Raw genomic sequence first — 134111 nt, 5'->3', positions numbered from 1 at the left:
GTACGTCACTACGTTCGTAGTTGTTGGCCAACATTTGTGTGAACGTGTGTATGCAAGACAAGTTTGAGCCAACACCCTTCAGACAAAATTCCACGGTTTTGTTGTCGGAAAGTCAGATCGTGTGTACGGGGCATCATATGACATCGCCAGGATATTAAGCCGCTGCACACCCCGAGGGGCGCACATGGCGGCGATCATTGTTGTGGTGTGTCAGTCTGACACACCGTAAATCTGAGCTAGGTAAAGAGTCTCTGATGGAGACTCTTTACCATGTGATCAGCCATGTCCAATCACGGCTGATCACAGTGTAAACAGGAAGAGCCATTGATCAGCTTTTTCTCACTCGTGTCTGTCAGACACGAGTAGAAGAGAGCCAATTGGAGCACAGCCCCCCACAGGATGCCCACACTGGACCACCAGGGATGTCACCACTAGTTATGCCACCCTAGACCACCAGGGATGGCAATCAGTGCCTACAATGGATGCCAATCAGTGGCCACTCATGGCATCCATCAGTACCATACATTATAGTACATCAGTGCCACCTATGAGTGCCGATCCGTGCCGCCTATGAGTGCCCATCCATGCTGCCTCTCAGTGCCACCTATGTGTACCCATCAGTGCTGCCTATCAGTGCCCATGATCAGTGCCTATCAATGCCACCTCATCAGTGCCACCTCATCAGTGCCGTCAGTGCAGCCCCATCAGTGTCCATCAGTGAAGGAGAAAACATACCTATAAACAAAGTTTTGTAACCGAAACAAAAAAAAAAAACGTTTTTTTCTGAATTTTTGGTCTTTTTTTTTTTATTTGTTTAGCAGAAAATAAAAATCCCAGAGGTCCAGACAACTATAGGCCCATTGCACTACTCAATTCAGACTACAAAATATTATCAAAGATCCTAGCTAACCGATTATCCCACTACCCAGACTACTACATAGATCAGGTAGGCTTTGTGACAGCCAGGCACGCAGGCGATAACACAAGACGCACCATAGTCCTCATTGACTTATTAAACAAAACAACATGACCAGCTCTGATACTGAGCCTAGACGCACAAAAAGCATTCGATAGGCTCAGTTGGCCCTTTATGTTTACCACACTCTCCAACTATGGTTTCGAAGGCCCCTTCATAGCCGCTACATGCTCTATACTCCCGACCCTCCTCCCAGGTCCATCTATCCTCCACTTATCACCATCCTTCTCTTTGAGTAATGGTACCAGGCAGAGATGTCCGCTATCCCCCCTACTTTTCATTCTCTGTCTGGAACCCCTGGCTGCAGCCATTCGTATTCACCCTGATATCCGTGGGGGTCTCTTTAAGTCAAAACAAATACAAACTGTCCTTATTCACAGACAACATACTGTTGACCTTGACCAGACCCCACACTTCCCTCCCAAACCTACACGCCCTGCTTAAGGAATTTAGCTTTCTCTCAGGGTACAAGGTCAACAGTAGCAAAACAGAAGCTCTGCCCGTTCTCCTCTCACCCTCAGATCTCACTGCCCTATAACAAAATTACCCCTATCATTGGTGCACAAACTCCCTCAAGTACTTAGGAATTAACCTAACCTCCTCATATTCAAACCTTTACCAGGCCAACTTCCCTACATTATTCCGTGACATTGACCGACTCTTGCGACAATGGGACACATATCCCATCTCTCTCTTGGGTTGCATCAATGTCCTGAAGATGTCTATTCTGCCGAGACTCCTCTATCTATTTGAAACCCTACCGATTCCTGTCCCAATGTCACAACTTAAAGCTACCCAGAGATCATTCAACTTTATCTGGCACTATAAAGCTCATCGAATAGCTAGCTCGGTTGTACTCGCCCCTAGATCCAGAGGTGGATTGGGAGCCCCAGACCTCCTCAAATATTATTTTGCTACCCATCTAAAATCAATCATAGTTTGGTCACATAGAATGGCATCCAGTACCTGGTCGGAAATTGAAATGAGCATTACTAGCCCAGTTCACCCCTGCTCCATGATTTGGATGAAACTAGAGACCTCCATAACCCAACTTAGAAACTTGTGCTTACACCCGATGCTTTTCACTCTTTCCATATGGAAGAAATGCTCTCATCAGTTCTCCGTCTCATCCCCATGCTCTCCCCTGTTAAATTTGTTGTTTAATCCTGACATACCGGATAGTTTGTCCTATACTCAAATGCTCCCATGGACACAGGCTGGAATCTTCCAGCTCACGGAATATTGTACACCCACTCACCCACACACTTCTGCCCTTTGATGAAATTCAACAGAAACACCAAGTCCCTAAACATTTATTCTATTCCTATCTCCAAATTAAACATTATTTCGGCTCCAAATCCTCCATCCTCACCTTAAATAGACCTACTCCATTCAAACTCTTATGTGCCCAGGGCCCATATCAAACCCATCTTATTTAAGAAATTACAAATATCTACATGAGGCCCCTCCACTCACCGCCATAGGTCACTCCTACATGCAGAAATGGTCCCATATCCTCAAACAACCCATCCCTATCCCTCAATGGCAGAAAATATGGGAAGCTGCTTCTAAATCTTCTCGATACGTGAAACAGAGGGAGATGACCTATAAGATTTTACTATTTTGGTACAGAACCCCAGGGGTCTTACATAGATACGATCCCCAGGCCTCCCCAGGTTTGTTGGAGGTGCCGGGGTGACACTGGCTCCCACTTTCATGTCCCATTATTCAATCCTTTTGGTCCTCTATACATACGTACATGCAATAATAACAAAAATAAAGTATATATAGTATCTCACAAAAAGTGAGTATACCCCTCACATTTTTGTAAATATTTTATTATATCTTTTCATGTGACAACACGCGTCTGCTGCACTGCGGGGGTGCCGATGCTCATGGCTGGCGGTCGCGATGACCGCCGGCCACGAGCAATCGCGGGTACGAGAGGCCGAACAGGGACATGTATGTGTGTGTAAACACACAAATCCCTGTTCTGTGTGGACTGACAGATCGTGAGTTCCTAATAGCTAGGAACCACGACCTGTCATTTCCTCTAGGTCAGTCCCCTCCCCCTACAGTTAGAAACACACACAGGGAACACAGTTAACCCCTTCCCTGCAGTGACATTTTTACAGTAATCAGTGCATTTTTATAGCACTGATCGCTGTACAAATGCCAATGGTCCCAAAAATGTGTCAAAAGTGTCCGCCATAATGGTGCAGTCCAGATAAAAAATTGCAGATCGCCACCATTACTAGAGAAAAAAATAATAATAAAAATGCAATAAATCTATTCCCTATTTTGTAGACGCTATAACTTTTGCGCAAACCAATTAATATACACTTTTACAAAAAAATATGTAGAAGAATACATATCAGCCTAAACTGAGAAAAAAATTGCTTTTTAAAAAAAACAAAACAAAAAGGGGATATTTATTATAGCAAAAAGTACAAAATATTGAATTTTTTTCAAAATTGTCGCTTTTTTTGTTTATAGTGCAAAAAATAAAAACTGCAAATGCGATCAAATAGCAACAAAAGAAAGCTCTATTTGTGGGGAAAAAAAAGGATGTACATTTTGTTTGGGTGCAGCGTCGCACGACCGCGCAATTGTCAGTTAAATTGACGCAGTACCAAATCGCAAAAAATGGCCCGGTCATTCAGCAGCCAAATCTTCCGGGGCTGAAGTGGTTAATGTCTAGACCACTGGCAACAAAAGTGAGTACACCCCAAGTGAAAATGTCCAAATTGGGCTCAATTAGCCAAATTCCCTCCCCGGTGTCATGTGACTCGTTAGTGTTACAGGTGTGAATAAAGAGCAGGTGTATTAAATTTGGCGTTATCACTCTCACACTCTCATATTGGTCACTGGAAGTTCAACATGGCACCTCATAACAAAGAACTCTCTGAGGATCTTCAAAAAAAAAAATTGTTGCTCTACATAAAGACAGCCTAGGCTATAAGAAGATTGCCAAGACCCTGAAACTGAGCTCCAGCACGGTGGCCAAGACCATACAGCAGTTTAACAGGACAGGTTCCACTCAGAACAGGCCTTGCCATGGTCTACCAAAGAAGTTGAGTGCACGTGCTCAACGTCATATTCAGAGGTTGTCTTTGGGAAATAGACGTATGAGTGCTGCCAGCATTGCTGCAGAGGTTGAAGGGGTGGGGTTAGCCTGTCAGTGCTCAGACGCATACGCCGCACACTGCATCAAATTGGTCTGCATGGCTGTCGTCCCAGAAGGAAGCCTCTTGATGATGCACAAGAAACCCCAGAAACAGTTTGCTGAAGACAAGCAGACTAAGGACATGGATTACTGGAACCATGTCCTGTGGTCCAATAAGACCAAGATAAACTTATTTGGTTCAGATGGTGTCAAGCATGTGTGGCGGCAACCAGGTGAAGAGTACAAAGACAAGTGTGTCTTGCCTACAGTCAAGCATGGTGGGAGCGTCATGGTCTAGGGCTGCATGAGTGCTGCCAGCACTGGGGAGCTACAGTTCATTGAGGGAACCATGAATGCCAACATGTACTGTGACATACTGAAGCAGAGCATGATCCCCTTCCTTCGGAGACTGGGCTGCAGGACAGTATTCCAACATGATAACGACCCCAAAACACACCTCCAAGATGACCACTGCCTTGCTAAAGAAGCTGAGGGTAAAGGTGATGGACTGGTCAAGCATGTCTCCAAACCTAAACCCTATTGAGCATCTGTGGGGTATCCTCAAACGGAAGGTGGAGGAGTGCAAAGTCTCTAAAATCCACCAGCTCTGTGATGTGTCATGGAGGAGTGGAAGAGTTCTCCAGTGGCAACCTGTGAAGCGCTGGTAAAGTCCCTGTCCAAGAAGGTTAAGGCACTGCTGGAAAATAATGGTGGCCACACAAAATATTGACACTTTTGGGCCCAATTTGGACATTTTCTCTTGGGGGTGTACTCACTTTTGTTCCCAGTGGTTTAGCCATTAATGGCTGTGTGTCATTTTGAGGGGCAGAAAATTTACACTGTTATGCAAGTTGTAAACTCACTACTTTACATTGTAGCAAAGTGTCATTTCTTCAGTGTTGTCACATGAAAAGATGTGAGGGGTGTACTCACTTTTGTGAGATACTGTATATGTTTTCTAGTGGCTAAGACTTATATCCTTTTTTCTACTTACGATTTATAAAATCCTCTTCTGGCCATTGCCATGGTGATTGTGGGCATGTGAAGCCCAATTGCATCCTCTTCCTGGATTAGTAATGGAGAGGTGCATGCTGGTTACCCAGCATACACTTCTCAAGCTCACGCATGCGCAATGCATCGGCGGCCGTAGTGGCAATTGTTAACCAAATTGCCATAACAACGGGTGGCGACGGAGGAAGGTCCCACCCTGTTGTTATTTTTTAAACACTCCTGCCCGCTGACTCCTGGGAAATGATGACATTTTCCAAGAGCACAGGCAAGGGAGGAAGTTATACAGAGCTCCGCAGACACGGAAGTGGCAGATTAGAAGCCACTACATGGCAACAGTGCATTTCTGGTGAGTAAAGTTTTTTTTTTTTCAATCCAAATGTTTTTTATTACAAGGAAAGGACTGTGAAAATGTAAAAATGTTTTTCAGGGTGGAACTCGCCTTAAATTCCCTGCACTGTACATGCATCACCCAGAGGGGAATATATATTTTTTCTTTTTTTTTTTAAACAAAAGTGGAGTTACTCTTTAACCACTTGCCTACGGGCAATTTTACCCCCTTCCTGCCCAGGCCAATTTTCAGCTTTCAGTGCTCTTGCACTTTGAATGACAATTGGGCGGTCATGCAACACTGTACCCAAATGACATTTTTATCATTTTTTTTTACACAAATAGAGCTTTCTTTTGGTGATATTTATTCACCACTTGGTTCTTTATTTTTTGCTAAAAAAAACGAAAAAAGACAGAAACTTTTGAAAAAAAAGCCCCAAACTTTTTCATAGTTTGCTACAACATTTTGCAAACGAGTAATTTTTCTCCTGCTGATTTGTGCTGAGACTGCACTGATGGACACTGATGAGGAGGAACTGGTGGGCATTGTTGGGACTGTACTGATAATCAGGACATTACATCGTGATCAGCTGTGATTGGACACGGGAGGCCATCATATGACGGCCTCCCAGAACTGTCCATCTGCACTGTAGCCGTCATTTGGCTATAGCGCCGTCGGCAAGTGGTTAAAGAAGAGCTTCAGTCAAAGGGGTAACGCACCGCCATTCTTTTAGGGACAGAGAAAGTCCGTTGTGGGCTTCCTCATTCCTTGTATATGAACTTATTGAAGTAAGTCAGATACGGAAACACCTTAGGTGCACGTGCTGGCTTACGGGACCCAAAAGGGACCACTATTTCAGCAGAGGATCCTGCTGTATCCTGAATTTTCAGGGTATCACGCATAGCTGTGATAAGTGCTCCAACTAGCACTTTATCTTGCGCTGACCCAGAGGGGGAATCCTCCTCACTGTCCGATCGGTCCTGGTCAGCGTCATCTGATCTATCAGAGCAGGGGACGCCAGTCACTGAGTCAGAGCTCTCCCTGGAGGGGCCATTTTTTTTTTACCATCTTTGCGCCAGCACACCGCCTCCACCCTGGCAATGAACGTTTCAAGGACTGCCGACAAGGCATCCAAAGGCACTGCACTGTTTGCAGATGAGCCGGTTGCAATTGCAGGGAGTTCTGGGGAACAAAAAAGAACACGCTGTCCAGAGCTACAGGGACCAGCGCTGAAGATAAAACCCATGCTAAGCTACAATAAAATGGCCGCCCTGTATAAGGGAGTCACAGAGAAAATGCCCCCGACCATGCTTTCCACAGAGACTCACAGAAAATGGCTGACAAGTAACTGTACACAGTGAATGAACAGAGATAATGGTGGCAGACATCGCTAAATGGGGGCAGCACATGCAGACCCCCAGACAACAGCGGAGAGACCACAGACAACCCAGGGATACAGACCACCAGCGCAGCCCCCAATCCAGGATCAGAGCCCCATGGAGGACCCCTGGCTACAGGTACACACACCACTCAGCAGCCCATCCATGCAGCAGGGGGGAGGAAAATAGGGACAGGGAGAGGAGAGAGGGAGGAGAGGGGCCCCCTAATCGACCTCCCAGGGAATGCGAAGCTGCTCAATACCTCCGAGGCAGGAAGAGCTGTACTTACCATCCCGACAAGCAAGCTGGGGCCATCCCATCACAGACCCACTCCTAAGCAGTAAGGGGTGGCTGCTGGCCATGGCACACTGTGACAAAGACATCGGTAGTCCGGTCATATGTGTGCCCCGGAGTGTTGCGCTAACTGGACGCCCCTGGAGCCTGAGGGGCATGTCCTGGCCGACCCAACGCGTAGCTGGGTCTGCACACGCTCGATGGCCAGGCTGGGGAGACTACAAGGATCTAGATTATCCAGCCTGTCACCCAGCCGGCTGTTGATAGCAGATCACAGGATCTTAAAATCTTGCGCAAAAGGCAAAAAATCCAGAAAAATTCCCAGAACCGATGGTCCCACAGGGAGCCTAGGTCCTTCTCCTTCACTAGGCAGAAAAAAACTGAGCTGCAGGAAGCAGGCTGAGGGGTTATTACCAGAGGGACCGCCCCCTGGGCGGAACTGTAAAGTTCTGTTATTTTTCACATGTACCGTATTACATGTTCTGCCTAGTCCTCTCCCGAAGGTGGCGTAATGACCCTACGGTCAAGATTACTGGAGCTGTGTCAGTCAATGAACGAAAGAGAAATTTAATTTGGATACAGTGTTGTATGACTGCGCAATTGTCATCCAAAGAGCTACAGCACTTAAAGCTGAAAATTGTTGGCTGCCTTATTTTAGGCTCCCCCCTCTTTTATTTCATTTGGTGCTCTGGCCAGTAACACACTTCCTGTCTTATGGTGGCACAACTCTGGATAGAGATGTAATGGAGATATCTTTGGAAAGCAGCATTGCAGCATTGTCAGTCTGGGAAGAAGGTAATGTCAGATTAAGATAGATTGTAACAAATTAAAGCGGTAGTAAACCCGCATTTTTTTTTTTTTTTTTTTAAAAAACCTGCAAAGCAAAAGGCATAATGAGCTAGTATGCACCGCATACTAGCTCATTATGAAATACTTACCTTAGAACGAGGCCCCGACATCTCGCCCGATCCACGCCGAGGAAGCCGACATGCTCCCTCGGCGTCTCTTCCGGGTATCGCGGCTCCGGCGCTGTGAGTGGCCGGAGCCGCGATATCGTCACTCCCGCGCATGCGCGCGGGAGATTTAAATCCGGCCGGACGAGCGCTGCCGGATTTTCGCGGAGAGAACCCCCTTGTGCGCATGCGCCGCTGCAGTCAGCGGCGCATACCGAGGGGAATATCTCCTAAACCGTACAGGTTTAGGAGATATTTTTTTTACCTACAGGTAAGCCTTATTATAGGCTTTCCTGTAGGTAAAAGTTAAAAAAGTGGGTTTACTTCCACTTTAACGGCTTCAATATCAGGAATGGAACAGGAGATGGGGCACAGATATAAAAAGGTCCCCCTTATATCAGTACCCCCTCCCCCAGTGTATTCACTCTGCAGAAGGTAATCTCTGGTCACTAGAGTCCCCCCCTCACTGGCGCTCCCAACGTTCCCCTTTACATCAGAGCCTGAAGGATTTCCTCTTATAGTGCAAGGGAGAACTCTGCAGACCCTGATATAAGTGGGAACTCTGATGTAAAGTGGAACGCAGAATTCCCCCTTAGATCATGATCTATGACATTGTTCTTTACAGTGTGGCCAGATGCCAAGTCCTGCTGGAAAATGAAATCAGCATCACCATAAAGCTGGTCAGCAGAGAGAAGCATGACGTGCTCTAGATTTCCCTGCTAGAGGGCTGCGCTGACTTTGGACTTGATAAAACACAGTGGACCAACACCAGCAGATGACCTTGCTCCCCAAATCATCACAGACTGTGGAAAATTGTGCCTTTCATTTGGAAATCAAGGTCCCAGAGTCTGGAGAAAGAGTGGAGAAGCACAGAATCCAAATGCATGATGTGCATTGTGAAGTTTCCACAGTCAGTGATGATTTGGGGAGCCATGTCATCTGCTGGTGTTGGTCCACTGTGCTTTATCAAGTCCAAAGTCAGTGCAGCGGTTTACCAAGAGATTCTAGAGAACTTCATGCTTCCCTCTGCTGACCAGCTTTATGTAGATGCTGATTTCATTTTCAAGCAGGACTTGGCATCTGCCTACACTGCCAATACCTAGTTTAATGATCATGGTATCACTGTGCTTGATTGGGCAGCAAACTCGCCTCACCTAAGCCCCATAGAGAATCTGTGGGGTATTGTCAAGAGGAAGATGAGAAACACCAGACCCAACCATACAGATGAGCTGAAGCCCACTATCAAAGCAACCTGGTCTTTCATAACATCTCAGCAGTGCCGCAGGCTGATCGCCAACATGACATTCTGCATTGATGCAGTAATTCATGCATAAGGAGCCCCGACCAAGTATTGCATGTATTTTTACAAACCAGAATGTTCCTTTATTGCAATCAATTAAGACACAGTACAGATGGTAGACCAACATGGACCACATCCAAAACATTATAAGTAAACATAAGGCAAACAGTACAAGACATCGTGTAACAGTTTAACCGGTAACAAGCCATATTGTAAGTGCCGGCGTGGCCAATGCACGCCACCCACCGACATCCATTATTCCACCACCTACAATGAGGTGAGACTGGGGAAGCATAGGAGGCAGAAAAGTACCCAGGGATCCCACCACCCCCCGTGAGCCCCACCCCTTAAAGTATTGCATGTATACTATACTGGACATGGACATACTTTTCAGTAAACAAACATTTCTGTATTAAAAATCCTTTTTTTTTTTTTATTGGTCTTATATAATATTCTAATTTTCTGAGATACTGAATTTTCACTAGCTGTAAGCCATAAATCATCAAAATTAAAATAAAGAAATGCTTGAAATATACCACTGTGTGTAATGCATCTATATAAAATATGAGTTTCACTTTTTGAATTGAATTACTGAAATAAAATTTTTGATGAGTGTGCATATGTAAAACACAGGATTTTTGTTACTCACCATAAAATCCCTTTCTCTGAGTTCATTGACAGACACAGCCTCTTTATCCATGACCAAACATAAGTGTCCTATTGCTGTAGTTGGAGCTATTAAACCCTGTTTGGTCATAGATGAAGAGGCCTAGCCGAACGCAAGAGAAATCACTGTTTATTGAAGGGCCAACCCACTACCCAATACCAGAACTCTTAGCCCTTGTACACACGGTCGGACATTCCGACAACAAAATCCGTCAGATTTTGTCAGAAACTGGTGTTGCATACACACGGTCGGACAAAGTTGTCGGAAAATCCAATAGTTCGTAACATGATGACGTTATTTCGTTACGACGGGACTACGCTCAGGCTAGTAGCCAATAGCTCTGGTCTAGGAATTTCACCTGAGCATGCGTGGCACTTTGGCCGATCGGAATTTTCTACAAATGATCGGACAAAGTCCGATCGGATCATGTTGTCGGAAAACGTTATAGCCCAGCTCTAAAACGTTGTCGGTCGGATATTCCGACGGTAACAGTCCGATGTAGCCCACACATGGTCGGATTATCCGACAACACGGTCCGATCAGACATTTTCTGTCGGAATGTCCGACCGTGTGTACAAGGGCTAAGTGGGCTCATTTATTTCTATAGGTCACTGGTGGCTAGAAAGGAAGGATTCTAATCAAAAAAAAAGTTCTAAATCTATATAGAATGTGTTCACCTTCTGGGTCATTTTAACAATATAATAAAACTGTTCCTCATGCAAAGCTGCTATGACTTCTGATTAACATTCTGCTTTATAAACATCTGTTCGTACTTGACCTTTGCAAAGAACATTGAGTGGTAATTATAGGCTAAGAAAAGCCAAAAGGCACAATTTCTTGATTTGCCATATTCACTTATTTTACATACTGAGATACATCCTGTAATCAATGTTACAAAAATAAGTGCATGCCTTTCTCTTTGTTCCTTGTTGGCAAGTTCTGCATGGTGATAACTTGGGCTATTTACAAGAGTATAAGGCCACCATTATGCTGCAGGACAAAGAGGAGAATTTTGTATCTAAAACACAATAGATAAAATACTAAGAAGGGGGGGAGGGGGGGGAGCTATGATTTGGCAAAACAGAACCATTCTGTAAGATACTAGTCTTGCAATATCAAAGTATTGCTGGGCCCGTGTGTAGAGAGCAGCACCGATAGCCAAAATGCACATTAAATTTTTACTTACTTTTACAAAATTTTACCAATATCCCATCCCTGTCCACATAAGGCACTGGAACGTCTGCTCCAGTAGGATACATTTTTATGGTAATCGTGATAAAAGAATAACAGGATGGAGTCTGGACAAGAGTATTATTTATCATATCTGACCATATTCTAAATAGTGTAATTTTATTTACATGTATAATACAATATTTGCTTGAAAACTTCACAGCTGCTTCCCTGCTTAGCTCTGCAAATGAAGGAGACAGCTACCCTGCCATGTGCTCTGATCCTATGTAGTGGGCCCTCCAGACTCCCTGTGCTTTGACCTGCTGCCCCCATGTCCATTGCTCATCTCAGGTTTTACTCAGAATGGAACATCCATGCAGAAAAAAAGCAAGCACAAGTTTTACACTAAACAGGCATGTTTTAATATTATTTCTATTATTTAATGTGATTTCTAAAGATAAGTTGTTATATCAACAGCTTTCTGATCACACCAATGTCCCATGAGCTGTAGATCTGATTATTTCAGGGGTTCTCTGAGATCTCAAACTTTTTGCCAAGGGTTCTTCCAAGGTTAGCAAGACAGAGGTTGAGAAACCCCCAATTTAAACCCTTCACATACAATGTCACCATGCTAATGCAGAACTACAGTCAAGCTGAAAAAAGCACTATAAAACAATCTGTACTTGTACCTTGCAGCCACTCTATTGCTGGTTTCGGAATATGGACAAGGAATTAGGGGCACCTCAAACAATCCTATATGTAATGGTAGATACAGACATAGAATGGGCTTAGATTCCAGTTAAAGGTCAAAATGAGAGATAAATGAAGTCATTGACCGAAAATAAGCATGTAGATAGTGACGTTACAAAGATTTGCCCTGTGTCAGTGACTTGAATTGCATTAGAGCTGAACTTCATTTCATGCAAGCAGCTAAACACAGATTAAATACACACATGGGCCCTTTCACCTGGCAAAGGATTTGTATTTGTGTCCACTGAGTCCCATGATTCACACGGCAGGAACTCCAAAGTTGATCTGCTGTAATCAAGTAACAAGTCTTGCACCACATCTGACTAGCTACTTGTACTGCTTCCATCTTATCCAGTCTAGGCTATGCTGTATTTGAGAACTGCAATAGGCAAATGCCAAATAAACAGGTAGGTATTTACACTGCTTGCATTAAAAATATACATGCAACAATGAATACAAAGCTGCAATATAATTAAAATGTCTTTTATATCTGCATGATGGTCAGCTTTAGGTCATATTCTTACTTTCATACTGTGATATAGCACATAACATGCATTACAATTCTTCTGGAATGGCACCCCCAACGTACAAAGGCAACATACCTGCTTTGTATTGTACCACAATGCACAGTAATGCATTCCAAAAAAAAAAAAAAGGTTTTTATACACATTAGAGTGCTGCCTTATTGCATGACACATTGAGTAATAATGCACTGCAAGCAAATGGACTGAACATGATATCCAGGCTACAGACATCCCAATAGCAGTGCAGCAATGGCAGTCTATTTTTCTCATAGAACAGGTTTCCTTGGTAATAATGCTGAAAGCTGTTCTAGGCAAAAGGCAGACACATAAGTCCAAAGAACGATGAACCTACAGTGCCTTGCAAAAGTATTCACCCGCCCCCTTGGCATTTTTTGTGCTTTGTTGTCTCACAACCTGGAATTAACATGGATTTAATTTACAGAACATGCCCACAACTTTGAAGATGTTTTTTTATTATTATTGTGAAGCAAACAAATAGGACAAAATAACAGAAAAAGTCAATGTGCATAACTATTCACTCCTCTAAAGTCAATACTTTTTAGAGCCACCTTTTGCGACTATCACAGCTCCAAGTCGCTTTGGATAAATCTCTATGAGCTTGCCACATCTTACCACTGGGATTTTGGCCCATTTATCTTTGCAAAACTGCTCCAGCTCCTTCAAGTTTGCGCTTGTGAGCAGCAATCTTTAAGTCTGACCACAGATTTTCCATTGGATTAAGGTCTGGGCTTAGACTAACCCATTCCAAAACATTTACATGTTTCCACTTAAACCACTCAAGTGTTGCTTTAGCAGTGTGTTTGGGGGTCATTGTCCTGCTGGAAGGTGAACCTCTGTCCTAGCCTCAAATTACATAGCGTGGTACAGGTTTTGCTCAAGAATATCCCCATATTTAGCACAATCCATCTTTCCCTCAACTCTGACCAGTTTCCCAGTCCTGACTGCTGAAAAACATACCCCCCCAGCATGATGCTGCCACCACGTTTTACTGCCGGGATGGTGTTCTTTGGGTAATGTGATGGGTTTGCATCAGACATAGCGTTTTCTTTGATGGCCAAAAAAGTTAAATTTTAGTCTCATCAGACCAGAGCAACTTCCTCCGTACATTTTGGGAGTCTCCCACATGCCTTTTCACAAACTCAAAAATGTGGCATTTTGTTTTTTGCTGAAAGTAATGGCTTTCTTCTGGCCACTCTGCCATAAAGCCCAACTCTATGGAGCAATACGGCTTATTGTCATCCTATATCAGTGTTTCTCAATTCCAGTCCTTATGGCCCACTAACAGGTCATGTTTTTAGGATTTCCCTCAGATGAAACAGCTGTGGTAATTACTAAGGCAGTGAAACTGATCAAATCACCTGTGCAAAATAATGGAAAGCCTGAAAACATGACCTGTTAGTGGGCCATGAGGACTGGAATTGAGAAACACTGTCCTATATACAGATACTACAGACTCTGCTGCGGGACTCTGCAGCTCCCCCGGGGTTACCTTAGGTCTCTCTGCACTGCCTCTCTAATTAATGCCTTCCTTGCCCGGTCCATGAGTTTTCGTGTGCGGCCGGCTCTTGGCAGGTTTGCTGTTCTTTCCATTTGGTTATGATATATTTGAGGGTGGTCCTAGGGATCACCAAATATTTTGATATTTTTTCTAAATCTAACACTGAATTGTACTTCAACAACATTGTCCCTTACTTATTTGGAGTGTTCCTTGGTCTTCATGGCAGTGTCCAGTTAGTGGTGCCTCTTGCGTAGGTATTTCAGCCTCTAGGGCCTTTGAAAAAGGTGTGTATATGTAATGACAGATCATGTGACACTTAGATTGTACACAGGTGGACAATTTCACAAATGATGTGACTTCTGAAGGTAATTGGTTGCACCAGAGCCATTTATGGGCTTCATAACAAAAGGGGAGTGAACACATACGCACATGCCAATTCTCAGTTGTTTTTTTTTTGTTTTTTGTTTTTATTTCTGAAAAATAGTTTCATGTATATATTTTTCTAATTTTACTTCACCAACTTAGACTATTGTGTTTTGATCCATCCCATATAATTCAGATAAAAAAAAAAAAATTGAACTAAAGGCTGTAATGTAACCAAATTGGTAAAAAGCCAAGGGAGTGTGAATACTTTTACAAGGCACTGTATCAATCTGCAATAATAGTTAGATGGATTCAGTGTCTAATAATAATGCAGAACAATCAAGTAGTGTACCAGCGTGGCATTGTAGATAGCACTGCCACCCTGTAGCTCTGAAATACTGGATCCAAAACAGCACTACCTACCTACAAGGAGTGTGGTTGAGCCTACCACTATGAATTTACACAGCCATTACAGTGCAGTGACATTAGAATATAATCTATTGAGGAAGTAATTGATATGAATTTTATTACATCAGGTAAAACAAGGTATTTTTCTCCCACACTGCAATGCGTGAAGCGAATAAGTGTTGGCTTGCCTAACCACTTTCAGACCGGACCAATTTGCTGGTCAAAGACCAGACCACTTTTTGCGATTCGGCACTGCGTCGCTTTAACTGACAATTGCGCGGTCGTGCGACGTGGCTCCCAAACAAAATTGACGTCCTTTTTTTCCCACAAATAGAGCTTTCTTTTGGTGGTATTTGATCACCCCTGCGGTTTTTATTTTTTGCGCTATAAACAAAAATAGAGCGACAATTTTGAAAAAACCGCATTATTTTTTACTTTTTGTTATAATAAATATCCCCCAAAAATATATAAAAAAACATTTTTTTTCCCTCAATTTAGGCCAATACGTATTCTTCTACATATTTTTGGTAAAAAAAAAATCGCAATAAGCGATTATGGATTGGTTTGCGCAAAAGTTATAGCGTTTACAAAATAGGGATAGTTTTATAGCATTTTTATTAATCATTTTTTATTATTATTTTTTTTACTAGTAATGGCGGCGATCTTGCGATTTTTATTGTGACTGCGACATTGTCGGGGACCCATCGGACATTTTTGACACATTTTTGGGACCATTGTCATTTATACAGTAATCACTGCTATATAAATGCAGTGATTCCTGTGTAAATGACACTGGCAGTGAAAGGGTTAACCAGTGGGTGGCAGTGTAGGGGTTAAGTGTTCCTAGGGGTGTGTTACTAACTGTGGGGGGGGGGGGGGGGGGGGTTGGGCTTTCATTTAGTGTACACTGATCTCTGCTCCAATCACATGGAGCAGAGATCAGCGTCACTAGTTGCTAGGCAGAATGGGAAAATGTTGTTTATACAGCATTTCCTCCATTCGGCCGCTCCGTGAGACGATCGCGGGGATGCCCGCGGCGATCGAGTCCGCGGGTCCCGCGACCGGACTCACGGGGGTCCCGACCAGCGCGGGAGCGCGCCGCCGGCGGCGCGCTCCCGATGGCACGGCGGCAACTAATATTGGACGTACATGTACGCCAATATGCCTGCCCGTTCCATGCTGTCGACGTACATCGTCGTGCGCTGGTGGGGGAAGTGGTTAATTTAGAAAAAAAAAAAAAAAGGGGGGAAAACAAATAGTCAAGTCCCACATTTAGACCCCTTTCACACAGGGGTGGCATCAGCAGTAAATTGATAGTGTTTTATTCCTGCGCTACCACTGGTGATCTATCAAATGTCAGGGGCTGCTACTACCGGAATGGATCACACCGTATCCACTTAATATGAAACTAAAGATATGTTGGTATTGCGCTGCCCCTATATTAACCACTTTCAGACCAGACCATTTTGCTGGTCAATGACCAGAGGTCTTTTTACAATTTGGCACTGCGCTGCTTTAACTGGTAATTGCACGGTCATGCAATGTTGTAACCAAACAAAATTTGCGTCCTTTTTTTCCCACAAATAGAGCTTTCTTTTAAAAAGGTATTTGACTGACTCTGCGATTCTTATTTTTTTGCGATATAAAACGTAAAAAGACCGCAAATTTTGAAAAAAAAAAAAAAGATATTTTCTACTTTTTGTTATTAGAAAAATCCAATAAACTCAATTTTAGTCATACATTTAGGCCAAAATGTATTCAGCCACATGTCTTTGGTAAAAAAAAAAAGTCAATAATTGTATATTTATTGGTTTGCGCAAAAGTTGTCACATCTACAAACTAAGGTACGTTTTCTGGAATTTACGCAGCTTTTAGTTTACGACTGCCTATCTCATTTCTTGAGATGCTAAAATGGCAGGGCAGTACAAACCCCCCCCCCCAAATGACCCCATTTTGGAAAGTAGACACCCTAAGGAAATTGATAAGAGGCATGTTGAGCCCATTGAATATTAAATTTTTTTGCCTCAAGCGATTGAATGACAAAAAAAAAAGAAATTTTTTTTTTTTTTTTTTTTTTTTACACAAAGTTGTCACTAAATGATATATTGCTCACACATGCCATGGTTATATGTGGAATTGTACCCCAAAATACATTCTGCTGCTTCTCCTAAGTACGGGGATACCACATGTGGTCGACTTTTTGGAAGCCTAGCCGCGTACGGGGCCCCGAAAACCAAGCACCGCCTTCAGGCTTTCTAAGGGCTTAAATTTTTGACTTCACTCCTCACTACCCATTACAGTTTTGAAGGCCATAAAATGCCAAGATGGCACAAAACCCCCACAAATGACCCCATTTTAGAAAGTAGACACCCCAAGCTATTTGCTAAGAGGCATGTTGAGTCCATGGAATATTTTATATTTTGCCACAAGTTGCGGGAATATTACAAATTTTTTTTTTTTTTCTTCACAAAGTTGTCACTAAATGATATATTGCTCACACATGCCATGGGCATATGTGAAATGACACCCCAAAATAAATTATGCTGCTTCTCCTGAGTACGGAGATACCACATGTGTGGGATTTTTTGGGAGCCTAGCCGCATACGGGGCCCTCAAAACCAAGCACTGCCTTCAGGATTTCTAAATTTTTGTAAATTTGTATTTGTACTTGTAAATTTTTGATTTTACTCCTCACTACCTATCGCAGTTTTGAAGGCCATAAAATGCCAAGATGGCACAACCCCCCCCCCCAAATGACCCCATTTTGGAAAGTAGACACCCCTAAATTTAGGGGTACACTAGTGAGACTCACAGGTAAAAAAAAGCACCTCGGCTGTCAGCGACTGTATCAAAACGCTACAAAAACTGTTAGCGATCACAGGGATCAGGCCTGACTCTGCGAACACTGCAGTTATGTGCGTTGTGTTTTGTAAGTGACAGTGATCGATCGATCGATACTGCACTTGGGTGGGCTGGGCTTGGCGGAGGGGCTAAACGCAGGTGCTAGCAGGTATCTGGGCTGATCCCGCTAACAATGCGTTTTGGGAAACCTAAACTGCTAGCGACGCTAATATAGATCTGATCAGATACTATATTACTAAGGGAGGTGTATGCTTTGCGCGTGGGTGTTAGCGGTACTGGCACTAACCTGACGCTGCCTGGGGCAACGCAGACCCTATCTGACCCTCAAACTTATATCACCCGCCGGGTGATCAGGGGGTTAAACCTTTATTAGGTAATAAATGGCGGGTATAAAAATGTATTGTATTGTATAGGTCAATTTTCACATGTGTGGCAATATATAATTCTTAAAGTGCTGACTAATTTTGGGCCAAAGTGTATATAATATATATTTTTTCCAGCGTGCTGGTTCAAAACCCAAAATTTTTAAAATTAAATGAAAATTAAATAAAAATACAATAAACTCAAAGTGCACGCCAATGGCAACAGGTTACAATGTAGCAAACCATATAACTTATTAATCTAAATAGCAATATGCAGTTATTAAAGTATTAATCTAAATGGCAATATGCAGTTATTAAAGTGCGCGTGCAAATAAATTCTTACAGACCTATAGGTGAAGACTAATTGTGATAGCTGGTGGATTAGTCGTGAAAAAAGAATATTAAAGTATATTACGTATACTGTGGTGCCAAACTATAATAAATAAACATATATGAAATATCACGGTGGTAGCATAAACTGGTCTGATAGTGATGCTTTACATAAATTAGTATAAAATTAATAAAAATTAAAATACCATCTACATGAAGCATAAATGTGCTAAAATGATAAAACACAGAAAAATTAAATAAAATTAAAAAATCCAAAAAAACGTGCAAAATTAGTGCAAGAAAATGTGCAAACAATGCAGGCAAATTTTAAACATTGGACGTGATGGAGCAAGTCTCTATTGGGTGGCGGAAAAAACCGCAGGTGCAGAAAAGGAGGGGGGTGATGTTTTCCAACTGTGTTCTTCACATTCGGTGGCTTAAAAGGGTGTTAAAATTATTATGCTCTCACCAGAAGGAGGACCCCATCCGGGGTGGATCAACATTCACAATATTAGCTATTGTGCGGCTCTCTGGCTTCCTTCCACTTTAAAGATTAGGGATCCCTCGTTCCTCCGTGAGTAGCAATAAGCCCCGTTTATATGGAGTAGAGAAGAGGCACAACCATAGTGTGATACCGTTTTTAAAGAATTTTATTGCAGAAAATAGTTAAAAAATTACTCACAAACAACTGGTTTAAAAGTGCGGTGTGTACAGCTTTTAAAATTCCCGCTGTTGCAATCTCCGTCTGAGCTCGAGGTGTACGCTGCCTGGCCACGCCCTGCGCGTTTCGTCACACGGACGTCATCTGGAGGCTCCAGATGACGTCCGTGTGACGAAACGCGCAGGGCGTGGCCAGGCAGCGTACACCTCGAGCTCAGACGGAGATTGCAACAGCGGGAATTTTAAAAGCTGTACACACCGCACTTTTAAACCAGTTGTTTGTGAGTAATTTTTTAACTATTTTCTGCAATAAAATTCTTTAAAAACGGTATCACACTATGGTTGTGCCTCTTCTCTACTCCATATAAACGGGGCTTATTGCTACTCACGGAGGAACGAGGGATCCCTAATCTTTAAAGTGGAAGGAAGCCAGAGAGCCGCACAATAGCTAATATTGTGAATGTTGATCCACCCCGGATGGGGTCCTCCTTCTGGTGAGAGCATAATAATTTTAACACCCTTTTAAGCCACCGAATGTGAAGAACACAGTTGGAAAACATCACCCCCCTCCTTTTCTGCACCTGCGGTTTTTTCCGCCACCCAATAGAGACTTGCTCCATCACGTCCAATGTTTAAAATTTGCCTGCATTGTTTGCACATTTTCTTGCACTAATTTTGCACGTTTTTTTGGATTTTTTAATTTTATTTAATTTTTCTGTGTTTTATCATTTTAGCACATTTATGCTTCATGTAGATGGTATTTTAATTTTTATTAATTTTATACTAATTTATGTAAAGCATCACTATCAGACCAGTTTATGCTACCACCGTGATATTTCATATATGTTTATTTATTATAGTTTGGCACCACAGTATACGTAATATACTTTAATATTCTTTTTTCACGACTAATCCACCAGCTATCACAATTAGTCTTCACCTATAGGTCTGTAAGAATTTATTTGCACGCGCACTTTAATAACTGCATATTGCCATTTAGATTAATACTTTAATAACTGCATATTGCTATTTAGATTAATAAGTTATATGGTTTGCTACATTGTAACCTGTTGCCATTGGCATGCACTTTGAGTTTATTGTATTTTTTTTTAATTTTCATTTAATTTTAAAAATTTTGGGTTTTGAACCAGCACGCTGGAAAAAATATATATTATATACACTTTGGCCCAAAATTAGTCAGCACTTTAAGAATTATATATTGCCACACATGTGAAAATTGACCTATACAATACAATACATTTTTATACACCAACACACTACTAGTCCCCACATATAGGTATAAGCGCCATATCTGTTACCCCCCTTTGTCTTTGCATCGTTCCACCCGTGGGTGGAAATCAATAGAGGCTGCTCTTACCTTTTAACTTTTCTTTTCTTTTCCTTTCTACATTCACTCTTAAGGATCCATAGCGCAACCCACCCCCCAGTTATACAATAAATGGCGGGTGCCCTGAAACTATAAAAAAATAACTAACCAACCAGCGTCAACAGTTATATGGTGATCACTGGTGAAAGGGTTAACTAGGGGGCAATCAGGGGGCTTTATGCGGTAGTATATGGGGGTCCCTGGCGCTATAAAAAGCTGCAGCGAACCTAAATACCTACCTGCCTAACTAGCGTCACCTGTGACACTAATACAGCGATCAGAAAAACAATCGCTTATTAGGCTGGGTTCACACTGGAGCGATGCGGGAACGCCACGAATCCGCGGCGGGTTCCCACATCGCATGCCTCCCGGCGGCAGTTCACACTGCCCTATGCGAACTGCTGGGAGTGTCAGTGAAATGTTAATGACACCCCCAGATCAGTTCGCATATCGCAGTGCGATCTGCAAACTCGGATCACATGGTGTGAACACCCATGCGATCCGATTCTGCTGCGGACCAAAAAAAGGGTCCCGTGCGAGTTTGCGGCGGGTCTGGCGCGAATTCAGCCATACTATCTGTATGGCTGAACTTGAATCGCACAGAGATCGGATGTGATTTGCACTGCAGTGCGGTGCGAATCACATCCGTTCTCATAAACCGCTGCAATGTGAACCCAGCCTTAGTGACACTGGCGACGGGGGGTGATCACGGGGTTAAACCTTTATTGGGGGGGTTAGGGGGGCACATTAGAACTAAAGGGGGCTAACCCTAACTGCCCTAACAGTTATTACAGTCACAAATGACACCAATGCAAAAAAAAAAAAAAATGCAATTGGTGTCACTGTGACTGGGGGTGATTGGGGGGGGTGAGAGTGTGCCTGGCATGTTCTACTGTATTGTGTAGTGTTGGTGCAACTCACCGATCCTCTCTCCTCGGTGCTGGAACGAAAAATACCGACACGGAGGAGAGATTACATGACTTCCTCTGCCTGCGTTTACATTACAGGAGAGGAAGTGATGTCACGCTGCACTTCCATTCGTCAGGAGCGATCGCAAGGGGGTGGCCATGAACGAATGGCCGCCCCCTCATCCCGGATCGCTCCTGAACGGATTCCGACCGCCGCTGGCACCGCGGGGGGGGGGGGGGGGGGCCCTGATCGGGCCCCCCCCCGCGGGAAGGCAGGGACGTACAGGTACGCCCATATGCCTGCCCGTGCCATTCTGTCAACGTACATCGTCGTGCGGCGGTCGGCAACTGGTTAAATAACCCTCCGAGGGTGATAAGTATAATGCCTAGTTACATAAATCAATAGTGTAATATAAAAAAAAAAAAGATAGATAGATCTACTGAATAATATCAAAAAGTGCAAAGTGCTACATTAAATAAAATAAACACGCCACAGAGGTGATAGAATCCAAATAAATAAAGATAGTAAACGCACTACAGAGTCAATTGAAAACCTCCACGGAAACACAACTGCTTCAATTGAGTGCAAAGCCAAAAAAACTGTGACTTGATCATAAAGTGCCAAGTGCGTCTTATAAATGTGCAAATAAGTAAACACTCTCCAGAGGTGATATAAGTGAACCACCCTAATAATAAACAAATGATATACAAGAAAGTAAGAAAGAGTATACCTAGACCAAAAAGAGGGTACCCTCGACTGATCACATGGAAATAAACTTTAGATTATTAATATATATATATATATATATATATATATATATATATATATATATATATTAGTAAACACACTACAGAGCCGGCTGTAACATACGTTATATCAGAATGAATCTGGCCTCTATAGATTAAATATACATATTGCAATCCATCAAAAAGAAAATAAATAAAAAGATATAAATATTCAAGTCCATAAATAAACAACAGTCTCCTTTAAGGGCAAGTGCTTTGTGCAAATTCAACTGAGGTGTGGATCTCCCAGTGCTTAATCCCGCTGTGATCACACAGCAGTGGGCAGTGGCCCCTTACCTATAGCAAGGAGGGATTCGCATAGAGGTATATAGATTTCTTTATATGTCTTCTCTCCTGGTAAATTCGGTCACCTTCTCCTTTAAATTTTATTCTTATTGCTCCAGAGGACCCAATAGATTAATAGAGAGGGAATACCATAGTGTAGTATTTCACAAATAGCATTTATTAAAAAAATGTTTTAAAAATTTTCATACACAGGGTACTCACACATTAATAGATAGAAAAAAGCCTTTTTCTAGTTATCAGCAGAAAGTACATCCAGTGTTTTTTTTTTTTTTTTTTGCATTTTCTCTGCACTTTATCAAAATAGTAATTTTTTTAAGAGACTGTTTTTATTTACTTACCTTTGTTCACTTGAATTTCATTTATTTGGATTCTATCACCTCTGTGGTGTGTTTATTTTATTTAATGTAGCACTTTTTGATATTATTCAGCATACATACATACATACATACAACATATACCAACATATCTTTAGTATCAGCGGTAAAATGCCACTATTTTTAGCGGCGCTTTACCACCAATTTTCACACTATTCGGCCAATAGCGGGGCGCTTTTACCCCCTGCTAGCGGCTGAGAAAGGGTTAAAACCAACGCAAAGCGCTATGCCAGCAGTATAGCCGTGCTGCCCCATTGACTGCAGTGGGCAGGAGCAGTGTTTACATCGCTCCAAAGATGGTGCTAGCTGGACTTTTTTTTACCGCCCTGCCAGCGCACGGCTCCAGTGTGAAAGCCCAGACACAGCAGGTTTCAGGGTGCTTTGCAGGCGCCATTTTCAGCACCTGCAAAGTTCCCCAGTGTGAAAGGGGTCTTAAAGCAAAATTTATGTATAATCTGCAGTGCGCCAATTCTCTATCTCCTCCTGATTTGAGTCAAGACTTCCAGTCTCATACCCAGAACAAAATAGAGTATCTGATCGACGCACAGCAATTCAGAGAAAGCAATGAATACAAAGCTTCCTCTGATTGGCCGAGAAAGGCAGGCTGATAATGTCACAATCTCTGACTCAGCCAACCAGAGGAAGAATTACTAGAATACATTGCTTTCTCTAAATGGCTAAGTGCCAAAATCAGATAGACTATTGTGTTACGGGCACGAGACTGGAAGTCTCGGCTCGCACCCGGAACACAGTGCTGTTTGTAGCCTCAGCTATATACAGTTTATACAGCACATCCAGGGGCCCCACACAAGGGACATAACTTGTGCCAAGCTGGCCCAAACTAACCATGTAAAGTGTATTAAAACCTAGAGTTCAGCTTTGATTCATTAAAATTATATTCATATAAAGTACTATGTGATTAATAAATATTACACCACTCCAAAATCCAAGTCCTATAAAAATGTCATCCGATCAAATATTCATTCAGTGTCTTCTATACTCCTATCTCCATGATTTCCAAGTAAAAAATGCTGTAGAATGTCAACTCTGTACAATGAAGTAAAAATAACACTTGGCATTGTGATCTATCCTATCATTTTGTCTCCCAGTTGGCAGTACCTGGCACATGCAAAAAAGACATTTGGGCATCATTTACATTCATGATGCTGCTGACAGGTCTTCAGTACATAGAAAACATACAGTCAAGCTTTTCATAATATATATATATATATAAAAACTAACATGTCATACTTGCCTCCTCTGTGCAAGGGTTTTCCTCCTCTGCTGGGGTCCCCATTGACACAGACAAAAGGGCTTGGCCCTGCGCCCCCGTCACTGGAATTGATTGACAGCAGCGGGAGCCAATGCCTCCTTGCTGCTAATAAACTATCCAAATGAGGATCCGAGATAGCAGCTGGAGCTGCTGTGTTCAACCCTGTTGATGGAACGATCAGGTTCAGGTAACGTGTATACCCATTTTACTGGCCTATTAAATATTCAGCAAGATGTATACATATGTCATAGGCATACATTTCAATATATATCAGCAACACCAGTGACAAAACACAATAATACTCTTACAACAGATAGAATCTTTTATTCAGCAGGTGCTTCAAAAACACTTTGTTTGATCTCGAAGTCAAACAAGACGCATCAATTTGAAATCTTCAAACACTTGCGTATATATATATATATATATTATACATTTGTTACATTTCAGATCAAACCAGAGTTAATAAAGCATAACATGGAATAGCCCAAATAGCTCCAGGGTCAAGTGACAACCAGTCAGAAAATTTTCTTGCAATAGCCAGCTGACAGACTGTCAAAATTTATATCCGATTGGTTGTCTTGGGCCACCACATGCCCTTTTTGGATGCCCAAGAAATGTGTTTTACAAGTGTTTATCCTCTAGCATACTGACAAGGCAATAGAACAGTATTTGAATACATAGTATAGAAAATATGGAACATATATTCTCCTTTCATAGAAAATACTTTTATTCTTATAAAAATATTCAAATGCTTCGATGGAAAAAAAAAAAAAAAAAAAAAAAAAGCACAAGCTGATCTGTGACAGAGATAAGGCACTAACAGCGTGTACTTTGTTTGAATTTTAGAAAAAGGCATAAGAGACATTTATAGATCTTGTGTTTTGGGGGTGAAATCGTATAAATTACAAAAACCAAGGCAAAATTTTTTTTTTATATATAAACTTCATCACATCGCAGCTTTTCTGCAGCAATATATGCAGGAGGAGATGATCCAATTGGTGACAAAATGACGACCGACATGAAAGAGTTCCATAGAGAAGGTTTCATAAGAAATGAAGGAACCCAGAGCCTCTTAAAGAAGGAACACAGCATCAATTGTAAGGAATGGGTAACAAGTCATTAAAGGGCAAAAGGCAATTTTAATGAAAAAACATTAAGGCACGTCATCCAGGCTTCATTACCCTGAAACACAAAGCAGATATTATTGGTGAGATACAAACAGAACATAAAATACCCATGTCAATACTTTAAAGGATAAGTGTGCCCCAACACTAAAATCTCTACATCTACAGACATCCACGATCTAACACTAACCTATCTATCCCTGTAAAGAAATCAGTATACTTACCTTTTTTGAAGGCGATCTGAACCAATCCCACACTGAGCTGTCAGTGGCCGCTTCGCAGTGGAGGTGGGTGTAGAGGACACAGCCGACAAAAGGAAGCCCTATAGTAATGCCCCGTACACACGTTCCGATTATCGTAAGACCGATCGTTCACATTTTGTTGTATACAACTAAGATTGAATACAACAGTGCAAAATGTGTGTAAGACTTTTGTCGTACGATTCTGGAAAAAAATCTTCTGTCGTGCGTAGCTACGTATTTTAAATGATGTCAAAAAGGTGTGACCTGTGTGTCCTTCTGGTTTATTTTCATGTTTCCGATCATGCGTGGTGTTTGTCTAATGACTTTTATCGGACGCATACTGTACTGACTACATGACTGTCGTACGATGGGCTGTCATTCGACCAAAGTTTTCCTGTTTGTTCCTTCGGATTTAGTTGGACGGACTGTCGTGATCGGCTGTCGAAAGCTGCGTACTAACGATCAGATTATCGAACGATCTGTCCGAAAGCGACTTTTGTGGTCCGATAATCGGAACGTGTGTACGGGGCATAAGTCTATGGGTGACGTCACTGCATTCATTTCACAGCCGTTGTCAGCTGTGACCTCTGCAGACCAGACTGGATCGGCTTCAAAAAAGGTACATATACCAATTTCTTCTTTATAGGGCTAGATAGGTTAGGCTTATAAACATGGATGTCTGTAGATGTAGTGATTTTAGGGTGGACACACATACATATATATATATATATATATATATATAATAGTTATAACAAAAAGTTAGGACCACTTTAATAGAAACTTTTCAACGAATATGTAAATGAAAGGAAAATTGTAAGTGGATATGTTAAATAGTTGTGAACATAAAACATTAGACCCTTTCTAATACAGTTTTAACCATGCAGACACCCTAACAAATGCTATTGCTTAGTTTCAGATATGATTGTCCTCACTTTTTATTTTTTTTTAAATAAAAGTTCTGTTCATGCAGGTCTTTCGGCTAGTGGGGGCGGGGTTACAGGACACATATGCCTGCAGTTCATAGTCTGTTCAACCTGAGGCAAGGTTAGGCTGTTTGCAAAAGGCTGTGATTGGTTTGGGGTGGTTAACCACATAATATAAAACATGCTGTGTGTCTGCATGGTGTCCTGTACCTCAGAATGGCCAGTCAAAAGATTAAAAACTGACCATGCCAACATAGATCAGCTTCTGTGCGTGGTAAATTTAAAGTCAGCAAGAAAGGTGACTGGCAGGATCAACCAAGTACTTAAGATGAAAAGGTTGAAAAAGTTTGCTCTATCATTTTTGCATACTTCTTTCAACACACAGGAACCCTTGAAATAATTCCGCATTTAGGAAACCCCTGCTAAAAATTACTACACTTTCAATGCATGATACATAGATATGAAAAGTGGGAAGAATATTTCTTAAAATTGGGAACTACCACCCCCCTACAGAATTGCTAAAAAGATCAATAGTGTCGGTGGGAACTTAACTGCAAGGCAGATAATGCAAATTTTTTATTTTATAAAACAAACTATGGGAATCATTTTCTTTTTTTTTTTTGTCACACTTATCTAGGTGGATGCAGCATTGGTGCAACGCTGCATCTGTCTCCTGATGGCTCTAACACTGATAAGTGAGCGAACACTGCTGATTGCTCACGGAGCTCTGAGAGCCGAGCAGAGAGCTGGTGACCGTTAGTAAACTTCTCTCTGCTCTGCCCCCCCATGTTCCACGGGGCTGTGGAGGGGTCAGGAGCGGCAAAGCTCAGGCTCTCAGCAGCTTGCCGAGAGCTTGAGCCGGGTACCAGTCCTGGCATGTGGTCGATCTTGCTTGAGCTACGACAGGCTCCAGGACATCAGTCAACAGTGGGCTTCAGCGGAAAATTAGTCACAGGAGTGCAGAACTAACAAGTTTTACCCCCATCATGACGAGGCCATTTTTTGCAACACGGCAACATACAAGCGTATATTGATTGGTTTGTGCAAAAGTTACAGCATCTACAAAAATCTATGGGATAGATTATTGAATTTTTAAAATGTTTTTAATAGTAATGGCAGTGATCAGTGATTTTTAGTGGGACTGCGACACTGAAGCGGGCAAATCTAAAAAAAAAAAAAAGCAACTTTTTTGGGGACCAGGGACTGGGAAGGGGTTATCAGGGGCAAAGGGTTAACTGTGTTCCCTATGAGTGTTTCCTAACTGTGGGGGGGGGGGGGGGGGTGTTTAACTTTAGCCAGATCCATGTTCCTACATAGTAGAAACACAAGAGCTGTCTTTCTTACTAGCAGACCGGCGTTCTGCCTCTCCAACAAATGATCACTGACCCGCTGATAGGCTCCCACTGTGTCCAATCACAGCAAGAGCGAGTCTCCAGCAGCGAGTGTGCCTACCCCAGACCTTGAAAAAGGAATCATGCACAGGTACGTGATTTTGTGCTCAAGGGTCGCAATAAATGTACGTGAGGCAGGCCTTACGTGGTTAAAGAACCCCTGGCAACTTCTGACGGAACCTTAGAATTCTATGGATCGCTGGTTGAGAAACTGATAGTGAATTGACCCCATAGTCTCCAAGAGATCATAACCACATACTTTTTTTTGTTAAAATAACTCCTGTGGTATAAATCTCAAACGTAGTCAATTCACCACTTACAGAATGCATTAAAAATATTTAAGTTTTACAATATCATGTACATTTGTTATTTTTAACATGCTAACACTGCACCAGAGGAAGCTAGTTCTTTAAATGAAGGCACACAAATATTATGAATCTGAAAACATTCTAGAATGCCTTCATTCCCAGAACAATCTTCCCCTGGTAAAATGTTACAATTTATTTTCATTCCCAAGCTCAGGACAGAACATTTCCACACTGATACATTGTATACTTTTACCTTACTGGCCAATGCAGAGTTCTCCTCATTGTAAATATAATATAATATAATTATATCCACACACTTTTTTGGGGGGGCGGTATTTACCTCACATTTGAGATTTTACTTTGATCAAATGACTATTGCATTTTATATTTCTGAAAAAGGAGTAACATGACCTTCATAAAGCATGAATCTGTTGCAGTGGGTCAGCAAACTTTTTCCACTTAAAATGGATGTAAACCAAAAAATTTTTTGGGATGTCATAATGTAGAGCAGGGATATGCAATCAGCAGACCTCCAGCTGTTGCAAAACTACAAGTCCCATCATGCCTTTGCCTCTGGGGGTCATGCTTGTGGATGTCACAGTCTTGTTATGCCTCATGGGACTTGTAGTTCTGCAACAGCTGGAGGTCTGCTAATTGCATATCCCTGCTCTACATTATGAGGTACACCAACTAAAATTTCAGCCAAAACTACCAGGAAAATTGTTCGGGATGCAAAGAAAAACCCACAAATAATTCAGGTGAAATACAGGACTCTCTGAAGACATGTGGTGTGGCTGTTTCAAGATGCACAATAAGGAGGCACTTGAAGAAAGATGGACTGCATAGTTGAGTCGCCAGAAGAAAGCCATTACTACGTAAATGCCACAAAGTATCCTGCTTACAATATGCCAAACAGCACAGAGACGAGCCTCAAACCTTCTGGCACAAAGTCATTTCGAGTGATGAGACCAAAATGGCACAGGCAATTTGGTCAAAATTGATGGCAATATGAATGCAGTATGTTATCAAAAAAATGCTTGATGAACATTTTGCATTCATCAGTCAGAAAGATGCGCATGGGATGTACTTTGACAGTCCAACATGACAACGATCCAAAACACAAGGCCAAGTAAACCTGTCGTCATTGGCTACAGCAGAATAAAGTGAAGGTTCTGGAGTGGCCTTCTCAGTCTCCTGACCTCAATATCATTGAGCCACTCTGGGGAGATCTCAAATTTGCAGTTCATGCAACACAGCTCAAGAATTTACAGGAACTGGAGGCTTTTTGCCAAGAGGAATGGGCAGCTTTACCACCTGAGAAAATAAAGAGCCTCATCCACAAATACCACAAAGAGACTTCAAGCTGTCATTGATGTTAAAGAGGACAATGCACATTAAGAACTGGGGTATGTAAACTTTTGATCAGGGTCATTTGGGTAGCTTCTGTTGCCATTATGACTTAAAAAGAATAAACAGTTGATAATAAATGGCTTCAGTCAAACACTAACAAGTGAAAAAATGATTTTGCGTTATTTATATTCTCTGAAAAATGAGCAAGAAATCATAAATTCTGCCAGGATATGTAAACGAATAAATATATCTATATTCTCTATCTACATTTTAAAATACACTATAACTACATAACTAGCCGGCTTCAAGTTTAAGTTTTCTAAAGAGACTAGATTCCATTCAGTTTTTTTTTTTTTTTTTTTTTTTTTACCTGGGCTCACAGGAAAAGAGATTTAAGGCCAGTGGCTTTTCAAGTAATAAATGACTTCTGTAGATAACTGTGGTCCAAACAAAGGATTAACCTGAGCCAATATTGCAATGAGCCAGCTGCATGTAAAAGAAAAACATGTTAGATATGAAATGAAATCCAACATTACCAGCAAAAAGCTTTTAAAAATGGAAACAAAGACATAAAAAAGGTGGCATCCTTAAAGAGGAACTGCAGTCTGCTCACATAATCTGTAATAAAAACATCTTTGCCATTCTGAAATTTCCTTCCAACCACTTTGCATATTATCTGTCTGCAACCATTTTAACTGTGGGCAGCTGAAGCAGCTGCCTGTTCACTTCTGGATTTACACACAGAGGCATACCTTTAGCTCTGCAGCTCTCATTGCCCCTCTTATGATTAATCCCCCCTCCCTGGCAAATGCGAGAGCTGTGTATGATGTCATAAGCCTAGGCTTTTTACCAGACAAGAACAGGAAGTGGGCTGTATGAGGTATTTACTGGCAGGAAAATACAATACATACATTATATATACATACATTATATATATATATATATATATATATATATATATATATATATATATATATATATATATATATATATATATATATATATATATTATTCCCCCAATGTTAAACCAAGGGCAGAAGATTTAATAGATGGAAAGTTGAAAAAAAATTACTGAAGTTCTACTTCAAGATTATACAATTTATGTTGCTGCCCACCCACATCTATCCAATCACATAATTTAGTCTGAGAGGCTACTAGCCAAGTACCATGAACTTACATGTCATATGGGATAGGGAATATAGTCCTTTTTACTGTAAAGTATAGGGGATCGCAAACTTTTTAAAACCATAAGAAGTTATTGCGCAACCCTGTCAGTTTATAAAGACTTCAAAACCAGAGCTCCAATACTCACCTCTGACAGCCTAGGTCTCCTACCTTCTCCTGATCCAGCACTGCAGCCTCTGTCAAGTTGGTCATAAAATAGAATTTCATTAGAAATTTTTCATTGTAGTTATGTCCATTCAATTTTTCTAACCGTTAGCGGGGTGAAAATCAATTAAGACTGTATTTTGCAAGAAAATTTGAAGGAGCAGAATGGAAAATCTCTTGAAAGAATGAACAAATTTCTAACAATCTGTTTTTCGTTCAGGAAAGTCCATTCATCCCAAAATTGAATGTTAAAAGCAAACAAGATGGTGAAGTCATCAAAATGTAGTACTGAGTTTTCATATGAACGTTCATTCAAAGGTATACAAAAGCATGGCCAGATTCAGTATTAAACACTTCAAGTGTCAGATGTCTGCTCCCCCCTTTCCATTCAACCCTCGGACTTTGATATCACTACCAGACTCCAAAGAGCACGACTCAGAGGACACTCACAGAAGTGCTGAATGCTGAAGTTATTGACAGAGGCTGCAGCCCTGGAAAGCAGGGAAAGGGCCAAGTATAAGCCCTTTTTAGCAGGACACAATTTTGGTTATTTTGATTGCAAGTGGACATGTTTTCTAGGGTAACCGAGTTACTATGGAGGCTGGGATTGCTAGCCTTTGCTATTGAAAATTATAGCTGGACAACTGTCATGCTGAGCCTTATTGAAGTATAAAACAATAAGAAAAAGCAAGTGTCTCACATGGGCAATATACATAGAACCAAATAATGATCCAATTGCTTTAATACTGAGGCACACCTGTAACAAGTATGCAGATTGGGAGTTCGTATAACTGACTAACCTGCAGATATTGAAGCCAGGGACAGCCAAGCAACTTGGTATTTTAACAGTAGGTTACCGATGGCAGCCAACATACCTCAGTACATGATTTCTTTAAAACCAATCTGTCAAAAATTCCACCAACCCCCCCCCCCCCCCCCAATAATCTTGACTAGGAATCTAGATTGGCCTAGGAACAGCTAAGCTCTTAAAGCTGAAAAATGTTAAGGACATCGCACTGGGGGGGGGGGGAGAAATGCAGCGTAGGTTTGCCACTGACTGACTTTCTGAAAAGTTTTAGGGTCTACTGCATCACACTGGGACACCCAGCAGCACCGACATGGATGCTAGATTCCCATCATATTTTGGGACACTGAGGGGAATGCGGCGGGTATAAATGGCAGGCACCTGGATGTGCACATACCTGCACCAATCTCCCAAAACCTCCCATCACAGCCAAGTCTCAGGCTGATCTAAGGCAGGCATGATGCCAACGTTTATATATCCCCTTCTTACATTCTGCACACTTCTATAGGCCAGCAAGACTGCCTAATAATAATGGGAGCGTGGTAGTGTATGGGAGTTGGGTTCAGAGGCAAGTTCCTACACTGAAGGGTTCAAGATTTATCCGTCAAATAAAAAAAAAGCTACAAGAAACCACCTTGTGATTACTGGAGGTTGCTACGTCTCCAACTGCAGGCACCTTTAAGTGCTTGCAGCAAGAGACAGAGGTTTGCCACCCATCCCTCCTGTGACCGTATGTCTCCATGTCAAGCAGAATATCAGAACCAGCTACCAGAGGTCCTATGCATTAAGGTGAAAAAAACAGCCCCCCAGCTTTACTCACCTGAGCCCGTTTGTTTCCATGCCAGAGACGCACTCACCCGCTCTGCCCGTCTCAGCTCGATTGGATAGAGCAATAGCAGCACAGCCGTTTGCTCCCACTGCTGTCAATCAAATCCAATGACGTGGGCATAGTTGCCAAGTCTGGCATTCTGTGTCTATGGACGCAAATGCTGGACTCAGGAGAAGCACTCTCCTTGGGTGGTCCCTGTGTGAGCGGCTCCCAGGTAGTTTCCCAATGCAGGGAGGAGCCACGAGTGCTGTTAGGGGACCCCAGAAGACGAGGATCAGGGCCACTCTTTGCAAAATGAACTTCACAGTTGAGGCAAGTATGTTTAAACACCCCCCCCCCCCCCCCCCACACACACACACACACACACACACACACACACCCCATGAGGGTTTAGTAACCCTGTAAGCTTACAATTGGCAGTTAGTGTAGGTGGCATAGTAAAGGCACAACTAAGCCCGGATTCACTCTGTTGAGGTGCGGGATGCCACATGTAATTCGCACAGAAAATCGCAGCACACTCCTTTGCCAATTTCATGTGGTTTCTCTGGGGTGTGAATCATGGTTCAGTATGGCTCAAATTGCACCACATTTGCATCAACCTGGTGCAGGACCCTTTTTTTGTCTGCACCAGAATTAGATAACATGGGTGGTCTTACCTATGCAATCCAATTCTGAATTGCGCTGCATTTTGCAAACCGATTGCGGGGTGTCATTAACATATGCTCTGCAATCTGTTCACATAGACGAGTTTTAATTCCAAATCCGCAGCAAATTTGCACCGCATCCAGTATGTACCCAGGCTAAGTGACAAGTCCATGCATACAGAAGCCAGAATCTTCAAGAAAAAAAAAGAAAAAAGCATCCCTGCTCTCATTTTAAATACAGACAAATGATCTGCAATTTATTGTTAAAAAAATTAAAACAAATACAAGCAGAGAATTTATAAATGGAAAGGGTTAGAAAGGTTTGTGGTATTGATGCAAGGACTGAAAAAACGCATTGCTTTCTTAGGATTGTAAACAGAATTTCCTCCAGTCTTGTTTTGTTGCATTGCAGGGTTTAGGGGGAGAAAAAAAAAAAAAAAAAAAAGCAGCACGCCAGGAAGAGATTGCAGATCTGCTGGAAAGTACAAGGTTATGTAATGCTGCCCCAGAAATTCCAGCAGCTACTTCAGATGAATTCCATGCCTTTTGATTCAGCTCCAAGAAAAAGATGGCGTATCCTCGTTTTAAAGCGTATTTCGGCTTGTATTAGACGCAGAGTAAAAAGATAAGCTTTGAAACAGTGTGAGTGACTCCAAAATAAACTGCTAGATGTGACTCACGCTGCGATTGATAAGTTTCTCATTCGATATGCGTAGGATGTGTGTGTCTTTACTGCTGTCCCTCTGCCACACAATGACTAATGTTATCAGATTTAACCAAAGAATTTGTATTCTATTATATTCCACAATAGCATTTTCTTCATTGAACTGCCCCCACACAGTATAACCTACATACAGCCAATTTGGGAAAATCATTACGGAAGAAATACTTAGGAGAAAATTAGTACCTTCTGTTGTATTTGATAACACAACAAACAAGGTAATGAATGCAGTTTTCATGTTAAAGAAGAACTGTAGACTGCTCACGAAATTTGCAATAAAAATTTTTTTTTGCCATTCTGAAGCTTCCCTCCAACCACTTTGCATATTTTATACATTACGGCGATTCTGTACTTGCCAAATATGCTACAGAAATCTCCCGCCATGAAGACTGGCTGCATCCATTTTAACTGTGGGCAGATGAAGCTGCTGCCTGTTCACTTACTGGATTTACAGCGGCACACCTCCAGCTCTTGATTGGCCCTCTGACTTGTCCCCCCTTCCTTCCTGGAAAACGCTCACAAGAGTGAGAGCTGTGCATGATGTCATAAGCCTAGGCCTTTTATCTGGCAAACAGGAATTGGGCTGTATAAAAGGTATTTTCTGGCAGAAAAAAGAATGTTTTACTATCAAAAAGGTAAAATAAGGGCACAAGATTTAATATATGGAAAGTTGAAAAAAAGATGACTGAAGTTTTGCTTTAAAGTCTCTTGGACACTGTACTGATATAGGTGCATGAGACAACAACAGGATGGGCTGTCTATTACTTGCGAGCATTGACACATAAGGAGGAAGCGTAGCTTTTGCACGCATTTGTGTGTATACATGCAGAAATACCGGCCAAAAACTCGGATTTGTTCGGCAAGACCTTCCTGAGCTGAAGTGGATCCTGTTTATGGACCTGTATTTACAGACACATTGTTTTTATTCACCGACATAAATGCAGCCCATTGTTTTCAAACTAGCACTAATCTCCTTGTATAGATTTCAATAAAGCAGCCGACAGTCACTTTTCCTCCTCTCTATATATGTCATAGGTATACATGTCATTTACCAGCTCCTTCCTTTTCTGAATGCACAGAGTCCGTGATCACCGACTGTCCAGTCATAACTGAGCATTGTAAAAACTGACTGGGGAATCTGTGTCCTCAGTCCCTTTCCCCATCTCAAAAGGGGAGATGTAAGGGGTCTGTTTAAACCCCCGAAACCTCACCAAGGGAGTATAGCATCAAGTTAATTAAACTGGGATATTGATCTGGTCGGTTAAGTAGCAGAGGGGGTTGTTAATGCAAACAATGAGATGACCTCCAAAAACAGGAATTGTTTTACAGGTGAAGGCCACTGGCATTTTTTTTCCTCCACGCTTTTATGACTGTTTTTCACTAATTTTGCATTTGGCCAGGGTCAGTGTCACTACTGGTAGCATGAGGAGATACCTGGACCCCATAGAGGTTGCACTGGCAGTCCAAATCCCAGGATGGCACATCAATATGTGCCATTGCCAGAAGATTTTCTGTATCTCCCAGCATAATCTCAAGGAGCATGGGAGGCAGGCAGTTACTCTAGACCTGGACAAGGCCGTAGAAGGTTCTTAACCCAATCAACAGGACTGGTATCTGCTCCTTTATGCAATTAGGAACAAGATGAGCACTGCCAGACCCCTACAAAATAACTTCCAGCAGGCTACTGGTGTAAGTATCTTTGACCAATCATTAAGACTTCATGAAGGTGGCCTGAGGTAGGCCCAACGTCCTCTTGTGGGCCCTGTGCTCACTGCCTGGCAGCACAGAGCTAGATTGGCATTTGCCATGGAACGCCATAAATGGCAGGTCCATCACTGGCGCCCTGTGCTCTTGACAGATGAGAGCAGGTTCACCCTGAGCACATGCGAGATGGGAAAAGGTCTGGAGAAGCTGTGGAGAATGTTATGCTGCCTGTAACATTGTTCAGCATGACTAGTCTGGTGGTGGGTCAGTGATGGTCTGGGGAGAGATATCCATGGAAGGACGCACACACCTCTACAAGCTAGGCAATGGCACCCTGGCTGCCATTAGGTATCGGGATGAAATCCTTGGACCCATGTCAGACTACACTGGTGCATGACCATGCCCGGTCTCATGTGGCGAGAGTATGCAGCTAGTTCCTGGAGGATGAAGGTATTGATACCATTGAATTGCCCCCACGTGCACCTGACCTAAATCCAGTAGAACGCCTCTGGGACATTATGCATCAGTCCTTCCGATGCCACCAGGTTTCACCTCAGTCTGTTCAGGAGCTCAGTGATGCCCTGGTCCAGATCTGGGAGGAAATACCTCAGGGCATCATCTGTCTCATTAGGAGCATATCCCAACGTTGTTGGGCATGCACGCAAGCACATGGGGGCCATACAAACTACTGAGTACCATTTTGAGTTGCTGCAATGAAGTTTCAGCAAAATGGACTAGCCTGCTGCATCATGTTTTCACTTTGATTTTTGGGCTGTCTTTGAATTCAGCCTTCTGTAGGTTGATAATTTTCACTTCCATCAAACGATGTGGCATGCTTTCGTTCCGAACACATTACCCAGTCCATATCAGTATGGATAGCCATAATTATATTTTTCCCAATTGAGATCTGATGCGTTTTCAAAGCGTTCCTATTTTTTTTTTTTTTGAGCAGTGAATTTCCTTCTTTGAAGTACTTGCTCTCATATTCCCTCCATCTAAAGCTTGCCATACATTATACAATTTTCTTGTTCAATATCCTTTAGAGATTTTTCTTCAACTATGTAGTGCAAGGGCCTGTCTGATTGAATATAAATTGAAAGTGTTTGACCTCATTATTTGGTTTTGATAATGCTAAAAGGCAAGTTGTACAAGAAAATTGTATAATGTATGGCCAGCCTAAGGTTAGGTCTTCACTAGTCCTAGGCGCAGAAACCAAGCATCCAATCTCTGTTCTCACCCAGTGCTCAGCCTAAACTCAAAATGGAGTGGCTACACTAGGACAATGAATGAGCTTCTATTAAAAGTGTCCTTCAGCTCAGTACTGTCACTCTCTGCAAGTGGTAGGGCATTTAAAGCAGAACTAAACCCTCATCTTTTACAGCCAATGAAGCTGCCATTTCAGCCCTTTGTTTGATCTGCAGTTACCATAGCAGTTAGGATACCAGCCATTTGATGGCTTGAAAGTTTAAGAGCACAAGCAACTGATCATTCACAGCATACCTTAAAGTGGTTGTAAACCCATACAATCCACTTTTTGCTACAGGTAAGCCTAAGCTACCCCAGATATCTCCTAAACCTACATGGTTTAGGAGATATCCCCCTGTATCTGCATGTGCCGATGTCATCGGCACATGTGCACTGAAGCAATGGCATGTACGTGCCGTTTCCTTCAGCGAATGTGCAGTTACCGGTGGCTTCCGAATGCATAACTCTGGGGAGAAACGTTGCCAGCCGGTGCTGTGTATGGGTACAGCAACAAGGGCTTTGATCTCAAGTGGGTATTACATTATGAAGTAGTGTGCTATGCATACTAGCTCATTATGCCTTTGTCTTGCAGGGGTTATGTTTTTTTTTTCAAAGTGGGTTTACAACAACTTTAAATGTAATGGTTTTGTTTGGTTATTATTCACACGGGAAATGCCCATCAACTGTATGCTGGGTGCGGTATGACACCGCGGGCCCTCTCGGATCACTCCCCATGCTGGGTGACTGTCGCGCTCCCGGGATCAGCGCCCAAAACGGCTATGGTGGCTCAACCCTTTCTGGCTGTCTAGCCTGCCGGATATAGAGGCCATTGCAGGAGAGCTAAGCCATATACTGTGTGAGACCGGAGTTACATACACTGACCCGATGGAGTGGGATAGGTTTAAAGAACATGTCCGTGGGCTACTGTGCAGAAAAATTGACCGCTTGAAGCGATCTTCAGGCCTAGCTGTGCAGCTCTCCACGACCAAATTACAAGAGTTGGAACTGGCCTACAATGGTGACCCCAATGCAGACAAACTAAGACAGGTTAAATTACAGTCTAGACTAGTCTCCCAGCTCCATATGGAGAAAGCTAAACAACATATATTCTTCAGCAGACAACGGGTATTTGAACACGGGGAGAGGGCCGGAAGACTCCTAGCATACCTTTCAAACTTAAATGACAAACCCCCGGTGGTAGTATCCTTACGGACTCCACAGGGCGCAGGGGTCACGACCCCACCTCTGTGGCAGACATGTTCAGGGCTTTCTACCGGGAGTTGTATCGGACCCACCTTACACACACAAGTCAGGACATACAAGCAGAATTACAAGCGATCGATTTCATGAGGCTCAATGTTGACCAACTTAAGATGTTGGAAGCCCCTATATCTAGTGAGGAGGTAGCAGAGGCAGTTTCTCAATTAGCCAAGTCCAAAGCCCCGGGCCTCGATGGCCTACCCCTAGAATTCTATCCAACCTTCTCCGAGGTTCTTAGCCCCACTCTGACAAAACTGTACCATAACATATTTAGCGAAGGGATTCTCCCCCCATCTATGCAAGAGGCGCAAATTATAGTACTCCCCAAACCAGGGAAGGATCCGGGGTACCCTGAATCCTACAGACCTATATCCCTGTTACAAGTGGATATCAAGATCTTGGCGAAGATCTTGGCCACTAGGCTGAATCGAGTTATACTGTCCCTTGTCCACCCCGATCAAACCGGGTTTATGCCGGGGAAGAACACGGCTATGAACATCCGGCGGTTGTTTATGAATCTACAGGCGCGCCATGAAAACGTGGGCTCGCGAGTCATTGTAGCGTTAGACATGGCGAAGGAGCTTGACTCGGTTGAATGGCCTTACCTGTGGGAATGCCTCCGTAGTTTCGGATTCGGGACCAATTTCCAGAAATGGATATGTATTCTATACCAGTTGCCTAAGGCCAGAGTTTTTGTCAATGGGTGGATGTCAGCAGTTTCCACTGGAGAGGGGAACCAGACAGGGATGTCCCCTGTCCCCTCTCCTGTACGCCCTGGAGGCAGAACCTCTGGCCATGGCACTTAGGGCATCCCCAGACATAGAGGGCCTGCGTGTTGGAAAAACACTGGATAAAATAGGTCTTTACGCGGACGACACACTATTATATTTGGCTGATCAAGGTCCATCTCTCCGGGCTGCACTGACCATCATTGAAAGCATGGGCAATTATTCAGGGCTACGTATGAACTGGGACAAATCCCAAATTCTCCCTATTGACCAGTTTCCACCACCACAGAACACCCCAGAACTTCCTTTGCAGAGGGTGGAGAAGATTAAATACCTGGGGGTACAGGTCACAAGGGATCTGAGGGACTACTGCCCACGTAATATAGAACCCCTATTTACGTTGCTCAAACTTAAGACACAGGCCTGGACCAAACTGCCACTGGGGGTTGTGGGCAGGATCAATTTAGTGAAAATGGTGCTCTTGCCCTAAATTCTATACATGGTCTGGCACGCCCCGCTACGTCTTCCTCTTAGATTATTTAAAAAACTGGAAAGCATCCTCAACACCTTTGTCTGGGGTCATAGCCGACATAAATTGGCCCGGCAGACGCTTAAAAACCCCGCGAACATCCGGGGGGGGGGGGTTTGCCTCGCTCCCGGACCTACAGGAATATTACATCGTGGCACAGTTATCCCATCTTCACTATTTTAATACAACAGAGGCCTCTAGGTATCGAGCCCTGGTAGGGGACAACCTGGGTAATCCTATAATGACCCCACTGCAGGCTATCTTCAGGGGCGGACAGGTACACAGGCGGACTTGTAGATATAATGATGGCATGCTGGAACACCATCAAAAAAACCTGGGAAACGGCCTTAAGGAAATTAAATATAGGACACACACACACACACACACACACACACACACACACACACACACTCTGGGCCAACATCCATTTAGTGGAACTACAGCAGCTCCCGGATGCGGGAATTTGGGCCTCGTACGGGGTGGTACACCTATATCAGGTTATGACAGAGCTGGGTCCGAAGTCGTTTCGCTCCCTTCAGGAGGAATTTGCTCTACCGCAGCGCCTACAGCTTGGCTACCTCCAATTGCGCCATGCTTTGAAAGCCCAATTTAGAAATACAGAGCTATCTCTAACACGCCCCCCGCTCCTTGATATACTCCTAGACGTAGACTCCAGAAAACTAATTTCCACTCTCTACTCCACACTTCACCTCCCCAAGACAGTAGTGGTCATCCAGAAAGCCAAGGCAAACTGGGAGCCAGATCTGGGAGACATTACAGACGCTGACTGGGATGAAATCCTAGATAACGTCCCGAAGATGTCTCCCAAGCTCTCGGATAGACTGACAACTATACATTATCCACAGGTCATACTTAACACCACAGAGACTCGCTAAATTCAGACCGGACCAATCATCCAGCTGTCCCGCTTGTGGTCACAACCCCGGTACGTTCTATCACCAAATCTAGGAATGTGATAAATTGCAGTCGTACTGGCTACAGGTAGTTCAATTCTTACATGATGTCATGGGTTCTCCGGTGGCACCAGACCCAAGACTATGTGTCTTGGGACTGTTGCCCGACATTGAAATCGACAACCATCAAGCAACATTTATTCACGAAACCCTGTTTGCAGCTAGGAAGGCAGTGGCCCGTATGTGGATGAGGAGTTCTCCTCCAACTATTGGCGACTGGAAAAGGGATATCAACAACACGCTGCCATTTAAAAAATTGATATATAAACACGGGATGTTTGCAAAAGTTTTCCAAAATATGGGACAGATGGATAGGAGATGGGGAAACCTGTATGTAAAATTGGGTGAATGCAGGGGTTAACTACAGTAATGTCCGGATAAATCGGCAATGAGACACAGAGTAACGGAAGGAAAAGGAAAACAACCTGCTTGAGGGGGGGGGGGAGGTATGGTATAAAAAGTGCACCTTCCCTTGGTTGATCACGGTATAGTGAGTTAGGTATGTATTCTGTTGACTCTAACATCTGATTGGCTCGTACTGCTATGCCATTGCTCTGTTTCAAGTGTTTGTATTATTGAGTGTTGAATATGTTTGTGACCGCATATATTTGGTTTAACCAAAAAAAAAAAAAAAGTGTAACGGTTTTAGGAAACTGATGGGTTTAGATGTGCTTTAAAGGGCATGAAACCCCTGCCAAGCACACCCTTTTGAATCCCGTAGAAGAAATCCCCTGCAAGGCAATAATAATGTCCTAGAATCAATGCATTGCCTACTAGCACATTATAAAATACTTACATTTAGAACAAAGCCCTCCAGCAGTGCGCTGTCAACATCGACAGGGCTTCTATCTACAGCCAGTCTTTCTTCCAGGTTCATGGGTTCTGGCAGCTTGAACAGCTGAGCTGCAACGTCACTCTCCCACATGGGCAGAGGAGTCACGGCCATGGCATAGAGCTCTGAAGGGATGGCATGGGTATGCCGTTCCTTCAGAGCGCATGAACTAGTGACATCACCAGCTACCAAAAGAGCAAATATGTCCTAAAAACAGTGAACGTTTAGGAGATATTAATTTCACATACAGGCAAGGAGGATTTGACTTAAGTCAATTTAAATCACAAAGCACACTTGACTACCACTTTAAACCCAGATGCTATAATTACAAATGGTGAATAAACCCTATCTTGTCCAACAATTGCTTTCTAGCTACAATCCCATTTCTATTCTCCCCAGTACATTAAAACTGCTTGAACCCCTTCATATCACCAGACCACAATCTTCACATTTAACTTACCCTTGACCCTTCTGGGCCATGCTTTCATACATCTGTTGAAAATGAAGGGTCTATAAAACTGTGTGCGTCTAGCACCAAGCCCTGTAAATCGCTGGCTGTGCAACAGCCAAGAATAGCTGTGGTTGCTGACAACCTGTCAAACACAGCAGCAGGAATCTGTAGATTACTGCTGTCGCCATTCTCCCCATGGCAAAAACGCCTATGTAAGAAGGATCCACTACCAAGAAGAAAAAAAATTAAATAATTGGCAACACCCTTATACCAAGGTAGACCATGATATAATGGTCGTGTAGGAAGTTGCCAATCCCTTTTAGCAACTTGTATTGCTCAAACAAGTTTCCATCCTCCTGGCTATTAAACACCAAGCCCTGTGCTTTTAGCCAGGTAAAACTTGCTAGTCCTGGCTGGACGGTTTATTACTCTCAGACCCAGTCTGATCCAGCCCTGTCCGCACTGGGTACATGTTTATACATGCTCCTTCAACATGCCCAACACAACTGCTGTCACAGTAGCAATGGTTTATGCAGAAGCCCTGAAAGAGCAGCTTCTTTAACTGATCCTTAAGGTCCCTTTCACACTTGCATAACTTGACACTGCAGAGTCAGACGACAAGTCATTCCCCATGATTTCCAAAGTCAGTTTAGGTGGACGGTCGAAGTTTTAAAGGTTTGCAGTTGTGCGATACCCTTTCCATTTTCAGGTGATGGATTGAACAGTGCTCTGAGATGTTCAAAGCTTGGATTTAGGGACACTTTCCCTATTTTTTGGGGATCCAGGGTGGGCTTTGTTTCTCTTCATTTAAAATTGCAGATGGAATAATACATTTGCAGAATAAAGAAAACATTGGAGGGGAATTTACTAAGGCTGGAGCAGCTACATGCAGCCACAACATCCAAGGATCGGTAAGCTACATACTAAACTTTTGTTCTTGGGTTTCGTTATCCTTTAACCCATTTTTAGATACCACTAATGACCTAATGGGGATCAGGAAAAAAAAAAAAAAAAAAAAAAAAAAAAAAAAAAAGAAGAAGGAGTAAGGGAGGGAAAAGCTGGCACTTTAAATACCTGGACAGCTGAACTGACTGTGCATCACTCTCAGAGGCAAGTACAGCAGGGACTGAGGGAGTGGGGAGGGTGCAAGTTAACCTTTTTATTTTCTCTGAAAAAGGTGAGCTTACACTTTGCCTTTTTCTTTGTAATACTTCTAAGTTTCTTCTCCGTAATACCACTCACTGTCAATGTGTTCATTTTTCTTTAAAATATCAGTGGAATCAGGAAAGTGCAGCTTTGGCACAGCAGCACAAAACCCTATACAAGACACCAGCTTTGAAGTGTTCCATATTTAAAAAAAAATCCCACACCCAAAACAGACCAGATCCAAGTCTGTGTACAGTATAAACAAGACTACAAAAAGGTCACAACGGGCTTTGATGAACAGAAAACATGTTGTAATGGCCTCAGAGAAGGACTTTTAAAAGACAAAACAAGAATTTAGCAGGAGATGACCTGAACTTAACTGGAGCCGCTGTATTATAAAACTAGGAGTCGGTCAGCAAACAGTATGAAATTTACATTAGCCATCTTGTGGATAAATGCAAAAGAGAAGGAGGGGTTTTTAGGGGCTTTCAGGAAATCATGGCCTGGTAAGGTCACACATTTCCATCCCTAGGGACTTTAACCACTTTCAGACCGGACCAATTTGCTGGTCGAAGACCAGACCACTTTTTGCGATTCGGCACTGCGTCGCTTTAACTGACAATTGCGCGGTCGTGCGACATGGCTCCCAAACAAAATTGACGTCCTTTTTTTCCCACAAATAGAGCTATTTGATCACCCCTGCGGTTTTTATTTTTTGCACTATAAACAAAAATAGAGTGACAATTTTGAAAAAAAAAAAACGCATTATTTTTTGTTATAATAAATATCCCCCAAAAATATATAAAAAAAAACATTTTTTCCCTCAGTTTAGGCCGATACGTATTCTACATATTTTTGGTAAAAAAAATAAAAATAAATTGCAATAAGCGATTATTGATTGGTTTGCGCAAAAGTTATAGCGTTTACAAAATAGGGATAGTTTTATAGCATTTTTATTAATTTTTTATTATTTTTTTTTACTAGTAATGGCGGCGATCAGCGATTTTTATTGTGACTGCGACATTGTGGGGGACCCATCGGACATTTTTGACACATTTTTGGGACCATTGTCATTTATACACTAATCACTGCTATACAAATGCAGCGATTCCTGTGTAAATGACACTGGCAGTGAAGGGGTTAACCAGTGGGTGGCAGTGTAGGGGTTAAGTGTTCCTAGGGGTGTGTTACTAACTGTGGGGGGGGTTGGGCTTTCATTTAGTGAACACTGATCTCTGCTCCAATCACATGGAGCAGAGATCAGCATCACTAGTTGCTAGGCAGAATGAAGAAATGCTGTTTACAACAGCATTTCTTCATTTGGCTGCTCCGTTAGACGATCGCGGGGATGCCCGCGGCGATCGAGTCCGCGGGTCCCACGACCGGACTCACGGGGGTCCCGACCAGCGCGATGGCAGGGCGGCAAATTTAAAGGGACGTACATGTACGCCCATTTGCCTGCCCGTGCCATTCTGTCGACGTACATCGTCGTGCGCTGGTCGGCAAGTGGTTAAATGAAATAATGGCCCGGTAAGGTCATACATTTCCATCCCAGTATAAGTAATAGGGAAGGGGCTTTTCCAGCCCCCAAAAAAAAGAAAAGGTTATAAGATATAAATTTAAGTAAAAATGGAATGGGCAAAAAACAGATATAATCAGGCGTGGTTACGCCCCACCCCTAAATTATATCTGTTTATATCTATCATTTTGATATGAACATTACAATGTATGTCTATCCATTTTATGACTCATCTGTGCATTTAATGTATGATTATATGCAATTTGCGATTATCACTTGTATGTTCCAGTATCATGCAAATAAAATTCCCTTATGATCACCCAACTACTCCTTTGCAGTCATGTGCTTCATGTAAAGTCCCACCCTTTTCTCTTTTTTTGGGGCTGGAAAAGCCCCTTCCCTATATCTTGTGGATAAAGTTGAATGTCCTACAGGAAATACTCTACAGGTTCATCAAAGTGGGTATATGGACACTGTAGAGCTGCCTGTAGCCTAGTTAAAACATATGCAAAATAAGTAGAAGGAAATGACAGAAGACTACAGGTATATCAAAGTAAATAAAAGGAAGGTCAGTTCATATTGACTCATAATATGGTTGTGCTTATACTTACAACAAATAGCAGCAAACTGCACACGTTACCAGCATTGTATTAATGACTCTGTAAGAGAACACAATATGCCCGTTAGGAATGCACAGTAAAGCTTTGTTTCCTCACATTCACTAAAGTACTATGCAATATGTTAGTAACCTCTATCATAAACCAATACTCTATCAGTGCAATCCTAAAAACTATAGTGTACAATAAAAATATGAATATAAAAGCGTAGAAAAAAAAAAAAAGTGTTAAAGCTTCCTGACAACAGGAGAAATTAATATATATATATATATATATATATATATATATATATATATTTTACACACACATAGTGGTGGCTGTGGACAGGGGGTGACATTTATGCTTTCCTTTTTAATTTGTCCACATCTTCAATTCCAATTCCTGCTTGTATTCTACATTTCTGGATGGGTCGAATACCTGTCCCCCACACAACTGCACAATGTTGTTTCTAATGCTGGCTCATACCATCCTGCAGTGACTTCTGAGCTGGCAAAAACAGAAAATACAGTGCACGGCAGGAAAAGCAGGTATTTACCCCCCGAGCGTATAGAATAGCTGCAAATGGCAAGCAATGTGCCCGAGTTTGAAGACATGGGCCACCAGAAAGTCAGGAGCTCTTTTGGAGGCCAGGCTTTACAAGTGACCATGTGGCTACCATTTTTTTTTTTGTTTGTTTTACAAACAGTAAAAGAGCTTTCAACATTTTAATGTGCATAATCTAGGCTTTGCCTTTTAGTTTTAAAGTGTGGTCATCTTTAATTGATGACCACACTTTATTCAAATCTTAAAAAATAGCTTTGCCTTTTAGTTTTAAAGTGGTGAGGAGTCAGAACCAATGGCAGGTTTTAATTGCTTCAGCTCAATCCGCCCAGCACCACACCCTTATAGATCACAAATGGAGTGCTCAGACAGCAGCGATACCAGATTAGAACTCATTCAGAAAATATCTAGCACACCAGCAGAGATGAACCTCAAAACTCCACATTTGAGGTTCCATTTGAAACCTCAATAAATCACATTTGTTTTTTTTTTTCAGTTTTAACCATTGGGACATGAAAGAATTTACCAGCCCTGGTCCCACAAAAGGTTGAGAACCAATGAAGTGGAAAACAGCATCCCCATCAGCATCCTTTTTATTGATTACCTAGATCTTGTCCTGATTACTAGGAATCAGAAGAATGAAAAATTAACTTCAACAGGAACAGAGAGCAACAATTTTTTATTTATTTTTTATGTAGAGAAGCAAAATGATTTGGTTTGTTTTGTTTATGCAACTTGTTCCCCTCATTTTTGTTCTGGCGTCACAAAAAGTATCTCTACAATGGACAAAAAAAAAAAAAAAAAAAAATCCCAAAAAACACACACACAGTTTTTCTACCCCAAAGAGGTTCTGGTGCATTTGGGCTTTTATTAACCACTTGCTTACTGGGCACTTAAACCCCCCTCATGCCCAGACCAATTTTCAGCTTTCAGTGCTGATGCACTTTGAATGACAATTGCGCGGGCATGCAACACTGTACCCAAATGAAATTTTTATTTTTTTCCCACAAATGGAGCTTTCTTTTGGTGGTATTTAATTACAGCTGGGAGTTTTATTTTTTGCTAAACAAACAAAAAAAGATGCAAAAAAATAAAAATCATGTTTAATAGTTTGTTATAAAAGTTTGCAAACAGGTCATTTTTCTCCTTCATTGAAGTACACTGATGAGGCGGCACTGGTAGGCTGCACTGGTGGGCACTGATAGGCATAGTTAAGGCGGCACTAATAGGCACAGATAAGGCGGCACCGATGGGCAAAGATGGGCACAAATAAGATGGCACGGATGGGTGGCACTAAGGGGCACCGATAGGTACCACTGATAGATGGGACTGATAGGTGGCTCTGATAGGCACTGATGGGCAGCACTGCTGGGCACAGCACCTTTGTTGAGGCAGATTGTGGGCACTGCTGGGTGGCACTGACGGGGGGGGGGGGGGGGACACATTTTTTATTCATGTAGCACTGGCAGGGGGCAGGTGGGCACTGGCAGGGCTGGCCGTGATCGGGACTGATGTCCCGATAACGGCCGTCGGTGATCGGCTCTTTTTTCCCCCCTTTGCGCTGTCAGCACGAGGAGGAATAATAGCCGATTACCGGCTCCGTTGTATCACATGATCAGCTGTCATTGGCTGACAGCTGATCACGTGATAAGGGGGTCGGGATCGACCCCTTGCTCGGATCGGTGATCAGGCGAGTCTCATAGACTCGCCGATCACAGAGCGCGCCCCTCAGGGGGCGCGCAGGCCACTCGTGCACGGGACGACGTCAATAGACGTAGTCCCGGCAAAGGAGATGCGCGCTGTAGCCGTCATTCGGCTATAGCGCGGGTCTCAAGTGGTTAAAGTGTTTGTTACCAAAAGAATAAAATAAAATCCTTTTCCTTTAAGCTGGGTTCACACCTCCAGGAGCATCTTGCAGCAGGGGTCTGGCGTGTCCCTGTTCTCCGTTTCAGGGACACATTTTTGTCCCTGAAACAGAGCCAAAGACACACAGCACTCCTGTGCAAGCCGCTCCGCTACGGAGATATGTGAACCGGCTCCATAGAGAGCTGGTCAAACTGTATTGGATATGGGGAAATCTGCATAGGTGTGAACCCAGCCTGAAAGCATGTTATACAGCACAGTGCTTACACTGTCTAATTTGGCCCCCTGTAACACCTGAAATACCTGGCTGGTTCTGCCCTCCCTGTAAACTGACCATGGTTTATCCTGGCTGCTGGTCAGTTTACATGCCTCCATCATCCGCGGCCTGCTCGCCGCGTTCCCTCCCTGCCTGCTCATGATAATGTACGCCCCTTCCATGTGTTTTCTAATCCAGCGTGCCAGTCTGCTTTATTTGAAAAAAAAAATTGGCGCCTATATCCGATTTCAGAGTGCCGTCAGGCTTTTTCCTCCTTCCAACATCAGTGGGGGATTTTCTGCTCCTCCCACTCTAGCTAAATATATCTATCCATCTCTCATCTAGGGAAGGATCCTTTTGTCCTCTTTTTTCAGCCGTTCTAAATACCTATAAAAAGGTAAATGTTTTTTTTTAATGCATTAAGGTGAAAAAACATCTGACAATGCCGGCCCCCCCCGTTTTACTTACCTCACCCCTCGAAAATCCCGGGCTTGCCCCCGACTTCCTCTTCACCACTCTGGCCGCTGATTGGCTGGAGTGGATGGATTGAAGGCAGTGCAGCCATTGGCTCGCGCTGCTGTCAATCACATCCAATGACGCTGCGCGCCGGGGAGCGGGGCCGTGTGATACAGTGAGCGGCTATAGCCGCCGGCTGCATCATGGGAACGCGCCCACAGGTGCTTCTCACCATGCGAGGGAGTTCGCATGAACGTGAGAAGTACCTGCGGGAAAAAGCAGAGACAGCTGCCGAGGGACCCCAGAAGAGCAGGTTCGGGGCCACTCGTGCCTCCCACTGTGCAAAATGAGAGGCAAGTATAACATGTTTGTTATTTTAAGAAAAAAAAAAAAAATACCTTTACAATCCCTTTAAGTCTTTGGGAAGGACTTGATTGCTGGCACATCTCTATCTATACACACACACACATGCAAAAAACAAACACCACAGACACTGGGGCACACAGGATTATATAAGTCTATGACAGTGGCTTAACAACCACTTTAAAAAGGAAAGCTGTATGGCAATTTGAAGCCCTTTCCTAAATGCTACGTCTCTGCCAATCTCAGGCTTTTATTTTGAATTTTTTAATAATATACTTGGTGATCCTGCTATGAAAGTCCTTGTTCAGAATGAGAACGTTAAATATTTCTACCAACTGTTCTGCATTTTGATCCTTCAATAAGCTCTCCCAGTGGAGAATGCTCCCTCATTTACATGTGCGGCAGCTTTGTAAACACCTCTGAAAATTGATCCATGGTGGATTGCTTTTCAGAGGTGGTTTGTAGTCTGTTGACAGGCATTGGGAAGCAACATGCCACCTTCTGAATACCTGTTTTTTAGATCCCCAAGGGGAATTGGACATTCAAATCCTTGCAGACAAACCATAACTGAGTGGCCTTAGCTGTGGTTGCAGCACAGTCTCATTGACTTGAAGGGGGCACAGCCTACCAGTCGTGACATGCTGTGTAAAAGTTGGCACACCGCAAAGATCTGCAGCAATGTATATAGATGTACTTTCTTGCCATCTTCCCTGTAGGCAGTAAAATGTTTATTAACTGCATGCTTATATCACTCCCTGGCCATATGTGTGAACAAGACCTACTAGCGCCCATGCCAACACACATTGCACAGGCATGGTCCACTGTTGTCACCATTAGGAATGGCCAGCGCTGACATATGATGTGAAGCAGTTTCTGGACTGTGTACATGTAGACCGGAAGAAAACTACAGGGGATCATATACTAGAATTTATATTTCAGACAGGCTGTCCTATCAAGTCTGCCTGTCAGTTTCAGATGGACCTGATCAAACCCTTCATTCACCCCATATGGCGCAGCAGATGTCAGCGGTGACATGTCCGCTGACACCCGCTGCTATCCGATCCTGTACGCCAAATCCAGGAGGAGGGGTGGTGGTCCTATTTTCCATCCATCTGGCAGATTGAAAATGATCGGGCGATAAACGGACAACTGCCCCATTTTCACCTGATTTCCCCTTAAGGAAAAGCAGGACTGGGTCCACCTCCATTCTGCAGTGAGCGGAGACAGACCTGTCATCCACCTCCTCAGAAGGGGGGTAGGGTTGATGATTCACGGGAGTGATTTACTACTCCAGATCCAAAAAAGTATGCTGTGTAAAACCTACATAAATACAATGAGTTGAAAAATCACAAACTCAGATTTTATCCACAATAGAAAACATAAAAAATGTTTAAAAATTTTAATTGATGGCACCAAGAAGTCTCAAAGTTGGGACAGAGAAACAAAGCTGGCAAAATAAGTGGTGCTAATGGTCAACAACATAATATTAAAGACTTTAAAATATATCATCTAAAGCAGGGCTTGACAAATTTGCTTGGAATTTAGGAGCCAGCTAAAAAAGTTAGGAGCCAGGTCGGTAACGGCGATCCGGACCCGTCCTTGGCCTGACATGGAGAACGGCCCGACGCGATCACGCGACCTGGCGCCCAGGTTTTGTCGAGCCCTGATCTAAAGTACATAATATCAAAATATTTCTTCTATGATGTCCGGGTCATATGGCCCACTTTTGGATGTTATAGATTCCTTCTCATCGCATCCGATACTGGGTGGTTTGCTACTGTATTATTTGTTTGTTTTGGAAAACAAATCCCTGGTTACACCAATAACATTTCTGGCAACCACGAACGCCGCGTTTCCTGGACTAATGAGGAAAGGGACCTTCCGACTTGTTATCACGCTCAATTTAGAAGCCTGCATCTCCGGAGGTATGGATGTAGACCCCTTCACACTGGAGGCATTTTTCAGGCGCTACAGCGCTAAAAATAGCACCTGCATAGCGCCTAAAAAAAAAAGGCTCAGCTGCAAACCCAGTGTGAAAGGCCGAGTGCTTTCACACTGGGGCGCTGCTCCGGCAGGGCGTCACAAAAAGTCCCGCCAGCAGATTCTTTGCAGCAGTGTAAGAGTGGTGAATACACTGCTCCTCCACCATCTCCTGCCCATTAAAAACAATGGGGCATTGGTAGGCAAAGCACCGCTGCAGCGGTGTTTTGTGGGTGGCTGTAACCCCTTCTCGGCAGCTAGCTGGGGGTTTAAAACCGTCCCCCTAAAAATAGCACAGATTTACCGCCGACACGTGGGCAGCTCACTGTGTATTGAATGAATGTGCAGCTTGCACAATCGGGAAAAGCACCATGCTAAAACATTATCCACGTTTTGAAGCAGCATATGAATTCAAACAAGGTGACCCAGTAATGTTGAGCAGATATAACCCTACAGACAAGAAAGGGACTTCATTCTGTTCCCAAAACTGAAGCAAACAGTATCCTCAGTTCTTAGATGTTTACAGAGTGTTGGTAAAAGAAGAGGGGATGCTACACTGTAGTAAACATGGTCCTGTGCCAACTCTGAGAGGTGTTGCAGCAAACAAATTACAAAAATCACCATTTTAATGGTACATTTTCTCAATTTAAACAAAGATACATTTTCAAATTTTTGTTGTGAATAAAATATGGGTTTATGAGATTTTCATTTGGCTTATGTAGATTTTTTACATAGCAGTGTGAGGGGACCCCCCAGGGCAGGGGTCATTTTTTCACATTCCAGCAGTTCGGCTTTTAATTATACTCCATGAATGTCAGCCAATCTGGGGACTATTTCATCTTTCCTGCTCCAGACAAACCGTCAACGGCTCTCCTCCGATCCCCCCCAACCTCCAATGGCCACCCATATACTGAGCAAAGTTGTAAGTTCCTATTTATGGGGAAATCACAGAGCACTGGTGCTTAAAAAAGGAGTCTGACTGCCCCTATACAGTTGACTGTCCTACCATGTCTATAGGCACATTAACAGGAGAAAAAGTGAAACAGAATAAAAAGCACACATATGAAATACATATGAAAAATAATCTGATACAATTCCAGCTGAAGTGCTTCAATATAATGTGGGGATCTATGTGGTACTCTGCATCTCTGACCGACTGCCAGCTTCTTTCTAGAGATCAAAGTGAAAAATGGAACCTCGTCATCTGTGGTTTGGCAACCTTCCCAGGAACAATTACCTTTATGTAGATAATGTGACTGGTTACTGTCCATTGTTGTTATTTGCACCAAATAAAAATAAATAAAAAGAACAAAAAAATATACAAAATTACATGAGGAAACAGTTTAAAGTTGTTCTAAGGGGAAAAAAAACAAAACAAAAAACAAAAACCTGTAGTGTATAGCTTCTCCCTTAGCACACCCCCGCCCCATACTCACCTGAACCCGATCCCAATTCTGTGATGTGCACAAAAGCAGAAGCTCTCCCGACTCTCTGCCTCCTTATTGGCTGAGACACAGCTGTCAATTACAGCCACTCTGGGGTTTATTTACTAAGGCTGGAGAGTGCAAAACCAGGATCACTTTTGCATAGAATCCGATCTGCTTCTAACCTCAGCTTGTTCAATTAAACTTTGGCCAAACAAAAAAAAAAAAAACTGGAAGCAGATTCGTTTTTATGCAGAAGTGAGCCGGATTTTGCACTCTTTAGCAAATAAACCCCATAGATGTGGCTTAGGAGCGAGCAAGCACAAGTGTTCACATAGCAAGCAGCTTGCGTTGCGAATAGCCAGCAAAAGGGGGGGGGGGTGGGTCCTAGGAGCACCAGTAGGGGACCAGAAAAGAGGGATGATCAGGCCGCTCTGTACAAAACCATTACACAGAACAGGTAAGTTTGACAGGTTTGTTATTTTAACAAAAGGTAAACCTCAAATTCTTTAAGAGTTGCTGTTAGCAACAACACTGAAGGTAAAATATGAGAACAGTCAAGTATTTTACATGCTTAGGCCTCAGGGCATGGATTTATACACCCCTGTGACTATGCGAGGGCTGTGTTTACCTGCACAGGGATGCATAGAAGTTTCCTCCACCACCCAGACAGTCCTACTGTTGCCAACTGGGATTCAGCCGCTGCTCCCAATGAGACACCCATATGGGTGTGAGGGCATGACCCTGAACATATCCTGGGTAAGTTTGGGGCTGTGTACTGGCACAGATGTCACATAAAGAACAGGGGCTGTGTCCATGCACTGATGCATACCAATTAGACTGCCTGGGTATACCTCTGCAGGTAAAAACACAGCCCTCGTACAGGGCATGGATTAACGTGAATGAGGACTTACTTGCAGCGTTTTACACACCCATACATTTTAGATGTGCCTATGAACTTGATAGAAAGTTTACTCAATTCCCTAGCAAAGTCCCCTTCTTAATTGTATAGCACAGTCCTCTCCTCTTCTGGAAGGGTCTAATTAATATCTGTGCTAACCCAGTTCTTACCTCCCTACTTAACATTTTATGAAGCTGCTGGGGGAGGTAATAAAGAATGCCACTTGAGTAACGCCTCTGAATCTGCTGGAGGTGCCAACATTACATCCAAACAGCAGCAGTCTTGAACTCTTGGACGTCTACACAAGGGAGGCGTTTGAGTAAATCTTATACATAAAATGTTAAAACGCACATTTCATCTTATGGGAATAATTTCACTAAAATGAATAGTCTGGTGACAAAGTCTCTTAAAAAGGGGTGCTAAACACACACACAATCTGTTTTATAAATATAAAACCTGACAATGGATTTCTACAGAACTAAAGACAGTACAACTGCTGCCTGCTTGTCTTTCTCCATTTAATCATCATACTGAGCCATGCAATAAGGGATGAGTCACGGATGTGGCCAATTCACTGTACATATAAAATGCAGTGTACTAACCCTTTAAAAACAAAAAAGCATTTCTCAAAAGACCAACGAGCCCGAAACGCCACCTGTCTATTAGATCAAAGACCATATTATTTCATCGTTACTTAAAAACATGAAAATATAGTTTATAATAAAGAAGGCCATTATATAGTCTGTTTGGGTAAAAAAAAAATTAAATAAAACTGTACTCAGGAAGAATGGAGGATGACATTGCTTATCTCGGGAAAAGAAAAAAAAAAAAAAAAAAAAACCACATTAGCTTTGGTACTCCCATTACGGACTAGAATCACATGTGCAGATTAAGAGTTCCAACTTCACTCTACACCATACAATATTCTTTAGATTTACCTTCAACTACGTAGTGCAAGGGTCTGCCCAATTGTATACAAATTGAAAGTGTTTAGGTAAATCGAAAAGGAAAGTTGTACAAGAAAATTGTATAATGTATGGGAAGCCTAACTTTACTATTCTGCATGCTTGTTCCAGGTCATGGTCTCTGTATTAGGCCCCTTTCACACAGGCAGCTGTTCTGCCGCTGTTAAAAGCAATACATTTAATATAGCAATCTTTTTTTTTTCTAACCACACCAAACCCCATGTAATAAAACTGTTGCTAAATGCAGTGTATGAATGGGGCCCATAGGAAAGCATTGTGTGAGTTTAGGTACGGTAGATAACTTGATCTACCCGCAGCTAAAAGCTGAATTCTACCCGTCCGTGTGAAAGGGGCCTTAAAGCAAGGGCCACTAAAAGGGAGATATTCCACATCAACACTGACTGACTGTGTTGATGGGGGAATCAAGTAATTTTATTACCTGTAGTAAAGAAAATTGCATAATGTATGGCCTATAACTACCTATATTATCTTACTGCGCTGATCCATGGAGGGGGCTACAGTTGTCACTAAGCCTGGACTTCAAACATGTCTTTCTCTGGTCAGCTTTTCTACATGGGTGGAAAGGAATGAATCGTTTGTTAACCCAACACTTCATAGTCCTGATAAGTACCATGTTCTATGGCAAAATAGCCTGTTCTCTTTGTATGTTTCCGTTATGTAAAATCCCTGGTGTTTGCTAGTCCCCTTGTTTACCCATTTAAAAAAAAAAAACTGACCACACTAAGCAGTAGAGCACACCGCTGTCAGTTCTCTAGCTATGCTAGGAACTCAATATGCTCTGCTCGAATCAGACTTGTCCCAACACTCCCCTGCTACACAGCCATTGACTGGGAAGCTCAGTGCACCACTGCTTCTCCTCCCCACAGCTCTTATGCAGCTGAGAACAGAGGGAATGCAATGATAGAGATAGATATTTTAAACTCAATGGGATGTTTTACAAGGTGATCATTTACAATCACTTTAACCACTTCCCGACCAGCGCACGACGATGTACATCGACAGAATGGCACGGGCAGGCATATTGGCGTACAGGTACGTCCAATATTCAATGCCGCCCTGCCATCGGGAGCGTGCCGCCAGCGGCGCGCTGGTCGGGACCCCCGTGAGTCCGGTCGCGGGATCCGGACTAGATCGCCGCGGGCATCCGCCGAATGGAGGAAGTGCCGTGTAAACAGCATTTCTCCATTCTGCCTAGCAACTAGTGAAGCTGATCTCTGCTCTATGTGATTGGAGCAGAGATCAGTGTTCGCTAAATGAAAGCCCAACCCCCCCACAGTTAGTAACACACCCCTAGGAACACTTAACCCCTACACTGCCACCCACTGGTTAACCCCTTCACTGCCAGTGTCATTTACATAGGAATCAATGCATTTATATAGCAGTGATTAGACATGTGCATTCGTTTTCGTCCGAATGCATTTTCGTACGAATTTCAGCTATTTTCGTTTTGACAAACTATAACGAAAGCACAAAATCCGAAAAACGAAAGATCCGACAAATAAATGCTTTATTTTCGTTCGTTTTCATTGTTACAACAGTTCGATATAGAATAGGAGATTGGGTCCTGCCCCAGGGGACATGTATCAATGCAAAAAAAAGTTTTAAAAACGGCCGTTTTTTCGGGAGCAGTGATTTTAATAATGATTAAAGTGAAACAATAAAAGTGTAATATTCCTTTAAATTTCGTAGGGGGGGGGTTGTCTATAGTATGCCTGTGAAGGGGCGCATGTTTCCCGTGCTTAGAATTGTCCCTGCACAAAGTGTCATTTATGCAGGAAAAAAAAAGTCCTTTAAAATCACTCGCAGCTATAATGAATTGTCGGCTCCGTAATACAGAGAACACTCATTGAAAGTCATTGATAAAAAAAAAAAAAAAATTTAAAAAAAAAAAAGCGTGGGGGTCCCCCAAATTCAATTACCAGGCCCTTCAGGTCTGGTATGGATATTAAGGGGAACCCTGCCTCAAATTTAAGAAAAAATTTGACGTGGGGTTCCCCCTAAATATCCATAACCAGACCCTTCAGGTCTGGTATGGATATTAAGGGGAATCCCGCATCAAATTTTAAAAAAAATTGACGTGGGGTTCCCCCTAAAAATCCATACCAGACCCTTTATCCGAGCACGCAACCTGGCAGGCCGCAGGAAAAGAGGGGGGGACAAGAGAGCGGCCCCCCCTCCCTCCTGAACCGTACCAGGCCACATGCCCTCAACATTGGGAGGATGCTTTGGGGGTCTGTGACCCCTCAAAGCACCTTGTCCCCATGTTGATGAGGACAAGGGCCTCATCCCCACAACCCTGGCCGGTGGTTGTGGAGGTCTGCGGGCGGGGGGCTTATCAGAACCTGGAAGCCCCCTTTAACAAGGGGACCCCCAGATCCCGGCCCCCTCCCTGTTTGAAATGGTAAGGGGGTACAAAAGTACCCCTACCATTTCACAAAGAAAGTGTAAAAAATGGTTAAATAAAACAAACACACTTTTGAAAAATTCCTTTATTAAAAAAAAAAAAAAAAAAAAAAAAAAAAAAAAAAAAAAGATTCCAGCGGCGGTAATCCACTCTTGCTATCCAGCGACGGACGGTCATCTCTCCAGCGATGTCTCATCTCATCCAGCGCAGCGAATACATCCTTCTTCTGTCTCCTCCACGGAGACACTGCAGGCATTCCGGCGGCTGACGTTTCTTATATACGGAGGGCGGGGCCACCCGTCACCTGACCCCGCCCCCCTCTGACGCAAGGGGAAACCCGGGGTTCCCTGTGAAGTAGGGGTGACCCGCACCCCTCTGATGTAACACAGGCAGGTTTCCGTTACATCAGAGGGGGGGGCGGGGTCACCCATACGTCACGGGGAACCCCGGGTTTCCCCTTGCGTCAGAGGGGGGCGGGGTCAGGTGACGGGTGGCCCCGCCCTCCGTATATAAGAAACGTCAGCCGCCGGAATGCCTGTAGTGTCTCCGTGGAGGAGACAGAAGAAGGATGGATCGCTGCGCTGAATGAGACGAGACATCGCTGGAGAGATGACCGTCCGTCGCTGGATAGCAAGAGTGGATTACCGCCGCTGGAATCTTTTTTATTTTTTTATTTTTAATAAAGGAATTTTTCAAAAGTGTGTTTGTTTTATTTAACCATTTTTTACATTTTCTTTGTGAAATGGTAGGGGTACTTTTGTACCCCCTTACCATTTCAAACAGGGGGGGGCCGGGATCTGGGGGTCCCCTTGTTAAAGGGGGCTTCCAGATTCTGATAAGCCCCCCACCCGCAGACCTCCACAACCACCGGCCAGGGTTGTGGGGATGAGGCCCTTGTCCTCATCAACATGGGGACAAGGTGCTTTGAGGGGTCACAGACCCCAAAAGCATCCTCCCAATGTTGAGGGCATGTGGCCTGGTACGGTTCAGGAGGGAGGGGGGCCGCTCTCTTGTCCCCCCCTCTTTTCCTGCGGCCTGCCAGGTTGCGTGCTCGGATAAAGGGTCTGGTATGGATTTTTAGGGGGAACCCCACGTCAATTTTTTTTAAATTTGACGCGGGGTTCCCCTTAATATCCATACCAGACCTGAAGGGCCTGGTAATTGAATTTGGGGGACCCCCACGCTTTTTTTTTTATTTATTTTTTTATCAATGACTTTCAATGAGTGTTCTCTGTATTACGGAGCCGACAATTCATTATAGCTGCGAGTGATTTTAAAGGACTTTTTTTCCTGCATAAATGACACTTTGTGCAGGGACAATTCTAAGCACGGGAAACATGCGCCCCTTCACAGGCATACTATAGACAACCCCCCCCCCCTACGAAATTTAAAGGAATATTACACTTTTTATTGTTTCACTTTAATCATTATTAAAATCACTGCTCCCGAAAAAACGGCCGTTTTTAAAACTTTTTTTTGCATTGATACATGTCCCCTGGGGCAGGACCCGGGTCCCCAAACACTTTTTAGGACAGTAACTTGCAAATTAGCCTTTAAAATTAGCACTTTAGATTTTGAACGTTGGAGTCCCATAGACTTTAATAAGTTCTAAAGTATGCTATATAGTTAGCTCCGTCAAATCTTCTTTATACATTGACAGACACCATAAGCCTTCCAAGACAGATTCGAACGTAATTCATGTGGATTTTCGGACGAATGCAATTTTTGAACGAAAACGAAATAAATAAAAACGACTTTCGGGAGTAACTAAATACCGTATATACTCGAGTATAAGCCGAGATTTTCAGCCTCTTTTTTGAGGCTGAAAGTGCCCCCCTCGGCTTATACTCGAGTCATCGCTGTCTGCCCGCTCGATCAGCGTGTCGAGCAGACAGACAGCGGCCATTCTATCATTCAAAAGCCGCGCCTCCGGCTCCGCCTTCGCCTGTGATAGGCGGAACACTGAATTTCCCAGCAGCCTGTGTTCCGCCTATCACGGACATCGTATCATCCTCGTCCGTAGTACGAGGATGATACGATGTCCGTGATAGGCAGAACACAGGCTGCTGGGAAATTCAGTGTTCCGCCTATCACAGGCGAAGGCGGAGGCGCGGCTTTTGAATTTTACAATGGCCGCCGAGGCGCCGACGAAGAGGGGACGGGACGGAGGCAAGGCAAGGCAAGGCACGGCACGGGACGGGACGGAGGCAAGGCAAGGCACGACACGGGACGGAGGCAAGGCAAGGCACGGCACGGGACGGAGGCAAGGAGGCAAGGCACGGGACGGAGGCTCGGGACAAAGGCTCGGGACACAGGTAGGCTGGACACACACACACACACACACACACACACGGATGGATACACACACACACACACAGGGATGGATGGATGGATGGAGACACACACACACAGGGATGGATGGATGGAGACACACACACACAGGGATGGATGGATGGAGACACACACACACAGGGATGGATGGATGGAGACACACACACACAGGGATGGATGGATGGATGGATGGATGGAGACACACACACACACACACACAGGGATGGATGGATGGATGGATGGATGGAGACACACACACACACACACAGGGATGGATGGACGGATGGATGGATGGAGACACACACACACACACACAGGGATGGATGGACGGATGGATGGAGACACACACACACAGGGATGGATGGACGGACACACAGGGATGGACGGACACACAGGGATGGACGGACACACAGGGATGGACGGACACACAGGGATGGACGGACACACAGGGATGGACGGACACACACACAGGGATGGACAGGCATGTCTCACCCTCGGCTTATACACGAGTCAATAAGTTTGCCAGTTTTTTTGGGGGTAAATTGGGGGCCTCGGCTTATATTCGGGTCGGCCTATACTCGAGTATATACGGTAAATTAAGTTTTCGGACGAAAACGAAATTCCGAAACGAAATATTTTACTCTGCACATGTCTAGCAGTGATTACTGTATAAATGACAATGGTCCCAAAAAGGTGTCAAAAATGTCCGATGGGTCCCCCACAATGTTGTAGTCACAATAAAAATTGCTGATCGCCGCCATTACTAGTAAAAAAAAAAAAAAAAAAAAAAATTTATAAAAAATTATTAATAAAAATGCTATAAAACTATCCCTATTTTGTAAACGCTATAACTTTTGCGCAAACCAATCAATCAATAATCGCTTATTGAGATTTTTTTTTTACCAAAAATATGTAGAAGAATACGTATCAGCCTAAACTGAGGGAAAAAAGTTTTTTATATATTTTTTGGGGGATATTTATTATAATAAAAAGTAAAAAATAATGCGTTTTTTTCAAAATTGTCGCTCCATTTTTGTTTATAGCGCAAAAAATAAAAACCGCAGGGGTGATCAAATACCACCAAAAGAAAGCTCTATTTGTGGGAAAAAAAGGACGCCAATTTTGTTTGGGAGCCACGTCGCACGACTGCGCAATTGTCAGTTAAAGCGACGCAGTGCTGAATCGTAAAAAGTGGTCTGGTCTTTGACCAGCAAATTGGTCCGGTCTGAAAGTGGTTAAATGCTTGTTCCACCGGCGTAAAATGCCAAACTCCGGTGGATGCAACATGTCCGCTTTCCCCCTTCTTAGTGTATCCTTACTGTGGGGTGTAGCAAGATGGCGGCAACAGAACGTCACTTCCGTAGTAAACTGCGATGGGTCGCCGAATATGTCGTTACACCGGCATTACTAGTATATATAAAAAAAAAAAAAAATAATAAAAAAAAATAAAATAAAAAATTATGCCATAAATCTATCCCCTATTTTGTAGACGCTATAACTTTTGCGCAAACCAATCAATATGCACTGATTGAGATTTTTATTACCAAAATTATGTAGAATATGTAATCAGCCTAAACTGAGGGGAGAAAAAAAAAAATAGATGGCGAAATACCACCAAAAGAAAGCTCTATTTCTAGGAAAAAAAAAAAAAAAAAGCGCATAAAAATTTTGTATGGGTGCAGCGCCGCACAACCACGCACTTGTCAGTTAAAGCAATGCAGTGCAGAATCGCAAAAAAGGGCCTGGTCATTCAGCAGCCAAATCTTCCGGGGTTGAATCGGTTAAGGTGATGTCAGCTAGAATAAGATCAGTTTGATGACAGTAAACACAGGAGGGGGACAGCAAACAAAGGACAGATATCACCTGACATATCTAGTCATGTGTATACGCTAAACAAGTAAAAAGGAGCTCAGGCCAAGGTGCAAACTCTTCCATGGGCGTTTATAACACCCATGTATGACAGCACTACTGCCCACAGATAAAAGCACTGCAAAGACAGAGTGTAATATACAGTATCTCACAAAAATGAGTACACGCCTCACATTTTTGTAAATATTTTATTTTTTCATGTGACACTTTGCTACAATGTAGTTGTGAGTGTACAGCTTGTATTTGCTGTCCCCTCAAAATAACGCAACACACGGCCATTAATGTCTAAACCACTAGCAACAAAAGTGAGTACACCCCTAAGTGAAAATGTCAAAGTTGGGCCCAAAATGTCAATATTTTGTGTGGCCATTATTTTCCAGCGCTGCCTTAGCCCTCTTGGGCATGGAGTTCGCCAGAGCTTCACAGGTTGCCACTGGAGTCCAAATTGGGCCCAATTAGCCATTTTCCCTCCCTGGTGTCATGTGACACAGTATTACAAGGTCTCAGGTGTGTTAAATTTGGTGTTATCACTCTCACTCTCTCATACTGGTCACTGGAAGTTCAACATGGCACCTCACGGCAAAGAATTATCTAAGGATCTAAGAAAAGAATTGTTGCTCTACATAAAGATGGCCTAGGATATAAGAAGATTGCCAAGACCCTAAAACTGAGCTGCAGCACAGTGGCCAAGACCATACAGTTTAACAGGACAGGTTCCACTCAGAACAGGCCTTGCCATGGTCGACCAAAGAAGTTGAGTGCACATGCTGAGCGTCATACAGAGCTTGTCATTGGGAAATAGATGTATGAGTGCTGCCAGCATTGCTGAAGAGGTTGAAGGGGTGGGGGTCAGCCTGTCAGTGCTCAGACCATACACCACACACTGCATCAATTCGGTCTGCATGGCTGTGGTCCCAGAAGGAAGTCTCTTCTAAAGATGATGCACAAGAAAGCCCACAAACAGTTTGCTGAAGACAAGCAAACTAAGTACATGGATTACTGGAACCATGTCCTGTGGTCTGATGAGACCAAGATAAACTTATTTGGTTCAGATGGTGTCAAGCATGTGTGGCGGCAACCAGGTGAGGAGTACAAAGACAAGTGTGTCTTGCCTACAGTCAAGCATGGTGGGAGTGTCATGGTCTGGGGCTGCATTAATGCTGCCAGCACTGGGGAGCTACCGTTCACTGAGGGTACCATGAATGCCAACATGTACTATGACATACTGAAGCAGAGCATGATTCCCTCCTTTCGGAGACTGGGCCACAGGTAAGTATTCCAACATGATGACTTCAAACACCTCGAAGATGACCACTGCCTTGCTAAAGAAGTGGAGAAAAAATTAAGGTGATGGACTGGCCAAGCATGTCTCCAGACCTAAACCCTATTGAGCACCTGTGGGGCATCCTCAAACATAAGTTGGAGGAAAGCAAGGTCTCCAACATCCACCAGCACTGTGATGTCGTCATGGAGGAGTAGAAGAGGATTCCAGTGGCAACCTGTGAAGCTCTGGTGAACTGCATGCCCAAGAAGGTTAAGGCAGTGCTGGAAAGTAATGGTGGCCACACAAAATATTGACACTTTGGGCCCAATTTGGACATTTTTACTTAGGGGTGTACTCACTTTTGTTGCCAGCGGTTGGACATTATGGCTTTGTGTTGAGTTATTTTGAGGGGACAGTAAAATTGCCACTGGTATTCAAGCTGTACACTCACTACTTTACATTGTAGCAAAGTGTAATTTCTTCGGTGTTGTCACATGAAAAGATATAATAAAATATTTACAAAAAATGTGAGGCAGTGTAAAAATGAGATAGATAGATATATATATATATATATATATATATATATACACACACATACATATACATACACATACACATATATACATACACACACACACACTTTTTTTCCTCTTATATTCACCGACCGACACAGCTCCTCTCTTAGCCATTGGGTTGTTATGCCCACCACTAGGAGAATACTAGGCATTACTCAACGAAGCAAAAAACTCATGGATCAGACATTGGATCTTTTTCGGATCAGAAAATAAATTGAATTTTCAAAAACCTGTGAAGGTTCCACCACCATATAGACCACACTGTAATATCCACAATCTCCCCCACTGTAATATTGGCTGGGATATGAACAGGGTGACCAGTTCGGTGATCTGTGTGTATGTATGTATGTATGTACACACAAAGTATTCAGACCCCCCCCGCCCCCCCTTAAATTTTTCACTCTTTTCTATATTGCAGCCATTTGCTAAAATCATTTAATTTTCAAGCATGTTCCAAGTGTCTACAATAATTACTGCTTCCACAATGGTACCCCATATACTATACATGTGAAATAATGTGCATTTGTTCAAACTTCAAATTTGGATGCCCCGGAAGCATTTCTTTTTTTTTTTTTTTTTTTTTTTTTTTTTTACATTACATTGTCTTGTTGATTGAATAAATGCACAAAAAAAAAAAAAAAAAAAAAAAAATGTATGTTTCCACTGCAAAGACTTCGTTATGGGGAAAAGGAAGTGAAGACTGGTGCATCTGGCCAGTTACAGAAAGGAAAAAAGTATTCTTTGTACAATGTCATCATACAGATCTTTCCAGCAATATGACCAGCACAAGGTACAGAAAAGCAGAAGTTACTTCAGACATCTCTTTAGGTATTTTTTCGACCTTCAGGAGTCCATGAGGTTCAAACCTTCCCCTCACTTCTGGGTGATCATTTGCCTTAAAGTACATGAATCTACAAGCTGGGCACGACTCTTTGTACCACATACAAGGCCTTTACATACCATTAAAAGTGGCATTTCCACACATCAGTTCATCTAGACATACACACATTACAATCCGATTAAGGAAACTGCACAAAGAGGAAGTAAACTTCCATTAATTGTTTGTACCTATAGGTAGTCCTATAAAAAAGGCTTACGTATAGGTATTGTAATTATCTGGTGTCACTGGTGCATGCACTCAAAGAATAGCCACCTGTTCCATTTCTTCAGAGCCCTGTGCCATGACTGGCGGCACATGCACTGGGGTGACATTACGGGCAGTCACATAGCCGGAGCCAGCGGATCAGGAAGGAAGATGGGTGAAGATAGACGCGGCCTCCAGCGGTGATGAGGGCTTCGTTTGCAGACAAGTTTCACATAGTGTGCTAGTATGCGATGCATACTAGCACATTATGCCTTTACTTTGCAGGTCATAAAGTAATTATCCACTCATGTCCCCTCACATCAGACATGGGGACAAGATCACAGTGGCACATTTTACAACAGGCACTGGTCTGACTGTTCACTGATTTTTTTTTTTTTATTAGGCATTTGCCCATCTATGGACATTTTTTTGGTCAACTGCGTGTTTCTTGCCGTCATTTTTCCTGTATTATAAGGACCAACATACTCCACAACTGTCCAGGTCAAAGTGACATCCATGTGCTCCTCTCCCCCAATCCTGCGCTGCTCTCCCCCGTGCGTGCAAACACACACTTCACCTTTCCTGTGCTCCTCTCCACCATCCCCTGTGCTATCACAGACACATATACACTTCACCTTCCCTGTGCTCCTCCACACACAATTCACCTTCCTTATGGTGCTCCCCCCACTCTACTCAAAGTCATGGGACTTATACAGGCCTAGCAACTGGGGGCTTCCTTCCGGCCACTGCATTCTAGGAAGAGGTCAGCTGCTTCCCCATACTGCAATAAACTAGGCCGGCCTTTTTCAACCAGGTTTCTTCAGCTTGACAATTTTGCCCAAATATTGTATACAAACCAGCGGGTGGATGAAACCTGCCTCTTAGTTGCACAAAGCCACTGGTTTACATTGTGCATCCATGGGACCTTCTAGCTGCTGGTGTCTTAACCACTTACCGACCGGCTCATGTACATATACATTGGCAGTTTGAAGATTGATATCTCGGTAACGGCAGCAGTTGCTGCCACAACTGAGGTATCCAGTTTACGATAATGGTGGTTTCTGCGGCGGATTCGCCACAAGATCACCGTTATCAGTGGCGGGAGAGGGTCCCCCCCTTTCCCGCCGCTCTCCTCCACTTACCGGAGCTGGCAGCAGCAGTGGAGGTGATCAGGTCCTATTGGTGGTTGGGTATGGAGACCGGAGAGGCTAAAATGGCCCCTACCCATCTCCATACCATAGCAGGGCAGAAGTGACGTCACATCACTTCCGCCCAAACCTCTTAAAAGGCACTTTTTTTTGTTATTTTTTTTTCAAATGACACTTGTGTGTCCAAATATGAGATCTGAGGACTTTTTGACCCCAGATCTCATATTTAAGAGGTCCTGTCTTGCTTTTTTCTATTACAAGGGATGTTTGTTTACATTACTTGTAATTGGAATAAAAGTGACATTATTAAAAATAAAAAAAGTGTATAAAAATAAAAGAAATTTTTTTTTTTTTTAAAAGCACCCCAGCCCAACGAGCTCACGCACAGAAGCGAACGCATACGTGAGTAGCGCCTGCATATGAAAACGGTGGTCAAACCACACATGTGAGGTATTGCCGTGATTTTTAGAGTGAGAGTAATAATTCTAGCCCTAGACCTCCTCTAGCTCAAAAAATGCAACCTGTAGAATTTTTTTGAACATCGCCTATGGAGATTTTTAAGGGTAAAAGTTTGACGCCATTCGACGAGTGGGCACAATTTGGAAGCGTGACATGTTGGGTATCAATTTACTCGGTGTAACATTATCTTTCATAATATAAAAAAAAAAAAAAAAAAAATTGGGCCAAGTTTACTGGTGTCTTATTTTTTTATTCAAAAAAAGTGAGCTTGTAAGACCACTGCACAAATACGTGACATGTGACAAAAAGTATTGCAATGACTGCCATTTTATGTTCTAGGGAGTGGGAAAAAAAAAAAAAAAAAGTATAACGTTTGGGGGATTCTAAGTAATTTTCTATATATATATATATATATATATAAAAAAAAAAAAAAAAAAACCCTACATGTTTTTTAACTTGTAAACATAGTCTTAATATGAGGATTGTGACCTTCCATGGGGGGAGGTCAGGGGCTTCTTGTATAGTAATGATCACTGAGCTCCTCTGAGCAGCCTCATAGACTTCTAGGACCACATTCTCCCATTCATACCCCCACATAATACAGTCGGGAGACTCGCTTCCCCCTATAGCTATCACCTCATGTATGACAATGTATTCCTGTCACTTATCCGGCTCATCAAACATAACACAATAAAGAAAAGAAGCTAAACGCACCCTCTGTTGGGTCCCTTCGGGATGAACCATGGCACCACAGCACCCACAAAGCCCCAGAACACGGTCATGACGATGATGGGGACGAGCAGCCCGGGGTACGCCATAATGAAATCACCTGAATACCGCGGTGACGGTCCCTCCGCAGACACTAAACTGAGAAGAGGAACAGTCATGTGACCACACCTCAGAGTCACGGGAACACACACCCTCCTCCTCCTATAGGAAGTGAGCGCAGGCACAATCACGTGACCACACCTCTGCATCGCGAGAGCACACCCCCTCCCATCCTCCTTATACTGAATACGTGCTCTGTGCTAGGGTGACGGCCATTTTGCTGAAGACCAACATTCCTAACTGCTGTCAAAATCCCTTTTATGATATCCACGACATTGTTTAATTTTGTTATTTATTTAACGACTTCAACACAGGGGCACTTTTACCCCCTTCCTGCCATGGCGAATATTCAGCTTTCAGTGCTGCCGCACTTTGAATGACAACACTGTACCCCTATGCAGAGGTGTACCTAGAGCAGTGGTCATCAACCCTGTCCTCAGGGCCCACTAACAGGCCAGGTTTGCAAGATAACTGAAATACATCACAGGTGATATCATTTGCTGCACAGTAATTGCAGTATTCTAGTCTGCCTTTCCCCAAGGTAATATATAAAACCTGACCTGTTAGTGGGCCCTGAGGACAGGGTTGATGATCACTGACCTAGAGCATTTGGCACCCGGGGGTAGGGTTGCCATCTGTCCAGTTTTGACCTGGACAGTCCAGGTTTTGACTCATGTACCCAGGTTTCCACCCGTCTGAAACCCGGGCACATAGCACCAGTTCAAGTGGCCCTGGCTGCAACATCTAGAGAGGCGCATTCCAATTCCTGTCCCCGCCATCAATGTTACACTGTCCGAGCTCAGCGATGGGTAGCCAGTCGCCATGTGACTGGCTGAATGGGTCACATGCGCAGAGTGCAACCGACAAGAGGGTCTGAGATTGGCCCAGTGGACCTGGTGACATGTGGAGGCAGGGCTGGACTGTGGGTGATTGTGGCTGCCCGGAGTCCCGCCTCCCTGCCTGGCATGCGCTGTGTGTCTCATATTCACTGAGGTCTATTTCTCATCTGCCCTCTCATCACCCTCTGTTAGCCACCCCTGTCAGCTACCGCCACCCCTGTCAGCTCCCCCCCCCCCTCTGTTAGCCCCCTCTGTCAGCTTCCCCCTCTGTCAGACACCCCCCTTCTGTCAGCTACCCCCCTCTGTCAGTCACCATTGTCAGTTACCCCCTCCCCTGCCAGCCACCACCCCTCTGTCAGCCACCATTGTCAGCTACCCCCCTCTGTCAGCCACCCCCCCCTCTGTCAGTTACACCCCCTCTGTCAGCTACCCCCCCTCTATCAGCCACCATTGTCAGCTACCCCCCTCTGTCAGCCACCATTGTCAGCTACCCCCCTCTGTCAGCTACACCCCCTCTGTCAGCCACCATTGTCAGCTACCCCCCTCTGTCAGCCACCATTGTCAGCTACCCCCCTCTGCCAGCCACCATTGTCAGCTACCCCCCTCTGTCAGCCACCATTGTCAGCTACCCACCCCCTGTCAGCCACCATTGTCAGCTACCCCCCCCCCCCCCTCTGTCAGCCACCATTGTCAGCTACCCCCCTCGGTCAGCCTCCCCCCTCTGTCAGCTACCGACCCCTCTGTCACAACCAAACCTTCACGGTTAATGGGAAACTTTGATTGCATTTGCGAGAGTACCCTGTACTTTAGGTTGGTCCTTCATCCATTTCCACAACGGATGGTCACCATCTCCATTGACCTCAATCTTGCTGAACATTTCAAATTTTACATTATAGGATGCTGCAAAGTCTTTAATTTGAGCTTCATCCCCCAGGTTCCTGCTTTCCAAAATGATTGCAGGGAAACCCGAGGATGTGTAAACCTTTCTCAGCATATTTGTGTAGTTTACAGGTGTTTTTCCTCATTTAGATGCTACATTGACAATGACACACACATAGCCCCTGTATTTCTCTAGAGAAACTACATTGCCATCGATGTCAGTAGCAGAAAATTCTGGTAGCGGCTGCGACAGGAGCGCTGTGCGGGCAAACTATGTGTGCCCAGGTGGATGACTGAAAGAGTGGGAAGACCATTTATGAATTTACAACAATCAGCTTTTATTCATTGATATAAAACCTTTATCACAAAAGGAACAAAACTGTTTGCTGTAACTGCTTATTGTTAGCTGGATTTCAATGTGTATCTAAATCTGCTAGTCAATCTTTCATCCCCTCTCCACAGACAGACTATTACACAATCCAAAGGTGCCCCCTGTGCACCTTCATCCAGAGTTGATATCTCACAAATACAGGAGGTGTGTTACTGGCCAGATCACCAGGTGAAAATAGAGGGAAAAAGCCTAAGAAAAGAAAACAGCTGCAGCCATCATATCTAATGAGTGGTAAGTTGCAATATTTGAGTTTTTATTTTAATAAGACTTTCAGAGAATCTTTTTCTGAAGTCCACTTGAAAACCAGCACTTCCATCACCATTTCCCATAGCGCTAACTTGTTTCTCCTGCTAACTTTCACATCACTACAGTTCTGGGATTAAACTGGAGGGGGGGGGGGGGGGGGGTATGAGAGCATGTGCCCCGGGTGCCATATTGAAAGGGGCGCCACCAGCACCTGTGGACCATGGTGTACTAAGAGGTGTACTGTGGCACCCCAAGTGAGTCTGTACTCGATGCTTCAGTGACATCTGGAGCTCAGTGTGAGAACAAGTCTTCTCCTTTCCTTTGCTCTACCCATTTGATAGAATAAAGAAAACTTCCTCTCACATGGAGCTCCGACATCTGATGAGTGAGTGAAGAGAGCAGGATCGGTACAAGGGGAGGGCAGCAAGGGTACCTTCCCCCGGATACTACGTTTTTCCATGGGGGGGGGGGGGGGGGTGGTCAACCACATGATAAGGTTGCCCACCATATTTTCTGTTTCTGCTGCCCCTACATTCAGTGGGAATGAAAGCAGGGTCCTGTGCACCCCAGGATCATTCCACTGTGCTCCTCGTAAACTCCCATGTATGAGTTCTACCTCTAAGTTGGCCTATAATAACTCTTGCCTATAGGTACTGTAAATATCTCCTAAATGTGCACCGTTTAAGAGATATTTACATTACATGCAGCCAGTGGCCTCACCGGTGCATGTGCTCTGAAGGAATGGCCATCCGTGCCATTGCTTCAGAGTCCTGTGCCATAAACACCGGCAGTAACGTTATCGCGGTTCTGGCCACTCACACAGCTGGAGTCCGCGAACCCAGAAGGAAGGGTGAAGACGGAAGTGCCTAAAGCAGTGACAGCACTCCATTGGAAGGCTTCATTTTCAGGTAAGTTTCACATAATGTGCTAATATGCGATGCATACGAGCACATTATGACATTGCCTTTCAGGTTTAATTAAAAAAGAAAAAAAAAACACCCAGCGGTTTACTACCGCTGCCCATTGCTCAATCTGACTGACTGCGTGATTCTGTTTCAGGCTCCGTTTCCACTGGTGTGACTTGTCATGCGACTTTGGACACATAAAGTCGCATGACAGGTTACAGCCCATTGATTTCAATGGCATCCATTCCCATCTATGCGACTTAAAGTTGCAGCGACTTTGAAAAGGTTCCTGCACTACTATGATGCAACTTTTGATGCAACTTTGATCCAGAGACTATAAAGTTGGATCATAGCTGCACTCAAAGTCGCACTCTAAATCACGTGACCTTGGGGTTGCAATAGTGGAAACGTAGCCTAAGGCCCCTTTCACACTTGTGCGACTTGTCCTGCGACTTGTCATGCGACTTTGCAGTCCCAAGTCATACCCCATGAGCACCATTCATATCTGTGCGACTTCAAGTTCCAGCAACTTCAAAGTAGTCCCTGCACTACTTTGGTCCTACTTTGATGTGACTTGAGGTCCACTGACCTCAAGATTACACAAGCGTAGCTTCAAGTTACATCAAAATCGCAGCAAAAACATGGCAAAATCACGCGACTTTCAGGGTGCACAAGTGTGAAAGGAGCCTAACTGAACTCCGTCTACATGATGTCATAATATAGGCATGGTTCAAGTATCACAGTGGGTAGTAGTCTATAATGCTGACAGTGGCTGCTTAACCGCTTGGCCTCTGGAAGATTTACCCCCTGCATGACCATGCCATTTTTTGCAGCACTGTACTCACAGCGTTACTTTAACTGACAATTGCGTGGTCATGCGGCAGTGTACCCAAATAAAATGTATGTCCCTTTTTCCTTTCTTTTGGTGGTATTTGATCACTGCTGCATAATTTTTTGCGCTATAAACAAAAAAAAGACCAACAATTTTGAAAAAAACAAAAACATTGTTTCTTTCTGCTATAAAACACCTCCAATAAAAATGTAAAATAAAAAATAAAATTGAATTAAAAATTTTGGTCAATATGTATTCTGCTACATATTTTTGGTAAACAAAATCCCAATAAGCGTATATTGATTGGTTTGCGCAAAAGTTATAGCGTTTACAAACTATGGGATATTTTTATTTTACATTTTTTTTTTTTTACCAAAAATATGTAGAAGAATACACATTGGCCTAAACTGATGAAGAATTTTTTATTTTTATTTTTTTTTAAATTTGGGGGATATTTATTACAGCAAAAAGTAAAAAATGTTTTTTTCTTTTTTTCAAAATTGTTGCTTTTTTTGTTTATAGCGCAAAAAAATAAAAATCACAGACGTGACCAAATACCACCAAAAGAAAGCTCTATTTGTGGGGAAAAAAAAAAGGCTGCAAATGTTTTGTTTGGGTACAGCATTGCATGACCGCGCAATGGTCAGGTAAAACGACGCAGTGCCAAATTGTAAAAAGTGCTCTGGTCCGGAAGGGGGTAAAATCTTCTGGTGCTGAAGCAGCTAGTGTGGTCAGTTTAAAATAGGAAAGCATAGGGACTGGCAGGAACACCAGGGATTTCTCACAAAGTAATACAAAAAAACAGGGGAGTTTCTTCATACAAGTACATGGTAAAGTGACCTGACACCAGCACCGTGATAGAGAGCACTGACATCAGCAGCATGACATACAGCAATGACACCTGCACCGTGATAGAGTGATCTGACACCACCACCGTGATAGAGAGCACTGACATCAGCAGCGTGACATAAAGCACTCACACCAGCACCGTGATATACAGCACTGACAGCAGCACCGTGATATACAGCACTGACATCAGCAGCGTGACATACAGCAATGACACCTGCACCGTGATAGAGTGATCTGACACCAGCACCGTGTTAGAGAGCACTGACATCAGCAGCGTGACATAAAGCACTGATACCAGCACCGTGATATACAGCACTGACACCAGCACCGTGATAGAGAGCACTGACATCAGCAGCGTTACATACAGCAATGATACCTGCACCGTGATAGAGTGATCTGACACCAGCACCGTGATAGAGAGCACTGACACCTGCACCGTAAGCAGCCCCAGGAGGAAGTCAGCATAGCACAGGGATGATGGGAGCCCCTCATAATGAGCATAGCACAGGGATGGTGGGAGCCCCTCATAATATGCACAGCAGAGGTACAGCCCCAGGAGGAAGTGAGCACAGCACAGGGATGGTGGGAGCCCCTCATAATAAGCAGCCCCAGGAGGATGTCAGCATAGCACAGGGATGGTGGGAGCCCCTCATAATAAGCAGCCCCAGGAAGAAGTCAGCACAGGACAGGGATGGTGGGAGCCCCTCATAATGAGCATAGCACAGGGATGGTGGGAGGCGGGAGCCCCTCATAATATGCACAGCAGAGGTACAGCCTCAGGAGGAAGTCAGCACAGCACAGGGATGGTGAACTTTACAAACCTACAGGTCATATTTGCAGCCACAAAATAATTACTAGCTGTGCACACATAGTCCCACCACATGGCCAATGACATAACACATGTATGAGGTGAATCTGGGATCGACAACTACAAGCATTCTTTTTTTATATGTGAAATTCTGAAAATTCAGGAATCTTGAGACAATGGAGGCGAGGGAAGGTCAGGGTAGGCAAAGAAGAGGGTGCAGGAGATGATCACCAGCACCAGCACCATGATATACAGCACTGACACCTGCACCGTGATAGAGTGCACTGACACCAGCACTGAGATAGAGAGCACTAACAGCAGCACTGATACCAGCAACTTGCTGCTGGGCCCCAAAAATATGACACCGCTCAACCTCTTCAAACAGGAGGGTACGGGCATATAGTACGGTGTGCTTTTTAGGTTGTGATTAGCAGACTGTACCTCACTCAACCCTATATACTGTAGTACACTATACCTTACCAGTCTTTATAAGGACCTTTGTGGAAATAGTAGGTTGTGATTAGCAGACTGTACCTCAGTGCCTATACTGATAAAGGACTGCTGCAGAATAGGGCAGCAGTAGTGCACCTCAACCCTATATATTGTGGACCTATACCAGTCCTTAAGGAATAGCAGACTGTACCTCTCAAAGGTATGGGGTACCCTATACCTTACCAGTCCTTATAAGGACTTTTGTGGAACTAGTAGGTTGTGAATGATTAGCAGACTGTACCTCAGTCCCTATACTGATAAAGGACTGCTGCAGCATAGGGCAGCAGTCAGCAGTAGTGCACCTCAACCCTATATATTGTGGACCTATACCAGTCCTGACAATAGCATTGCCATCTGCAATCTTTGCAGTCAACGCATTAATCGCAGTAAGCCCAACACTCACCTAGGGACGACCGCTTTAAGAAGGCACATGAGCAGCCATCACCGAGCCGAGTGGGAGCAATGGAACACACAAAGCCACACTGCAGGCTCTCACCGTCCAGCCTCGTCTTCTACTTCTCCTTCTCCTCACAATTGTCCTCCACTCCACCTTCCATCACGCCAAGCTCACGTTTTTCTGCAAAAAGGCAGGCTTCCGTGGGCCTAATGTTCGAGCGTAAAAAAAAGTTTGACGCCGGATAACCCTCTTGCCCAACGGTTGACAGCTGGCTTGTCAGAACTCATAGCCCGCCAACTACTGCCATATAAATTGGTGGACTCGGAGGCCTTTCGCAAATTTGTGGCCATTGGAACACCACAATGGAAGGTCCCAGGAAGGAAGTATTTCTCAGAGAAGGGCATTCCAGAGCTATATGGCCATGTTCAGCGGCAAGTGAATGTATCTCTGGCACACAGTGTCGGTGCCAAGATACATCTGACCACAGACACGTGGTCTAGCAAACACGGGCAGGGAAGGTATATCACTTTTACTGCCCACTGGGTGAACCTTCTGACGGCCATCAAGCATGTAACTCGTGGCACCTGTGTAGATTTGGTTTTACCGCCACGGATTGCATGCAGGCCTGACTCTTCTTCTCCTCCTCCTCCTACTCCATCCTCCTCCCTCTCCTCCTCGGCTGACTCCTCCTTTTCCACTGCTAGCGTCTCTTCCGCTGCGCCGCCCAAGCTCCCCAGAACCTATTCGACATGCCAGGTGAGACGTTGCCATGCGGTGCTGCGTCTGTTGTGCCTGGAAGCCAAGAGCCACACTGGCCCGGCACTCCTTTCAGCTTTGCGTTCACAGGCAGATCAGTGGCTAACACCGCTCAATTTGACAGTTGGTAAAGTGGTGTGTGACAACGGTGCCAATCTGCTTAGCGCATTGAAACAGGGCAAAATCACGCACGTGCCATGCATGGCACACGTCTTAAACTTGGTCGTGCAGCGATTCCTTGTCAAATACCCTGGGGTCCAGGACATCTTGTGGCAGGCAAGGAAAATCTCGGCCCATTTCAGAAGATCTTACACGGCCATGGCTCGCCTTGCTGACATTCAGCAGTGACACAATCTGCCGGTCAGACGTCTTATTTGCGATTGCCCGACGCGATGGAACTCAACCTTCTATATGCTTGATAGGCTGCTCCAGCAGAAACGTGCAGTTAATGTCTACCTGTATGAACTCTGCGGCAGAACCGGTTCTGGGGAGCTGTTTTTTTTTTAACAGCACCAGTGGCTGCTCATGCGCGACGCATGCAGACTTCTGCGCCCATTTGAGGAGATCACCAAACTGGTCAGTCGCAGCCATGGCGCCATCAGTGACATGGTACCTTATGCCTTCTTTATGGAGCGTGCATTGCGTCGTGTCATTGATCAAGCTGTGGAGGAGCAGGAGCGGGAAGATGAGGAAGTGGCAATGCTGGATGAATTCCCAGGGGGGGCTACTCTATCTGAGACAAGTCAACAACAGGAGTCTGAAGAGGAGTCAGAGGAGGATGGTGCCGGGGTGGAGGAGGAGGAGCAAGAAGAGCATGCTTTAAACCTTTCTGGGATCCCTGTTGTGCGTGGATGGGGAGAGGAGAATGAAGAGGACGACATTATCCTGGATGATGAGCAGGAGCCAGGCCACCACACCGCTTCCACTTTAGTGCAAATGGGGGCCTTCATGCTCCAGTGTTTTAATAGGGACCCCCGTATAAAAAGCATAAGGGTCAAGGACCAGTACTGGGTGGCAACGTACTTAGACCCCCGGTACAAACACAAAATGGTGGAAATGTTACCACCGTCACAGAGGGCTGGCAGAATGGAGCACTTCCAGGCCTTGCTTCAAGAAATGCTGCATTCTGCTTTTGCGTGCGCTGGCAGGGGAGCAATTCCCACTCCCAGAGAAGGAGTTGCGGGTACCAATCCAACAGCGCCTGCAAGAAGAGGCCGGTTTGAAGATGTGTTGGTGACTTCGGATATGAGGTCATTCTTTCAGCCGACCCATCGACAGGTGTCATCCGGATCCAGCATCAGGGAACGCCTAGACCGTCAGGTGTCCGACTACATCGGGTTAACGGCCGATGTGGATGCTCGGAGGAGTAATGAACCCCCGGACTACTGGGTGGGCAAGCTTGACCTCTGGCCAGAGCTTGCCCAATTTGCAATCGATCTGTTGGCTTGCCCCTCATCCAGTGTCCTGTCCGAAAGGATGTTCAGCGCAGCAAGGGGGATCGTGACCGATAAGCGTACTCACCTAGCTCACGACAGTGTTAACTACCTCACATTTCTAAAAATGAATGAGGCATGGATCTCGGAGGAATTCAACACATGTGACCAGTAGACCATGTATATGTCTATAAACAATTTTTTTTAATCGAGCACACAGACCTTCTTTCTTCATTTGGCTCACTTCCTTGTCCAAAAAAAGCACACCGTACTATATGCCCGTACCCTCCTCTTTGAAGAGGTTGAGCGATGTCATATTTCTACTGGGGCTGCTTATTATGAGGGGCTCCCACCATCCCTGTGCTGTGTTGACATCCTCCTGGGGCTGCTTATTATGAGGGGCTCCCACCATCCCTGTGCTATGCTGACATCCTCCTGGGGCTGCTTATTATGAGGGGCTCCCACCATCCCTGTGCTATGCTCATTATGAGGGGCTCCCACCATCCCTGTGCTATGCTGACTTCATCCTGGGGCTGCTTACGGTGCAGGTGTCAGTGCTGTATATCACGGTGCTGATGTCAGTACTCTTTATCACGGTGCTGCTGTCAGTGCTGTATATCATGGTGCTGGTGTTAGTGCTTCATGTCTCGCTGCTGATGTCAGTGCTCTCTATCACGGTGCTGTTGTCAGATGACTCTATCACGGTGCAGGTGTCATTGCTGTATGTCACGCTGCTGGTGATCATCTCCTGCACCCTCTTCTTTGCCTACCCTGGTCCCTGACCTTCCCTCTCCTCCATGCGCTCCACAGTCCTGAATTGTCACAACAATTTCCCATATAAAAAAAGAATGCTTGTAGTTGTCGATCCCAGATTCACCTCATGCATGTGTTATGTCATTGGCCATGTGGTGGGACTATGTTTGCATTAATTATTTTGTGGCTGCAAATTTGACCTGTAGGTTTGCGAAGTTCGCCTCCCATTGAAGTCAATGGGGCCCTCTGCGAACGTTCGCCCGCGTTCGCGGTCCGCGTTCGCGAAACGTCCCATCAGAAGTTCGTCCATCACTAGTTGTGAATGATTAGCAGACTGTACCTCAGTCCCTATACTGATAAAGGACTGCTGCAGTATAGGGCAGCAGTCAGCAGTAGTGCACCTCAACCCTATATATTGTGGACCTATACCAGTCCTTAAGGAATAGCAGACTGTACCTCACTCAACCCTATGTACTGTAGTACCCTATACCTTACCAGTCCTTATAAGGACCTTTGTGGAACTAGTAGGTTGTGAATGATTAGCAGACTGTACCTCAGTCCCTATACTCATAAAGGACTACTGCAGCAGAAGGGCAGCAGTCAAGTATAATATTCTTTCTATATTTGGAAGAAAGAATATTATACGTATACAAGCCTATTACCATACCAGTCCTGAAAAGAACCTTTGTGGACCTAATAGTAACAGCTACTGATTAAACTGACTGTCCCTCACTGCCACACAAAGCTTCCTGCCTGTCCCTATTTAAACTGAGAAAACATAGGCTGCTGGAACAATAACTTGAATAGCACTCAAAACTATATCCTGTACTACTTTACCATACCAGTCCTGAAAAGGACTTTTGTGGACCTAATAGTAACAGCTAATAATTAAACTGACTGTCCCTGCTTCAGACAGCGTCCTGTCCCTCTCTCTACACTGACAAAAGACAGGCTGCCGCAACAATCACTAGCACAGCAGTGCCTCAAACCTATATCCTGAACTACACCTAACACCTATACCATGATACCAGTCCTTAAAAGAACTTTTGTGGACCTAATAGCTAGCGATTTGGGTCACTGCAGTCTCTCCCTGCTCCACACAGCAACCTCTCCCTATAGTGACAGAAGAAAGAATGTAAAATGGCCGCCGGATCGGGTCTATTTATAAGTCAGGGGGAATGTCCAAGTGTCCATGTGCTGTCATGTCTCAATTGGCTGTCCTGTACCCCATGATGGATGTGTCATCATAGGTCAAAGTTCTTTTACACAGTAAACACGGAAGTCCCCCGGGCGAACGGCGGCAATAGTCCGCCGATTGGGCGGATCGCAAACAGCCGAAATTCGCCGCGAAACGACCGCCGGGCGAACCGTTCGGCCATCCCTAATCAGCAATATAAAATGTTGGGGTAACAAATGCTTTAACTACTTTATATCCTGGCCAATTCTGACACTTTGCTCCTAGATGTAAAAATCTACTTTTTTTTGTAATAAAATTACTTAGAACAAACATTATATATACTTTTTTTTAGCAGAGGTCATATAGAATAAAATTATGGTTGTTGCAATTTTTTTATATCACACGGTACTTGCACAGGAGTTTTTCAAATGCATTTTTTTTTTAAATACACTTTAATGAATTATAATCGATAAAAAATAAAAATAAAGACAATATTTACCCCGTTTTTTTGTATAATGTGAAAAATGATGTTATGCTGAGTAAATAGATACCTAACATGTCACGCTTTAAAATAGCGTCTGCCTGTGGAATAGCAGAAAACGACAGTGCTCTATAGGCGACGCTTTAAATGCCTTTGCAGGTTACCAGTCTAGTGTTACAGAGGAGGTCTGGTGCTAGAATTATTGGGGGATGGGGGTGCTTTCATTTTTTATTTATTACAATTATTTATTTTATACAAAACTTTTTTTTTTACTTTTCTTTTGGACTAACTTTATTGCTATCACAAAGGATGAACGACATGGGCCATGACAGGTCCTCTTTATGGAGAGATCTGGGGTATATTAGACCCTAAATCTCTCCTCGTGCATCCAATGCGGTCGATTACACACAGATCGGTCTAACGGCCAGGTAACCAAAGGGACAGAACCGGAAGTGACAACATACTCTTCGCTCCCGGTTTCGGGGGTCATAGAGAATGAAGAACAATGTCAGTGCCTCTTTGTCTGTTCCGTGCAGCCATCACTGCTGGCCGCAGTGCTCCTGGGTTCTGCAATCGGATGGTAGAGCCCGGTAAAGACAGCGGCGGGAGGCGGTGGGTCACCCTTCCACCACCCACAGAAGTGATTGAGTGGCTATTTAGCCACTCTAATCACTTCTGCTAGAAAGGGAATCGCTGGTTGAAAAATTCCAATGTGTGAAAACTCATGAAATATTTTTTCTGCTTCAACTAGCATGTAAGAGGGCTTTTTAACCGCTTCAGCTCTGGAAAATTTTACCTCCTTCATGACCAGGCCATTTTTTGCGACACGGCACTGTGCTACTTTAACTGGCGATTGTGCAGTCATGCATCGAAGTACCAAAAGTTACAGGCATACCCCACTTTTAAGTACGCAATGGGGTTTATTTACTAAAGATGAAAAGTGCAAAATCAGGCTCACTTCTGCATAGAAACCAATGAGCTTCCAGGTTTCATTACCAAAGCTTAATTGAACAAGCTGGGGTTAGAAGCTCATTGGTTTCTATGCAGAAGTGAGCCTGATTTTGCACTTTTCAGCTTTAGTAAATAACACCATTGTGTACTTAAAAGTGGGGTATGCCTGTATATAGTTTTTTTTTCACAGAAATAGAACTTTCTTTTGGTGGTATTTGATCAGCACTGGGTTTTTTTATTTTCTGTGCTATAAATGAAAAAAGACTGGAAATTTTAAAAATATATATATATTTTTTACTTCCTGCTCTAAAACCTGTCCAATGAAAAAAATTCTTCATAAATTTTGGCCAAAATGTATTCTGCTACATGTTTTTGATAACAATTTTCAGATATAGCGCCTACAAACTATAGTATTTATACTGGAGTTTCTTTTTTTACTAATGGTGGTAATCAATGACTTGGGACTTCTATATTGCGGCGGACAATCTGACACTGAAGGTAACTGACTGACTGCCACTGACATCACCAGTGCCATTACTGCAGTGATTAGTGCTAAAAATATATATGGTCACTGTGATAATGACACTGGCTGGGAAGGGATTAACAGCTAGGGCAGCCATTCTCAACCAGGGTTCCGTGGAACCCTGGGGTTCCTCCAGAGGTTGCTAGGGGTTCCTTGAGCTGTGGCTGATGAACCACCTTTTTGATGGTGCGTACAGGGTTCTAGGTTCAGCATCACTTATCAAAGCCAGCAGCATGACACAAAATATATGTTTAGCTGTCTTTAAGGGTGGCATCCTGATCACCATTTTAAGGGGAACATTCTTCCTATTGACCACGAGTATAAGGGGCATTGTTCTATTGACCCCTGATGAATTGGTTTTAGTAAGGGTTCCCCGAGACTTGAAAATAATTTTTGGTGTGACGAAACGATCCCACACTCCGATTGAGTGCTTTCGTCATATACCCCTTCCTCCCAGCCTGAATATAGATATCAGGTATTCCAACCGCTCAAAAGCACAAAACAAGACGACACTTGCTTAACTGCTCAACATGGACTGATTTATTAGAACCAACAATGACAAATGACAAGTATTTATAATACAGTAGAAGGGGAGGTCCTCCCTCCTGAACATTTATTCTAACAATACAACTGTAGCCAGAAACAGAATTAACCTGAGCTAATTATCTAAATCAACACTCAGACTAGTTGACTGAGAGATAAGACTTTCCGGCTCCTAGCTCACTAACAATTCAATACACATTACCATAAACATCAACACAGGGTTAAAGTGGTTGTATACACAAATTTTCAACTTTTACCTACAGGAAAGCCTATAATAAGGCTTACCTGTAGGTAAAAAAAAGATCTCCTAAATCATACAGGTTCCCCTCGGTATGCGCCGTTGACTGCAGCGGCGCATGCGCACAAGGGGATTCTCGGCCTGAAAATTCGGCAGTGGCCCATTTGACAGTGTGTCCCAACAGCATGAGACAACACACATTATATATACATATATACAGCATTGAATCTGACTAGCACAGATTATAGTGGGGTTCTCATTCACCCTGTGCCCCTTAAAATCCAGGACCCATAATCAGTGGGCAAGAGGCTCGCATTCAGTCCTCTCAAAAAGCCTGTGTCCCGGCTAGGTCTGTCACAGTAAGGGTTCCTCGAGACTTGAAAATAATTTATGGGGTTCCTCTAGGGTTAAAAGGTTGAGAAAGCCTGATCTAGGGAGATCATGATGGAGTTAAAAAATGTGCCTAACTATGTGTAATGTGTGCAAAGTTAAGGTTAATTGAGATATGGAGGTTGGCAGGACCAAACTTTTGATTGGTCAGGTCAACACCATCATCAAGTACCAAAAAAGAGTGGCTGAATCTACAGTCTAGAGCAGTGATGGCGAACCTTGGCACCCCACATGTTTTGGAACTACATTTCCCATGATGCTCAACTACACTGCTGATTGTGTGAGCATCATGGGAAATGTAGTTCCAAAACATCTGGGGTGCCAAGGTTTGCATCACTGGTCTAGAGCCCCCCTTTATCATAAAGCAAAAAAACATCAGTCAAGAGTTTTTTTTTACGAGTCCCAAAACTGATCTTTTTTATTCAAGGTTTTTTTAGCAATACCCTTTTTCTGTAAATATTTTGTTGAGAACGTTGTTAAGAACGTTTTACCTTTAAAAGCATTTCAAATAATTTCTAATACACCAATCTAGAACCTAAGGAATCTACCTCTGAAAAAAATCTCTGAATTATCCCTGTCTGACACGACAGTCTATATTACAGACATTTCTTAAAATTCATAATTATTATTGCAGATATTGTGAACAGTTTGTGCTTCTGATAAAATGCATAGTGGCAGCTGTTTGGTGTATAACAGGTTAACTGCGTAATTAACTAAATCCAGTGTTCATTACTATCAGCCTGCCGGCGCCTAGATTGTGCTCCCACAAGCTGGAAAATCTTTGTGTAAGGCCGCGTACACACGCGCGGACTGTTTGCCCAACCTTGTTCGGCAAACAGTTTGTCAAACAGTCCGCTCAAAATTTGCATGAGCGGACTTGCCCACACACGAGCGGACTGTTTGACGAACAAGGTTGGGCAAACAGTCCGCTCAACTTTTGAAATGAACGGACTCGCCCACGTAAGGCGGAGGCAAGTCCGCCCATTTCGAGCGCGTGTACAGGTAGGCGGGGCCCGCGAAGGAGACGTCGCGGGCTCCGCCGCCTGGAATGGGCTTAAAGGGGAACCCCAACGCCGAAAAAAATCGGCGTGGGGGTTCCCCCCAAGTCCACACCAGACCCTTGTCCGAGCACGCTACCCGGCCGGCCAGGAAAGGGGGGCGAGCGAGCGCGCCCCCCCTCCTGAGCCGTACCAGGCCGCGTGCCCTCAACATGGGGGGGTGCCTTGGGGAAGGGGGGGCCGCGCGGCCCCCCCACCCCAAAGCACCTTGTCCCCATGTTGATGAGGACAAGGGCCTCTTCCCGACAACCCTGGCCGTTGGTTGTCGGGGTCTGCGGGCGGGGGGCTTATCGGAATCCGGGAGCCCCCTTTAAGAAGGGGGCCCCCGGATACCGGCCCCCCACCCTATGTGAATGAGTATGGGGTACAATGTACCCCTACCCATTCACCTGTGAAATAAAGTACAAATAAAAACACAACACAGGGGGAAAAAATATTTTATTGCACAGCCGGGGGTCTTCCGTCTTCGGGGGTCTTCTCGCCGGACTCCTCCGCTATGTGTGTGTAGCTCTTTTGCCAGCGGAGGAGTCCGGCTTTCTTCCTCCCCGCCGCCGGCCTCTTCTCCCGACTTCGGGGGTCTTGTCCCCCTCTTCGGTTCTTCTGCCGGGCCACCGCGCCTGGTCCGGTGGCCCGGTCTTCTGTCGCCGTCTTCCGTTCTTCTGTCGCCGCCTTCGGTTCTTCTGCCGGGCCACCGCGCCTTCTTGTAGCTCTTTTACAGGCGGTGGCCCGGTCTTCTGTCGCCGTCGCCGTCGCCGCCTTCCGTTCGTGTTCTTCTTCTTGTTCTTCTTGTTCTTCTCCAGGCGATGTTGACACGTCGCTCCCTCCGGCCGGAATGCCAGAGCCGCCCTGCGCTGTGACTTATATAGTGACAATGGGGCGGGGTCACATGGTATATGTCACATGGGTTGATGTCACATGGTGACCCCGCCCCCTTACGATGTCATAGTCCCCATGTGACATCAACCCATGTGACCAACCCATGTGACATATACCATGTGACCCCGCCCCATTGTCACTATATAAGTGACCGCACAGCGCGTCCCCGGTGTTTTGTCAAATAGGGTCCTCCATCAGATGCTGTCCTCTGCGTACTGCGCATGCGCAGTACACAGGAGCACAGATTCCGAAAATTGCCGAGGACGAACGGCGCCTGCGCCGTGAGTCCAGGTTCTATCCCCACTATCCAAGTGGACATAGAGTTAGAATAAAAAAGAGCCGAGCGCAGCGAGGCCGAGCCCGAAGCGTGGCGAGCGAAGCTCGCCCGCGAGGGGCCCTCTAAAATTCTAAACCCTATGTCCGCTTGGATAGTGGGGCTACCTCCTCCACTCACGGCACAGGCGCCGTTCAGCTTCGGAGATTTTCCGAAGCTTCGTCTGCTCCGTACTGCGCATGCGCAGTACGGAACGGACACATATCGATGGTCGGACTCAATTGGGCAGAACACCGGCATTCCGGCCGGAGAGCTCGTCGAGTCAACATCTCCAGGAGAAGAACAAGAAGAACAAGAAGAAGAACACGAACGGAAGGCGGCGACGGCGACAGAAGACCGGGCCACCGCCTGTAAAAGAGCTACAAGAAGGCGCGGTGGCCCGGCAGAAGAACCGAAGGCGGCGACAGAAGAACGGAAGACGGCGACAGAAGACCGGGCCACCGGACCAGGCGCGGTGGCCCGGCAGAAGAACCGAAGAGGGGGACAAGACCCCCGAAGTCGGGAGAAGAGGCCGGCGGCGGGGAGGAAGAAAGCCGGACTCCTCCGCTGGCAAAAGAGCTACACACACATAGCGGAGGAGTCCGGCGAGAAGACCCCCGAAGACGGAAGACCCCCGGCTGTGCAATAAAATATTTTTTCCCCCTGTGTTGTGTTTTTATTTGTACTTTATTTCACAGGTGAATGGGTAGGGGTACATTGTACCCCATACTCATTCACATAGGGTGGGGGGCCGGTATCCGGGGGCCCCCTTCTTAAAGGGGGCTCCCGGATTCCGATAAGCCCCCCGCCCGCAGACCCCGACAACCAACGGCCAGGGTTGTCGGGAAGAGGCCCTTGTCCTCATCAACATGGGGACAAGGTGCTTTGGGGTGGGGGGGCCGCGCGGCCCCCCCTTCCCCAAGGCACCCCCCCATGTTGAGGGCACGCGGCCTGGTACGGCTCAGGAGGGGGGGCGCGCTCGCTCGCCCCCCTTTCCTGGCCGGCCGGGTAGCGTGCTCGGACAAGGGTCTGGTGTGGACTTGGGGGGAACCCCCACGCCGATTTTTTTCGGCGTTGGGTTCCCCTTTAAGCCCATTCCAGGCGGCGGAGCCCGCGACGTCTCCTTCGCGGGCCCCGCCTACCTGTACACGCGCTCGAAATGGGCGGACTTTCCGAGCGGGAACAGTCCGCTCATTTCGAAAGTACAGCGGACAAGCCCACACACGGGCGGACTGTTCGCTCAAACACAGTTTCAGCGGACAGTTTTTCGGAATTTCCGAAAGACTTTGTCCGTCCAACTGTCCGCTGAAACTGTCCGCTGAAAGCCCACACACGAGCGGACTGTCCGCCCAAACACTGTTCAGCGGACAAGGTTGGGCGAACAGTCCGCCCGTGTGTACGCGGCCTAAGGTGAGGCTGATCGAGTCATTGCCACGTATTCATGACAGTGTGGTTTGAGTTTATCCTGCATTTGTCACACTGACTACAATTTTCCATTAAAGGTTCACTTAGGGCAGGAATGTCCAAAGTCTGGCCCTTGGGCCAGTTGTGGTCCACTTTCCATTTTAATGCACCCCCAGTACTTTGGATATATACCATATTTATTGGCGCTGCCACAGAGCCAGGGACAGGGAGGGGGCGGGACGAGCGCTGTCAGATTACATACAGGAGAATCTCCTGTTTATGCAGCGGTGTCTAAAAGGAAGTCCCGTCTCCTGGGCTGCCATTGGACAACTGTTCTGTCTATCATAGGAGGTGGGCCATTGTAATAAAGAGGCCGCCGAGTAAACAGGAGATTGTCCTGTATGTAATCTGTTGGCGCTCATCCCGCCCCCTCCCTGACCCCTCTGAGGCTGCAGATGGGCATCAATCAGGCTGCACTGATGGCAATAGTGAGGCTGCATTCATGGCAATGGTGAGGGTGTATTTATGGCAATGGCGATGCTGCACTGATGGCAATGGTGAGGCTGCATTTGTGGTAATGGTGAGGCGGTTGATGAACACTGATTAGGCTGCATTGATGGGTACTGACCCTTATTTTGCTTCACAGCTCTTTATTTAACCACTTTCAGACCGGACCATTTTGCTGGTCAATGACCAGAGGTCTTTTTACAATTTGGCACTGCGCTGCTTTAACTGGTAATTGCGCGGTCATGCAATGTTGTACCCAAACAAAATTTGCGTCCTTTTCTTCCCACAAATAGAGCTTTCTTTTGATGGTATTTGATTGCCTCTGTGATTTTTATTTTTTGTGATATAAACGTAAAAAGACCGCAAATTTTGAAAAAAAATGATATTTTCTACTTTTTGTTATTAGAAAAATCCAATAAACTCAATTTTAGTCATACATTTAGGCCAAAATGTATTCAGCCACATGTCTTTGGTAAAAAAAAAAGTCAATAACTGTATATTTATTGGTTTGCGCAAAAGTTGTCACATCTACAAACTAAGGTACGTTTTCTGGAATTTACGCAGCTTTTAGTTTACGACTGCCTATCTCATTTCTTGAGGTGCTAAAATGGCAGGGCAGTACAAAACCCCCCCCAAATGACCCCATTTTGGAAAGTAGACCCCCTAAGGAAATTGATAAGTGGCATGTTGAGCCCATTGAATATTTTATTTTTTTGCCTCAAGCGATTGAATAATGACAAAAAAAAAAATATTTTTTTTTTTTTTACACTAAGTTGTCACTAAATGATATATTGCTCACACATGCTATGGGCATATGTGAAATGACACCCCAAAATAAATTCTGCTGCTTCTCCTGAGTACGGGGATAGCACATATGTGGGACTTTTTTGGAGCCTAGCCGCGTACGGGGCCCCGAAAACCAAGCACCGCCTTCAGGCTTTCTAAGGGCGTAAATTTTTGATTTCACTTCTCACTACCTATTACAGTTTTGAAGGCCATAAAATGCCAAGATGGCACAAAACCCCCACAAATGACCCCATTTTAGAAAGTAGACACCCCAAGCTATTTGCTGAGAGGCATGTTGAGTCCATGGAATATTTTATATTTTGCCACAAGTTGCGGGAAAATTACAAACTTTAATTTTTTTTTATTTTTTTTTCACAAAGTTGTCACTAAATGATATATTGCTCACACATGCCAGGGGCATATGTGAAATGACACCCCAAATTAAATTCTGCTGCTTCTCCTGAGTACGGGGATACCACATGTGTGGGATTGTTTGGGAGCCTAGCCGTGCATGGGGCCCCGAAAGCCAAGAACCGCCTTCAGGTTTTCTAAGGGCGTAAATATTTGACTTCACTCCTCACTACCTATTACAGTTTTGAAGGCCATAAAATGCCAAGATGGCACAAAACCCCCACAAATGACCCCATTTTAGAAAGTAGACACCCCAAGCTGTTTGCTGAGAGGCATGTTGAGTCCATGGAATATTTTATATTTTGCCACAAGTTGCGGGAAAATTACAAACTTTTTTTTTTATTTATTTTTTTCACAAAGTTGTCACTAAATGATATATTGCTCACACATGCTATAGGCATATGTGAAATGACACCCCAAAATAAATTCTGCTGCTTCTCCTGAGTACAGGGATACCACATATGTGGGACTTTTTGGGAGCCTAGCCGCGTACGGGGCCCCGAAAACCAAGCACCGCCTTCAGGCTTTCTAAGGGCGTTACAGTTTTGAAGGCCATAAAATGCCAAGATGGCACAAACCCCCCCCAAATGACCCCATTTTGGAAAGTAGACACCCCTAAATTTAGGGGTACACTAGTGAGACTAGGTAATAAATGGCGGGTGCCCTGAAACTATAAAAAAATAACTAACCAACCAGCGTCACCTGTAACAGTTATATGGTGATCACTAGTGAAAGGGTTAACTAGGGGGCAATCAGGGGGCTTTATGCGGTAGTATATGGGGGTCCCTGGCGCTTTAAAAAGCTGCGGCGAACCTAAATACCTACCTGCCTAACTAGCGTCACCTGTGACACTAATACAGCGATCAGAAAAACGATCGCTTATTAGGCTGGGTTCACACTGGAGCGATGCAGGAACGCCACGAATCCGCGGCGGGTTCCCGCATCACATGCCTCCCGGCGGCAGTTCACACTGCCCTATGCGAACTGCTGGGAGTGTCAGTGAAATGTTAATGACACCCCCAGATCAGTTCGCATATCGCAGTGCGATCTGCAAACTCGGATCGCATGGTGTGAACACCCATGCGATCCGATTCCGCTGCGGACCAAAAAAAAGGTCCCGTGCGAGTTTGCGGCGGGTGCGACACGAATTCAGCCATACTATCTGTATGGCTGAACTCGAATCGCACAGAGATCGGATGTGATTTGCACTGCAGTGCGGTGCGAATCACATCCGTTCTCATAAACCGCTGCAATGTGAACCCAGCCTTAGTGACACTGGCGACGGGGGGTGATCACGGGGTTAAACCTTTATTGGGGGGGGTTAGGGGGGTACCTTAGAACTAAAGGGGGCTAACCCTAACTGCCCTAACAGTTATTACAGTCACAAATGACACCCGCCGGGTGATCAGGGGGTTAAACCTTTATTAGGTAATAAATGGCGGGTGCCCTGAAACTATAAAAAAATAACTAACCAACCAGCGTCACCTGTAACAGTTATATGGTGATCACTGGTGAAAGGGAACACTAGGGGGCAATCAGGGGGCTTTATGCGGTAGTATATGGGGGTCCCTGGCGCTATAAAAAGCTGCGGCGAACCTAAATACCTACCTGCCTAACTAGCGTCACCTGTGACACTAATACAGCGATCAGAAAAATGATCGCTTATTAGGCTGGGTTCACACTGGAGCGATGCAGGAACGCCACGAATCCGCGGCGGGTTCCCGCATCGCATGCCTCCCGGCGGCAGTTCACACTGCCCTATGCGAACTGCTGGGAGAGTCAGTGAAATGTTAATGACACCCCCATATCAGTGCGATCTGCAAACTCGGATCGCATGGTGTGAACACCCTTGCGATCCGATTCTGCTGCGGACCAAAAAAAGGGTCCCGTGCGAATTTGCGGCGGGTGCGGCGCGAATTCAGCCATACTATCTGTATGGCTGAACTCGAAACGCACAGAGATCGGATGTGATTTGCACTGCAGTGCGGTGCGAATCACATTCGTTCTCATAAACCGCTGCAATGTGAACCCAGCCTTAGTGACACTGGCGACGGGGGGTGATCACGGGGTTAAACCTTTATTGGGGGGGTTAGGGGGGTACATTAGAACTAAAGGGGGCTAACCCTAACTGCCCTAACAGTTATTACAGTCACAAATGACACCAATGCAAAAAAAAAAAAATGCAATTGGTGTCACTGTGGCATGTTCTACTGTGTAGTGTCGTGTTGGTGCAACTCACCGATCCTCTCTCCTCGGTGCCGGAACGAAAAATACCGACACGGAGGAGAGATTACATCACTTCCTCTCCTGTGTTTACATTACAGGAGAGGAAGTGATGTCACGGAGCATTTCCATTCGTCGGGAGTGATCGCGAGGGGGTGGCCATGAATGAATGGCCGCCCCCTCATCCCGGATCGCTCCCGAACGAATACCGACCGCCGCAGGCACCGGGGGGGGGGCCCGATCGGGCCCCCCACCCGCGGGAAGGCAGGGACGTACAGGTACGCCCATATGCCTGCCCGTGCCATTCTGTCGACGTACATCGTCGTGCGGCGGTCGGCAAGTGGTTAAATTTGATTACATTTTTTCCCCTGAAACTTCCGTCTTATGCCCCGTACACACGATCGGACATTGATCGGACATTGCGACAACAAAATCCATGGATTTTTTCCAATGGATGTTGGCTCAATCTTGTCTTGCATACACGCGGTCACACAAAGTTAGTCGGAAATTGTGAAGGCAAAGAACGCGGTGACGTACAATACGTACGATGAGCCGAGAAAAATTAAGTTAAATAGCCAGTGAGGCTCTTCTGCTTGATTCCGAGCATGCGTGGAACTTTGTGTGTCGGATTTTGTTGTCGGAAAATTTGAAATCCAGATTTTTCCAATGGAAAATGTCCAGCGGAGCCTACACATGGTTGGAATTTCCGACAAAAAGCTCCCATTGAACATTTTCCGTCAGAAAATCCAACCGTGTGCACAGGGCATTTAAAGTAAGGTGCATGTTATGTGCCAATAAATATGGTATATCCAAAAAACATGCCCAAGCTCATCCTTAGTTTTGAGCGGCGCTCTGGGATTCATTGGGGCCACAAAAGATATATATATATATATATATATATATATATATATATATATATTCAAATAACACGCCCAAGCTCATCTTTTCACCACACACAGCCACAAAGGCAAGAGAATTCTTGTTGGGCAGTGTATTAGAGCTCGAAAGAACACACTTAGACCACATTTTAATGGTTCAAAAAATGTCAGGCAAAACGGTCGGCCCTCACACATGTTCACTTCATCATATCTGGCCCTCTTTGAAAAAAATTTGAACACCCCTAACTCAGGGAAATTGAAGTGTCTGCAGTTGTCTTCCTTGTTTACCCTCTTCCGTGCCAATCCTGGGAGATTGAAAGTGGTCAGCCTTCGCGCCGCTAAGTGGTAATGAGTGACTAAAGTGGAACAAAATCCAAAATCAGAATTAATGAAACACAGATGCTGTGAAAAAGAGCCTGAGTGATATAAAGTGCAAATGCTAACTAAAAAATGCAGCAGGACAAAATAGTGAACACAAACTATCAAATAATGGATATAGAGGGGTGGGTCCTGCGCAAATCGTGCCACTCAAATAAAATACACAAATTCAAACTAATATAAATATGTGCATACATATAATGCCGTGAAAAATATAGTCCATAAAACAGCACGGATAAAAATATAAAAAATGGAGAAGGGATCAATGATAGAATAATGATAGAATGTCCGCTCCTCAAGGCTCCCAGAACTCTCACCTTCAAACGAAGTGAATAAGCAAATCAAACAAACTCCAGGATTCTCTTATTTCATTCATAAATAATAGCCATCAGGAAATCCAAAGGAGGGATGTAGTGATACAATTCCGCCACTAGAGGGCCAGTCCCAGCTTATAGAATAGGTAATATGGATCTTCACTTCTATTCCACACTGAATGTGACTTGATATTCACTTCTTCCAACGCACTGGATGATCTGGTCACAGACTCGGATAAATTCAATCCACTCTTCTTGATGTCAGGTAGCCATTGTACCCTTAGACAAACTGAATGTGAGGATCCACCTTCTCCAACACATAATAAATGCACTTTTTTTTTTTTTTTGCATGTAATGGATCTGTAAGGCATTGCAACAATGTGTGGCCCTACCTCTGATACAGCCAGGCAGTTACACTGTAGGAGGAAGCATGAATGAACTACCATAGCACTCAACAACGATGTGGTAGTTCATTGAGAATTACAAGCGGACCAACGCAAAGGCTGTCAGACCTTGTAGGTTTCCTATTCACTAAACACACACCCGGCCACGTTTGTTGCAGATTGTAACAGCTAGGAAGGGAAGGGGGGGGGAGAGAAGATCCCCCACTAACTGTCAGAACAGGGGAGAGGGGGCCGGTGCACATGTAACATGTTACACCCTGAATATGGATGTAACACGTTACAAAAGGTGAGCTTATGCTTTAAGCCAGCCATACATGGAACAAAATTACAATCCATGTATGGCCAAATGTAGTAGAGGAGGAGGGAGGAGGTCATTAAGTGGAACTTCCTCTTGAGCATGAAGTCCTGCTTTAACTGCATAGCCGCGTACACACAATCAGACTTTCCGTCAGAATAAACTCTGACAGTCTTTCCGACAGAGTTCCGACCGAACTGACTTGCATACACATGATCACACCAAAGTCCGTTCGTTTCGACATATGACAGGACTAGAAAAGGAAGTTCAAAAGCCAGTAGCCAATAGCTGCCCTTGCGTCGTATTTGGTCCGTTGGAATAGCATACAGACGAACGGTTTTCCCGATAGGGATTGATTCCCTTTGAAAGATTTAAAACATGTTCTATTTCTAGGTCCGTCCGAATTTTTGAAGAAAAATGTCAGATGAAGCCCACACACAATCGGAATATCCGATGAAATGATTCCGTCTGACCTTTTCTGCTGGAAAGTCCAGTCGTGTGTACACAGCATTAGGTGGGACTCATAAAAGAGCACAATATTACTGAACACAATGGAGAGAATATTTTAAAGCTGCAGCAGACAAAATCCAGAGCTGCTATGCATAGTAACCAAACAGTTCCTAACTTCACCTTGTTCAGGTTAGGCTTTAAGAATGAAAGACGAAGCTTCGTGATTATTATGCACAGCTGCTTTAGATTCTGTCTTCTCTAGTTTTAGTAAATTCCTCTTAGCCCTTGTACACACGGTCGGACATTCTGACAACAAAATCCATCGGATTTTGTCTGAAACTGGTGTTGCATACACACGGTCGGACAAAGTTGTCAGAAAATCTTATTGTTCGTAACGTGATGACGTTATTTAGTTACGACGGGACTACGTTCAGGCTAGTAGCCAATAGCTTTGGTCTAGGAATTTGATCTGAGCACGTGTGGCACTTTGTCTGATCGGAATTCTCTACAAACGATCGGACAAAGTCCGATCGGATCATGTTGTCGGAAAATTTTATAGCCCAGCTCTAGAACTTTGTCGGTTGGATATTCCGACTGAAATGGTCCGATGGAGCCCACACACGGTCATATTATCCGACAACACTTTTCGACAATTTTCCGTCAGAATGTCCGACCGTGTGTACAAGGGCTTAACGTGTCTCTGTTGGAGGGATTCTCTGTCATTTCTTCCTGTTCAGCTGAAAGAAGTTCTAACTTCTTTCCATTCCATCCAGAAAAAAAAGTTGTGGCTGTAGTTGCACCATCAAGCAGAGATATACTGATTAGTTCTAGGAAAGCAGAACTGTGCTCTAGGACTGTGACTAAAATGTGTAACTAACATTGCAGTGCTGAAATTTGTCATATTTGACTTATCGTCTGAAAGTTCATTGGGGATACTGCACAGGGGAAAACATGCTTAGATATTTCCATTTTTTTTTTTTTTTTTTTTTTTAATCTTTATTTTTTTTTATTTTTTTCACATAATACAAAAAGAGAAAACAAATTTAAAAGAAGAGGAAAACGCATGTGTCATGTTTACATACATATCTTCTTAGTTTACACATACATATACCCTCTTAACCTTATACTTCTTCTATTTTCTCCCTCGACCCTCCTCCCTCCCCCTCCCACCTATCCTTCCCAGCAGATATCGCCTGAGGTTCATAATTTAATTATCATTTACTGATTGAGGTTCTGTATCTTTAATCTTATTGTGTTATTTCTTTAACAAATCTCCAGGATTTTTTAAATTTTTTCCAGGGTTCCCATTTCCCTCCATTATTCTCTTCTACTGTTAGGTCCTCTCCCCCTTCATTTAGGCATTCCATATTTTGTATTTTGTTTACTCGGAATATCCAGTCCTGTATTTTAGGGCTCTCCTTTTCTCTCCATTTTTGCGGGATTAGACTTTTCGCGGTGTCAAGTAAGATGGGGACTAGCGAGGATTTATATTGTTTTATGGGTTCGTCTATTCTATGGAATAAAACTGTGCAGGGGTCCTCTTTAATATCTTTTTTAGTTACCTCTTTTATTATATCAATGATCTTCCTCCAATATTCTTTAATAATGGGGCAGTCCCACCATATATGACCCATAGTCCCTATTTTTTTACATCCCCGCCAGCAATCCGAGGAATGTCCAGCTCCGAATTTACTCAGTTTATCGGGGGTAATATACCACCTAGCTAAACATTTATAATTCGTCTCTATTATTTTGTTCTCAAGCGTCGTATTGTGAACTAATTTAAATATTTTCTTTTTATTTTGCCTGCTACATTGTGAGCCCCAGTCATTTTCCCATTTTTTAATGTATGCCGGGTCCTCCAGCTCGTCCCCTTCTTGAGAGTATTTTATATATTCGAACAATATTATTTTTTGACTTTTCTCTCTGACAAAGACGTTCAATAGGCCTTAGTTCTTCTACGCCTCTTACTGGTTGAGGGAGCTTTGCAACAAACTGACGCAACTGGAGGAACCGCCATTCATCCACCCTCATCAGTTCAGTGTCCACCCTCAGTGCTTGAAAAGTGACTAATTGACCCTTCACCAATATATCTTTTAGTTGTGCATTATTTTTTCTTATCCAATTACCTCCCACTTCCAACTTACCCGGTAAAAAATAATCATTCTCTTTCAAAAAAATCAGAGGTGAGTTGTATCCCCATTTGTTTTGTGTATGGGTCTGATCCCACATTTTAAGTGCATATCGTGTTATTTCATGTGTATTATGTCCTAATGTCCTGTGTTGTGGAGGATTCCATATTAATCTCCCTAAATGTGCTTGGCAAATTGCCATCTCTAAATTAACCCATCTCTTGTCATTGACCTCTTTCGCCCATTCCACCACCCGTGAAAGTACCACCGCAGTGTGATATTTTTTTAAATCCGGAAGTGCTAACCCACCTTGTTTTTTCCCCCTTCTTAACACCGCGAAAGCGATTCTTGGCTTTTTATGTTGCCATATATACCTTGAGATTATATTTCTTAATATTTTAAAAAAGGCCGAGGGGAGTGAAATAGTCAACATTTGGAACTTATATATAATCTTCGGAACCAGAATCATTTTTACCACATTTATACGCCCTAACCATGAGAGAGGACTTGTTGAAATTTTCTTTATTTCTCGTCTAATTTCATCTAGTAAAGGAATATAGTTATTCAAGTATATTTTCCTAATCGTATCTGAGAGAGTAACTCCTAAATATTTAATCTCCTTCCGCCAGGGAAAAGGGAATTCTGCGCTAAGTTTCTTCTCTTCCATAATACCAATGTTGATGTTTAAAACTTCGGACTTGCCCAGGTTTACCTTCAAATTTGATATTTTACCAAACTTTTCTAGCAACCTCAACAAGTTTGGAATTGTTGTCCTAGGGTTGGTAATGAAAAAGAGCACATCATCCGCGTAAGCTGCGAGTTTGTGCTCCTCCTCTCCAACCCTGACCCCTTTTATATCCGGGTTATTTCGTACGGAGGCCAATAGGGGTTCGAGAGACAATGCAAACAGAAGGGGTGATAATGGGCACCCCTGTCTGGTGCCGTTTCCCATTTGAAACTGTGCAGATGATTCTCCGTTAACCTTCACCGCAGCTTGCGGGTGGTTATAAAGTACTTTGATCCACTGGATCATCCTTGGGCCCAAACCCATAACTTCTAGCGTTTCTATCATGAGACCCCAGTCTACCCTGTCAAATGCTTTCTCGGCATCTATTGACAGGAATAGACCGGGGGTCCCATTGTTTTTTAGGGCCTGTAGGAGGAGCAATGCCCTCACCCCATTATCCCTACCTTCTCTCTCGGGTATAAACCCTACTTGATCTGAATGTACCAGTTCTGTCATTTTTTCCTTTAATCTAGAAGCCAGGACTTTAGCATACAACTTTGTGTCTGCATTAAGCAAGGCTATCGGCCTATAGTTAGAGCAGAGCAGGTGATCTTTACCCTCCTTTGGGATCAACGTAATTGAAGCGCGCAGGGCCTCTCTCCCCATTTCATATTTTGTCCCCAAGCCATTCAAGTATTTGCATAGCTTAGGGACTAAGATCTCTTTATATTTTTTCAAGTAAATAATCGAGAACCCGTCTGGCCCCGGGCTTTTACCCGGTGCTGTATCTTTTAATGCGTTATAGATCTCCTCCTCTGTAATGGGTCTGTCCATATTATGCCTATCAATATCTGTTAGGTGTGGAAGTTTTGCTTTATACAAGAATTCTTTGCTTTTCCCCTTTTCCTCTTTGCCTTGAACCCCTTTCTGGCCTACATTGTACAGGGCTTCATAGTATTGCTTAAAGGCCTCCGCAATTTCTTTAGTTGTATACACCGTCTTCCCACTTTTATCCTGTATTTTTTCAATGAAATTAATCTCTCTTCTCTTTTTAACCTGTCGAGCCAGGTATTTACCTGTTTTATTTTCTCCCAAGTACCTCTCTCTGGCTCTCCCCTCTAAAACCCTCCTTGCTTCCTGTTCATACATATCTTTTAATTCCTCTCGCTTATTGTTCAATAAATGAAAAAGTTCCTGATGGTGCTCCTTTTGTTTTTTTTGTTCCTGTTCCAATCTGTAAACCTCCTTTATTAATTTTTCTTTTTTCTCTATACTTTCCTTTTTTTTTCTTGTCCCTATGGAGATGAGGATACCCCTAATATATGCTTTGTGTCCCTCCCAAAGGGAGGCCTCCGTTATCTCACCCGTATCATTCGTTAAGAAATAGAATTCTATTTCCTTCCGTATTATTTCTGCGATTTTTTTGTCCTGTATAAGGTTCTCGTTTAATCGCCAAGTGAATGGATGTCTATGTATTCCAGGTATCCTCATCTTCATTAGCACTGGGGAATGGTCTGATAGGGATATTATTCCTATCTCTGTTTCCATCACGGTCTCCAGCAGTCTATGGTCGACCATTATATAGTCCAGCCTGGAGTGCGTCCCGTGCACTGGGGAAAAAAAAGTGTAATCTTTTGTTTTTTCATGTTGTATCCTCCAAGCATCTATTAATTGATTTTGTCTCAGTTGGAGTTTTAATGCTTTCATATTTTTCCCACTTATCCCCCTTGCACGAGACGTACTATCCAGAGATGGATCCAAGCCAAAGTTGAAATCACCCGCCAAAATCACTTCTCCTGTTTTAAAGTTTGCAAGATTCTTCAAAATTTGTTTCAAAAATCTAGTAGGATTTTCATTTGGACCGTAAACATTAGCCAAGGTAAATATCCTATCCCCAAGTTTCCCTTTCAAGAACAGATAACGGCCCTCTGGATCGGTCTGCCTATCTATCACGGTAAACTTTGTGTGTTTCTCAAACCCGATCGCCACTCCCTTGGCCCTCCTTATTGGGGAGTCTCCATAGAACCATTTCGGGAAGTTATCGGAGAACAGCTTGACATTTGCATCCTGAGTTAGATGGGTTTCTTGCAGAAACACCACCTCTGCTTTATATTGCTGTAATTCCTGTAGTAATTTATATCTCTTTATAGGCGAGTTCAGGCCTTTAACATTATATGATACAAATTTCACCTCTGTCATCCGAGACTCCCAAAGGCGGTACTTGGTCCCCCCCTTTTAGACCTGTAAATCATTAGAACCCCCTTTTCTTTTCCTTCCTCTTTCCCTTTTTTTCCCTTTCCTTTCCCTTTCCCTCTTCTTCTTCTGCTAGGAATATCTTTTCCCCCCTTTCCCTCCAACCTCCCCCCTCCCTTCCTTCCCTCCCCCCACCCTCTGGCCCCATTCCGGCCTTTGCTTTGCATTATGGCCCTTACTCCCTTCTGCAAGCAATATCCATCAGGTTATGGCTCAGGCTACGGCACTCCCCCTCTGTAAACCCTATCCCCCTCGCCTCAATGGGAGAAGGGGAACACCCTCCACAGAGCAAGAGTGATGGAGCCAGAGCCCCGCCCAGACCCTCTATCACACCATCCCCCCCTCCACCCGCTTCCCCCCGGTCCCCCCCACCCCCCCCTTATCAGCTCTCTCGAACCTGCAATAGGTGAAACACTGACCAAACAAGATAATCAGTACCGCCAGACTTATTTCGGTAAGCAACACTGAGTTTGCCTAACAATCTACCCGTGGCTCCACTGGGAGCAGTGAGCCAAAGCTAAATATGGACAGAGAGGGAGAGAAAAAAAAAAAAGAGGAAAAGACAAAAAGAAATCTCAAGAGCAATCATATCATATTCTCCCCCATCCCCATCCCCCAACACCACTTATTACTATATTTCATGGGGGTCTATAGGTATCTTTGGGGTTGGAATTCCCACTTGGTTACAGAAGTCCTCCAGTTCCTCTAGGAACTTTAATCTAATAGTTCTTCCCTCTTTCTGCACCATAAGGGCTGCCGGAAACCCCCAGCTATATCTTATATTAGCTCGTCTCATTTGTTCCAGTAGGGGTTTTAGTCGTCTTCTCCGTGCTAAAGTTCCCGATGAAAGGTCTGAAAAAACCTGTAGCGTTGTCCCTTCAAATTGAACTGGAGGTAATCCTCTGAGTTTACTCCAAATCTTAGCTTTGTCTTCATAGAGATGGAATTTTATAATCACGTCTCTTGGTACCTCTTCCTTTATTCCTGGGGGTTTCCTCACTCTATGCACCCGATCTATCTTTATCTCTACCCCTTCTTCTCTTCCCAGAATATGGTTAAATATCTTTCCCATTTTTGTTCCTAAGTCTTCTCCCTGTTGTTCTGGTAACGCTCTGATCCTCAGGTTTTGGCGTCGGTTTTGATTCTCCTGTTCCTCCATTTTGTAGAGGATATCCCTGTGAGCCACCTGCATTTTTTTTACCTGCGTTTTTAAGTCTAATATCTCCTGGGCCTGTCTACTTGTTTGTTCTTCAACTTCCTCTACTCTTCCTAATAAGTGCCCCATGTCCGTCCTTACTGTTAGAATTTCGGCTTTAATTGTGTTTTCTAATTTCATGAACATGTCCATCATTTCACTTTTGGTTGGTATTTGAGATATATCCCTCCGCTCTTTTCTTCTGCCCTCCGTGTCTGAGTCCCTCTCCTCCCCTGAGGTGTCTCCCCGCGTCTCTTCTAATTTACCAGTGTCTTTCCTCTTCTCCTTGGCACCCTGTTTTCTTTCTATTCCTGGGCTTTTTTGGCTTGTCTCCTTGAGGTATTTCTGGATCGTACTGGTATTTAGGCTTTCCCTCGGGGCTTTAGGGTCACTCATTTTTTGATTTCTTCCTTTCATGTTGCCACTCTTTATTTTTCGCTTCCCCAGCTTTCCCCTTAATTTAGCTGTTTCCAGAAAACAGGGAAGGAAGGAAGGAAAGCAGAGCCGCAGAGAGCCCTCCTTTCTTAGTGTCCTACCAGGACCATCTATTAATATCTTTAGGGGTCCGGGATTAAATTCCTTTCCTCAGAGATATATGTGTTAGTGTTATACTGGGTGTTCTAGCTTCAGCCCACCTGATCTTTACCACTCCGTTTACAGTCCTTTGTACGTAAACCTTTACGTTTTACATCACACTCTGTGGTGGATTGGTATATCTGCTGCAGGTATACAGTTCCAGAGAGAGATCACTTAAGACTTTTATAAGGTGCGGTCCATCATTATCATTTCAGCATAAATCATGATAAATGCCGACCAGTTATTCACCACACACACACCCCTTTCTCTCCTTTCGGCACTAACGTCGCGTCTTTCTGGTGGATGTTTTGGTCTGAGATGCATGCGTTTTTAAGCACAGCAAAAACCTATATTAATTTAGGCTTAATTGATTTCAGAGCTAAAACAAAATAAAGAATCAACTGCCAGTAGATCAAAGAAAGACAATACGGAGTAAAATTAAATTCGTTTTCAGGGCTTTAACGCATTTAACATGTATTTAACATGCATTTCCATGGAGTGCTTATTTACCAGCTCTTCTTAATCCTTCCATTCAACAGCTGTCTTTGACATAAAGAGGGGCTCCTTACTGCTTTCAGACACACTCCATCCACATTATTGAGTTCAGGGTCCCAACTCTATATTTATTATACTTCTGTATGCTTTTGTTATACTGCCCGTATATCTCCAGTCCTTACAGTCCACAACAATCAGATCAATTAGGAAGGGATACTTTTAATCTGACCTGTTCGTAGCTGTTCAATGCTCTTCCCTTCTGGTCTTCTTTCTGGGCTCTGTGGTCCACTGGAGGGATACGACAGCAGAGGGCAACGTGGGGGGGATCCGGGGGGGGGTCCGCATGCTCCGGTGGGGTCCTCCGTCTGCCGTCACAGCTGGGCTCCAGGTCACGCTTATGCTGTCAGTCAACTCTTCCTCAGCTGTTCCACGGCTGGGACCGTTCGTGCAGCGTGCGGCGGGGAAGGGAGCATGATCGGCGGGGTCAGTGTGACGTCATTACGGGGCGTCGCGCTCTCTCACAGCGCTCTGCTCCAGCTGGCTCGGCAGGGCTTCCTCCATCTACTCGTGCGAGCGCCGCCGACTGGCCCCTCCCCTCTCACGTACGTACCATGATCTGTCGTAGATATTTCCATTTAAAGTAGATTATGAGCTAAAATATTTCCTTTTTGGTTTTGGAAAATGTAGGAGTAGGGAAGATTTAAAATCCCTTGACTGTGACAATAAATTGACCACTTTCTCTATTTTACAGGCCACACTGCCCCTTCTTTTAGCTCACCCCCATCTGAACCTACGAGAGCCTACATCCCTCTACCCCAAAAATCCCCATACCCTATGAATACAAAAAAAAAAATCCACCATCGCTATACTCTACACACACCATATAAAAACCCCTATCCCAAATTAATTTAAAAATGGGACCATACCCTTCGGCTGATCATGGAAGACACCCTGGATCTGATGGTGGGTAGTTGACTCTGCATTCCCAAGACCAGCAAATCTTGGAGAAATAAATTTTTACATTTCCCTCAGGGCCTGTTACGCATTTACCCTACCCATCAAATATCCCTCTCAAAATCACTTTTACCAAAATTTAAGTCTAAACTATTAAACCTTTTAATCCCACAAACCTAGATAATCTTTTATGGTACTGTCCCCAGATCCAAACCTTCCAGTAAACAGTAAATAAATAGTTATGCCTACACAGAGCCAATACGGGGGGGGGGGGGGGGGGGAAGGGGCGAATGCCCTGGGCGGTACAATTTATTGGGGGTGGGGGGGTGCAGTGAAGTGTCCTTCTAGAACAGCCGTCACTAGTTTGCTGGGACCGCAGGTTTCCCCAGTAACGCTGCGTGCACCTGCCCCCTGCTCCTCACCGCAGGTCTCGGAGTTGACAGAAGACCACGTGATGTCACGTGCGCGCCTGTGCCACGCCCCCCCACTACTCGCGGTTCCCGGGTCCTGGCTCTCCATATCTCGCAACTTCCGCCCCTTTGATATTTACGCTGTGCCCTCCTGCATTCAAGGTATGTGATCACTAATGGGAATATTTTTATTGTGCACACTGCTGGGCATATTTTGTTAAAGGTCACACTGATGGGCACCTTTTTTTATGTTAAGGGGCACTCTGATGGACAAATTTTATTTTAAGGGGCACTCTGATGGGTATATTTTCTTAAGGGGCACACTGATGGACACATTTTGGTCTGCCCATCGGAGTCTCCCTAAACATAAAATATGCCCATCAGCATACACATTAAAAATATACCCATCAGCATGCCTCTTAAAATAAATTGTGCCCATCACAGTGCCCCTTTCCATAAAAGGTGACCATCAGCGTGACCCTTATTTTGTGTTAAGGGGCACTCTGATGGGCACATTTTGTATTAAGGGGCACTCTGATGGGCAGATTTTATGTTAAGGGGAACGTTTTGTTTTGTGGTGCCCCTTAACATACAATTTGCCCATCAGAGTGTCCCTTAACATAATATAATAAGTATATTCTTGCTTGAAATGACTTTGATTCTTTCTTAAAAACGAGGGGGGGGGGGTAGTTTGCCATCTTTGCCCTGGGCACCAAATGGCCTTGTCCCAGCACTGTGCCTACATGTTCCAACTCACTAAATGTAAAAGGTCTCTCTAATACAATGACTCTACATGTAATTCATTAGCCTGCCTAAAAAAAAAAAACAATTATCCAAATAAGAACATCTTGGCTTCCAAAAAATCTCATAATGATGTACTGGATACAACCCCAGTTGCACACAGTAACAGAACTAGCACATGGGCTACACAAACTGATAATGTTAGACAAATTGGAAGTTACTAATCAACAACACACTTTCACATCAAAATTCTTTAAAACCTGGTCCCCCTATTTGATACATAAAACATTGTACATTATCGTCTTCGCAGCTCAAAGAAAGAATGTTAGAGGATAATTTCTTCAGTGACCAACGGTGTAGAGGAACAATTCTCCCCTCCCTGGCCACCAGTCCACAGCGATACTACAATTCGCACAGTGTGTTTCTTATATTATACGTTTTTTTCATTAAAGCAGACCTACACTGCATCTGAGCACCACAAAGCAAAAAACATTTCTTTAATTCACTATTCACTCATTTCAATATTTAAAGCAAACTCATCCATCCATGTCTCCTAATGTTATTTTTGCTTTCTTAGCCATAGCTGTATTGAGTAAGGGATGATGATTCATGTAGCATTTACTTATTGGAATCCATCTGCCCTTAGCTCAGACATGCAGGCAGGAGGGTTTGCTTATCTGAGAAAACCCCACCTCTCATTCTGCAGACTCTTGGGACGTATGACATAATATGCCTAGGCCTGGAAACCATGGAGTAACTGAAGAAATGTAAAAATAGTCCATGCTGATTGAGAGAGTGTAGTTCTGCTTTAAGATTGTTCTGGTTTTATATAGCAAGGGGATGTTGTAAAATGATCCCCTCTGGATATGAAAATACTCATACATACTGTATGTCACATTCTTCATTCTCAATATTTGAAACTTTGTATAATTTACAATCTTGCTAATGTACCGTCAGCTGTAGATATTACTTTAGCATGTGTAGCGCTACCCCCCAAAGGAGCCGCTATAATTAACTGGTTCATTCCAAAAACATTTTAGAGGCAGTTGGGTACACAGCAACAGTCCATTTACTCCAGCTCATTAAACAGTCTAGGAGCTGTCTTTTTAAAGTTTAATTGTTTGTACAACTGGTAACAGGAGATTTGTGAAAATATGGGATACTCCAAGAACACTGAATAGCAACAGGAGGGCACACTTTACTAAGCCAGGGTTCACTGAAAAGTATTTACACCAGGAACAATATAAGGTAGCCAGATTGGGTGCCTGCGGAAGCTGCCTCAGCAAGAATCACCACTGGCATTCTCACCCAAAGAATACCAGCACTAGTCACTAGGGCATGAAGTTTATTAGGTCTGTTCTCACAGTGTTACAGGATAAGCTCCCTCCAGTATCCACTGGACACACTTCAATGAGGGAGATGTTAATGCTCACAATGCCACAGTATTTAATCTTCAGCTTACACCGGGTGAGTTCTGTAGACCAGATACTTAGCTCCAGATGATTTAGAAATACCCCCCCCCCCCCCCAGCTGGGACCTGGAGTAACATCAGCTTGAATCAGTAGAAGTGCTGTGGGGGGGGGGGGGGGGGGGGGTAGTCATTTTCATCCACATGAGTAGAATCCCTCCAACAGGAAGACCTTGCTATTTTAAAGCTCTATTTATGTGTCCTTCAGCCACCTACTGTGTCAGCCTCCCAGAGAAAGGCTTCAGCACAATAAATATTCATGTTGACCTTGCTCAACCTCGTATGTTCTAGAAGCCTCTAGAAAGCAGCAATCAAACCTGTAGCCTTGGAGATCCAGAACAGCCCAAAGCAATTGATAGCTGCAACAAAAAAAACGAACTTTACCTAACACCCTTTCTAGGATGATGCTACACACGAGTCCCTTAAGGACTTGTGTCCCTTAAGCTCCTCCAGGGTAAAAAAAAAAAAATTGAGAGACTATAAATGGTACCTCACAGAAAAACTAAAGGGAATATTGGGTGCCCAAGTATTCATATGTGCAAACACTAACACCCTCACACAAGCATCTGCACATTCTGTGCACTAACACCTGTACACATGCACATAAGCATATATGCATGCACACAACTGCAGTTACACACACACATCCTAACATGTACCTGCACACTCTTGGAGGAGCCAATAATACCCTTAACCCTCTTATGTTTGAGGATTACACATGCGCTTAACAATACCTTCTTGCCTGTAGACTCTTAAGACAACCTTGCTGCATAGGGTTTCTTATAGACTGACTTGCAGTAGGTTGAGGAGCAGATGTCTGAATCAGTGGCAGACTCTGCTACTCCTGACACTTGCCAGGACTGCTAAATGATCAATACCAATGGTGTATCCCCTACTGTACAGGAAGTAGCATTGCTTAGTACAGGAGCAGTACCAGGCAGTACCAGGCGGGGTAGACATCCCATTTCAACTTTTAATGACAAAAGAGGGAAATAAATTCTTTGACTAATGACCTAAAATATGATAGAATTGCCTATTAAAATGAAGAGAAACGGTAAGTAGTGTATCTAGAAAAAAATAGTGCTGCTATGTTCTAGTCAACCTGAGTTCTAATTGACAAGTGTGCTTTCCTGAGGTTTTCCCAAGCTCAGCATTGATTCTGCCTGCTGTCAGAATGTGTCCCTGGCAATACTGTACTAGAAACAATAACTTGAGTTGTGAATATTTATATCACCCTGCACAACTACTATGAGGTTGTATGTCTGCGGTGCCTGCTGAGGAAGGATATAAATCTTTGGGGTGACCTTAGAAAGTTCTCTTCCTCCCAGGCCTCCTCCTCGGGGAGGGTTTGTTGCTGAGGTTCTTTTACCTCCAAACCTGCTGCCTAGTGAGGCCTGTTGCTAAAAGGGTAGGCCGAGCTTGGTGTTTAAAGCTTCTATCTGGAGGGTATATCCAGGGGAGAAAGTGCAGGAAGGTTTCTACCTGGATTTGAGCACCAGGGGTACAAAAAAAGCTGGGTACAAGCTGTGAATATTGCAGGACATTCTAGTGGATCATCCAAAGAGTACATATGCTGCATTAATGCTATGCTAAAGTCTGTAGAATGCAGTGTCAATCTGGCCTAAAGGCCTTTCATCTGTCTTGACTGGGTAGAGATACTAAGTGCATGTTTGGGCTTTTGGGTTATCCGCTGCTCTAATCTCTTTCTCTCTGAGTTTATTGGCCCTATAGTAAACTCTGTTAAACATCCAAAAGCCATGTCCAATTCTTTCACCCCTCAGGAGTCAAAGATTTTGCCCTGAGTTGAAATGCTAGCCCGCTGAGCAATCTAAGCCTTAAGGGGGTAGGGGGTGCTACAAGAAGCTAAAGCACTCAATATTTACTTATTATAATTATTTTCTAAGGCTCCTTTCACACTGCCGCGATTTCCCTGATGGTATTTTGACGCAATTTTTAGGGAATGCCTGTGTAAACTTGAAGTCTATGGACCTCAACTCACATCAAAGTCAGACCAACGTAGTACAGGGACAACTTGAATTAGCATAGTTATGAATGGTACTCATTGGAAATCATGGGGTTCAACTTGTCATGCAACTTTGCAGTCCCAATTCGCACAAGTGTGAAAGGGGCCGAACTATTAACAATATCCATAACATGTATTCTTCCCAAACTTACCTTTAAAAAGTCAACAGGGAACAACATAGAAACCAGCAAACAGTGGGCATGGCAAGACAGGACAGAGCGGTGGGGAGGTGGAGAAAGGGAAAAAAGGGGGAGAGAGAGGAAGATCTGATGACATGCTATCCTCCAGCCATGAAGCACTAGTGGTAGCAATGATGCAGGGTCATTTTTTCTTCCAGTGACACGACTGATGCAGGGGGGTTTATTTCTCCAGTGACACCTCTGATGCAGGGGTGTTTATTTCTCCAGTGACACCTCTGATGCAGGGGTGTTTATTTCTCCAGTGACACCACGGATGCAGGGGTGTTTATTTCTCCAGTGACACCACTGATGCAGGGGTGTTTATTTCTCCAGTGATACCTCTGATGCAGGGGTGTTTATTTCTCCAGTGACACCTCTGATGCAGGGGTGTTTATTTCTCCAGTGACACCACTGATGCAGGGGTGTTTATTTCTCCAGTGACACCACTGATGCAGGGGTGTTTATTTCTCCAGTGACAGCACTGATGCAGGGGTGTTTATTTCTCCAGTGACACCACGGATGCAGGGGTGTTTATTTCTCCAGTGACACCACTGATGCAGGGGTATTTATTTCTCCAGTGACACCACTGATGCAGGGGTGTTTATTTCTCCAGTGACACCACTGATGCAGGGGTGTTTATTTCTCCAGTGACACCACTGATGCAGGGGTTTTTATTTCTCCAGTGACACCACTGATGCAGGGGTGTTTATTTCTCCAGTGACACCACTGATGCAGGGGTATTTATTTCTCCAGTGACACCACTGATGCAGGGGTGTTTATTTCTTCAGCGATACCACTGACACAGGGACATTTTATGCCTTCCAGTGACAAATGACACTGTTTTTTTTTCTAACCTTGACACTACAGACACAAGTGCAATTTTTCCTTACAGTGACACGACAGACACTGGGGTTTTTTTCTTTCCAGTGACACCATCGATGAAGGTCAATTTTTTTTTGTTACTTACAGTGACACCACTGATGCAGGGGCATTTTCCTTTACACCAATGGCAGAGCAATTATTTCTCAGAACAGACCTTCCCACTGGAGTGATTTTTTCTTTTTTATTATTAGCCCATATTTTTTTTGTGGTTGTAGAAGCTGGACAGGTACAGTGTGTATAATTATTCATGTGATATCAGCTGTCACCTGCAGAGTGTGGTGACTCTCAGTCATTGGCTTTCTGCCCTGCCAGCGCTCACTGGAGTGCCAGGCTATGGAGAGGGCAGGAGCAGCTGGCTCAGGCTCTCAGCACCATGCTAAGAGGCTGAGCCAGATGCCGGTCAGGCTTCTGGCGAATCCCGACCATATGACCACGATCCTTCCAGAGTTTGGACTGGCTCTGTGACGTCTGACAGCGTTGGTTTGCTCCCCCCCCCCCCCCAAATATTGAGCACCAGCCACCGCTGACCATGGGGTTTTACCAGTGCCCCGACCACAAGTGTAAATGAGCCCTTATGACTGGCAGTTTGCAGTGACAGCTTCCTGGAGGGACTAGGTGCAGCAAAGGGTTAAATACCGTGTTACATTTATTAATTTATTGACAGGTTCATATATTTACCCTTCAGATTTGTGAAATAAATACAATGATTAAAACAAAACACAAGTAGTATAGTAATAAAAGAGATTTACTTAGTGTCGATTAAAGATGTGTTACCAGACTGGGAATAAAAACCAGCCCTGGAAATAATTTCATACCAGCCCCATAGCATCATTATACCAGCCCAACATCATAATGTCGTTGTTTTCTTGTTCAAAAAGAGGGAAAACCATGCAGGAGTCCCTGGGACTCTGGGAATGTGGGGGATGGGGGCTCTGGTGACCAGAGACCACCTTCCACATAAAGAATACACTAGGGTAAGGGGGGGCGTGGGTTAATGATATAGGGGGAAACCTTTATATCAGTGCCCCCTTACATTATTGTATTTACTCCCCCTTACATCAGTGACCCCCCCTCAGACTATTGGCCACCATTATTTTCCAGCACTGCCTTAACCCTCTTGGGCATGAAGTTCACCAGAGCTTCACAGGTTGCCACTGGAGTCCTCTTCCACTCCTCCATGATGACATCACAGAGCTGGTGGATGTTAGAGACCTTGTGCTCCTCCACCCTCTATTTGTGGATGCCCCACAAATGCTCAATAGGGTTTAGGTCTGGAGACATGCTTGGCCAGTCCATCACCTTTACCCTCAGCTTCTTTAGCAAGGCGTCTTGGAGGTGTGTTTTGGGTTGTTATATTGTTGGAATACTGCCTTGCGGCCCAGTCTCTGAAGGGAGGGGATCATGCTCTGCTTCAGTAGGTCACAGTACATGTTGGCATTCATGATTCCCTCAATGAACTGGCTTCAGCTTGTCTTCAGCAAACTGTTTGCGGGCTTTCTTGTGCATCATCTTTAGAAGAGGCTTCCTTCTGGGATGATATATCTGGAAAAGAGCATGTTTTGTTTAACCTAATAATCGGTAGGCTGCAATATTATGTTTGCTTTTGGGTTTAATACTGCTTTAGAATGTAGCTAAACACACTGATTTAAAGGGTTCCCAAAACAGTTGCATTCAAGGCATGATGTGAAGGATAACTGTCCGCTCTCAACTCAAGTATCTGTGGGATGGGTTGGAAAAACAGTCAACAGCTCTCTGCAGGTGACTGCTCTCCGATGTGAGCCCTTAGAATCGAGCGATTGGAGGTGTTTGATCGCTCAGTTCTTTGTGTTGGAGCTGGCGGGGACAGATGCAGCATCGGACCAAGCCATCCCTTCAGAGCTCCATGCTGCAGTTGTGACTCCTGCGTGGGAGTGATGTCATGGCGGCTCAGCCAATCAGAGGGCCGGAGCCCGGAAGGAAGACTGGGTGAAGATGAAAGCCCTGCCAGCGATGACAGCGCGCTGCTGGAAGGCTTCATTTTAAGGTAAGCATTTCATAATGTGCTAGTATGCAATGAATACGAGCACATTATGCCATTGTCTTGCAGGGTTTTATTTTTTAAGTCAGGTTTACTACTGTTTAAAGCTTTATTTTTGTTTTTAATAAAATAAGAAATGTGTCATACTTTCCTGCTCTGTGCAATGGTTTTGCTCAGAGTGACCCTGCTCCTCCTCTTCTTTGGTACCCTGCCAGTGCACCTGGCTCCCCCCCCCCCCCCCCCCGAGTGCCCCCATAGAATGCCGCTTTCTATGGGGGCACTCGTGCAGGCTCGCTTCCGAGCCGCCCTGCCTGCATCTAATGACAAGGGCAGCACGGCTCAGCCCTGCTCCCTCATCACAGAATGTGACTGACAGCAGTTTAAGCCAATGGCTCCCACTGGTATCAATCTACACTGTGAAGAGGGAGAGAGCTGCTGCTTTCATGCACAGTGCTGGATTGAGATCAGGCTCAGGCAAGTATTAGGAGGGTAAGGAGGGATTCTGTGACCCAGAAGATTTTTTTACCTTAAAGTGGAACTAAACCCTTCTATTCTTTACGCCAAGAAAGCTGCCATCTTAGCCTCTGTTTGAGGTATGTTTACGTGCACTATTTTTTGGTCTGTTGTGGTGCAGTGCAAAGCCCTTTTAAACAAATGGACCTTCATAAACACAATGCACCTTAACACATAGAGCAGCATGCCATAACGCTGATTTAACCACTTGCCGACCGCTGTCAGCACATATACGTCGGCAGAATGGCACGGCTGGGCAAAGTCATGTACCCGGGACCCACGGACTCGATCGCTTCTCAAGCATCTCCCCATTCTGCCTAGTGACAGGACACTGATCGTCTGCTCACTGTCATCAGGAGCAGCGATCAGTGTCTTGTCCCTGCTAACCCATACCCCAGACAGTTAGAAACACTCCCCCAGGACATACTTAACCCCTCTCCGCCCCCTAGGAGTTAACCCCTTCACTGCCAGTGACATTTTTAAAGTAATCAATGCAATGTTATAGCATTGATCGCTGTATTAATTCCAATGGTCCCAAAAATGTGTCAAAATTGTCCGCTGTGTCCGCAATGTCACAGTCACGATAAAAATCGATGATTGCCGCCATTACTAGTAATAAAAAAAAAATTAATAAAAATGCCATAAAATTATCCCTTATTTTGTAGACGCTATAACTTTTGCGCAAACCAATCAATAAAAGCTTATTGCGATTTTTTTTTTTTTTTACCAAAAATATGTAGAAGAATACGTATCGGCCTAAACTGAGGAAAAAAACATTTTTTTTTATATTTTTTTGGGGGATATTTATTATAGCAAAAAGTTAAAAAAATTGTTTTTTTTTTTAAATTGTCGCTCTTTTTTTGTTTTTAGCGCAAAAAATAAAAACCAGAGAGGTGATCAAATACCACCAAAAGAAAGCTCTCTTTGTCGGAAAAAAAGGACGTCAATTGTGTTTGGGAGCCACGTCACATGACCACGCAATTGTCAGTTAAAGTGACGCAGTGCCGAATCGCAAAAAGTGCTCTGGTCAGGAAGGGGGTAAATCCTTCCGGGGCTGAAGTGGTTAACTGCAGAATACCAGGCTGGTCAAAACAGGCTCTAAAGAATTTGCCACTTGTGTTCCAAACTCTATGGCTAATCCCTTGTGGTGTGCTGATGCATGTTTTGTCATGTTAATGTGCATTCATTATGGACAGGCTGCTAATGCATATTGTAGGTAACGGACAATAAAATGCTCAATGCTTTCTTTTGAGTAATGCATGGTATGTGTTTTGGGGCGCACTGCCCTCTACTGTACAAAATATTGTGGTGCCATTCACAAGGAATGACACTGAAATAAACATGGAGCAGGTATGTGGCTGTGTATCCCATGCGTTTCCCCACAATGAACAGGTGGTGACGGATCTCCAATATTTCCAAAGATTTTTTGGTGTCTGCTTTGAGCGCTTTGCATGTACGTTTTTTTTAACACAGTGGAAAGCCAGGGCTGTTTCCAGCCTTGTAAACAAGTCACAAGCAAGAATCCACAACTGGTTTAACTTTGATACTATCAAGTTGGTGTTCAGTTTTATTTATGGATTTAAAAATGGCAAATTAGCTTTATCCCCTTACAGAGCAACAGAAGTACCCCTCGTATCTCAGCTTCTTCTTTACTGTAATTGGACTGACACTAGCAGCAGATGGTTTAGAGTAGACTACTGCTAAGGCACGCCCTAGACAGTTAGAATTGTGTATGTGCAGGCTGAATGTAACATGTTGATCGATTAATCAACTTGGGTATAACCATCATGCCCAGTTTTACCTGTGATTATCGATAGCGGCTGCTATAGTTGCTAGCAATAATTACTGTATTCTCCCAGCTGGGATGGCTTCCCCCACCAGGAGAAGACAATGGCCCAGCAGAAGGGATTCCCACATCAACAATGTGTTGATGGGGGAATCTAGTGAATTTTTTTCCTGTGACCCATGGCTGGAGGAAAGAAATTTGCTCTATGTATGGCTGGCCTAACTTTGAACTTTGGTTTAGACTACTGATACATTCCTGACATGTCAAAAACAATGTCACCTGTTATGAGACCTAAAGTAAAACTAAACTCTGGGGTTTATTAAAAAAAAATGGCTGTATGTTCAAGTACGTTTTCCTTAACTCAAAAATGACCTTCTATTGCTCTCAGCCTCCTCCAAATCTCTGCATTACTTTTTTTTGCACTTTAAGATCACACCCTCCATGATCTCACTGTATATAGAAACGTAGCCATCTTCTCTTGTCCTCTCCAGAGATAGACTAGGGACTATGAGTTTTGGGATTTGTTGCATAGAGCCGTGCACATGACTGCAAAAACACGCAACTGCTCTCTCTAATCAAAGGAAAGTGAGGGGCAAAAAAGAGGTTCAGGGGTACAAGAAGGCAGAAAAACTATTTCACGAAAAATCGTTTACAGGGCAGATAAGTAGTTCAAGCAGTGGCATCATTAGGGGGTGGCTTTTGGGGCTTTAGCCCCGAATCTGGGGCCAATAGCCTCGAGTCTCTGCACGGGTCCCCAAGGGGAGGGGAGGCTCTCTGGGGACCCTGATGTAAGGGGGAGGCTCTCTAGGGACCGATTTTAAGGAAGAGGCTCTCTAGGGACCCTGATTTTAAGAGGGAGGCTCTCTGGGGACCCTAATGTAAGGGGGGGTCTCTGGGAACCCTGATGTAAGTGGAAGGCTCTCTGAGGACCCTGACGCAAGGGGGAGGCTCTCTGATGTGGTGGGGGGGGCTCTCTGAGGACCCTGATGTAAGTGGGGGGGCTCTCTGGGGATATACACACATGTGTATTCCCACCCAAGCGTATGACTTTCTTTACTACCTTGCTACGGGCTCTAGCCCCAGATCTTTTGTAGACCTAGCAACCCCTTTGAGTTCATGTGTATGGGATATTTTTGGGGAAAAGGACACCCGCGGTCGCTCCTAAGAGAGACAAAACGGAGATCCGTCAATGTAAACAGACAGATCTCCGTTATGTCAAAGGAGAGGCGAAAGATCTCCTGTTCATACTAAAGCCTCATACATACGATCGGATTGGCAGGGAATTGTGTGATGACAGACTGCCTAAAATCCGACCATTAGTGTGCACCATCAGACAATTGTTGTCCAACTTTCTGCCAACGAATGTTGGATGGCAGGCTAGTAAATTTTCCGGACAATGGTCTGTTGTCAGATTTTCATATCGTGTGCACACAAGTCCGTCGCACAAAAGTCCAAAGTACAAACACGCATGCATCGGAATCAATGCTCACCAAACACGACATTACAAGGTGCCCAAAGGGTGGCGCTCGAGCTGAAATTCCACGTAGTACGTCAGAACGTTTGCGTTTGTTGGCTGACATTTGTGTACCGTTTGTATGCAAGAAAAGTTCCTGGCACACGCCCTTCGGACAAATGTCTGAAGCTTTGCTGAAAATCCGATCGTGTACGAGGCTATGAACAGCGAATGGTCTCCTCCAGGCAGTTTTATTCCCCCCAGTTAGAATGACTCCCTAGGACACACATTTAACCCTTTGATCACCCCCTAGTGTTAACCGCTTCCCTGCCAATAACATTTATACAGTAATCAGTGGAAATTTTTTTTAGCTGTGATTACTGTATAAATGTCAATGGTCCCAAAAAAAGTGTCCCATCTGTCCGCTGCAATCCCGCTAAAAATCACAGATCACCTCCATTACTAGTATAAAAAAATAAAAAATAAAAAAAAATGTCATAAATATATACCCTATTTTGTAGACGCTATAAGTTTTGAGCAAACCAATCAATACACGCTTATTGCGATTTTTTTTGGGGGGGGGGACATATTTATTATAGCAAAAAGTAAAAAAAATGCTTTTTTCCCCCAAAAATTTACACTTTTTGTTTCTAGCACAAAAAAATAAAAACCGCAGAGATGATCAAATACCACCAAAAGAAAGCTATATATGTGGGGGAAGAAAAAAGACATCAATTTTGTTTGGGTACAGCATCGCACGACCACGCAATTGTCAGTTAAAGCAACGCAGTCCCGTATCGCAAAGAATGACCAGGTCATTAAGGGGGCAAATCCTTCCAAGGCTTACAGTCAGGTCCATAAATATTGAGACATCGACACAATTCTAATCTTTTTGGCTCTATACACCACCACAATGGTTTTGAAATGAAACGATCAAGGTGCAGACTCTCAGCTTTAATTTGAGGGTATTTACATCCAAATCAGGTGAACGGTATAGGAATTACAACAGTTTGTATATGTGCCTCACACTTTTTAAAGGGACCAAAAGTAATGGGACAGATTAACAATCCTCCATCAAACTTTCACTTTTTAATACTTGGTTGCAAATCCTTTGCAGGCAATTACAGCCTGAAGTCAGTGCTCTCTATCACGGTGCTGGTGTGGTGTAGGAAATCTGTAGGAGAGTGGGGGGTTATGAGGGGGTGCACAGGAGGAAGAAGATAGGAAATCTGTAGGAGAGTGGGGGGACAAGGTGAGGGGTATAGGAAATCTGTAGAAAGAGTGCGTGTGTGTGTGTGTGTGGGGGGGGGGGGGGTATGAGGGGGTACACAGGATGAAGGTGGATAGGAAATCTGTAGAGGAAGAGTGGGGGGGGGGGGGTAGGAAATCTGTAGAAGGAGAGTGAGGGGACAAGGTGGGGGTATGAGGGGGTGCACAGGAGGAGGGGGGATAGGAAATCTGTAGGAGAGTGGGGAAACGGGGGGAGAGGGGGTGAGTGGGAATAGGAAATCTGTAGGAGAGTGGGGGGAACAAGGTGGGCGGTAGGAAACCTGTAGGAGAGTGGGGGATAGGAAATCTGTAGGAGAGTGAGGGGACAAGGTGGGGAGCCAGGGGGGGTATGAGGGGAATAGGAAATCTGTAGCTGGAGAGTGGGGGAACAAGATGAGGGGTTGCACAGGATGAGGGGGGCTAGGAAATCTGTAGAAGTAGAGTTGGATGTATGGGGGGATAGGAAATCTGTAGGAGAGTGGGGGGACAATGTGGGAGGTTTGAGGGGTGCTCAGGATGAGAGGGGATAGGAAATCTGTAGGAGAGTGGGGGGGGGGGCAAGGGGGTGCACAGGATGAGGGGGGGGGGATAGGAAATCTGTAGACAGACAGTGAGGAGTATGAGGGTGTGCACAGGATGAGAGGTGATAGGAAATTTGTAGAAAGAGAGTGGAGGGACAAGGTAAGGTGTATGAGGGAGGATAGGAATTATGTAGAAGAGTGGGGGAACAAGGGGGGGGGGGGGTGCACAGGAGGAGGGGGGATAGGAAATCACTAGAAAGGGGGGGGATGTGACAGAGGCTTTTGGAGAGGACTGAATGCTAGCCGCATTGCGATTATGGGCCCTGGCATTTGTGAGAATGGTGCGCTTTGTGAGCTGAATGCCTGGGTACCCTGGAGGTGGTGTTACTTTAGATTCAGGTCCATGTTCCCCAAGACACACAGACTCTGGGAACCCTGTATATGGCCAAAGACTATTCTTGGTTGTTAATTCTGAACAATACATGATCCTTGAAAGAGCTGATCACTGTGACCTGCGGAGATGGACTGTCTGGTCACCTAGGCTGCCTTAAGTGCTGTGTTAATTATGTAATTGTCTTTTAAGTTGTTGCTATAGGGGAGGGGGGGAAGCCCTACCTCATTATCTAACCCCTTGTGTTAAAAGTGTATAAAAAGGCTGTATTCTGTCCAATAAATCATTCAAGATTCTACAAGCTATTTTCGGCTAGCCTTGTATTCAATGCAGCTATAATATCTCTGCTGGTCAGTCTGGAGAAAGAGGTATTACTGATGGAAGCACTGAAGCGGAGTGTGGGATAGTATCCCTCACAGGGGACAAGGGGGATAGGAAATCTGTAGAAGTAGAGTCGGGGGTATAAGGGGGATAGGAAATCTGTAGAATGAGGGGACAAGGTGGGGGGGATAGGGAATCTGTAGGAGAGTGGGGGGAGAAGGTGAGGGGTATGAGGGGATGCATGAGAGGGATAAGAAATCTGTAGGATAGTGGGGGGGGGGGGGGGGGCAAGGTGCGGGGTAGGATATCTATAGGAGAGTGGGGGGGACAAGGTGGGGTTATGAGGGGGTGCACAGAAGGGGGGATAGGAAATCTGTAGGAGTGTGAGGGGTACAGGAAATCTGTAGAAGGATAGTGGGGGGACAAGGTGGGGTATGAGATCTGTAGATGGAGAATGGTGGGACAAGGCCATGGGGATAGAAAACCTGTAAAAGGAGAGTGTGGGGACAATGATGGGGGTACAAGAGGGTGAACAGGATGGGGGGGGCGGAATAGGAAATCTGTAGGAGAGTGGGGGGAGAAGGCGAGGGGTTGCACAGGATGGGGAACAGGAAATATGTAGGAGTGGGGGGGGACAAGGTGGGGGGTATGAGGGAGTGGACAGGATGACTGGGGATAGGAAATCTGTAGGAGAGTGGGGGGGGGATGCAGAGGATGCTGCTTAGGGTTTTGTTTGGGGTGGTTAAAAAGTTATGCCCCCTTTTCCTTTTTGTCCTGTCCAGTGTTTTTTGGGTTTGTAAACCTTCTCTGACTTGGAGGGTTCCTTTAAGGGACGAAAAATTTTCCTTTGAAAAGGATTTTTAGTTGGAAAGGTTCTCTTTTTATCCGCCGTCCTAAGGCCCTAATTCAGGCCCAAAAACGAAGTCTCCTGTAAAAGGGACACTGCACAGGCCTGTTTTGGATGCTATATCTCCCCCCCAGTTTTCATTCATACTAGCCTCTTGGCTGCGACAGAAAGCACCAGTTTTAGCCGTAAATTTTATGGAAGCAGTAGATGCGTCAGATGAAACTTGTCGCCTTGAAAAGCATAGAGAAGGTTTTTAAGAGGCTTCCCCCTAAGAGTGACTGCTTTTAGGTGCTCGTGTATGTTGTGATAACCATAACTCTAGATTTCTAGCAACACAAGAAGTGGCTAGAGCTGGTTTCAAGCCTGCCATAGAAGAATCTCATTCCCTCTTTAAGACTACGTCTGTTCTTCTGTCCATTGGGTCTTTTAAATTACCCATATACTCAAAAGGCAAGGTCAGACTGTTTCGAGACTTTGGACAGAGGGGCGTCTAGTTAAGGATGTTTATTCCAGACCACCTCTGGGCTCTCATCATAAAGGAATCTACTCTTAAGGGAATTAGGGAAGAAAAAACCTTGTCCGGTTCAACCCACTCTTTATGGACAAGGTCAGAAAAAAGACACTATGTATAGTGAATAGCTTTGCTTTCTTTTTCCCCAGAGCCTCATACATTTTATCATGTCTGGTCAATTGAGTGTCTACCTCATCAATTTCCAGCGTATCATAAATAGCGCTCAACAGCTCATCTACTTCAAGAGACAGCTCGTATTTTGTTAGTTACAGCCTGATCCTCATCCTGGTCTGCATCAAAGGATTCAGGGCCAACATGGGGCTATGCTCCCTGACTGTATGGGGCTCCCCCGAGCTGGGTGTTGTAAGGCATGGTGAGGGGGGAAGCGCAGCTGCTCTAAAGGTGGAAGCAGATGTGTTTACTTCTGCGATTAACTTGGAGAGATTTAATGGTTGATGCCATCTCATCTTTAAAAGGAGCAAAGTAATTTAACCAAGAGAGAGTCTGCCTTTGATTTAAGTAAGCCTGCAATACACTGTCTGCATAAGGCAGTGTTTCTCAACTCGTCCTCAAAGCGCCCCAGCAGGTCAGGTTTTCAGGCTCTCCATTTTGCACAGGTGATTTGATCAGTTTCATTACCTTAGTAATTACCACAGCTGGGAAAACATGACATATTGGGGCACCTTGAGGACTGGAGTTGAGACACTGGCATAAGGCTTAGTTTTGGCAGTGAGACATTGCCCGATGTGCGGCTGCAGAGACCAGGAAATGTCTCACTGCCTGTGATTAGCGCAGCGCCAACTTCCTGGGGGGCTCTGTACCTGTAGTATGCAAACATAGCTGAGCTCATCCCTAGTCCTGAGGATCGCCCATAGTCCCTTTCTCAAGCTCCGGATCCCGCCGCTAGTCCAGTATAGATGGACGCTGGTTGGGATTTTGTAGGTTCACCACCGGCTTTCCCGTGCCTCTAGAGAACCAGAAGTCTCAGCACACAGCGATGACGCAGTTCCGCCGGAAATGATGCGACGGCGTCTCCGACCCCCACCGCAAACACAGCAAGGAGCTGGGATGGATGAATCCACCTACACTGCTCCTGGGGGGAACCTGTGTCACCCTGCCACTGGCCCACCTCTGTGCTGGAAGGATGGGGGAAACAGGTCTGCTCCTCTCAGCTGAATGGTACCCAAGGCCAGAATTTAAGAAAAGCTAAGAACTAATCCTGGAGCCGCCGGATAGGACCCAGTGCGGCTCCGCTCCCTTCAGGCAGCCCCTGAGAGAAGAGTCCTTCTCCTGGTTCCTGACAACATGTTCCTCCAACGGAGGAAACAAATGACTGACCTGGGGCCGCCTTTTGAACTATGGCAATGTGTTTCTTGTGTCGATGGGAGGGACTATCTCTCAAGGGCTGTCCCTGAAGACAACTGGGGGAAAAAAGTTTGTTAAAACCCCTGTAATGTGCATTGATCACCCAGAGGGTAAAGGTTTTATTCTCAACAAAAGAATTATTTTAATGTTGATTCCCTGGAAAGCTCTGTGACGGAGAGAATGCAGTAGTTTAGGAAACATTGCATGGTCATCTACCATTACCAGGAAGTGTCTGAACAAAGGTCTTTCAAAGGAGGAATCACCAGTTCTTTTAACGCAAGCTGCAAGTGTTTCTGAAATGACCGAACGCAACACTTACGTTGGACGTCCTTTTGCTTATGGTTGGTGCATATGCCCAGCATGTATACAATGCCCATCATCCCATCGGCATAAGAGCAAAGATCATAGGTTAAAGACATGGGGACATTCAGAGTCGCTCTGTGGCTTGTGAACTCTGAAGGTTAATCACAATGTAAACCTCATTACTTTTTGCATTTTAAAGCACCCCCCTTCCTCTCAACACAGAGTGAGTTGGGTGAGTACAGGCAATTGAAATAGAGGGGAGAGATGCCGCAGTTCAAGGTGTGGGGTTGAAGGGTCAAGAGACCAATGATATGGTAGTTGGCTCCATCTGTCCTGCGCAACAATTTCACTCAGTACTAGCTTTTCAGTGCCCACCTCCCTACCAGCAATAACTACATTAATATATCAAGGAAAACCCTTGCCCAAATGCAGGAACCATGGGAGAGGCAGGCAAAGCTAATACAATGCAGGTATGCTACAGAAACATTTGTCATTTTTACAGTGAGGTTTCTACTGGTAAAGTTTGTCTGCTCTGTATTTTTATTGTTCACTTCTTAAAATTAAAAGTAAAGATCCAGGCTCCTTCAGAAGAAATGTCAGCAGCTAGAAATACTGTAGCTGACTTTTTAATATATTTGGGCACTTACCTGTCCACAAATCCAGCAGTGTCCTCACCAGAGCCAATTTTTTTTTTTTTAGTAGGCTCTTGGGTGCTGCCGTCACCTTGGCACATGGAACCTGGCAGTGAAGCTTTGAGGCTTCACAGCCGGTTCCCTACTGCGCATGCACAAAATGGGCTGCACTTTATGAATGGCCCAGCTGCGGGCAAACTCAGGTGGAATCGGGTACCCGTCAAAACCAGCCCCCCCCCCCCCGGTGTCGTAAGGCAAATGTGGCAGCGGAGTGAGGGCAAGGGGGCAGATAAGCAGAGCTTTTTTGGGTTGAGCCCAGCTTTAAGCCTGTTCAAAATGAACTACTGCTTAAAGTGGTTGGTAAGCCACTCTAACCTGTTTGCACCATCAGCACTGCCTCACTCTGTGTAAGATTTATAAAAATAAATGCTGCAAATACCTAATTTCAGAGCGAAGATTGCAACCACGACTGGCAGGATCTCTCCTTTTACTCAGATGAAGCAGGAGGGGCCAAAATTCCCCTGCTAATGTCAGTCAGGAGAGATCTGGTCGGTCAAGTGATCGTGATCTCCACTCTGAAATGAGGTATTTGCAGGATTCATTTTGGTAAAGTCATACACCGAGGGGGACACTACAATAGGAGGCAGCGTGGATGGTGCATACAGGTTTATGTTATTCAATCAGCAGGAGGGGGAGACACTGTCTCTAGCTGACGAGGGGAAGGCACGTAACCCGACCATGGTGTGAGGGCTCACCAGCCATAATATCCGTGGTCAGTTTAAAACGGGAGGGTAGAAACTGGCAGGACCAGCCAGTTTTTTGTTTTATAGGGGGCCAAATGATACAGCCCAAGTACTGTGTCATAGCATGCTTTAAAAAGGAGCAGGATGCTTTTTTTGGGGTTAACAAACGCTTTAACTATGTGAGATATTATATCCATCTATATTCACCTGCTAGGTGTTTAAAGCAGTCCCCTAGATTTGGATGAAAACTGCCAGGCCTGCAAGCAGGTATATTTGTAAAACTGGTTACAATACTATTGTAAAGAAATGAGAGCCACAGTTCGTGGAAAACTGACAGTTTGTTTATTGATAAAGTTACTCCTGCATCTTCTCAATGGTTTCTTCCTTGTATTTGCCCTTCTCTTTGCCAACTTGGCGAGACTTGGCTTTGCGTTCCAAGATCTTCTTGCGATCCTTGTCAAGCTTTAGCCTGGTGATCACAACCTAAGGGGAAAAAAAAAAAAAAAAAAAAAAATTTATTAAAACATAAGATCACACCTTTGCTTACACAATAGATCACTGGCAAAAATCCTAAGGCCCCTTTCACACGTGCGGACTGTTGAGATCCACCTGTGAGTTTTTTTTAGGTAGATCTGAACAGTCGCTCCATACAGCTCTATGGAGCGATGGATGTCATGGCGGATTGGATGAAAGCAGACAGGCGGTCAATAATCATCCGATTCCCATAGGGGAGAGCGGACTCTGACAGGTCCATCCCTGCACAAAGTGCAGAGACGGACTTGTCATCCCCTGGCTCAGTGGGGATCAATGGTGCGATCCCCGCTGAGCAAGCGGATGCTAAATACCGACAGCCCCGTGTGAAAGGGGCCTAAATGAGTGAATAAATGTTTTAATGGTTCTCCAAGGTCATTTCTTGAGGGTTTCAGATTAAAGGAAAATGTTTGGAGCACAGAAAGCATCTTTACCATTTCACTAAAGTCAATAGCCTTGAAGTGATTCGGTTCGCGTTGTGCGATATACAAATATTTAATTCATTCAATAGGCAACAGTATGCATTAATCCACAGCAAAACAAACATCTTATCTGATTTCAAACATTAAAATAAATGCGTATACAAAATTTCCCTTCACCTTCTCTTTCAAGGAGGGAAATGCCTACAAGACAGTTGGAAGAGTTCAGTTGCCTGTGCTAGGAACAACTCTTTCCCACCCAATCATATGCAGTTCCTGGATATTCTGACAGCTACAAGAGCGACAGCTGCAAGATTATTATAGCCGGCAGGGGAAATTTCTCCAAACACTGACACTCATGAACAGGGGAATTATACGGATTTTCTTTTACTCAGTCAATGGGGCTAAATTAGAGACATCTTAATATTTATGGCTAGTCTTTACATCGCACCAATATAAACAGGTACATACTCTGAAATGGATTTTCAGCTGCAGTACCTTCCTGTGGGCATGTGTTATACTGCTTATGTGTGAGCAGAGCCCAATAAGAGGTTAGTCATAGTAGCGGGTTGCTAGGACACGACATGCAAGAAACCTCTAGCCCCACATTGTACATTATGAAAGAACATGTAGTACAGCCAGAGACCATTTCCAACCCAGGAGATTCTGCTTTTCTTAAACAGTATTGAAGCTAAACAACTCAAATGTGTGCTTATCCAGATTGATTTAGCACAAAAAAGGGAAAGCAGGCTGTTCTTAAATTTACCACAATCTCTACCAAGAGAAAATAAAGCACCATGCAACAGAACAGCCATCTATTCTGTGAAATACATTTTTTTTTTTATTTTAATTTAGAATGGCTGTGTAATTTGTGAATGGAAAAACAAGTACTATCAGCCACCATGACAGCAGGACTACTAGAATGCGCCAGCAGGGCAGTGATGTCACCGTTTTCAGTTCATTGTATACATTCTCCAGTTCCATAACAGAAAGTCGATACAGACCTGGGGGAAACATAGAAGCGCATGCACAGCATCTGCAATGCCCTGATTGGAATTGCAATTCTCTGCAGGCTTGAATGCAAATATTTACTGAATGCCCTATTAGCACTATACCTCTAAACAAGCATTTAACCAATGACAGTGCCACTTAGCTGCTGTCATTTTTTTTAAATTGGCACAGCTCTGCCGACACAGCCAGGTCATTCATTCACAGAGATGTGAATGAACAACAAGTCCAGACGTCCATCACAGCAGATTGACTTGTAATCCTCAATGGAACACAAGTATGGTACCTCAGACAGCTGGAAGAAGAGTCTGCATGAGTTTGGCATTGCACTCACGATCCACTGATCTTGGGTGCGATACTTTGCAGGCTCCTGTGGGAAAACAAAATGCATTCCCCCCTGCAAAAAATACACTTTAATACTGAAAGTATTGGGACACCTGCCTTAACACACATGTGAACTTTAATGGCATCCCAGTCTTTGTAGGGTTCAGTATTGATTTGGCCCACCCTTTGCAGCTATAACAGTTTCAACTCTTCTGGGAAGGTCATCCACAAGGTTTAGAAGTGTGTGTGTCTATGGGAATGTTTGACCATTATTCGAGAACCGCATTTGTGATGTCAGACACGGATGTGGATGAGAAGGCCTAGCATGCAATCTCCAAGGTGTTCCATCGAGTTGAGGTCTGGACTTTGTGCAGGCCAATCAAGTTCCTCCACCCCAAACGCCTTCATCCATGTCTATGGACCCAGCCCCATCCACCACCCCCCAAAAAAATAAAAAAATATCTGTCAGAAACGGCAACAGAGGCTAGTGGCCCTGTTCGAATACTTTCAGAAGATCGGAGATAAGACTCTGCAGAAGGCACTGGAGCATACTTGGAACCTCTAGTAGTCAGTATCTTGAGTATGTTGTCTGACTGCAGTTAAAGCTTTTTGTCTGCCTCACCCAATGATGAAGACTTATAGGTCTTCACCCACAGGGTCGGTGGATTCCAGGCATTGGTGCCTTTAGACAGTACAGTGTATACAGCCCCAGGAGACCGGCCCATCTCCAGAAGTGGGGAAGGGGGGACCTGTCAACTGTCAAACAGGTTCCCCCTGAAAGTCACCAAGAAAAGAATTGGTAACACTACGCCATGAAGGACTGAAATCCTGCAGCACATGTACAGGCCTGTCTGAAGTTTGCTAATGAACATCTGAATTATTCAGAGGCGAACGTGTTGTGGTCAGACAAGATCAAAATTGAGCTCTTTGGCAATCCCACTCAGCTTGCCGTGTTTGGAGGAGGAATGATGGCTATGACCCCAAGAACACCATCCCCACCGTCAAACATGGAGGTAGAAAGATGCTTTTGGGGAGTTTTGCTGCTAAGGGGACAGGACAACTTAACCGCATCAAAAGGAACCATGGACGGGGCCATGGACTGTTGAATCTTGAGTGAGAACCCCCTTTCCTCAGTCAGGGCATGGAAAATGGGTCGTGGCCAGGTATGCAAGCATGACAATGACACAAATACACGGCCAAGGCAACAAAGGAGTGGTTCAAGAAAAAGCACATTAGGGTCCTGGAGTAGACTAGCCAGTCTCCAGACCTTAATCCCATATAAAATACATGGAGGGAACTGAAGGTTCGAGTTAAACGTCAGCCTCGAAACCTTAATGACTTGGAGAGGAACTGCAAAGCGTGGGACAAAATCCCTCCTGACATGTGTGCAAGCCTGGTGGCCAACTACAAGAAATGTCTGACCTCTGGATTGCCAACAAGGGTTTTGCCACCAAGTTAAAATAAACCTACCATTAAAATTAAACTTGACTTTGCGAGTTGTGAAATGGTAAAGGAGGAGCTACAATAAAGTAGTAACAATAAAACGTTCTAGTGCTTAATACCTCAGGTATCTTACTATTCAATACATACTGCAATATACATTAAATGTAATGTATATTACAGTATGTATCGAATAGTAAGATACCTGCGGTATTAAGCACTAGAGCATTTTATTGTTACTACTTTATTGTAGCGCCCCCTTTACCTTTTCACAACCCACAACTCACAAAGTCAAGTTTCTTTGCACTTTTGAGGGGAGCAGCTTATATATTTATTCACATATTAGTAGAAGCGTGGGGTATTACAAATTATCTTGGTTTTTCTACCATTAAAATTAAAGCCTGATCATTTGTCAGTGGGCAAACATACAAAATTAGCAGGTGATCAAATACCTTTTTGCCCTCACTGTGGTACTTGGTGGAGAAACCCTTGTTGGCAAGCACAGAGGTAAAACGTTTCTTGTAGTTTGTTGTTACCAGGTTTGCACACATCTCAGGAGAGATTTTGGTCCACCCTTCTGCACAGATCTTCTCTAAATCCTTAAGGTTTCTTGGCAAGTCGAAGTTTCAGCTCCCTCCATAAATTTTCTATAGGTTTAAGGTCTGGAGACTGGCTACGCCACTCCATTACCTTAATGTGCTGCTTCTTGACCCACTCCTCTTGTCGGTATGTTTTGGGTTATTGTTATGCTGGAAGACCCATCTTCCATGTTCTGGCTGAGGGAAGAAGGTTCTCATCCAAGATTTTACAATACATGGCCCCATCCACTGGCCCCCTCAATGCAGCAATGTGTAACTTTAGCACAGAAATAGCCCCAAAACATCAGGTTTCAACCTCCATGCTTGACTGTAGAGATGGTGTTCTTAGGGTCATAGCATTTTTCTTCCTCCAAATACATATATATTGGTAGTTTATAACAAAGAGCTCAATTTTGGTCTCATCTCACCACACTTTCTCCTAACCCTTCTCTGAATCATTTATGTTCATTAGCATGACTGTACATGTGCCTTCATGAGGGAGATTCGCCACTTTTGAAGAAAAATGCTATGACACCAAGAACGCCACCCCTACAGTCACGTACAGAGGTGGAAACATGCTTTGGGGCCGTTTCTCCGCTCAACGAATGGACTGCCTGCCACATTGAGGGGCCAATAGACTAGGCCATGTATTGGAAAATCTTGGCCAGAATACTGAGGATGAGTCTTTCAGCATGACAATGACCTAAAACATACCGCCAAGGCAACAAAGCAGTGGCCTAGCCAGTCTCCAGACTTTAATTGTATAGAAAAATTTACGGAGGTAGCTAAAACTTCGAGTTGCCAAGCAACACCCAAGAAACCTTAATGATTTAGAGTAGATATGTAAAGAGTGGACCAAAATTCCTCCCGAGATGCGCGCAAACCTGGTAACTACAAGAAATGTCTTACCTCTGTGCTTGCCAAATCAATGCATGATATTTGTATCTTTTTTTCTACATTTTTGGTTGATATTCTGTCTCTCATTTAAAAAACACATACAAATTATAGACCCTTCATTTCTTGGTAAGTGGGCAAACAAACAATCTGCAGGGGATCAAATAATTATTTTTCTCACTGTATGTTCTATAGTGTCAAATGCTCAATGAGCAAACCAGCATGGTTGAGGCTCCTTTATTGCAACAGCATATGCAAAGTTTGTGCCGCAAGAGAGATCAGAGGGAAGGTCCCAGACACACCATGGCGATTCTGCCACTGACCAGGTGTTGGCAGAATCATTTGTGCAAAGTGGCCTTAAATCTGCACTGAAATCCTGCCCAGCAAGATGTACAACACTATTCTGCGATACAGAGTTAGACTACATCAGGGGTCACCAAACTTTCTAAACAAAGGGCCAGTTTACGGTCCTTCAGACTTTAGGGGGAAGACTGTGACCATTGGAAGGAACAGTGCCCCATCATTGGTAGAAGAAACCATGCCCCATTGTTGAGGTAGGTAGCAGGAATAAGTGCCCCAAGGGCAGGATAAATGCATGCAAAGGGCTGCAGTTTGGAGACCACTAGACTACATGATCACCAACCACTTCAGTGCTTGCCCAACACATCACAATTATATGTACCCAAATATATCCAATGTTTAAATGGGACAAAAGACAAATTAGACTACCAAAGTTTCTGGAATAAGGTGGAAATAAAGCAAATGGAGAACAAACACTGCAACATAAGCAACTCCAGGACCTCACTAACAAATCACCACTGCTGCTTACTGCACCATCATGTCAAACCTGCAAATTATTCATCAATCCCAATTCTTTCAACACAAGCATTGCTTTCAAAACTGAGTAGACCACAAAATCTATATAAAAACCTGACAAGTACCCCAATCACTGAAAAGAAATGATCAGAAACTAAAATAGGTTTTTAAGAAGCACTGAACATACCTTGCTGGGGTGGATACCAACATGGACAGTGGTGCCGTTAGCTTTTTCACGCTGCACACGTTCAATGTAGATAACGTATTTCTTTCTGTACACCTGGACAACTTTGCCAATTTGCTGGCCTTTGTAGTGTCCACGGACGACCTGCAAATGCAAGAAAATCATTAAAAAACAGGTTAATTAGATATCAAAATAACAGATGAGAGAAAGATGCCATTCCATCTGTTAATGAGGTGTAACCGTTGCTCCAGTTCAGATGAGTCCATCTATCTTCCTATTACAACCCCTTCATGCACAGGTACGAAGAACGTCTCAGGAGGAAGGCAAGAGCAAAACTTTGCCAGTTTTTAATTTTACAGATGTCACAAGTATCCAAATTTAAACTAATACAAATAACAAATGCAATTTAATTAGATTTGTGACTGGGTAATACAGCTTGCTGTACTTATAATACATATTCTCACCAAATGCCTGTACAGACAAGCCCTGTCATGCTTGTAAACAACCCCACTGGTAAATTCTGTGGACCCTGTAATATTGTACCTGTACTTCATCGTCCTTGCGGATGGGCATAGAGCGAACATTGTACTTTTGTCTCAACTCCTTGGAGAGGGGAGAGGACATGATCTTTCTACGGACATGTGAGGGGGCATTGAAGTGCCTCTTGCGATTTTTGCTTCGGTCAGAAGTAACAAATGGACTGAACTTCATTTTGCCTAAAAAGGAGAAAACACACATGAACTATCCATATAGTCGCAAGGCGATAAACACAGCAAGTTGTAGCATGCACAAATGGACCTTGCAAACGAATGATAAAACAAGTTACACAAACGACATTTGATCACCAACAGATTTGCCAAATTAGGGGAACAGTCTGAAATAGTGGTTGTGCACCATACATACATTTTGGCTCCCCTTTAACAATCTATGTTTAGAGGAAAAGGCTGACAAAAATGGTGGGCACACATGACATTAGAAGCCATTTAAGAGGCAATGTCAGCTCCCTAAACAAACGCACCAGCCAGTCCCCTGTAACAGATCAGTGGCCATGTCCCCTACCGCCCCTCCTACTGAGCTCTGCAACCTCAGTTTGGCATTCAACATAGTCAGATACCCATGTACCCTGCCATGCACTATGACTATCTTCTGACCACTATGGCAACCAATAAGCTTTGAAGTGATCTAAGGGGCAGCAGATAGAACCATGGCATGTAGTAGGGGACACCAGCATCCCATGCTACTGGAGTGAGAATAAGGGGGTTGACTGATGTTTTTTTCTGGCCGCCTTTCAGGTCATAGCCGATATTCTGTACATCACCTGCCACCCAGATGCAGTTTGTCACTACTTACAACAGCCTTCCCAGGGGCATCAGAGCAGGTAAACTTCTACAAGCAATGAAAGATGATGCAATGATCTCTCTGTCCACCCACAGCTGTCAAGAGCAGCCTTCGTGGCCCTGCTGTAGGGGCAGAACAGCAGTGATTTAAGGTGGGTAGTGAGAGATGTCATCTCTCTGCTGTCCACCGTACCACTGACAGATTGGCAGAGACTGCAGCGAGCGCTGTGCAGGGACAGGGGGAGGAGGTCTGACCAATATAGGTAATATCAGTAAGTTTGACCGATCTGAAAAAAAAATGGGAATATCGCCCCCCCCCCCCCCAATATTCGGTCAACCTCTAGGGAGAAATGTTGAACAGTCTGACAGAAGGTAGGCGACTCAGGCTACCAGGGAGGTTAGCATCTCTTATTGCAGGACACTGCCACTTAAATTTGTTTAGGCCTTATTTAGACAGACTGCTGTCAAGAACCTACGATACATGCCAAGGGAAACTACCACCATGCCTCCTCAGTGTGGGAACAGCAGCAGCCAAACCCTATACAGTTCACTGGTTGGTGCTGCTGCTGTACGCTGCAGACTACTGCTCATCTAAGCGGTTAAATGCGATTAGAAATCCAACTGCCCCCAGTTGCAGGGATGACGTTTCTTGTGGCCTGTATACAAACTGGCTGCAGTGAATTGTCACGTCTGTATGTGGCTTTTACATGGAGTGTTGCTGTGTCCAGATGCAGAGTATATCCACATCTGCATGCAGCAGATAACTTGCCTTCATTTGCTCATCTGTAAAAGGCCTTAAAAATATCACAGATGGTACTCAATTTTCTCTAATACGGCTACAATCACATCAAGTATACTGCAATCTGAAAGCCACGCAATTTTGCAGCGACTTTGAGGAGACTTAAAGCAACGTCTGTGTAATCTTGGAGTCTATGGACCTCAAGTCGCAACAAAGTTGGACCAAAGTAGTGCAGGGACTACTTTGAAGTCGCACAGATATGAACAGCACTCATTGGAAATCTAAGGTACGACTTGTCATGCAACTTTGCAATCCCAAGTCGAACTAAGTGTGAAAGGGGCCTTGGGGGTGCCATGTACAGCCGTGGAAGCAGATAAGCTCCAAACTGTTTGCAAGAAAGTGGAAGCGTCAGTGGAATTCTCGATGAATATATTGGGGGGGCTGTGATCTTATAACCTCCACACACATTGCTTTAGCTTTCAGGTTTACCAGAAACCATCCACGTGACCTAGATGTTCTGAAAACACTGCAAGCACCCAAATCATCTATGGATACACACACACGATGAGCTGCATTGCTCGGTTTAATGTGATCATTACAGAAATGTGTTGTAGCAGTATGAGGAGACACCACATGCAAAAATTTGCCGCCCCAATGGAGTCCTACAGACTAGCCTTGTGTCCAGGAGCCCCACCGGTGATCCGATTGTCAGCTCTGCAGTATACAGGACATGGTCCCCCGTGTCACTGACAGTCAGCTCACACAGCCCAGGACACACGGCGCTCCCAGCAGCCTCCATGTCCCGGCCAGTCCTCTACTACAGGAGAGCCCTCCGATCATTTTCTAGGCGCCGCATTCACATTACTTCGCCAATATCTTCCCTGACAACATATCCGAGGGCCCCTCTATCCATTCCCAGAAAAATAACGCGTGAACAGAGGCGTGCGGGAGAGGATGACAACGGATTATACTCCATAATGGCCCCGGAGATCCTTACCAAGCCGCACAGTCCACTATGGCCGCCGGAAAAGAGAACTAGCAGCGACTTCCGCTCACATTAGTGGCCTCAACACTTCCCGCGAGATGACGGAGCGGCCTGTGAACCGAGACTGGGAGAGCGGGTGACAGGTAGAGACACCCAGTGGCGCCATGCGGCATTACATGTTGAAATGCTAAGCGCTGAGTAAAAGTTGAAGGATAAGTTCACCTTTGTAAAAAGAAAAAAAAAAAAAGAATGCATGTATTTTTGCAGGTAAAAAAAAAGTGCATTTATAATAATTTTTTTTCTATGAACCTGCGAAGCATCGTACATGCAAAGTAGGGTTCTTGCAGCATAGCTCCCAACTGTCCCTGATTTGGAGGGACTGTCCCTGCTTTGGAACAAAGTCCCTCTGTCCCTCATTCCTCCTCATTTGTCCCTCATTTTTTGTCAGATCTATATAGAGTTGTATATAAAATGCACTTTTTATCTTTCAAAAAGTGTTTCCCAGTACTAAACCTTTCATCCAAAATCTAAATTGCTGCATGTTTCAATTCTAAAAGCCAATATAAAGGAATAGTAGTGGCAAAAAAAACCTTGTGGATTTAATTAACCTTTTTTTGTTATTTCCCCCTTAAGGGGGTGTGGCAGGGTGTGTGTCCTATGCCTACATACATTTGCTAGTAGGTGTCCCTCATTCTCATCTCCAAATGTTGGGAGGTATGTATGCATACAGTCTATGTAAGATGTCTGTTCCCAGTTATATTCTAACAGGAAGACTCAATGAACTACCTAGGACTCAAACACTCAACAGCACTCTGGTAGTTCATTGAGAACTACAAGCCACAAAGACTGTCGGTACTTGTAGTTTTCTCATTCACAAAACACTGAATGAATGAGGGGGCTGTAACAACGAGCAGGGGGAGAAGATCCCCAGCTCACTGTCAAAACAGTGGATCGGGGGGGGGAGCTTTCAATGGCTGCTGCATCTGTAACATGTTAGATGTTTATATCTTGAATATGGGTGTAACATGTAACACAGGGGTGCCCAACATTTCGAAGAGCAAGGGCCACTTTAGCGACTTGGTAACCGGTGGGCATAGCGGGCAGATGACAGGTCTGTGTCCACTCTGCACACGCTGAGCAGACACAAACACAACCCGCGCTACTCTTTGGGCCCTCCCATCTGGTCCACCCAGACAGAAGGGGACAGATCTTCTTCTGTTTTTTTTTAAAGCAGATCGGATAGGAGATAGGTGAGTATAAACAGACACAAATCCATCTACATCCGCCGCTCTATAGAGGTGAATGGAGGATCTGATTGGGTCCATCCGAAAAACGGACAGGCGGACCCGATCGTGTGAAAGAGGGCTAAGGCTGCTTTCACATTGATGCGCTGCAGATTACCTGCTCCTCAACTGACCTCAATTGTCACTTCTTTCTCAGGATTCCTGCAGGTATCGCTGGCTCCTGCTGTCCCCCAGGGTGGGTATGGCTGGTTGCTGCTGGCTGTCCTCCAGGCGGGTATGGTTGGTGGCTGCTGCTGGCTGTCCTCGAGGGCTGGTACTGCTGGTGGGTACTGATGGCTGGTACTGTTGCGGATCCTGCTGGTGGGTATTGCTGCGGGTCCTGCTGGCTGGTGCTGCTGTGGGCCCTTCTAGTGGGTATCCCTGGTGGATAGTACAGCTGGTGGGTATCCCTGGTGGGTATTGCTGGCACTGCTGATGGGTATCCCTGATGGATGGTACGGCTGGTGGGTATTGCCGTCACTGGGGGTGGGTACTGCTGGCACTGGCTCTGTTGGTGGGTACTCTGGCACTGTTGCTGGGTACTTCTGGTGGAGGGTACTACTGGCGCTGGGTATCCCTGGTTGCTGCTGTCCCAGATCGCGAGTTCCCGACCCGCCATTAATGAGCATTAGTGTGAGAGGAGCTCTGGAGGAAGTATGCGGGTGCAGTAGAGAGCAGAGCCTATGCTTCCTGTATAGCGCTGGCTCCTGTCAGAGACGGAATTCATTTGGTATCACTCCACATGTGACAGGAGCCGGCACTATACAGGAAGCATCAGATAGATAATAGAAAGAGGTATTTCTGCACCAACTCAAATGTTAATAGCTAGCGTACTGCTGCACCCACTGAGGGAATATCTAAACCCAAAGGAAATGTGAAATAAAGGAATAGTGGTGCGCTGTATATACAAAAAAAAAATACTAAAACAGTCACAATAAAATATAGTATAAACGGCAGGAAGTGGTGTAGAGATATCACAGAAGGCCCAAAAGCTAAGGCTAAAGATAATATAAAATTAATGACATGCAATAAAGTGCTTATCTGCCAAACAAACGTATAGTAGAGAAATTATAAAATCATAAGTATATGTAAACAAAAATATAAAAGTGTGTCCATAAAAATTACATGTAGCCTAGGGCAATAGGCCCAGGCTGATGGTGCAAAACAAGTGCTGACAATGATCAATCTTTGATCTATGGAATGGAGTGCTCATCTCCCAAGTGAAAAATACAGAAAGAAAAAAAACACGTGTCTAATCGTACATATACAATAAACATTCATAAAACAACATAGATTGACGTGTCCATAAAAATTTCCTTCAACAAAAATTTGCGGTGCACTATATAGTGGTTGTGTGAATCCAAAACATAAAGTTTTTGCAGGTTTTTGTACAGAGCTGACTTGTTTCCAAATACTACACCTCCCTGTACAACCTACCATGCCAGTCCCCTGAGAGATATCATCAGAATGTGGAGCCATATGGGAATACATAGAAAAGTTGGGTATGCCCCAACTGTCAGATGATCTGTTGACAGTTCTAGACGCGCCTTTCTCTGGGTACAAGGTGACCCTGGTGATAACTCAAATGCAAAACAGCAAGGCACTGGGCCCAGATGGATACTCCCTATTATGTTACAAGACTTTCGGGGATCTTTTGATTCCACACTTTCTAGCTGTATACAATGAGGCTGGGGAGAGAGTGCCCCCCCCCCCCCCCCCCGTGGACACTTTGCAGGCTTTCATTACGGTGATCCCTAAAGAGGGCAAAGACCCCCTCCACTGCCAAAACTATCGACTGATATCCCTCCTAAATGTCGTTCTGAAAATATTCAAAGTCCTCTCAATGCGCTTAATGGAGTCAATTCCGCAATGGTCCATTCAGACCAGGTGGATTTTGTACCCTCGAGGGAGGCATGTGACAACACTATGAAGGCGATTAACCTGATTCATGCAGCTCGGACACAGGGGACCCCATGTTGATCCTCTCGACTGGCGCAGAGAAGGCGTTTGATATTGCACTGGCACTTCTTCGACATGTGGGGTTGGGACAACAGATGATAAACTGGATACGAGCTATCTACCTTTGCCGCTCAGCCCAAGTAAAGGTGAATGGCCGCCTCTCTTCTCCCTTCAGGATAGCAAATGGGACGAGACAGGGATGTCCCCTGTCCCCCCTGATATTTATCCTGACCCTGGAACCCTTTCTTCGTAGGGATAATTCCGATATTTCGGGCCTTCATTTGGACAATACACTGTCCCCAAAGATCGCAACGTTTGCTGACGACCTTCTATTGTTTGTAACCAACCCCTTGGTATCTATTCCAAACCTGCTGGTGGAATTAAAGAAATACAGGGCACTATCCTTTTTCAAGATTAACTACCAGAAATCAGAGGCGCTAAACGTCTTCTTGCCAGCTGCTCTAAATACGCTACTCCGGGCAGATTTCCCTTTTAAATGGGCAACTACCTCTATCAATTACCTGGGCATTCTTTTGTCCAGTAGGACGGAGGTAATTTTCCCCCTCAATTTTCAACCCCTTTTGACGGCTATCAAAAAAGACCTACAGTCTCAGCAGCAAGGAATGCTCTCCTGGTTTGGACGCTGTAGCATAGTCAAAATTAACATCATGCCTCAGTTGCAATACCATCTACAGGCCCTCTCTGTCCGGATCCCAAAATATTTGCTTTGGGGCAGTGAACCCAGCCTTCGTCACCTCCCCTTGGGCCCAGAAACCCCCACACTCAGTCGATCCTGCAATTGCCAAAACTGCTAGGCGGAATTGCCTTGCCAGACATTAATCTCTATCACATGGCCTATCATGAATTTTAGACTGGTGTCACCATGGTCTTCTCAAACAGTGGATTCAAGTGGAATGGCACTTGACTGGAGCTCAGCTGGATTTGATGCCCTGGTGCCAGATGAGTCTGCTAAGCCAGGTTCCAGACCACCCCACTGTAGGCGAGACGTGGAGGATCGCTCAAAAAGCATGCCATGATTTTTTAGTTGTGTCCACCCCCTCTCCGCTCACCCCGGTTGTTGGGACTCCGGCCTTCACTCCAGGACTTAGTGACCCCAGATTCCAGGAGCTCAAAGAGATCGGAAGATCCCAGATTCGGCACTTCATCCACAACGAACATTGGATGTCCAGGAAAAGCATCATGGAGGACCCATCCTTGGCGGGTTTGTCCTTCTGGCAAAAACTCCAGCTAGCCCACTTCATAAGGGCGCCCTTTGGAAGGACCCTGACTACCTTTGACAAATATGCCTAGAACAGACCCCCGTGTGCCATACAGTCTCGTTGACGTATCAATTGCTCATATCACCTCCAAAGGAGTTCAGACCCCCCTATATTTCTAAGTGGGAGACAGATGTGGGACTTCAATTTACTGTGCGGCAAGTGGAGCGACTTCTTCTCTTTTCAAGTAAAACTTCTGAAGTGTGTGCCAACCACCAGGAGGCAGGGTTTAAGGTGCTGTAAAGTTTGGGGATAGTAGCTCAACGGAACCAAGTGCATAAACTGTTTAAACTTTAAACAACAAGGCTTTTACTTGTGTAGAACCGGCTCCTAAAGAGCACGTGCTATGTGTTTTCTCTATTTAAAGTTCCTAGATAGTGATGGCCGAACGGTTCGCCCGGCGGTCGTTTCGCGGCGAATTTCCGACTTTCGCCGTCCGCGGGTTCGAACGCCTTTTTCCGTCGTTCGCCCCGGCGGACTTACGTGTTTAATGTATACAAGAACTTTAACCTTTCGTGACACGTTTATCATGTGTTACAGGACAACCAATTGAGACATGACAGCTCATGGACACTTGGACATTCCCCCTAACCTATAAATACACCCGATCCGGTGGCCATTTTACATTCTTTCTTCTGTCACTGTAGGGAAAGGATCCTGTGTGGAGTAGGGACAGAGAAAACGCTAGCTATTTGGTACACAAAAGTTCTTTTCAGGACTGGTATAGGTGTTAGGTCAGCAGCCTGAGTTTCTTTTGTCAGTTTAGATAAAGGGACAGAGCGCTGTATGCTGCTATTTTAGGGACAGCTCAGCCAGATTAGTCTTTCTTCATCATCATCATCATCATCATCATTAGCTGTTACTATCAGGTCCACAAAAGAGCTGTTCCAGCTAATCGTTCCAGCCTACTCTTTTTTGCCAATTTGTATAGGGACAGGCAGGAAGCAGTGTGTCAGGCAGTGAGGATAATTTTAAAGACTTGCTGTTACTATTAGTTCCACAAAGGTTCTTTTCAGGACTGGTATCAGTGGTACGGTAATAGGCTTGTACACGTATAATATTCTTTCTTCCAAATATAGAAAGAATATTATACTTGACTGCTGCCCTTCTGCTGCAGTCTGCTAATCATTCACAACTCACTTGTTCCACAAAGCTCTTTATCAGGACTGGTAACTTGGTCTGTCTAGGGTGCTACGGTACATAGGCTTGGGTGCGGTACAGTCTGCTGTTCTGTAAGGACCGCTATCGGTCCACAATACATAGGGTTGCCGTGCACTACTGCTGACCGCTGCCCTATACTGCAGCAGTCCTTCATTGGTATAGGGACTGACGTACAGTCTGCTAATCACTAACACACAACCTGCTTGGTCCACAAAAGTTCTTATAAGGACTGGTAACTTGGTATAGGGTGCTACGGTACATAGGCCTGAGTGCGTTACAGTCTGCTGTTCTGTAAGGACCGCTATCGGTCCACAATACATAGGGTTGCCGTGCACTACTGCTGACCGCTGCCCTATACTGCAGCAGTCCTTCAGCGGTATAGGGACTGACGCACAGTCTGCTAAACACTAACACACAACCTGCTTGGTCCACAAAAGTTTTTATAAGGACTGGTAACTTGGTATAGGGTGCTACGGTACATAGGCCTGAGTGCAGTACAGTCTGCTGTTCTGTAAGGACCGCTATCGGTCCACAATACATAGGGTTGCCGTGCACTACTGCTGACCGCTGCCCTATACTGCAGCAGTCCTTCATTGGTATAGGGACTGACGTACAGTCTGCTAATCACTAACACACAACCTGCTTGGTCCACAAAAGTTCTTATAAGGACTGGTAACTTGGTATAGGGTGCTACGGTACATAGGCCTGAGTGCGTTACAGTCTGCTGTTCTGTAAGGACCGCTATCGGTCCACAATACATAGGGTTGCCGTGCACTACTGCTGACCGCTGCCCTATACTGCAGCAGTCCTTCATTGGTATAGGGACTGACGTACAGTCTGCTAATCACTAACACACAACCTGCTTGTTCCACAAAAGTTCTTATAAGGACTGGTAACTTGGTATAGGGTGCTACGGTACATAGGCCTGAGTGCGTTACAGTCTGCTGTTCTGTAAGGACCGCTATCGGTCCACAATACATAGGGTTGCCGTGCACTACTGCTGACCGCTGCCCTATACTGCAGCAGTCCTTCATTGGTATAGGGACTGACGTACAGTCTGCTAATCACTAACACACAACCTGCTTGGTCCACAAAAGTTCTTATAAGGACTGGTAACTTGGTATAGGGTGCTACGGTACATAGGCCTGAGTGCGTTACAGTCTGCTGTTCTGTAAGGACCGCTATCGGTCCACAATACATAGGGTTGCCGTGCACTACTGCTGACCGCTGCCCTATACTGCAGCAGTCCTTCAGCGGTATAGGGACTGACGCACAGTCTGCTAAACACTAACACACAACCTGCTTGGTCCACAAAAGTTTTTATAAGGACTGGTAACTTGGTATAGGGTGCTACGGTACATAGGCCTGAGTGCGTTACAGTCTGCTGTTCTGTAAGGACCGCTATCGGTCCACAATACATAGGGTTGCCGTGCACTACTGCTGACCGCTGCCCTATACTGCAGCAGTCCTTCATTGGTATAGGGACTGACGTACAGTCTGCTAATCACTAACACACAACCTGCTTGTTCCACAAAAGTTCTTATAAGGACTGGTAACTTGGTATAGGGTGCTACGGTACATAGGCCTGAGTGCGTTACAGTCTGCTGTTCTGTAAGGACCGCTATCGGTCCACAATACATAGGGTTGCCGTGCACTACTGCTGACCGCTGCCCTATACTGCAGCAGTCCTTCATTGGTATAGGGACTGACGTACAGTCTGCTAATCACTAACACACAACCTGCTTGTTCCACAAAAGTTCTTATAAGGACTGGTAACTTGGTATAGGGTGCTACGGTACATAGGCTTGAGTGCGGTACAGTCTGCTGTTCTGTAAGGACCGCTATCGGTCCACAATAGATAGGGTTGACGTGCACCACTGCTGACCGCTGCCCTATACTGCAGCAGTCCTTCAGCGGTATAGGGACTGACGTACAGTCTGCTAAACACTAATACACAACCTGCTTGGTCCACAAAAGTTCTTATAAGGACTGGTAACTTGGTATAGGGTGCTACGGTACATAGGCTTGAGTGCGGTACAGTCTGCTGTTCTGTAAGGACCGCTATCGGTCCACAATAGATAGGGTTGACGTGCACCACTGCTGACCGCTGCCCTATACTGCAGCAGTCCTTCAGCGGTATAGGGACTGACGCACAGTCTGCTAAACACTAACACACAACCTGCTTGGTCCACAAAAGTTTTTATAAGGACTGGTAACTTGGTATAGGGTGCTACGGTACATAGGCCTGAGTGCGTTACAGTCTGCTGTTCTGTAAGGACCGCTATCGGTCCACAATACATAGGGTTGCCGTGCACTACTGCTGACCGCTGCCCTATACTGCAGCAGTCCTTCATTGGTATAGGGACTGACGTACAGTCTGCTAATCACTAACACACAACCTGCTTGGTCCACAAAAGTTCTTATAAGGACTGGTAACTTGGTATAGGGTGCTACGGTACATAGGCCTGAGTGCGTTACAGTCTGCTGTTCTGTAAGGACCGCTATCGGTCCACAATACATAGGGTTGCCGTGCACTACTGCTGACCGCTGCCCTATACTGCAGCAGTCCTTCAGCGGTATAGGGACTGACGCACAGTCTGCTAAACACTAACACACAACCTGCTTGGTCCACAAAAGTTTTTATAAGGACTGGTAACTTGGTATAGGGTGCTACGGTACATAGGCCTGAGTGCAGTACAGTCTGCTGTTCTGTAAGGACCGCTATCGGTCCACAATACATAGGGTTGCCGTGCACTACTGCTGACCGCTGCCCTATACTGCAGCAGTCCTTCATTGGTATAGGGACTGACGTACAGTCTGCTAATCACTAA

At 44.5% G+C, this 134111-nt stretch overlaps 2 protein-coding genes across 2 annotated transcripts; both read right to left on the bottom strand.

Moving 5' to 3' along the window:
• Positions 1-24355: 24355 nt before the first annotated feature.
• On the bottom strand, positions 24356-65546 carry ATP6V0E1 (ATPase H+ transporting V0 subunit e1). The gene is made up of 4 exons (XM_077472811.1): positions 65345-65546; positions 44722-44769; positions 29765-29880; positions 24356-25238 (listed from the first exon to the last, which is right to left on the bottom strand). The coding sequence occupies exons 1-3, from the start codon at positions 65515-65517 to the stop codon at positions 29787-29789; spliced, it is 315 nt and encodes a 104-aa protein (XP_077328937.1). The 5' UTR covers positions 65518-65546; the 3' UTR covers positions 24356-25238; positions 29765-29786.
• A 51126-nt stretch (positions 65547-116672) lies between these two features.
• Positions 116673-125731, bottom strand: RPL26L1 (ribosomal protein L26 like 1). Its single transcript, XM_077472810.1, has 4 exons — positions 125613-125731; positions 123083-123255; positions 122543-122683; positions 116673-116828 (listed from the first exon to the last, which is right to left on the bottom strand). Exons 2-4 carry the CDS (start codon positions 123248-123250, stop codon positions 116700-116702), a joined length of 438 nt encoding a protein of 145 aa, XP_077328936.1. The 5' UTR covers positions 123251-123255; positions 125613-125731; the 3' UTR covers positions 116673-116699.
• Between the last annotated feature and the right edge of the window lie 8380 nt (positions 125732-134111).

Source organism: Lithobates pipiens, unplaced genomic scaffold (assembly GCF_037356315.1).
Source record: "Lithobates pipiens isolate NorthernLeopardFrog02 unplaced genomic scaffold, aLitPip1_a1.2 Scaffold_8, whole genome shotgun sequence".
NCBI lineage: Eukaryota > Metazoa > Chordata > Amphibia > Anura > Ranidae > Lithobates > Lithobates pipiens.
Note: the sequence above shows the minus strand (reverse complement) of the source record. Positions and strands in the feature narration are given on the sequence as shown.

What these genes read in the sequence shown, in the direction of transcription:
- RPL26L1 (XM_077472810.1), bottom strand. Translation starts at nt 123,250, where the DNA reads ATGAAGTTCAGTCCATTTGTTACTTCTGACCGAAGCAAAAATCGCAAG. An exon ending in GCAAGGACGATGAAGTACAG is followed by an intron (nt 122,684 to 123,082) that starts GTACAATATTAC and finishes TTGCATTTGCAG; the next exon opens with GTCGTCCGTGGACACTACAA. An exon ending in TTGGTATCCACCCCAGCAAG is followed by an intron (nt 116,829 to 122,542) that starts GTATGTTCAGTG and finishes TTTTCCCCTTAG; the next exon opens with GTTGTGATCACCAGGCTAAA.
- ATP6V0E1 (XM_077472811.1), bottom strand. Translation starts at nt 65,517, where the DNA reads ATGACTGTTCCTCTTCTCAGTTTAGTGTCTGCGGAGGGACCGTCACCG. An exon ending in CCGAAGGGACCCAACAGAGG is followed by an intron (nt 44,770 to 65,344) that starts GTGCGTTTAGCT and finishes GTTCTCTTACAG; the next exon opens with AGTCATTAATACAATGCTGG. An exon ending in GCAGTTTGCTGCTATTTGTT is followed by an intron (nt 29,881 to 44,721) that starts GTAAGTATAAGC and finishes TTTTACATGCAG; the next exon opens with CTGGCTCATTGCAATATTGG.